Source organism: Pseudophryne corroboree (genome assembly GCF_028390025.1).
Source record: "Pseudophryne corroboree isolate aPseCor3 chromosome 3 unlocalized genomic scaffold, aPseCor3.hap2 SUPER_3_unloc_15, whole genome shotgun sequence".
Taxonomy (NCBI): Eukaryota; Metazoa; Chordata; class Amphibia; order Anura; family Myobatrachidae; genus Pseudophryne; species Pseudophryne corroboree.
The window spans coordinates 615,506-759,684 of record NW_026967503.1 but is presented as its reverse complement, the minus strand read 5'-3'; the positions used below and the strand labels follow the sequence as shown (position 1 = coordinate 759,684).

General features: G+C 46.4%; 3 protein-coding genes and 1 long non-coding RNA gene across 5 annotated transcripts in view; 2 read left to right on the top strand and 2 right to left on the bottom strand.

The window, feature by feature from the left end:
• LOC134983450 (gastrula zinc finger protein XlCGF26.1-like) overlaps nt 1-7,983 on the top strand; it is a 452,758-nt gene extending 444,775 nt beyond the window's left edge. The window contains exon 2 of the mRNA XM_063949129.1: nt 6,653-7,983. Within this exon, the coding sequence (XP_063805199.1) occupies nt 6,653-7,974 (1,322 nt within the window). The 3' untranslated portion in view covers nt 7,975-7,983. The remainder of the gene's footprint in view (nt 1-6,652) is intronic.
• A 49,572-nt stretch (nt 7,984-57,555) lies between these two features.
• LOC134983456 (gastrula zinc finger protein XlCGF71.1-like) lies at nt 57,556-71,188 on the bottom strand. The gene is made up of 2 exons (XM_063949132.1): nt 71,033-71,188; nt 57,556-59,219 (listed from the first exon to the last, which is right to left on the bottom strand). The coding sequence occupies exon 2, from the start codon at nt 59,179-59,181 to the stop codon at nt 58,399-58,401; it is 783 nt and encodes a 260-aa protein (XP_063805202.1). The 5' UTR covers nt 59,182-59,219; nt 71,033-71,188; the 3' UTR covers nt 57,556-58,398.
• Nucleotides 71,189-71,360: 172 nt separating this feature from the next.
• LOC134983438 (uncharacterized) lies at nt 71,361-72,637 on the bottom strand. The gene is made up of 3 exons (XR_010191642.1): nt 72,447-72,637; nt 71,576-71,663; nt 71,361-71,456 (listed from the first exon to the last, which is right to left on the bottom strand). It is a non-coding gene; the product is annotated as an uncharacterized LOC134983438 (long non-coding RNA).
• A 12,739-nt stretch (nt 72,638-85,376) lies between these two features.
• LOC134983445 (zinc finger protein 23-like) lies at nt 85,377-143,926 on the top strand. 2 transcript variants are annotated; one of them, XM_063949121.1, is made up of 7 exons: nt 85,377-85,439; nt 94,963-95,043; nt 95,949-96,140; nt 97,585-97,663; nt 97,782-97,879; nt 97,978-98,857; nt 142,078-143,926. In XM_063949121.1, exons 2-7 carry the CDS (start codon nt 94,966-94,968, stop codon nt 143,901-143,903), a joined length of 3,153 nt encoding a protein of 1,050 aa, XP_063805191.1. In that variant the 5' UTR covers nt 85,377-85,439; nt 94,963-94,965; the 3' UTR covers nt 143,904-143,926. The 2 variants fall into 2 exon arrangements, with proteins under 2 accessions (XP_063805191.1, XP_063805190.1); XM_063949120.1 differs by having other exon boundaries at nt 142,075-143,926.
• Nucleotides 143,927-144,179: the final 253 nt, after the last annotated feature.

Sequence of the window (144,179 nt, the reverse complement as noted above, 5' to 3'; positions counted from 1 at the left end):
ATTAAGCTTACCAGTTTAGGAGGATACATGAGTTACGATGCAACAGGCCATCCTAAAGTTGGTCCAGTCCCAAGTCATTGCTCCAGTGCCGCTACAACAACAGGGAAAGGGTTGCTACTCCATCCTGTTTGTGGTACCAAAACCGGACGGTTCGGTAAGGCCCATTTTGAATCGAAATCCTTGAACCCTTGCTGAAAGGTTTTCAAGGTCAAGATGGAATCCTTGCGAGCAGTGATTGCAGGTGTAGAAGAACAGGAGTTCATGGTTTCGTTGGATATAAAGGACGCTTATCTCAATATCCTTATTTGGCCACCTCACCAGGCTCGCCTATGGTTTGCCCTGCTGAACGATCACTACGAGTGCCAGGCGCTACCCTTCGGCCTGTCCACAGCTCCGAGGGTCTTCACAAAGGTGATGGCAGATATGATCCAGCTCCAAGTCCAGGGGATCAGTATTGTCCCTTACCTAGACTATCTCTTGATAAAGGCTAGATCCAGGAAGCTTCTATTGCTCAATACAGGCCACACTATTCAGCTTCTGTCACATCATGGGTGGATACTCAATTTACAGAAGTCCCACCTGGAGCCTACTCAGCGGCTCCTATTCCTGGGAATGTTTCTCAATGCAGTGGGTCAGAAAGTATTCCTCAAGGCAAGGACGGTCCAGGATGTGGTCCGAGCGGTTCTACGACCGAATCGGATCTATATCCATCGTTGCATAAGATTGTTGGGAAAGATGGTAGCCGCATACGAGGCGATCCAGTATGGAAGGTTCCACGCCAGAACATTGTAATTGGATCTCCTGAGCTAGTAGTCCGGTACACATCTTCAGATGCACCGGATCATACACTACCGTTCAAAAGTTTGGGGTCACTAACAAATTTCCTTTTTTCTCTAACGTCCTAGTGGATGGGGGGGCTCCGTAAGGACCATGGGGAATAGACGGGCTCCGCAGGAGACTGGGCACTCTAAAGAAAGATTAGGTACTATCTGGTGTGCACTGGCTCCTCTCTCTATGCCCCTCCTCCAGACCTCAGTTAGAATCTGTGCCCGGCCAGAGCTGGGTGCTCCTAGTGGGCTCTCCTGAGCCTGCTAGAAAAAGAAAGTATTTGTTAGGTTTTTTTATTTTCAGTGAGCTTCTGCTGGCAACAGACTCACTACTACGTGGGACTGAGGGGAGAGAAGCAAACCTACCTATCTGCAGCTAGGTTGCGCTTCTTAGGCTACTGGACACCATTAGCTCCAGAGGGATCGAACACAAGTACCTAACCTTGATCGTCCGTTCCCGAAGCCGCGCCAGAAGTACAGAAGACCGGCAGAAGCAAGAAGACATCGAAATCGGCGGCAGAAGACTCCTGTCTTCACATGAGGTAGCGCACAGCACTGCAGCTGTGCGCCATTGCTCCCACATTACACCCACACACTCCGGTCACTGTAGGGCGCAGGGGGGGCGCCCTGGGCAGCAATTAGGATACCTCTTGGCAAAAGTAGCATATATACAGTTGGACACTGTTATATGCATGAGCTCCCGCCATAAATTTTACACAAAATTGCAGGACAGAAGCCCGCCGCTGAGGGGGCGGGGCCTTCTTCCTCAGCACTCACCAGCGCCATTTTTTTCTCCACAGATCCGCTGAGGCTCTCCCCTGCACGATAAAGAGGGTGAAAAAGAGAGGGGGGGGCACATAAAATTGGCATAAAAACAATATATACAGCAGCTACTGGGTTAACATTAAGTTACTGTGTTATTCCTGGGTTAATAGCGCTGGGGTGTGTGCTGGCATACTCTCTCTCTGTCTCTCCAAAGGGCCTTATGGGGGAACTGTCTTCAAATAGAGCATCCCCTGTGTGTGTGGTGTGTCGGTACGTGTGTGTCGACATGTCTGAGGTAAAAGGCTCCCCTAAGGAGGAGATAGAAGATATGTGTGTGAGAGGGTGTCTCCGTCTACAACGCCGACACCTGTTTGGATATGTGTAAGTGCTGAGGTGAATTTATGGCACAAAAGATTAGAGAACAGACAGGAAATCTACCCATGTCTGTCCCTCTGTCACAGAGACCTTCAGAGTCTCTCAATGCTCACTATCCAAAAATAATAAACACTAATGTCGACACGGAGTTTGACTCCAGTGTCGACTACGATAATGCAAAGTTACAGCCAAGATGGCTGAAAGGTATTCAATATATGATAATTGTAATAAAAGACTATTTGCATATCGCTGATGACTCATTGTCCCTGTCACAAGGGTACACAGGTGTAAGGGGAAGAAAGCTGAGGTAAATTTCCCTCCTCTCATGAGGAAAAAGAGCGGGAATCTCCAGACGTGAGACTGCAGCTTCACACAAAGAATTGTCAGGCAGTATCCTTTCCCCACTAGGGCCAGGATATGATGGCAATCTTCCCCTAGGGTGTCACAAAAGGCAGCCCTGATGTTACAGCTATTCTCAGGGATCCTGCAGATAGCGTGCACATTCTGGTACACTACTCAGACCGGCGATTGTGTCGGCATGGGTTTATAGCGCTGTGGCAGCGTAGACGGGTTCCTTGTCAGCAGAGATTGAGACCCTAGTATGTATGTATATATATAGAGAGATATGTATATATATATATATATATATATATATATATAAAACATGCCCATAGAGACATGAGTATACTGGGTCCTAGAGTCACAGCTATGTCGATTTCTGCTTGACGTGTCCTGTACAATATGCAATAAGAGGCATATGGAAGGCTGAGGATTGTGTGGAGAAGGGTTCTCGGACCTGGTCTCCACAGCTATAGTTGGTAATTCTGATATTTTGCCTTATATCCCTGCATAGCCTAGGAAAGCACGACATTATCAAATGCAGCTTTTCGAATAAAGAAACAAGAAAGTCCGAGATGCGTCCTTTCTTGCCAGAGGCGGGGGCAGAGAAAACAGAAGTCCTCCCCGACCTCTACAAAAATCCACCGCATGTCGCTGGGGCTCCACAGGCGCAGCTAGGCCCGGTGGGGGCACGCCTTCGTAAGTTCAGCCACAAGTGGGTTCGCTCCCTGTTAGATCCCTGGGCAATAGATATTGTGTCTCAGGGATACAAGCTGGACTTTGAGAAGATGCCCCCTCACCGACGACCCTGCCGGCTTCCCCCCACGAGAGGAAAACAGTGTTAACTGCAATTCACAAATTGTATCTTCAACAGGTGGTGGTCAAGGTTCACCTCCTTCAACAAGGAGGGGATTGTTTTTCGACCAGGTTGTAGTCCCAAAACCAGATGGTTCGGTCGGACCCATATTGAATTTAAAATCCCAGAACATATACCTGGAAAGGTTTCAAGTTCAAGATGGAATCTCTAAGAGCGGTTATTGCAAGCCTAAAAGGGGGAGATTTTATGGTGACTCGGGACATAAAGGATGCACACCTTCTTGTCCCCATTTATGCACCTCATCAGGGCGTACCTCAGAATTGCGGTACGGGATGGTCATTACCGATTTCAGACGTTGCCGTTTTGTCTCTCCACGGCCTTGAGACTATTCACCAAGGTAATGGCGGAAATGATGTTGCTCCTGCGGAAGCAAGGTGTCACTATTATCACGTACTTGGACGATCTCCTCATAAAAGCGAGATCAAGAGAGCAGTTGCTGAACAGCGTATCACTTTCTCTGGAAGTGAAACGGCAACACGGCTGGATTCTATATATTCCATAGTCGCAGTGGGTTTTTACAGCTCATCTGCTTCTCCTAGGCATGATCTTAGCTACAGACCAGAAAAGGGTTATCTTCCGATAGAGAGAGCTCAGGAGCTCGTGACACTGGTCAGGAATCTATTAAAATCAACACAGGTGTCAGTGCATCACTGCACTCGAGTCCTGGGAAGGAGGGTGGCATAATTTGAGGCCATTCCCTTCGGCAGGTTCCATACGAGGACCTTACATTGGGACTTACTGGACAAGTGGTCCGGATCACATCATCGGATGCATCGGTTAATCACCCTATCCCCCAGGGCCAGGGTGTCACTCCTGTGGTGGCTGCAGAGTGCTCGCCTTCTGGAGGGCTGCAGATTCGGCATTCAAGACTAGGTCCTGGTGACCATGGACGCAAGCCTCCGAGGGTGGGGAGCAGTCACACAGGGAAGAAATTTCCAAGGGCTGTGGTCAAGTCAAGAGACTTGCCTTCACATCAACATGCTGGAACTAAGGGCCATATACAACGCCCTGCGTCAAGCGGAGAACTTGCTTCGCAACCAACCGGTTCTGATTCAGTCGGACATCGCTGCAGTAGCGCATGTAAACCGATAAGGCGGCACAAGGAGCAGAGTGGCGATGGCGGAAGCCTTAAGAATTCTTAGCTGGGCGAAGAATCACGTAAGCGCGCTGTCAGCGGTGTTCATCCCGGGAGTGGACAACTGGGAAGCAGACTTGCTCAGCAGACACGACCTCCACCCGAGAGAGTAGGGACTTCATCAGGAGGTCTTCGCACAGATTGCCAGTCAGTGGGGACTGCCCCAGATAGACATGATGGCGTCCCGCCTCAACAAAAAGCTACAGAGGTATTGCGCCAGATCAAAAGACCCTCAGGTGGTAGCTGTAGATGCCCTGGTTACACCGTGGGTGTTCCAGTCGGTCTATGTGTTTCCTCCTCTTCCTCTCATACCCAAGGTGTTGAGAATAATAAGAAAAAGAGGAGTGAGAACAATTCTCATTGTTCCAGATTGGCTACGAAGGACCTGGTATCCCGATCTCCTGGAAATGCTCACAGAGGACCCGTGGCCTCTTCCTCTAAGACAGGATCTGTTGCAACAGGGGCCCTGTCTGTTCCAAGACTTACCGCGGCTGCGTTTGACGGCATGGCGGTTGAACGCCGGATCCTAGCTGAAAAGGGCATTCCGGATGAGGTCATTCCTACACTGATAAAGGCTAGGAAGGATGTGACATCTAAACATTATCACCGAATATGGCGAAAATATCTTTCTTGGTGTGAGGCCAGGAATGCTCCTACGGAGGAATTCCAGCTGGGCCATTTCCTTCACTTCCTACAGTCCGGAGTGAATTTGGGCCTAAAATTGGTCTCCATTAAAGTCCAGATTTCAGCCCTATCCATTTTCTTTCAAAAGGAATTGGCTTCTCTACCGGAAGTCCAGACGTTTGTAAAGGAAGTGCTGCATATTCAGCCTCCTTTTGTGCCTCCAGTGTCACCTTGGGATCTTAACGTGGTGCTAGGCTTCTTGAAATCCCACTGGTTTGAACCACTTAAATTAGTGGAGTTGAAATATCTCACGTGGAAGGTGGTCATGCTATTAGCCTTGGCTTCGGCCAGGCACGTGTCAGAGTTGGCGGCTTTGTCACATAAAAGCCCCTATCTGGTTTTCCATATGGATAGAGCAGAATTGCGGACCCGTCCACAATTTCTGCCAAAAGTGGTTTCATCTTTTCATATAAATCAACCTATTGTCGTGCCTGTGGCTACTAGTGACTTGGAGGATTCCGAGTTGCTTGTTGTGGTCAGGGCTTTGAAGGTTTATGCAGCCAGAACGGCTAGGGTCAGGAAAACAGAGTCGTTGTTTATCCTGTATGCATCCAACAAGCTGGGTGCTCCTGCATCAAAGCAAACTATTGCTCGCTGGATTTGTAACACGATTCAGCAGGCTCATTTGGCGGCTGGATTACTGCTGCCAAAATCAGTTAAGGCCCATTCCACTAGGAAGGTGGGCTCTTCTTGGGCGGCTGCACGAGGAGTCTCTGCATTACAACTTTGCCGAGCGGCTACTTGGTCAGGTTCAAATACTTTTGCAAAGTTCTACAAGTTTGATACCCTGGCTGAGCAGGACCTTTTGTTTGCTCAATCAATGCTGCAGAGTCATCTGCACTCTCCCGCCCGTTTGGGAGCTTTGGTATAATCCCCATGGTCCATACGGAGTCCCCAGCATCCACTAGGACGTTAGAGAAAATAAGATTTTACCTACCGGTAAATCTATTTCTCGTAGTCTGTAGTGGATGCTGGGCGCCCGTCCCAAGTGCGGACTTTTCTGCAAGACTTGTATATAGTTATTGTTTCAATAAGGGTTGAGTTATGGTTGCATCTGGGTTTGACCTGATGCTGTTTTTTGTCATACTGTTAACTGGTTGTTATCACGTGTTATACGGTGTGATTGGTGTGGCTGGTATGAATCTTGCCCTGAATTATCAAAATCCTTTCCTTGTACTGTCAGCTCTTCTGGGCACAGTTTCTCTAACTGAGGTCTGGAGGAGGGGCATAGAGGGAGGAGCCAGTGCACACCAGAACCTAAATTCTTTCTTAAAGTGCCCATGTCTCCTGCGGAGCCCGTCTATCCCCATGGTCCTTATGGAATCCCCAGCATCCACTACGGACTACGAGAAATAGGTTTTCCGGTAAGTAAAATCTTATTTTATACTTCATGGTTAGTTGCCAGTACAAGAGAGAGATATATCTAAGTCTTATTATAATATTTCATTTGTTATTGTGAGTGTTCTCAGAAGGGTGGACACAATGATAGTCTGAGACATAATATTATAAAGCCTTCATTAAAAGTTATGTTTTATTATACACACACATTTACAATTAAGTGTCCCAGAGAGTCATCTTCTCCTATTGTTTACAAGATTAATATTGTTACAGAAATTGACACATTTCCATAATGTATTTTATTTCCAACAGATGGACACACAAGCAGGAATATCTCAGAAGGACATCTAATGTTATCCCCGGATTGTGACATAAAAGATAATGACAGTATACAGGAATCTCCAGGAGCTAACCCCATTACCCCAATTATTCATCAAGTTCTATCAGCTGATCTCCCTGATCCTGGGAAATGTTCTCCTGATCACTCTGATATTGGTGCATCTGTTACAGCTCTGAGAGTAGATACAGAGTTTCCCTGCTCTATAGATGCCAAATGTTTTACACAGAACACAAAGCTTATTACCCATCAGCCAGCTAAGGCAGGTGAGAGGCCATTTCCATGTTCTGAGTGTGGGAAATGTTTTACATGCAAATCAGCTCTTGTTACACATCAGAGAAGACACACAGGTGAGAAGCCATTTCCATGTTCTGAGTGTGGGAAATGTTTTGCACAGAAATCAGTCCTTGTTAAACATCACAGAAGTCACACAGGTGCGAAGCCATTTCCATGTTCTGAGTGTGGGAAATGTTTTGCATTCAAATCAGATCTTGTTAATCATCAGAGAAGACACACAGGTGAGAAGCCATTTCCATGTTCTGAGTGTGGGAAATGTTTTGCACGGAAATCACATCTGGTTACACACCAGCAAATTCACACAGGTGAGAAGCCATTTCCATGTTCTGAGTGTGAGAAATGTTTTGCACGGAAATCACATCTTGTTAGACATCAGCAAAGTCACACAGGTGAGAAGCCATTTCCATGTTCTGAGTGTGGGAAATGTTTTGCACAGAAATCAGAACTTGTTATACATCAGAAAAGTCACACAGGTGAGAAGCCATTTCCATGTACTGAGTGTGGGAAATGTTTTGCACAGAAATCAGACCTTGTTAAACATCACAGAAGTCACACAGGTGCGAAGCCATTTCCATGTTCTGAGTGTGGGAAATGTTTTGCATTCAAATCAGATCTTGTTAATCATCAGAGAAGTCACACAGGTGAGAAACCGTTTTCTTGCTCTGAGTGTGGGAAATGTTTTTCCTGGAAATCACTACTTGTTATACATCTGCGAAGTCACACAGGTGAGAATCCATTTCCATGCTCTGAGTGTGGAAAATGTTTTCCACACAAATCACATCTTGTTACACATCAAAGAAGTCACACAGGTGAGAAGCCATTTCAATGTTCTGAGTGTGGGAAATGTTTTATCCAGAAAACACAACTTGTTCTACATCAGAGAAGTCACACAGGAGAAAGGCCATTTCCATGTTCTGAGTGTAGGAAATGTTTTACAAACAAATCGCATCTTGTTAGACATCAGAGAAGTCACACAGGTGAGGCCATTTTCATGTTCTGAGTGTGGGAAATGTTTTGCACACAAATCAGAACTTGTTATACATCAGAGAAGTCACACAGGTGAGAAGCCATATTCCTGTTCTGAGTGTGGGAAATATTTTGCACAGAAATCATCTTATTACACATCAGAGAAGTCACACAGGTGAGAAGCCATTTTCTTGCTCTGAGTGTGGGAAATGTTTTATACGGAAATCACAACTTGTTACACATCAGCAAAGTCACAGGTGAGAAGCCATTTCCATGTTTTCAGTGTGGGAAATGTTCTGCACACAAATCAGATATTATTAAACATGAGAGCAGTCACACAGGTGAGAAGCCGTTTTCTTGCTCTGAGTGTGAAATGTTTTACACAGAAATCACAACTTGTTACACATCAGCGAAATCACACAGGTGAGAAGCCATTTCCATGTTTTCAGTGTGGGAAATGTTCTGCACACAAATCAGATCTTATTAAACATGAGAGCAGTCACACAGGTGAGAAGCCGTTTTCTTGCTCTGAGTGTGTGAAATGTTTTACACAGAAATCACAACTTGTTACACATCAGCGAAATCACACAGGTGATAGGCCATTTCCATCCTCTGTGAAATAAATCAGCACAATAGACATCACTTGGAAACCATTGTACTCTTCTGGAGTATACTTAACATTGCCATGCATTGTTCTTCAAGGTTCTTATCTCCTATGCTTTTTGCAATATACATGCTACAACTGGGTGATACTTGTCTTTAGATGACTTGTCTTTTGCTCCGGATACTGAGAACCCAGTACCAATCCTAAGTGGCTGTCTAGCTGAGCTCCATGTGTGGGTGATGCCAGTTGGCTGTGACTCAGTCCTGGTGAAACAGGTCCTTATGGTAGAAGCTCACCAACAAAGGGCAGGGCTACAGCTCAGCTTTGCAAACCAACCAGACTTATGCTTGTGGGTTCAGAGTTACAAAATGCTGATCATGTGGAATCTTGGTGTCCTGGATGGTGGAGTGACACTTAGATATCAGGTATCATCCACAATCAGATCCTCATCTGAGGAACATAGCCAGACTCCAGCACTTTATTCCCTCAGAAGATCTACCTACAGTCATACATGCACTTGTATCATCATGCATAGACTACTGCAATGTCCTCTACCTGGGTCTCCCAGCAAAAGAATTGCACCACTTGTGGTTTGTACAGAATGCAGCAGCCAGTCATATCTAACCGGCCCGTTCCTGCCACATAACACCCATTCTCTTCTCCCTTCACCGGCTGCCTTTAAGATGATGACTTACATAATCTTACTGACTCTCCCATCCCTACATGACCAGGGTCCATGGAACCAGAAGCAGCTTCTGCCTCCTTACTGCCTGGTTTCTTCCGTCTGCAGATGAAGGACTGTTACCACCAGTACCAAGAATCCCCAAGAAGTTCTGAGATATCAGGGGGGGGGGGGACAGGGTAGTGGCACTATTGCTGTAGCGGGGGCTGCCGGAAGTACTGTCTGTGGGTAATATTGTCACCAAGCAGTGCTGAGGTGGAAGAGGAGGGGCACAGGGTGGTGAACAGTAGGGGAGACTAGGTAGTTGACAGTAGTGGGGGAAAGACAGGTTGGGGGAGATAGGGCAGGTGGCAGTAGTGTGAAGAGACCGGGCGGGTGGCAGTAGTGGGGGAGACAGGGAGGGTGGCAGTAGTGGGGGTAGACAGAGTGGGTGGGAGGAGACAGGGCGGTGGCATTAGTGGGGGGAGACAGGGCGGGTGGCAGTAGTGGGGGGAGACATGGCGAGTGGCAGTAGTGGGGGTAGACAGGGCAGATGGTCACAGTGCAGTACCAGGGGCTGCTGGAGACAGTAACGAGGTGTATGTGTCCCGCACAGAATCAGTTGATAATTAGACCTAATGATGATTATGCTTCCTTATTTCTAATTAATCCCTTGTATGTGTTACTGTTATTTGCTGTGTCAGCCTTTATGTGTGTTCTGTGTAATAATACTGAAAGTAGTGCTGCTACCGATCTCATATCATTTGTAGTAACTTGCAAAAAATGAGGAAAAGATAATGTGCACTCTGGAAGTTTATCGGGGGTTAAAGATGAATGCAGATGTGACATCACGCAGCCCCTGGAAAATGGTCCCGGCCCTCCCCATATAGCTAGACAAAAAAATGTGTATTAAAGATATGAAATAAAGTTGTTTAAAAACAAAAGATTTCCGTGAAGTCTTTTTATTTCTCTTACGTCCTAGAGGATGCTGGGGTTCCATTTAGTACCATGGGGTATAGATGGGTCTCTTAGGGGCCATGGGCACTAAGAGTTTAATAGTGTGGGCTGACTTCTCCCTCTATGCCCCTACCAGACTCAGTTTAGAAAATGTGCCCAGTGAAGCCGGTCACAGCTAGGGGAGCTCCTAGGACTTTCTCATACGTCCTAGAGGATACTGGGGTCCACTTCAGTACCATGGGGTATAGATGGTTCCGTAGGAGCCATGGGCACTTTAAGACTTTTCAAGGGTGTGAACTGGCTCCTCCCTCTATGCCCCTCCTCCAGACCTCAGTTTAGAAAATGTGCCCAGGCAGACTGGATGCACTCCAGGGGAGCTCTACTGAGTTTCTCTGAAAGACATGTTAGGCTTTTTATTTTCAGGGAGGACTGCTGGCAACAGTCTCCCTGCTTCGTGGCACTTAGGGGGCAGAAGTAGGAACCAACTTCCTGAATAGTTTCATGGCTCTGCTCTTGGCTGACAGGACACCACTAGCTCCTGAAGGGTAATGAAAGCTAGCTGCGGTTCTCTGCTAACTCCCCCAGCTCGCCGCCACCCCCTTACAGAGCCAGAAGACAGGTGAGTGTAAGAAGAAAAGGATCTTCAGTCATCATGATGGCTAAAAGGTACCACGCAGCGGGCAGGAATGCTGCGCGCCATGCTACCCATCACACTCAGGCACTGCAGGGTGTGGGGGAGTGCACTGGGCAGCATGAAACCTAGTAAAACTAGCAGATAAGGGGCATAAGTTGCTGAGGCACAGTCCTACCCCCGCCAGTATAAATAGCAAATAGTCTGAGGAAAAACGTGCCATAACGGGGGCGGGGCTTCCTCAGTCAGCCAGCACACTGCTCCGCGTCATTTTCTCTCCTTCCAGGATGCAGAAAAGAATGCTGGTCCTCCACTGCTGAACCAAGTATCAGGGTGCAAAATGGAGGGTACAGTGAAATTTGGTGCTATACATTGTGTTATCATTATAAAAGCGCTGCAGGTCTGTGGGCATTTTGTGTTTCACAGACATTTTATTGCTGGTTCTGGGTTGTGAACTGGAAATTCCTATCTGTGTCCTGACAGATTTTACTGTGGGTCTGTCCCCTATAAGCCCCGGAGTGTCTGTGGTGTGTTTGTGCACGCGTGTGACATGTCTGAGGCAGGGAGCTCTTCCCCTGAGGGAACCATTTTAAGGACACAGAGTTGTAATGTGGTGGCACTGCCGGCACACCATGAGCCTGGGTGAAAGAATTACGTGATACTGTGAATCATATCAGTAGGAGATTAGATAAGTCTGAGTCTCATGCAGAAAACAAAAAAATCAGTGGAAGATGTGATTTTTAGTGGTTCTGTTTTTTCATCCGCAGGCGACCCCTCTGGGTCACATAAAAGACCATTTGCAGAAATAGTACATACTGATACCAACACGGGTTCTGATTCCTGTGTCGACACTAGTGATCCCAGGGAAATAGATCCTAAATTGTCAAAAAGCATTCAATATATTATTGTTGCTATAACGGAGGTTTTGGAAGTTACTGAAGCCCCTCCTGTACCTCAGGAGGCTTATTTTTATAAAGAAAAGAAAATGAATCTAGCCTTCCCTCCTCACGAGCTAAATACTCTCTTTGAGGGAATTTGGGCAAACCCTGAAAAGAAATTTCAGATTCCCAAAAGGATTCAGGTAGCTTTTCCTTTCCCGGCAGAGGACAGGAAAAGGTGGGAGTCATCCCCTGTTTTAGACAGTGCCCTGTCACGGTTAACAAAAAAGGTGATTCTCCCTGCACCTGGGACGGCTTCACTAATGGAGCCGGCAGACTGCAAGTTGGAGACTACGTTAAAATCTGTGGCCAATGGTACACTGCTCAGGCCCACCATTGCTTGCGTGTGGGTGAGTAGGGCTATCAAAAAAAAAAATGGTCAGATAACTTGTCATCTGAAATTGATACGATAAATAGAGACGAGATTCTCCTAAAGTTAGGTTGAAGGATATTGGTCTTTTTGGTTCAAGAGCTGCTACCATGGCAGTCTCGGCTCGGCGGGTGTTGTGGATTCGCCGTGGAATGCAAGCGCAGATTCAAAAGAAATATGGAGGCTCTCCAGTATAAAGGTGAAGCCTTGTTTGGAGATGGGCTGGATGCGTTGGTCTCTGCGGCTACCGAAGGTAAGTCGACATTCTTGCCTTATGCTCCTGCACCGGCGAAAAAGACATAACTCAGATGCAGTCCTTTTGGCCCAACAAATACAAAAAGGCCAAAGGTTCCCCCTTCTTTACAGGTAGAGTGAGAGGACGAGGAAAAAAGTCAACAGCGTCTCCTGGATCGCAGGAGTCCACCCCTGCTTCTGCCAAATCTGCAGCATGATGTTGGGTCTCCCTTGCGGGAGTCGGCTTTTCAGTCAGATCTGGGCTCAATCTGGCCTGGGCCCATGGATACAAGCTGGAGTTTCAAGACGTCCCCCTATGCCGATTTTTCAAATCGACCTTACCAGCTTCTCTTCCAGAGAAGTAGTAAAGGCTGCAATACAGAAATTAGGTTTTTAGTCAAGCCTCTTCGTAGTTCCGAAGCCGGACGGCTCAGTCAGACCAATTCCAATCCTGAAATCTCTGAATCTCTACCTGAAAAGGTTCAAGTTCAAGATGGAATCTCTGAGGGCAGTGATTTCCAGTCTGGAGGAAGGAGATGTCATGGTGTCGGTAGACATAAAAGATGCCTACTTACATGTTCCCATTTATCCTCCACATCAGGTTTATCTGAGGTTCGCAGTACAGGATTGCCATTACCAGTTTCAGACATTGCTGTTCGGACTCTCCACGGCACCGAGGGTGTTCACGAAGGTGATGGCAGAGATAATAGTCCTCCTTCGACAACAAGGAGTCAATATAATTCCTTACCTGGACGAACTCCTGATAAAAGCGAGATCCAAGGAATGGTTGGTGCAGAATATTGCACTCTCCCTGTCAGTGCTCCAACAACATGGTTGGATTTTGAATTTTCCAAAGTCGCAGTTGGAACCAACGACAAGATTGTCTTTTCTAGGGAAGATACTTGACACAGAAGTTCAGCGGGTATTTCTTCCAGTTGAAAAAGATCCAGAAAATGGTCAAACAAGTTTTGAAACTGACGAGAGTGTCGATACATCAATGCATTTGGTTGTTGGGAAAGATGGTAGCGGCCTACGAGGCCATACAGTTTTCCAGATTCCATGCCAGAGTATTCCAATGGGATCTGTTAGACAAGTGATCCGGATCCCACCTACACATGCACCAGAGGATAATCCTGTCCTCCGAAGCCAGGATTTCGCTCCTGTGGTGGCTGCACTGTTCTCACCTACTAGAGGGTCGCAGGTTCGAGATTCAGGACTGTGTCCTAGTAACCACAGATGCAAGTCTCTAAGGCTGGGGTGCAGTCACACTAGGAAAGAGTTTCCAAGGAAAATGGTCAAGTCAGGAATCCTGTCTTCACATAAACGTTCTGGAATTGAGAGCCATTTACAACGGCCTTCTAAAAGATCAGCCAGTGCAGATCCAGTCAGACAATGTAACAGCAGTCGCATACATAAACCATCAAGGCGGAACGAAAAGCAGAGCGGCAATGGCAGAGGTGACAAAGATCCTCCTCTGGGCAGAAAGACATGCAAGAGCTTTGTCGGCAATTTTCATTCCGGGAGTGGACAACTGGGAAGCAGACTCCCTCAGCAGACACTATCTCCAACCAGGGGAGTGGGGCCTTCACCAAGAAGTCTTCGCAGAGGTGACAAGTCTTTGGGGAGTCCCTCAAGTAGACATGATGGCATCTCGTCTCAACAAGAAGCTTCAGAGATATTGTTCCAGGTCGAGAGACCCTCAAGCAGTAGCAGTGGATGCACTGATGACCCAGTTGGTGTTTCGGTTGGTATATGTCTTCCCTCCTCTTCCACTAATACCAAAAGTTCTCAAAATAATAAGAATAACAAGGGTTCGACTAATCCTCATTGCCCCAGACTGGCCAAGGAGGGCTTGGTATCCAGATCTTCAGCAGTTGCTCATGGATGATCCTCGACCTCTTCCTCCTCACTAGGACCTGCTGCAGCAGGGGCTGTGCATGTATCAAGACTTACCGTGGCTACGTTTGACGGCATGGCTGTTGAGCGCCGGGTTCCTAGCCCGAAAGGGGATTCCTACGGAAGTCATTCCCACTCTTGTTCAGGCCAGGAAAGGAGTAACGTTTAAACATTACCACCATATTTGGAGAAAATATGTGTCATGGTGTGAATCCAAGAAGGCTCCTACGGAAGAGTTTCAGTTGGGACGTTTTCTCCATTTTCTGCAGGCAGGTGTGGATATGGGCCTAAGATTGGGTTCAATCAAGGTTCAGATTTTGGCCTTGTTAGTTTTCTTACAAAAACAATTGGCCTCCCTTCCAGAAGTTCAGACGGTCGTGAAAGGGATGCTGCACATCCAACCTCCATTTGTGTCTCCGGTGGCACCTTGGGACCTTAATGTGGGGTTGCAGTTCCTTCAATCAGATTGGTTTGAACCTCTGCAGGAGATAAAATTTAAGTTTCTCACTTGGAAAGTGGTAATGCTCTTGGCCTTGGCATCCGCAAGGCGGGTGTCTGAGTTGGCGGCCTTGACTCACAAGAGTCCTTACCTGATCTTCCATGAAGATTGGGCAGAGTGGAGAACTCGCCAACAATTTTTTCCGAAGGTGGTTTCGTCTTTCCATATAAACCAGCCTATTGTGGTGCCAGTGGCTACTGACACTTTTTACTGTGTCAAAGTCTCTGGATGTGGTTAGAGCTTTGAAAATTTATGTCGCAAGAACAGCTAGGATACGAAAAACTGAGGCTCTGTTTGTCCTGTATGCTCCCAACATGATTGGGTGTCCTGCTTCTAAGCAGACCATTGCGCACTGGATCAGAGGGACGATTCAGCACGCTCATCCCACGGCAGGATTGCCAATACCGAAGTCGGTAAATGCCCATTCTACTAGAAAGGTGGGCTCATCCTGGGTGGCTGCCCGGGTGATCTCGGCGTTACAGCTTTGCCGAGCAGCTACTTGGTCAGGGGCAAACACGTTTGCAAAGTTTTATAAGTTTGACACCTTGGCCGATGAGGACCTCAAGTTTGGTCAATCGGTGCTGCAGGGTCATCATAGAATCATAGAGTTTGACGGCAGATAAGAACCACTTGGCCCATCTAGTCTGCCCCTTTTTTTTATCCTTTAGGTAATCTCAACCCTTTTTGATCATCTGCACTCTCCCACCCGTACTGGAGATTTGGTATAACCCCATGGTACTGAAGTGGACCCCAGTATCCTCTAGGACGTATGAAGAAACAGGATTTTAATACCTACCGGTAAATCCTTTTCTCCTAGTCCGTTGAGGATGCTGGGCACCCAACCCAGTGCGTACTTTACCTGCAGTTGTTAGTTTTGTAGTTACACAAGTGTTGTGTTGCTGCAAAAGTGTTAATGCCCGTTGGCATGTGTTGTGTTGAAAGCCATGTTGTGCGGCATGGTTGAGGTGTGAGCTGGTATGAATCTCACCATTAATTTAAAAGTAAATCCTTTCCTCGAAATGTCCGTCTCCCTGGGCACAGTTCCTATACTGAGGTCTGGAGGAGGGGCATAGAGGGAGGAGCGAGTTCACACCCTTGAAAAGTCTTAAAGTGCCCATGGCTCCTGCGGAACCGTCTATACCCCATGGCACTGAAGTGGACCCCACCATCCTCTGTAGACTAGGACAGGCATTCCCAACCGCGGTCCTCAAGGCACACCAACAGTGCAGGTTTTAGTGATATTCAGGCTTCAGCACGGATGGTTAGATCAAAATAACTGAGCTACTAATTAAGTCGGTATCCGGTCAGTTTATCTACCTACACTAGATCGACAATCCAAAGGTCGACACCACTTAATCGAACAACGAATGATCGACAACTACACATGATCGACAATCAAATGATCGACTGAATACCAAGATCGACATCGCACTCATCGACAGCATCACCACATCGGCAAATCCGAAAAAAGAAAAACAATAGTGCGACAAACATATGATCGACATAATTAAACATCTACGTGGCACATAATCTACAATACAAACATCGACTGACTATAAATAGATAATATGTTAGATCGACACAAACATGATCGACAAAAACTAGCATCGACGGGACAATTAATCGAAAAATAAATCATCGACACATTACCCGACAGACTACACATTAGATCAATCAATGCATATGATCGACATTCATTTTTATCGACCAAACATATGTCAGACAGTCAGACACAGACATACATCAGATAGACAAAAATATACATTGACAAATTACCTGATCGACAAACGTAACAATTGACTGAATAAATGATCTACAACTGTAACAGCGGAATACTTTAGATCGAACCACAATACATCGACACCAACATTTGTCAGATTATACTCTGCTTCGATAGTACAAATGATCGACATTCGACTACAGCTGACACTATCGTCCACCTAGCCAACCACGCCCCTATATTCATTTCATCAACCCTCCCTCCAACGGTCCACCGCAACCCCGCTATCCACAGCCGTCTACTAGACGCTGCCGCCCACACCAGTCCGTCACCCGCTAATCTAGCAGAGGCGACCAGCATCCTTGCCCGTGGCACTACAGGTGCCAAAATGCCCCCCACACCTTTACCCATAATTCTGTTATCCATGTTTCATAATAAACCTTATATTTTTTCTACATCATATGAAATTTAAAGAAAGCACTTAGGCCTCTTTATCATACAGGTTCATATAAAGTTTGTTACTGGCGTCAAAGTGTCTGCTATAAATCATTGTCAATGAACCCCGTGACTCATTCCAAACTTAAAGTTCACAAGGTTATTTTATTTAAAGTTAACTATCACAAGGTTATTTTATTTAAATATTGAAGAAGCACAGTGATTGGCCAGAATTTTTTTTTTCTAAACACTCCCATCTTAAAGTGTATAAAACCTTTAGCTAACAAACCATCAGCCACATCTATTGTATTTAAGATTTGGGAAGATTTAAACATTTCAAGTGATCTACAATGGCTAATCAAACGGAATGTATCCTGGTTCCTTCTCATCGAGGAATGCTCTTAAACTTGACGGATACCTTCTCGCAAAGAATAAGCAGTGTCTTGATGTAGTGTACTGGCACTGCACAGAGCGCAAGACAAGCTATTGTCCTTGTTTTGCGAAGACCACCATTGTTAATGGACAGCACATATTGAATACCCATGGAGACAATAACCATCCTCCACGACCCGAAAAAACGGTGATCAACATCGCGAAAGCATGTATTAAAGAACGGGCAAAGCAAAGTAATGATCCCCCTGCACAAATCATCCAACAGGTCTCGGATGCCATCGACAAGTGCAGCATATCTGCCAAACAGGGATGCCCTCCGTCAAATGGTCAAAAGGGCAAGGCGAGATGATTTCCCTATTGAGCCCAGTACCTTAGAGGAGATAGATGTCCCTCAAAATCTAGCCTTTCTAAATGAGGTTGAATTTCTAGTGAAGGACAGTGTTTTTCATAATGAAAGAACATTGGCCCTCATTCTGAGTTGTTCGCTCTGTATTTTTTATCGCATCGCAGCAATTTTCCGCTTAGTGCGCATGCGCAATGTTCGCACTGCGACTGCGCCAAGTAATTTTGCTATGAAGATAGTATTTTTACTCACGGCTTTTTCTTCGCTCTGGCGATCGTAATGTGATTGACAGGAAATGGGTGTTTCTGGGCGGAAACAGGACGTTTTATGGGCGTGTGGGAAAAAATGCTACCGTTTCCGGAAAAAAGGCAGGAGTGGCCGTAGAAACGGGGGAGTGTCTGGGCGAACGTTGGGTGTGTTTGTGACGTCAAACCAGGAACGACAAGCACTGAACTGTTCGCAGATGCCGAGTAAGTCTGAAGCTACTCAGAAACTGCTAAGAAGTGTGCTAATCGCAATATTGCGAATACATCGTTCGCAATTTTAAGAAGCTAAGATTCAGTTCTGGGTTACAAACTTGTAATTTCTATATCTATTTCTTTCACCCCAAACTTAGAACTGCGACCACAATGTTGTCATTTAGAGAAAGTAGAAGGGAATTATTTGACACTCTATTTTCCAAATCTTCCAATGAAATCAATATGGGAGATGAAGACCTTTCCTCAGTGCTGCATAAATTGGATAATGCAGTCCTGAGGGAAAATAGAATGTGGTGGGAGATCAATACCCTGGAAAGATACCAGGCTGATAATTTAATACCTAGAGGTCTGAGAATAGAAAAAACCCCCTCCTTTCAGTCATCAGAAGAGTTTAAGAAAGAATGGGACATGATCTTAGATCAGTGCTCTCATCGCCTGATTGATTTGATCTTAAAAGAAAGAAAAAAAGTCCAACAATCACTAAATGAAGAAATTACCAATTTACAGACTCTAGTAGAGCCCATTAAAAATCTTGATGACTACAGAGAGGCGGAAATAGAAATTGTAAGGAAATTAAACAAAGAAACTAGAGACCTAAGAGAGAAGAAAAGAAAAAAATATCAGAGAGATACAGACGACCTTGTCAATAAATCTTTAATAGGTAAAAATGCCAAAAGCAAATTGACCGATCCTATCCAAGATCAGGCCATTAGAAAAAACAATATAGATCATAGGGCACATAGACCTGATAAAGACGAATTCAGGTATCATGAAAGACCCCGTATAAATCATAGATGGCATAATAGTGAGAGACAAGGACAACGAAGTCACATATCCTATACCAGACAGCGTCAAAATTGGAGAAATGATAACCAAAATGAGAGAAGAGATCTCTCAAGACGAAGAATGAATCAAGGGGATGAATTTCCCCCAGAGTCAAACAGATATACCAATGATAGGGTGTTTGATCGAGAAAGATTTGATAGATCTCCTTTTTTAGGGTGGAGACAATCAGGAAGACTGAGATACCATTAAACACAAAACCCAAAAGAAAAAATAGGAGAGGTAAAAGAGGAGGGAGAGCTAAACCAAAAACCAAAAATACTGTTGTAGCGCAACCAGTGGAGGAAAATATAAAGACTGTTAGTACCAATGTAAAAATATTCAATCTAAGTAAGAGGATATTAACTATTGATGAAGAAAAGGTACTCAGGAGAGGATTAAAATTTGCCCCCACGAGTCAAGTTGACTCGTTTGATTTTTATATTGATATGCAAAAATATATCAAAAACTCACTGTAAAAAAATTCTTCGTTAATAAAGATAATACTGCTGTCGAAGATGCCCCAGCTCAATCAGGGTCACAGTTTAAGCTTAAATCATCCTTTTACCCAGCCCACATGAAAGGAAGTTTCCTTGAATGTTTTAACAAATTAGTAATGGATGACGTTGAAAAAGTATTGAGAAGTAAAAACAAAAAATGTAATCTAACAATAAAAGAATGGCAGGCATTAAAAAGCCTGAAGGAGGATGATCAAATAATCATCAAACCGGCTGATAAGGGTGGAGCAGTGGTTCTTGTGGACAAGGAGGACTATATTGCCGAAATTTATCGGCAACTAAATGACGGTGGTACATATGGAAAGCTGAAAAGCGATCCAAGTGCTCGGATTGCAAAATCATTGGTAGCACTAACAGATGATGCTTTAGCAAAAAATGCGATTACAAAATCTCAGTATGAATATATTAACATAAAGCATCCATCAGTACCGACCATATACACCCTCCCAAAAGTCCACAAGGACCCTGCCCACCCCCCAGGCAGACCTATTATATCAGGCAGTAATAGTATTACATCAAATCTTTCATCCATAGTAGACCATTATCTACAGCCTCTGGTCAAACAGACCAAATCCTATCTTAAAGATACGGGTGATGTACTGCAGCTGTTAGACAATATAAATTGGAATGAGAAATTTATATTAGTAAGTGCAGATGTTACAAGTCTGTATACTATAATCCAAGAAGAGAAGGGAATAGAAGCAGTCAAATATTTTTTGGAACAGTCAGATTACTCCAATGACTTAAAAAGTTTTTTAATTGAAAGCATTCGATTTATTTTGACCAATAATTATTTTGTGTTTAACGGCACCTATTATCTGCAGCGCATTGGGACTGCGATGGGCACCAGGTTCGCTCCCAGTTACGCCAATCTATTTATGGCCTACTGGGAAGATCAAAAAGTATGGCAGGATGGCGTTCTGGGGGCGGGCCTGGTGCTCTGGCGCAGATTTATCGATGACGTACTATTCATATGGGACAAAAGTATGGAAGATCTCCAGCTTTTTTTAAATTCCCTAAACATTAATGAATTCAACATTCATCTTACAGCCAATAAAAGTCCAGTAGAAATTTCATATTTAGATTTATGTATATATATATAAAGGACAATAAGGTACACACCAAACTATACCGTAAAACTACAGACTCAAATAATTTTATCGAAAAGGGAAGCCAACATCATGAAAATTGGCTAAATAGCATTCCCTATAGTCAATATATGAGGGTAAAACGAAATTGTACGGAAACAGAAGTTTATGAAACTCAAATAGCAGAAATGACTGATCGCTTCCTTGAAAAGGGATATAAAACAGAACAATTAAAAGAAGCCTATTTGAAAGTCCAAACATTCGATAGAAAAGAGATGATTTTTAATACCAATAAAAAAGATGAAAATAATGAATATCAGTGGTCCTTCATATCAGACTTTAATTCCCAACATAAACAAATTGAAGGAATATTCAGGAGACATTGGAAAGTTCTTAAGAAAGATAATATCTCTTTTACCTGATAGACCTCGATTTATATATAGGAAGTCAAAATCCCTAAAGGATAAACTGGTACATAGCTCTATAGAAGCACCAATAAGGAGTAGTATTAGATCTCAGGGTTTCCATAGGTGTGCCATGTGTAACATGTGCAGAGCTACTAAGGGAACTAATAAGATGAAGGAATTCACAGTAAAAGGAACTAGATATACAATTAGAGAATTCATAATGTGCAATTCGAAAAATGTGATTTACGCCATAGAATGTAGTTGCGGTTTAATATATATAGGAAAAACAACCAGATGTCTAAAAATCAGGATGTCTGAACACCTATATAACATTAAGAGGGGACTTGAAACGCATTGTTTATCTGCACATTTCAAACTCGCCCATAATTGCAGTACCAATGGGATAAAGTCCTTTTGGGGAATACAGCTTGTGGGGCCTACTTGGCGCAGTAAAGATATTGAGATCAGATTGGCCAAGTCCGAAATGCGCTGGATCTACAAGTTAGGAACCTTGTCACCTTTAGGACTAAACGGAGATTTTGAATTAAAGTGGTTCCTACAGTCCTAATAAATACTAACCTCCTTTGTAATTATATATTAAGGTGCCTTACATACTTTTTTATCTCTGTTTTATATGAATCTTTGGACTCACTTATGACCCTATGGGAACTATAAATGTTAAATGACTGCATCCCTGATCTGGTGAAAATGGATGGAGAACCCTCTTTTTACAAGTGAAACGCAAACAGGAAAACATGGAAAACACGGATGACGTGCGGAAATAGATTTATGTGACATCTATATATGAATGGAATTTTCACATTGTATATATTTTATTATGAAATCTGTTCATTGTTTTGGTTGGTATTAATAATGGAGGTTATACTATCTATAATACATGATATGGGGAATGTAATGGAGGAGGAATATGCACCGGTGGGACGCAGAGGCGCGACTTCCGGTTATGTCCTTTCTGTTTGGAGAGAAGTTGAGGAAAAATATATGACCGGTGGAACGCATAGACGTTATTTCCGGCTTTACTATCTTTAATGGGGAACCCAATCGAGAAGGAATATGAACCGGTGAAACGCAAAGGCGTCATTTCCGGTTACGTCCTTCATGTTTTGGAAAAGAGCAGTGGTGTGACGTGTGACCGGTGGAACGCATACGCGTCACTTCCGGTCACACGTCTTTTGGTCTGGAAGACTAAAAAACATCCAAACTAAGTGCAGGAAAGACCCCCTGTTAAGAGGGTTGGACCCTCTGCACTATAGTTCCGTGGATATTGTATTGTAGTTAAATAAATAAGTTATAATGATAGACCGGTGGAACGCAAAAACGTCACTTCCTGGTGACGAATATCATGGAGGGAAGTGAAATGATTTCCAATTACACAGATGTTTAGAATTAAAAGTAAGGTGTTTGTAATCACCCCAATTAAGAGGGTATAAAAGGGTGTTTATTCACTCCAGAGTTTTATGCTTCTGAGGAAGGTCCTATGACCGAAAACGCGTTTAAGCAAAACAACATCTGATATTCCCTGGCTGTCACTGTCTGACCATCGACCCCTTCCTGGATGTAGAGGGATTTTTGATCAGCGCTGTGGGAGGATATCGTTTGAATGTACCATATGATTGGTGATATATGCCTTTTTGAATTTTATAAATTGTGAGTGTAATACTTGTTATTAAATCTTTTTATTTTATCAAACAATATTGCACCATATTGGCTTTTTTAAAGTTTTTTGTATCATATTGGGAATTCCTTTATGGATGACATATACAGACTAACGTCACCCAGAATCCTGCTGATGACTTCTGGACATACCCCTTAAAGTGGATGATATGCCTTTCTAAAAGTTTCTACATGTGAGCGGGACCAGTAAGAATATACATTTGGAATCTTGCTGCTACATATTACACTATTGTATATTTTTTGTTTTTTGTTTTAGAATCCAATGCTTATGTAAGTGAACTTCACCTGGAGCTTGTGGTAAAATATAGACTACCTCTATTTTTGTGTTTACAGTTAGGGTAGCGCCACGAGTTCTCAATTATTGGATGGGTGGACTACAGGTTCCACAATGCTTCTATATGATTAAAGACTGACTGAATCCTTTTTGTGTGCCTAATGGTCATATATGCTTCCTTGACACAATACCTATATTTTTCCCCTTCACCCCGCTAACCTTATCCCCTCTCTTCACCCTGCTTGCGCCTTCACCTAGTCGCTGCCGCCTATCCCTCACACCCCATTCACACGGCGGACGAGACTGACTGCTTAGCTAGGTGGGTGGACTACAGGTTCCACAATGCTTTTATATGTTAAAAGACTGACAGAATTATATTTAGAGAATATTATGCATTGAAACTGACACAACTTTTCCACATCTCCATAGCAATAAATGCACCTAGCTACTTGTTCAATCCCAAAGTGAATGTTATGTTCTTAGCAGTATTAACATTAGATTTTAATTAGTATTGTAATGATTATAATTTGGCAGCAGACAATATTTATTTGTCTACATTTTATAGTACCATAACCTCACCATCAGAAATTAACCGTGATTTTTGAAATATTTATATGTCTACATTGCTACAGTTATTCCAAGATGCTATAATAAGTCTCCATCAAGGATTGTCCATACTGAAGATTTATAATACTCCTGGCAATTATTTATAATCATGTAAGTCAAAAAAATTAAGATTTATATAAAACTGAAAATACCTAACATCATGAATAAAAGTGTTATTTTTCTGATCAATCTAAAAGTTCTGATATTTTATCCTTCCGCTAATTATGTAATGGCAAATAGTCATCTTTTGATGACATTATTATATTGTGGAAATTCTAATATGAATTCATACAATGATTGCTTGCCATGTCCAACTTCTCCATTATCTCACTTCTCCACCATTTCCATTTTGTTCATACTATATACTTTAGTATTATAATACAATTATCAATTGGAATTAGATATGTTAGGTATGTTTCCTACATCTACATATGTTGTGATATGCTTAATTTAAAAATAAAATATATATATATATCTAATATAATGTTCAGCATTAATTTAAATGACGGAATTCTATAATCTCTATTTAACCATGCAGACAGTATACCTCATTGTTGTCCAAGCCGCAATTGGACCCCACAGTTACCATGTGAATATTTTTATTTTCTTCTTACATAAACTTAAGTCCTCATTGTGCAACATTATATTTATTACTTGCTGGTGTCTGAGTATGCCATTGGAAAAATAATTGGTCCACAACTGTAGTATTAAAAAACGATTAATTTACCAACAGATTCAAATTTACCTGCAACGCTCTATGTTTCACGGTTGTATTTATCACTCAATTATAGATTTAAATCAATAGTTAACAGCGTAAATTTTGTTGATGTAACCTTATTTGTGCTCTTGAAGACAGGATTTATTTTGCCAATTTATACATCAAAATTTTATAAGATTCATTTTAATGTATATAGCTTTAGTAATATTCTTTGTCCCTTGTATATTACTTATAATACTAATATTTATGGATAATAGAAATATAATGATGCAGTCATCACAGTGATATGAAAACATATATTTCAATAATTATTACTTTTTGTAATTTAGTCCAAAAATATAATCTTTACATTCCATGAAAAAATTTTTTGCGTAATTAATGATCTAAAATTTTTATATATCCACAGTTTGAAAAAAAAAAGAAAAAATCAAGGAAGTTCAACAAGGAAACTTCAAAGATGTCTTTCTCCAGAGGAATGATTCCTTAAAAATATAATCAAGCTTACATATTATTTTTATGTATACATTTTTATAAAATATCAAAGCACCAACAACTGTTAAGATATCATGTTACATGTGATCTTTATTGCGTGGACTTCAATAAAAATTTACCAAAATTTAAAACGTATTATCCGCACAGTACTTTATAAATAATAAACGAAAGATAATAGCAATGTTTATCATTAATGATTTATAATGCAACATATTCCGCTTGAGCCCGTTCACTTTGTTCTGTGCAGAGGTCCATCCGAAAGTGTCAATCATGTTATTCTGTATGGAAATTAAAAATAAAAACAAAAAAATTTAATGAATTAAAATGATTTCATTAAATATTTTTAATATTTTGAAAATATGTTTAAAACTAATGCAATATATATCACATTAAATACTGAAAAGATAGAGTGTTTCCCAACTGCGCTTCTAATTAATGCTGCTGATAACCTGATCGGGTTACACCTTTACCCGCAATTAAAGCAACCTAAACAAATGAACAATTCAGGTTATCTGCGCTAGAATATACCATATATAGTGTATTATTACCACTTCTATGTGGCAGATATATATGCTGCCTCTATTGGTGATAATTGAAAGTTATAGGTGAAAAACATAAACCCTTTCTTTATATTTTAATCCTCAATTTATAGAGACACTATTCAGTGCAATATCACACTCCCGTTGTGACACAGTAACAATTATATAACCACACAGGTGTTACAATGTTTCCCCTTTCTGTCTAAGTCTGGCTGTTGATGCAGAAAATTTTTTTCCCTTTCAACTTGGCTGATGGGCCGACACTTACTTTAGTCATCAAAAGGTATCTTTATCGTGCATCGCGTGCTCCAAAAGGTATCTCTATGGTCCCCCACTCCTTATCAGAGAAAGACGTATAGCGTAGGTCCAAAAAAGAATAGGTTTATTCAACCAAACATCAGTTAAAATACAGGTATGCTGAGACCGTCACTTGTCGGGGAATGTAATGCAGAGCATCCTTCCCGGTCTCTGTTCGTGCTGCAGCTCACGATCGGTGCAGGGCGGAAAGATGTCAAGCAGCGGCTTTGCCTCCCACGGGTGATAATCTCAGCGTCTTTCTCTGATAAGGAGTGGGGGACCATAAAGATACCTTTTGGAGCACGTGAGACTGAACATTAATGTAAGTCCTATTTATCATTTAGCACAGATTGCAGACATATTTGGATGCACGATAAAGATACCTTTTGATGACTGCGGGTGAGAACACTAAAGTAAGTGTCGGCCCATCAGCCAAGTTGAAAGGGAAAAAAATTTCTGCATCAACAGCCAGACTTAGACAGAAAGGGGAAACATTGTAACACCTGTGTGGTTATATAATTGTTACTGTGTCACAACGGGAGTGTGATATTGCACTGAATAGTGTCTCTATAAATTGAGGATTAAAATATAAAGAAAGGGTTTATGTTTTTCACCTATAACTTTCAATTATCACCAATAGAGGCAGCATATATATCTGCCACATAGAAGTGGTAATAATACACTATATATGGTATATTCTAGCGCAGATAACCTGAATTGTTCATTTGTTCAGGTTGCTTTCATTGCGGGTAAAGGTGTAACCCGATCAGGTTATCAGCAGCATTAATTAGAAGCGCAGTTGGGAAACACTCTATCTTTTCAGACTTGTAAACCAAAATACACCCAGTTTTCAAACAGCTGCTTCTTATTCAGTAGGAGGGGTAGTAACAGCCTCATTCATGGTAAACACCCAGTGGTCTCCAGTATGTTTAAACACAGAACTGAGAGACAAGGGTGGCTTGACAATATTTTTAGTGCAGACTATGATCAGACCACTCTGAGAGATAATATAGAAAGCGCAATGCGCAAAATGGAAAAATTACTCATCAGAGAAGGAAATATGTGGTGGTAAATATCTGCACTTGAAAGATATGTTAAAGAACAAATAATTCCAAGAGGTTTAAGGTTGGACAAATTGCCATCTTTTGGTAATGAATCTGAATCTTTCACTAATACTTGGTGTGATATTTTAAATGCATGTTCTTTTAAACTGATGAATCACATCATTGAGGAGAAAGGGAGACTTTTGAAAGAGGTAGAACAGGAAATTAAGATTATGGAATCTCTCTTAAAACCGTTTGAAAAATTGGAGGACTACAAAACTTATGTAGAAAGAACTGCCATAAGAGTAGGAAGAAATGAAAGGGAACTTAGAAACAAAAAAATTAAAGAAATATATGAGAGATAAGAAAGATTATGAGGAAGGTTATCCATATAAGGTGAATGGAACACATGTAAAAGAAGTTAGGAACATGTCCATTTCCCTCAATAAAGAAAAAACACATGATGTGAATTGGAATCACCAAAATAATGGTAAGAGGATCAATGTTGATAATATGAAATTCAAACATTCCCATTACCAAGACACAGGTGCCAATTATAACTTAAGAAATCACACCGAAAAGGAGGATAGATCAAGACACTACTCCCCTCGTTGGAGGGATACTTGCCGATTGAAAGATCAAGCGAATAGATCCCCATACTACAAAAAAGAAATACTGGGAAGTAGGTCTCATACTAACTAGAAAACAGGAAGGAATCAAAGGTTCATAACATCTTATAGACACAATTTTAGAGAAACACAAAATCAAGAGAGGAACCATGAAAGCAATATGGGTCCAAATGAATATGATGAAGGGAGTTATGGGTTTGAAAAAGGAGGATATAGAGATAGAAGAAGTTCACCCCATTATACAAGATCTTTTTTAGACAAGGACCGAAGGAAAAAACAATATCCGTAAAACCCCATAAAAATTTTAGGAGGAGGAGAGGTTGTCGAGCAGGGAAATTAAATAAACATCACAACAAAATTAATACCATAATTTCCCCAGTAGAAGAATTAAAAGATCAGACCAACATAGAGGACAATAAAAATCAACAAGATCTGTTGGGCCACACTAATATCTTCAATCTGAGTAGCTATACGCTCTCTAAGGATGAACAATCCTTGTTAGGAAAAGGATTAAAATTTGCCCCATCAAATAAAACAGATGATTTTGAGACGTTTGTGGATCTGGAAAGATTCATTAGGAAGCTAGCCCTTAAACGGTTCTTTGAGGAAAAAGATAACTCAGAAACCCCACAAGATTTAGGTATAAAAGTCTTTAAGAAAAAATCAAAATTCTATCCAAGGCATAAAAAAGGATGCTTTGTGGAAGCATTTGAGGCCTTGGTCAGAGAAGATCTTTCTCATACAAATTCACCTCTAAAAACCCCCCCAACCTAACTCAGGGAGAGCGACAAGCGATTAAATCGCTAAAAATTAATAATGAGATCGTCATTAAGCCGGCGGATAAGGGGGGCGGGGTAGTCATTCTCAACCGAGAAGACTACCACTAGGAAATCCTTAGACAACTGACTGGCAAAGAGACTTATAAAAAGCTGCGGGGAGACCCCACTAACATTATTCAAAAGAAATTAGAAACTTTTTTGGCATTGTATACCACTTTGGAGGTATTAACTGAGGAAGAAGCAGGATTTGTCCAATTGGATAAACCAGCCATCCCGGTGATATACATCCTGCCGAAAATGCACAAAAATAGTGAAAAACCACCTGGACGTCCAATAGTAGCAGGGGTGGACTCCATTACGTCCAACCTATCCTCCTTTTTAGATTATAAAATTCAACCCATGGTATATGGAACAAAATCATACATTAAGGACACCATTGCGGTGATTAATAGGTTGGAAGCGATTGAATGGTTACCGCACTATATATTGGTGACGGCTGACGTCACCTCGCTCTATACCATTATTCAACATTCTTTAGGCCTAGAAGCAATCAAGTATCACTTGGATAAATATAAGGTCAATGATAAGGAACAAGAGTTTATATTGGAAGGTATTGCTTTGATTCTTAACAATAATTTTTTTTTGGTATGAAGGATACTTCTACATGCAGACGTCCGGGACAGCGATGGGCACTAGGCTGGCACCTAGTTAAGCTAATTTATTCATGGCCCATTGGGAGGACCAACAGGTCTGGGCGGGACATCCATGGAGTGACAGCCTAGTGTCCTGGTTCCGCTATGTGGACGATATCATGTTCATATGGGGAGGAACGGAGGTGGCCTTACAGGAGTTCTGCTCTTTTTTGAACTCAAATGACAAACATATACAATTAACCTTCGAAATAAGCAAATTGGAGAGTAACTTTTTGGATCTAACAATATGTCCTGAGGGTAAATTAATTACTAAAAATTACACTAAACCAACAGACTGTAACTCATATGTTGATTTCAATAGCAACCACCATGAAAATTGGATTAGAAGTATACCTAACAGTCAGTTCCAAAGACTTAGGAGGAACTGTTCTATGTTAGAAACATATGAGGAACAAGCAGATGTTATGGAAAAACAATTTTTAGATAAAGGGTTTAAGCCAGAGATAATTCAAGGTACAAGACAGAAGTGTAGAAAGATGGATAGACATACAATGCTACAAGGCATAAACAAGAAAAGGAATACTCAGGGCCTCAATAAGGAGGTTCTATTCATCACTTCCTACACTTCACAGTATCGACAGGTAGAAAAAATCATCAAAAAACACTGGTCTATTCTCAAAAGAGACCCTCTTCTTAAAAATGTCATCACAGATCATCCTAAATTTGTATATAAAAAAGCAGAAAACCTAGGTTCTAAATTGGTTAGAAGTGCTCTGCCCGTACAGAAAATGACTACTAGGATCACCTCAAAAGGCTTCTATAGATGTGGCCAGTGCAGTATGTGCAAAAACTGTAAAACTCCAAATAAGGTAGAAAAATATGAATCCAACATAACCAAGGTGGAATACCCAGTCAGGGACTTTATTATTTGTAACAGTAAAAATGTAATATATCTTTTGGAATGTACGTGCGGGACCCAATATATCGGTCGCACAAGCAGAATGCTAAAAGAACGTCTATCAGAACATGTACGAAATATTAAAAAAGGTTTTAAAAATCACAGTGTATCTATGCACTTTAAAGATAGCCATAAATGTGCAATTAAAGAACTAAAATCATTTTGTGGGATCAAATTGGGTAAAAGTAATTTGCGTACTAAAGATATGGAATCTGCACTAGCTAGAATGGAAATGCGCACTATGGCCCTCATTCCGAGTTGTTCGCTCGCAAGGCGATTTCAGCAGAGTTACACACGCTAAGCCGCCGCCTACTGGGAGTGAATCTAAACTTCTTAAATGTGCGACCGATGTATGCGCAATATTGCGATCACTAACGAGTTAGCAGTTTTAGAGTAACTCCAGACTTACTCTGCCTGTGCGATCAATTCAGTGCTTTTCGGTCCCGGCTGACGTCATAAACACACCCAGCGTTCGCCCAAGCACTCCCACCGTTTCTCCGGACACGCCTGCGTTTTTTCCGGAAACGGTAGCGTTTCCAGCCACACGCCCCTAAAACGCCGTACATCCGCCCAGTAACACCCATTTCCTGTCAATCACAATGCGATCGCCGGAGCGATGAAAAAGCCGTGAGTAAAAATACTTTCTTCGTAGTAAAGTTACTTGGCGCATGCGCTGTGCGAACATTACGCATGCGCACTAAGAGAATTCTCACTGCGATGCGATGAAAAATACCGAGCGAACAACTCGGAATGAGGGCCTATATATGAGATGAAAACCCTGACACCAAATGGATTAAACATTGAATTTGAATCCAAATGGTTCCTATAGTATATGAAAAATGCTAGAAAGAATGGTGCCATTGAACTGTATAACATCTAATATATGTCCCTTTTTTTGTCTTTTTCTGTTGAATATGGACACTCACCCACATACCCGGCTTCTAATAATGTGAGAAGACCCAATCAGCATGTCACGACCGTAGAAATTACTGTGTAGGGATGCTAGACAGGGTCACCGTTTTGTTTTAAATCTTTTGTTTTAAATCTTTTGTGTATAATGTTTAATAGATGAATTGGATTGTTTTAATATATGTAAAATAAAGTTTTCATATATAGAATGTATACATGTACGATTCTAATCAGTGAAGTCATGATAGGCCGTTTTTAACATTGAATGAGAGAAGCCGGGTATAGGTGATGCTGATTGGATCCTTTGGATCACGTGACCGGGATCTTCAGGGGATAAATACCCGGAGAGATAGACATGGCGGCATCTCTTGAGGAAGGATAGAGGACTATCCTAAACGCGTTGAGGCCGTCTACATACCGGGAGCTGAGATTATCACCCGTGGGAGGCAAAGCCGCTGCTTGACATCTTTCCGCCCGGCACCGATCGTGAGCTGCAGCACGAACAGAGACCGGGAAGGACGCTCTGCATTATATTCCCGACAAGTGACGGTCTCAGCATACCTGTATTTTAACTGATGTTTGGTTGAATAAACCTATTCTTTTTTGGACCTTCGCACATTAAATACTGTATAATATTTAAATTTTTTGCTGATATTATGGTACACTAAACGTGAAAATTAGTTATTAGATCCAAAAACAACTATGTTGAAAATGTACATGCATACATAATAATTGCAAGTTTATTTTAAAGATTATGACTAAAATCCTTTTTTTTAAATAAATCACAGTATAATGTCAATATTTGTTAAAAAATTTATTGATATTAAATAAATACATTATATATATTTTATATAAAATATTTGGGTAATGTAAATATATAACTAGGACATTCCAAATATATATTTAAATAGTGGGCATGTTTAAATAAAATTGTAGATTGTGATGCTCTAACATGACCCACTAATGTAGACATGCAAATGCACATTCTTTTGTAACTACGTACAATGCACACTATTTCAATGCTTAATATATTTTTTATTAATTTAACAAACATGATTCAGCTCTGCAGACACAGTAGTGTTATGTCTATAATTTTACAAATTACCTAATCTCATTTCACTACATATCACGTCCTAAAATATGTCTTATTATATGCTTGTAATGATTCATGTTGTGCACTTGTTTTGAGTAAAGCACACACACACACATGTACATATTTATTAATTTTACAGATTGCAGCGAAAATTTTGCAGAAAAAAATTCAGAGTATATAAAAAATTTAATATCAAAAGCCAGATTCAGGACATACATAAATATTTATATATTGTGGATGTTTTTACATCAGGGCTGGCCAAAACGGGCCTTGAGATCTACCAACAGTTCACATTTTCCAGGCCACCTAGCTGGTGCACCGGTGTAGTCATTACTAATTAGGATGTGCTGCATTCATTCCTAACTGACAATTCTACAGATCTCCAGGAGGCATGGAAAACGTGACCTGTTGGTAGATCTCGAGGATCGGTTTGGCCAGCCCTGTTTTACATGAACGCATTAACATTCAAGTATGACTTTTTTTGTATAAAATGTTACTAAGCTATATATATAAAATGCAAAAATGAGATGGACTCGATAATTATAGGGGAAAATATATCAGGATGAAGGACAACTCTGAAATGCATAGTCCAATTGACAACATACCTGCTACAAATATGATTTATAATCTGTGAACAAAGACTCTATGGGTAACACACCCATCATTACCCTAAGGGTGGCCCAGCAGCACAGACTATATCAGGACATGCATGATATGTCTGGGAAAACAGGTATGCATATGACAGTGACATTATGTTAAGAATGTGATTTAGGTTGCAGTAAGCAGCACACTGACAGACAGAGTTGTATAGTGGAGAATAGCATGGTTACTTGGTGCACCATAAAGGTGTCCGAAAACTAAAAAAGTAGCATTTATTTATAATATTATTTTATTCTAGTTATTTTTTTTCTTAAAAAGGTAATTATATTTGTAAGGTGAGAGTGTTTTTTATTTATAGAATTATATTCCTTACAAATTTAAAATATACAGTAGGGGTACCTTCATTTCCATTAGGTTTTCATTCATGTATCTTGATCATGGTCAGGATCAGGGGTACGTTGACCGTTTCTCCATCTGTCATATGCTTCTTGAATCCTATACAACAGATCATAGTCAAATGGAGGTGTTCTGAAAGGTTCAAAAGCATCAGTCTGAGTTGATGTTGCTTGCACATGTTCTGGTGTGGTCGTAGTGTTGTCTCAAGCTGATCCTCTGCCAGATTCAGCCATTTGATGATGGTTAGTGGCAATCAGTGCTGTGTTCACATTTGCTTGTTGTTGCCAGCTAAGGAGGTGCAGTAATCCCAAATGAAACTGACCCAACAGGGTATTCCACTGAGCCTGTCTTTCGGATAAATAGTCAATACTTCTCCAAATTGTGATCATCAACTGGGAATGTACAGTGTGTCTCTTGAATCTGGTCCATTCTCTGCGACAGTCTTAAATAATGTTCATCCATCCTCAATGACACTGTTTGAATTTCATGGCTAATTATTAAAAATGAATGTTGCTTATATTCCCTATCTGTTAACGTTTGTTCAGATGCAGTAGTTTGTGGAATACCAGGTTCAATGTATTGAATATTTCCTCCATGTGTTTCATGATGGGCACGGTCTACATGTGCTTGTGTGACAATATCTCTATCTTCTATGCTCAGTGTTATGAAATGGTCGGCAATATGCAGATCTCCAGCAGGCCTGGCAGGCTCGGACTCTCCATCACGGGTTGCAATGTTGGACTCTCCAGCAGGCCTGGCTGGGACTCTCCAGCAGGCCTGGCAAGCTCGGACTCTCCATCACGGGTTGCAATGTTGGACTCTCCAGTAGGCCTGGCAATGTGGGACTCTCCAGCAGGCATGGCAATGTCGGACTCTACTTTACGCGTTGCAATGTCTGATTCTCCAACAGGCGTTGCAATGTTGGACTCTCCTGTAGGCTTAGCAATGTCAGACTCTCCAGCAGGCCTGGCAATGTCGGACTCTCCAGCAGGCATGGCAATGTCGGACTCTACTTCACGCATTGCAATGTCTGATTCTCCAACAGGCGTTGCAATGTTCGACTCTCCAGTAGGTCTGGCAATGTGGGACTCTCCAGCAGGCATGGCAATGTCGGACTCTACATCACGCGTTGCAATGTCTGATTCTCCAGCAGGCGTTGCAATGTTGGACTCTCCAGTAGGCCTGGCAATCTCGGGCTCCCCAGCACGCATTGCAATGTCGGACTCTCCAGCAGGACTGCCAGTATCGGACTCTCCATCACGCGTTGCAATGTGGGACTCTCCAGCAGGCATGGCAATGTCGGACTCTTCATCACGCATTGCAATGTCTGATTCTCCAGCAGGCATTGCAATGTTGGACTCTCCAGCAGGCATGGCAATCTCGGACTCTGCAGCACGTGCTGCAATGTGGGACTCTCCAGCAGGCCTGGCAAGCTCGGACTCTCCATCACGGGTTGCAATGTCAGACTCTCCAACAGGTCTGGCAATGTGGGACTCTCCAGCATCCCTGGCAAGCTCGGACTCTACATCATGCGTTGCAATGTCTGATTCTCCAACAGGCGTTGCAATGTTGGACTCTCCAGTAGGCCTGGCAATGTGGGACTCTCCAGCAGGCATGGCAATGTCGGACTCTACATCACGCGTTGCAATGTCTGATTCTCCAACAGGCGTTGCAATGTTCGACTCTCCAGTAGGCCTGGCAATGTGGGACTCTCCAGCAGGCATGGCAATGTCGGACTCTACATCACACGTTGCAATGTATGATTCTCCAGCAAGCATTGCAATGTTGGACTCTCCAGCAGGCATCGCAATCTCGGACTCTACAGCACGTGCTGCAATGTCGGACTCTCCAGCAGGCCTGGCAAGCTCGGACTCTCCATCACACGTTGCAATGTAGGACTCTCCAGCAGGCATTGCAATCTCGGACTCTACTGTTTTCATGTAAATATCAGACTCTTCAACAGGCCTGTGAATAGCGGACTCTCCTATATTCTTAGGAATATTGGAGTATCCCGCAGGCATGGCAATACTGATGTCTCCCGCAGGCCCTTCAGCTGGTGAACTTTGTGTTTCATCGCCCTTGACAGGAGAGAAAAGTATTTTTCTCTTTTTTGGGGGTAAAACTTCACTCAAGGTGGATTGTCCTTTCTTATGGGTTGTTTTTCTCTTGTGTGGAGTATCAACTTTCTGCGTTGCAATGTCTGATTCTCCAACAGGCGTTGCAATGTTGGACTCTCCAGTAGGCCTGCCAATGTGGGACTCTCCAGCAGGCATGGCAATGTCGGACTCTACATCACGCGTTGCAATGTCTGATTCTCCAGCAGGCGTTGCAATGTTGGACTCTCCAGCAGGCATGGCAATGTCGGACTCTACATCATGCGTTGCAATGTATGATTCTCCAGCAGGCATTGCAATGTTGGACTCTCCAGCAGGCATCGCAATCTCGGACTCTACAGCACGTGCTGCAATGTCGGACTCTCCAGCAGGCCTGGCAAGCTCGGACTCTCCATCACACGTTGCAATGTAGGACTCTCCAGCAGGCATTGCAATCTCGGACTCTACTGTTTTCATGTAAATATCAGACTCTTCAACAGGCCTGTGAATAGCGGACTCTCCTACATTCTTAGGAATATCGGAGTATCCCGCAGGCATGGCAATACTGATGTCTCCCGCAGGCCCTTTAGCTGGTGAACTTTGTGTTTCATCGCCCTTGACAGGAGAGAAAAGTATTTTTCTCTTTTTTGGGGGTAAAACTTCACTCAAGGTGGATTGTCCTTTCTTATGGGGTGTTTTTCTCTTGTGTGGAGTATCAACTTTCGGCACCTTCTCCCTCATGGATGGACTTTCTTCCTCAACCAACAGCAAGTAGTCCTTTGTTTTCTTTTCCCACTCCTTCAATTTTTCATTTTTGGAATTAATCTTCAGTTGAGTCATCCGTCTGCAATCTCTAAGTCTTTTCTTGCAGCTGTCGATGCTCCTATCATTACCTCCAGCATCCTTCACAGCTTTGACAATCTGTTCCCAAGTTGAATTCTTGAGCTGCACATTTGTTGCCTGTGTCCCAAACAGAAGAGAACTGTGCATAATTACTGAATTGATGAGTGCAAGGCTTTCTTCATCGCTGAAGTTAGGAGCTCGTACGCTGGGTCCCTCATCTGGGTCTTCTTCTTCCTGTGTATTTTGACCCTGGGTTTCAGAACCTCCAAATGGTTGTGAGGAAGACATCGCCTGCTGCTCTTTACTGGCAGTGGAACGTCGGCGCTCTTTGGACATTCCTGAAAAAAACTGTGAACAGTTACAGTATTAATTATATTAGGTACATTTCTATTAATTTTAAATGCAAACAATGTATGCACACGAAACATTAATAAAATAAAAACAATGTGAATATTTAAAAATAATCAAATCTGATTTTAAATATAAATATATATAGGGGTGTGTGTGTACATATATATATATATATATATATATATATATATATCTCATTAGCTATATTATATTATACAATATTAGCTTTACTTAATTGTTTATTATAAACATATAAATGACATGTTAAAAACCTTTGAATGTCTAGTGCTATAAAAACTAATTTAAAATGAACTATTTTTACATTTTCAGGACACTGAGATAAAGCCTATATGCACATAACATGCCAAAGACTGGTGATGAACTCAGTAAATTTTGTTTACACTTGTTTCAGCATGAGTAATAATTATAAAAAATACATTACTGGCTACTTTGGAGTGTTCGCCTTCAACTAAGCAACGCGTGTCAGAGTGCCATGCCACTCACCCCATTACCCTGTGTCACATACCATTTACACATGCCACTCACCCCATTACACTGTGTCACATACCATTTATTGCCACTCACCCCATTACACTGTGTCACATACCATTTATTGCCACTCACCCCATTACACTGTGTCACATACCATTTATTTAGCAATTACATTTGTAAATTGTGCTTCTCGCTGTCTGTCCTCTGTCACAGCCAGTGGTAGTGTGTTGACGGTAGTGTAGGTGGATAAACTGAACGGATACCTGTGTGACTCAGAGCTGGACTGTGTTACACAGCCAAGTGGAGCATTTGATATTTTGTCACATTCAGTGTTGAAATTCACATTTGTTATGAAGTGGTTTTATTTGGGTGGGCCTTTTCTTGTTAATTCACAAATAATTGTCTTTACACATGCCAAATGGTGCATGGGCAATGTACATGTGGGTCAGATACACATAATGGTTGGACGAGATACACCTAATCTTTGTGGTTGGCTTATACATATCTGAAGTTTGCTATATACACATGTGACCACATATGCTAGTTAACATTTGCACGCACACTGCCAGTTGAGAAATGCCCACACAGTGCCAGGCAGCATATGCACCCACAATGCCAGTTATCATTTTCACCCACAGTGCCAGTTAAGAAATGCTCACACAGTGCCAGGCAGCATATGCACCCACAATACCAGTTATCATTTTACACCAGAGTGCCAGTTAAGAAATGCCCACACAGTGCCAGGCAGCATATGCACCCACAATGTCAGTTATCATTTTCACCCATAGTGCCAGTTGAGAAATGTCCACACAGTGCCAGGCAGCATATGCACCCACATTGCCAGTTATCATTTTACACCAGAGTGCCAGTTGAGAAATGCCCACACAGTGCCAGGCAGCATATGCACCCACATTGCCAGTTATCATTTTACACCAGAGTGCCAGTTGAGAAATGCCCACACAGTGCCAGGCAGCATATGCACCCACAATACCAGTTATCATTTTACACCAGAGTGCCAGTTAAGAAATGCCCACACAGTGCCAGGCAGCATATGCACCCACATTGCCAGTTATCATTTTACACCAGAGTGCCAGTTAAGAAATGCCCACACAGTGCCAGGCAGCATATGCACCCACATTGCCAGTTATCATTTTACACCAGAGTGCCAGTTGAGAAATGCCCACACAGTGCCAGGCAGCATATGCACCCACAATGCCAGTTATCATTTTCACCCACAGTGCCAGTTGAGAAATGCTCACACAGTGCCAGGCAGCATATGCACCCACAATGCCAGTTATCATTTTCACCCACAGTGCCAGTTGAGAAATGCCCACACAGTGCCAGGCTGCATATGCACCCACAATGCCAGTTATCATTTTACACCAGAGTGCCAGTTGAGAAATGCTCACACAGTGCCAGGCAGCATATGCACCCACATTGCCAGTTATCATTTTACACCAGAGTGCCAGTTGAGAAATGCCCACACAGTGCCAGGCAGCACATGCACCCACAATGTCAGTTATCATTTTCACCCATAGTGCCAGTTGAGAAATGCCCACACAGTGCCAGGCAGCATATGCACCCACAATGCCAGTTATAATTTTCACCCACAGTGCCAGTTGAGAAATGCCCACACAGTGCCAGGCTGCATATGCACCCACAATGCCAGTTATAATTTTCACCCACAGTGCCAGTTGAGAAATGCCCACACAGTGCCAGGCAGCATATGCACCCACAATGCCAGTTATCATTTTCACCCACAGTGCCAGTTGAGAAATGCCCACACAGTGCCAGGCAGCATATGCACCCACAATGCCAGTTATCATTTTACACCAGAGTGCCAGTTGAGAAATGCCCACACAGTGCCAGGCAGCATATGCACCCACAATGTCAGTTATCATTTTCACCCATAGTGCCAGTTGAGAAATGCCCACACAGTGCCAGGCAGCATATGCACCCACAATGCCAGTTATCATTTTACACCAGAGTGCCAGTTGAGAAATGTCCACACAGTGCCAGGCAGCATATGCACCCACATTGCCAGTTATCATTTTACACCAGAGTGCCAGTTGAGAAATGTCCACACAGTGCCAGGCAGCATATGCACCCACATTGCCAGTTATCATTTTACACCAGAGTGCCAGTTGAGAAATGTCCACACAGTGCCAGGCAGCATATGCACCCACAATGCCAGTTATCATTTTACACCAGAGTGCCAGTTATCATTTTCACCCACAGTGCCAGTTGAGAAATGCCCACACAGTGCCAGGCAGCATATGCACCCACAATGTCAGTTATCATTTTCACCCATAGTGCCAGTTGAGAAATGCCCACACAGTGCCAGGCAGCATATGCACCCACAATGTCAGTTATCATTTTCACCCATAGTGCCAGTTGAGAAATGTCCACACAGTGCCAGGCAGCATATGCACCCACATTGCCAGTTATCATTTTACACCAGAGTGCCAGTTGAGAAATGTCCACACAGTGCCAGGCAGCATATGCACCCACAATGTCAGTTATCATTTTCACCCATAGTGCCAGTTGAGAAATGCCCACACGGTGCCAGGCAGCATATACACCCACAATGTCAGTTATCATTTTCACCCATAGTGCCAGTTGAGAAATGACCACACAGTGCCAGGCAGCTTATGCTCCCACAATGCCAGTTATCATTTTACACCAGAGTGCCAGTTGAGAAATGCCCACACAGTGCCAGGCTGCATATGCACCCACAATGCCAGTTATCATTTTCACCCATAGTGCCAGTTGAGAAATGCCCACACAGTGCCAGGCAGCATATGCACCCACATTGCCAGTTATCATTTTCACCCACAGTGCCAGTTGAGAAATGTCCACACAGTGCCAGGCAGCATATGCACCCACATTGCCAGTTATCATTTTACACCAGAGTGCCAGTTGAGAAATGTCCACACAGTGCCAGGCAGCATATGCACCCACAATGTCAGTTATCATTTTCACCCATAGTGCCAGTTGAGAAATGCCCACACAGTGCCAGGCAGCATATACACCCACAATGTCAGTTATCATTTTCACCCATAGTGCCAGTTGAGAAATGACCACACAGTGCCAGGCAGCTTATGCACCCACAATGCCAGTTATCATTTTACACCAGAGTGCCAGTTGAGAAATGCCCACACAGTGCCAGGCTGCATATGCACCCACAATGCCAGTTATCATTTTCACCCATAGTGCCAGTTGAGAAATGCCCACACAGTGCCAGGCAGCATATGCACCCACATTGCCAGTTATCATTTTCACCCACAGTGCCAGTTGAGAAATGCTCACACAGTGCCAGGCAGCATATGCACCCACATTGCCAGTTATCATTTTACACCAGAGTGCCAGTTGAGAAATGCCCACACAGTGCCAGGCAGCATATGCACCCACAATGCCAGTTATCATTTTCACCCACAGTGCCAGTTGAGAAATGCCCACACAGTGCCAGGCTGCATATGCACCCACAATGCCAGTTATAATTTTCACCCACAGTGCCAGTTGAGAAATGCCCACACAGTGCCAGGCAGCATATGCACCCACAATGCCAGTTATCATTTTCACCCACAGTGCCAGTTGAGAAATGCCCACACAGTGCCAGGCAGCATATGCACCCACAATGCCAGTTATCATTTTCACCCACAGTGCCAGTTGAGAAATGCCCACACAGTGCCAGGCTGCATATGCACCCACAATGCCAGTTATCATTTTCACCCATAGTGCCAGTTGAGAAATGCCCACACAGTGCCAGGCAGCATATGCACCCACAATGTCAGTTATCATTTTCACCCATAGTGCCAGTTGAGAAATGCCCACACAGTGCCAGGCAGCATATGCACCCACAATGTCAGTTATCATTTTCACCCATAGTGCCAGTTGAGAAATGCCCACACAGTGCCAGGCTGCATATGCACCCACAATGCCAGTTATCATTTTACACCAGAGTGCCAGTTGAGAAATGCCCACACAGTGCCAGGCTGCATATGCACCCACAATGCCAGTTATCATTTTACACCAGAGTGCCAGTTGAGAAATGCCCACACAGTGCCAGGCAGCATATGCACCCACAATGTCAGTTATCATTTTACACCAGAGTGCCAGTTGAGAAATGCCCACACAGTGCCAGGCAGCATATGCACCCACAATGCCAGTTATCATTTTACACCAGAGTGCCAGTTGAGAAATGCCCACACAGTGCCAGGCAGCATATGCACCCACAATGCCAGTTATCATTTTCACCCACAGTGCCAGTTGAGAAATGCCCACACAGTGCCAGGCAGCATATGCACCCACAATGCCAGTTATCATTTTACACCAGAGTGCCAGTTGAGAAATGCCCACACAGTGCCAGGCAGCATATGCACCCACAATGTCAGTTATCATTTTCACCCATAGTGCCAGTTGAGAAATGCCCACACAGTGCCAGGCAGCATATGCACCCACAATGCCAGTTATCATTTTACACCAGAGTGCCAGTTGAGAAATGCCCACACAGTGCCAGGCAGCATATGCACCCACAATGTCAGTTATCATTTTCACCCATAGTGCCAGTTGAGAAATGCCCACACAGTGCCAGGCTGCATATACACCCACAATGCCAGTTATCATTTTACACCAGAGTGCCAGTTGAGAAATGCCCACACAGTGCCAGGCAGCATATGCACCCACAATGTCAGTTATCATTTTCACCCATAGTGCCAGTTGAGAAATGCCCACACAGTGCCAGGCAGCATATGCACCCACAATGCCAGTTATCATTTTCACACACACTGCCAGTTGAGAAATGCCCACACAGTGCCAGGCAGCACATGCACCCACAATGCCAGTTATCATTTTACACCAGAGTGCCAGTTGAGAAATGCTCACACAGTGCCAGGCAGCATATACACCCACAATGCCAGTTATCATTTTACACCAGAGTGCCAGTTGAGAAATGCCCACACAGTGCCAGGCAGCACATGCACCCACAATGCCAGTTATCATTTTCACCCATAGTGCCAGTTGAGAAATGACCACACAGTGCCAGGCTGCATATGCTCCCACAATGCCAGTTATCATTTTACACCAGAGTGCCAGTTGAGAAATGCCCACACAGTGCCAGGCAGCATATGCACCCACAATGCCAGTTATCATTTTACACCAGAGTGCCAGTTGAGAAATGCCCACACAGTGCCAGGCAGCATATGCACCCACAATGCCAGTTATCATTTTACACCAGAGTGCCAGTTGAGAAATGCCCACACAGTGCCAGGCAGCATATACACCCACATTGCCAGTTATCATTTTACACCAGAGTGCCAGTTGAGAAATGCCCACACAGTGCCAGGCAGCATATGCACCCACAATGCCAGTTATCATTTTCACCCACAGTGCCAGTTGAGAAATGCCCACACAGTGCCAGGCAGCATATGCACCCACAATGCCAGTTATCATTTTACACCAGAGTGCCAGTTGAGAAATGCCCACACAGTGCCAGGCAGCATATGCACCCACAATGTCAGTTATCATTTTCACCCATAGTGCCAGTTGAGAAATGCCCACACAGTGCCAGGCAGCATATGCACCCACAATGCCAGTTATCATTTTACACCACAGTGCCAGTTGAGAAATGCCCACACAGTGCCAGGCAGCATATGCACCCACAATGTCAGTTATCATTTTCACCCATAGTGCCAGTTGAGAAATGCCCACACAGTGCCAGGCAGCATATGCACCCACAATGCCAGTTATCATTTTACACCAGAGTGCCAGTTGAGAAATGCCCACACAGTGCCAGGCTGCATATGCACCCACAATGCCAGTTATCATTTTACACCAGAGTGCCAGTTGAGAAATGCCCACACAGTGCCAGGCAGCATATACACCCACAATGCCAGTTATCATTTTACACCAGAGTGCCAGTTGAGAAATGCCCACACAGTGCCAGGCTGCATATGCACACACAATGCCAGTTATCATTTGACACCACAGTGCCAGTTGAGAAATGCCCACACAGTGCCAGGCAGCACATGCACCCACAATGCCAGTTATCATTTTACACCAGAGTGCCAGTTGAGAAATGCCCACACAGTGCCAGGCTGCATATGCACCCACAATGCCAGTTATCATTTTACACCAGAGTGCCAGTTGAGAAATGCCCACACAGTGCCAGGCTGCATATGCACCCACAATGCCAGTTATCATTTTCACCCACAGTGCCAGTTGAGAAATGCCCACACAGTGCCAGGCAGCATATGCACCCACAATGTCAGTTATCATTTTACACCAGAGTGCCAGTTGAGAAATGCCCACACAGTGCCAGGCTACATATGCACCCACAATGCCAGTTATAATTTTCACCCACAGTGCCAGTTCAGAAATGCCCACACAGTGCCAGGCAGCATATGCACCCACATTGCCAGTTATCATTTTACACCAGAGTGCCAGTTGAGAAATGCCCACACAGTGCCAGGCAGCATATGCACCCACAATGCCAGTTATCATTTTACACCACAGTGCCAGTTCAGAAATGCCCACACAGTGCCAGGCAGCATATGCACCCACAATGCCAGTTATCATTTTACACCACAGTGCCAGTTGAGAAATGCCCACACAGTGCCAGGCAGCATATGCACCCACATTGCCAGTTATCATTTTCACCCACAGTGCCAGTTCAGAAATGCCCACACAGTGCCAGGCAGCATGTGCACCCACAATGCCAGTTTAAAAAAAAAAATGAGCGAGTATGAATAGAATACGCTAAAACTATGTATCATAGACAGTTTAGTAATCACCTCCACTGTTTGCTCAACTGGCTGGGCGGGAAATAGAATATGATACGCCTACTGTCGGGTAAACAGTGCAGCGCTGGGGTGATGCGCTGTCAGTATACCTGGATGGCCAATGTTTGTCGAGTTAGTAAGGTAAAATATTATATGTGGTGCCAACATGACTTCCTCCCCTCTCGACCCTCCCCTAATTTGCTATAGTCCTAAAATATCAATAATGAAATAATAAATGTTTTTATATATATATATATATATATATATATATATATATGTTTAATGTATATAAATTTTAAAAAAAATGGTCAAAAATAGGAACTAAAATTTTAAATGTAGCTTACCTGAAATATGCCTTGAAAATGTGTGATGGAAATATCTTCCTCTGCTTGTTCGAATTTTGTGGAAAGCCAAGTAGAAGACAGTCAGGCCAAGTTCAGGACGATGAAGCCAAGTTCAAGACGCTTGTCAAAGTTCAAGTGGCTGTCTCGACATCTACCTAGTCAGATGGAAATAGCGCCTAATCTATGGCGGGACTTTGCTTTTATAAGCTATGATGAGGGACGTCAACTGACATAAAACGCAGATAATTTTAGTGGAGGAAACATAAATATTTGTTTTAAATAATCGCTTTTTTATTGGATATTTCTGTGGAGCACTTGATGTCAGAGTATATGGGCTAATGATTTTAGATGATGTGGGGTCGAGCCAATAATATTTCAAGATGGGTGTATTAAAATTTATGACTGGTTGGATTCAAATTTCATTATTTATATAAAGAGATTATGCTTATTTAAAATGTATAAGGCACATTTTTTCATTTTAAGCATAAATTAAGCTGGCGAATGCAATGTATTAAACGAGTACCGTTTTAGGCGGATGAGTCTAGGGGTAGTAGACGGCTGTGGATAGCGGGGTCGCGGTGGAACGTTGGAGAGAGGGGTGATGAACTGAATATAGGGGCGCGGTTGGCTAGGTGGACGGATGTGTCAGCTGTAGTTTTGGTGAAGGTGTGGGGGGGCATTTTGGCACCTGTAGTGCCACGGGCAATGATGCTGGTTGCCTCCGCTAGATTAGCGGGTGACGGACTGGTGTGGGCGGCAGCGTCTAGGGGTAGTAGACGGCTGTGGATAGCGGGGTCGCGGTGGACCGTTGGAGGGAGGGGTGATGAACTGAATATAGGGGCACGGTTGGCTAGGTGGACGGTAGTGTCAGCTGTAGTTTTGGTGAAGGTGTGGGGGGCATCTTGGCACCTGTAATGCCACGGGCAATGATCCTGGTCGCCTCCACTAGATTAGCGGGTGACGGACTGGTCTGGGCGGCAGTGTCTAGTAGACGGCTGTGGATAGCGAGGTCGCGGTGGACCGGAGGGGGGCATTTGTCGATAATAACATGGTCGACCAATTGTTCCTGTCTAATTATGAGCTGTCGATCACCTTCATAATCGAACATGAACACAGTCGTGGGTTTGAATTTCGATCATTTAGTTTGTCGATCATAAATACGTTGATCCGTATACAAGGTCGAACTAAATAATTTGATCACTATGCGGTCGATTATTTGTCATTGTCGTTATATATCAAGGTGGATCTTCTGAAGGGTCTAATTATACATTGTCGACCGCTTTTAAATTCGATCAGCTGAAGATCGGATATTCGATTGTCGACCATTGCACCTGTCTACTATCTTACTTTAGATCATTTAATTGTCGATTACATAGTCTGCCGATTATATAAAATGTCTATTGTTTAATACTGTCTATGTAATTATGATCGATCTCCTGTAGTCGATGTGAATGAAGTCGATGTGTCACAACTGAGGGCCTGAGCTGACGGAAGGCAGCCTCAGTTGTAGGGGCTGAGATGTACCGGAACCTGGGAGGTTGTATTAGACCCATGGACATGTAAGGAACATGAAGAGCAACCGCCCGAAGGCGTGACCACGACAACTTGAGTAAAAGTCAATGATATTTATTTATGACAAACTCCATGCATCACAGTAGCAGTAAAAAGAAACATAAAAATCAGCAGAGAAATAATAATACAGTTCCTGGGTACTACAGGGTGGCAGGGGCCACAGAGCTCTGGTGGTATGAGACAGTTCTTCTTATCTGCAAGTTGGAAAGTCCTTACCAGGCTCAACTGTAGCAATGAGGAAAGCCCAGGGTCGTACCAGCTGGTGTTCCAGGGAAAGCAGGACTGCTGTAAATAAAATGCTGCTGTGGGTACTGGTTAGAACCAGACAGATGGTGGCACGGTGGAGTGGATACTGGCTGGAACCAGTTAAATAATAAATAAAGCTTGAGAGCGATGCAATATAGATGAAATGTAGAATTTGAGAGCGGAGAAATAATAATACCGGTGGAGAGTGGTAAACTGCAGAAAGGACACCGGCCCTTTAAGAGAAGCTGTACACTGCTGGAAGCTGGGCTGGAAGCAGGTGATGTTGTAGCTGGAAACAGGTGAGTCCAGAATGGATCGGAGAGTCAGGCTACACCGCAGATGGAATGCTGGTGCGGGTCTCTATAGCAGAAGTCTGGAGACAGGAGCTGGAACCTGGAAGACAATCACAGGAGAGAGACAAACTGGAACTAGGTTTGACAACCAAAGCACTGACGCCTTCCTTGCTCAGGCACAACCTATTTATACCTGCAGCAAGGAAGGCATTGGCTAGGCAATTATGCAAATTAATAATACTGACAACAGATTGGTAGAAATGATTAGCTGACAGAATCCAAGATGGCTGCGCCCATGCAGACACTTGGAGGGAAGTTTGGTTTGTAATCCATGTGGTCTGGAAAACAGTAATGGCGGCGCCGGCCATCGGAGACAGGAGACGCCAGGCTGACAGGTGCACATCCAACCACGCGGACACAGCGGAGGCCGCGGCTGACGTAGTCGCCACTCTGAATGCAGAAGCTCAGGGACGGCGGCGGAGGCCGCGGGAGACGCCATGCCAGATGTATAAGGCATTACTGTGACAGCGTCCAGAGAGACAGGAGAGGATGCGGGAATGTGCACATCAGGATAACAGATGGGATCCGGTCCTGGAGCGCTGAGCCAGCCTTAGGAGGCATCTGATGGGTTAGAAATGGCGTCCAGATACCCGGATCGTGACAGCACCCCCCCCTTTAGGAGTGGCCCCAGGACACTTCTTTGGCTTTTGAGGAAACTTGGAATGGAATCTCCGGACCAAGGCAGGAGCATGGACATCAGAAGCATTGGTCCATGAACGTTCCTCAGGGCCATAACCCTTCCAGTCAATAAGATACTGAAGTTGACCGTAACGGTGACGTGAGTCCAGGATCTTGGCCACTTCATACTCAACGCCTCGTTGAGTTTGGACTTTCGGAGTTGGAGGAAGTGAGGAATGAAACCGATTCAAGATTAGCGGTTTCAACAGGGAAACATGGAATGTCCTGGGTATTTTTAAGAAGGGAGGCAACTGGAGTCTGTAAGCAACAGGATTGATGACTTGATCAATTCTAAAAGGACCGATGTAGCGAGGTGAAAACTTCATACTGGGAACTCTTAACCTCAAATTCTTCGTGGATAACCATACCCGATCACCCACCTTGAGAGCAGGAACTGCTCGACGCTTCTTATCCGCAAACTTCTTGTACCTGAATGATGCCTTGAGCAGAGCTGATCGTACGCTCTTCCAGATATTGGCAAACTGATGCAAGGTGATATCCACTGCGGGAACAGAAGTTGCTGGAAGCGGTTGGAACTCAGGGACTTTAGGGTGGAATCCAAAGTTGGTGAAGAATGGTGTTGAAGAAGATGAAGAATGATACTGGTTGTTATGACAGAACTCGGCCCAGGGAAGTAATTGAACCCAGTCATCTTGAGAGGAGGACACATAGATGCGGAGGAAGGACTCCAAGTCCTGATTCACCCTCTCCGTTTGACCATTGGTCTGAGGATGGTAAGCCGTGGAAAACTTTAGCTTGACTTGGAGGACTTGACATAAACTTCGCCAGAATTTGGCTGTGAATTGAACTCCTCGATCTGAGATAATTTCTTCTGGAAGACCGTGGAGTCGGAAGATCTCTTGTATGAATACTTGAGCCAACTTGGAAGCTGACGGAAGACCGGTGAGAGGAATGAAGTGTGCCATCTTGGTGAACCGGTCAACTACCACCCAGATGGTATTGAACTTGTTGCACATGGGCAAATCTGTAATAAAATCCATCGACAAATGGGTCCATGGTCGACGGGGAACAGATAGTGGAACCAGTTGCCCCGCAGGCAACTGGCGGGATACTTTATGTTGAGCACACTTTGGGCAAGATGCAATAAACTCCAAAACGTCCTTTTTCAGAGTTGGCCACCAATAGGACCTAGAGATAAACTCCAGGGTTTTTTGGATACCTGTATGTCCGGCAAAACGGGAAGCATGGGCCCAATGCATGAGCTTCTTCCTTAGTGTCGGCTTCACAAAACTTTTCCCTGATGGGGGCGTAGAGTCCATCCCTACCATGGAGAATGCCAACGGATTTATAATAGGATGCTTGTCTGAAGACTCTGACTCATTTTCTTGCTCCCATGAGCGGGAAAGGGCATCGGCCTTGCGATTCTGAGAGCCCGGACAGAACTGGAGTTTAAAGTCGAACCTGGAAAAGAAAAGTGCCCATCTGGCCTGACGAGGGTTGAGACATTGTGCGCCTTTTAGATATAGAAGGTTCTTGTGGTCTGTAAGGATGGTGATTGAATGAGAAGCTCCCTCCAACAGATATCTCCACTCCTCTAGAGCGAGCTTGATGGCTAGCAACTCCTGGTCGCCAATGGCATAGTTGCGCTCCGCTGGGGAGAACTACCGGGAGAAGAAACTGCAAGGATGTAAATGGCCATCTTTAGCCCTCTGAGATAACACCGCTCCTACTCCAACGGAGGAGGCATCCACCTCTAAGATGAAAGGAGAGTCGATGTCAGGCTGTTTCAGGACAGGCGCAGAGATGAACCTCTGTTTTAAAAGATGAAAAGCTTGCATGGCTTCTTCAGACCACTTGGACGGGTTAGCACCCTTCTTGGTGAAAGCAGTAATAGGCGCCACAATGGTGGAAAAGTCTCGTATAAACTTTCGGTAATAATTGGCGAACCCTAAGAACCTCTGGACCCCTTTGAGGGTTAAGGGTACCGGCCAATTCTGGATTGCTTGTAGTTTCTCAGGATCCATCTCTAGTCCGGAACCGGACACAATGTACCCTAGAAACGGAATGGACTTGACTTCAAAGACGCATTTCTCTAATTTGCAGTAGAGATGATTGACACGGAGACGGGACAGAACCTCCTTTACCCAAAAACGATGTTCCTCTAAATCGTTGGCAAAAATGAGGATATCATCTAGATAGACCACGACATGACGGTATAGAATGTCTCTGAAGATCTCATTGACGAAATGCTGGAAGACAGCTGGAGCATTGCTCAATCCGAAGGGCATGACGAGGTACTCATAATGTCCGTCACGGGTGTTAAATGCGGTCTTCCACTCGTCACCCTCACGGATCCGGATGAGATTGTATGCACCTCTCAAGTCCAGCTTTGTAAAGATGGTAGCTCCGCTAACTCTGTCAAAGAGCTCAGTAATCAGGGGTAAAGGATAGCGGTTCTTGATGGTAATGTCGTTCAAACCTCTGTAGTCGATGCACAGCCGCAGACCACCATCTTTCTTCTTTACAAAAAAGAAGCCTGCGCCGGCTGGAGAAGAAGAAGGTCGAATGAACCCCTTTGCTAGGTTCTCTTTAATGTATTCCTCCATAGAATGCGTCTCGGGCAGAGACAACGGATAAGTTCGGCCTCGAGGTGGAACCTTCCCTGGAACGAGATCAATCGGGCAGTCCCATTCTCTATGAGGAGGAAGGATATCAGCAGAAGCTTTACTGAACACATCCGTGAAATCTTGATATGGAGGAGGTGGAACATCAGACGACCTGGGGGAGGAAGAACAGACAGGCAACACCTTAAACAAACATGTCTCAGCACAGGAGGAACCCCATGCCAGAATTTGCGTAGTCGTCCAATCAATTGTAGGATTGTGAAGACGGAGCCATGGAAGGCCCAGGACCACAGGATGTGTGGCTCTTGGAATCACTAAAAGTGAAATAAGTTCGGAATGAAGAACTCCCACTCTCAGACGAACTGGTAGAGTCCTTAGAGAAATAACTGTATCAAAAATTTTACTGCCATCCACGGCAGTTAAGGAAATGGAGGAAGGAAATCTCTCGGTGGGTAGGGACCACCGTTTAACATAGGCTTCGGTAATAAAGTTCCCAGCTGCTCCGGAATCCAGGAGGGCAATGACGTTCTGATAACGTTGAGCAACTTGAAGCGAGACTGGGAGATTACAATCTTGAGGAGATGGAGAGGAGATCATTACTCCTAGCCGGCCCTCTCCTTGGCGAGCTAGGATTTGGAGTTTCCCGGACGTTTGGGACAGGCATTAATGGTGTGAGACGGAGCTGCACAATACAGACAGGGAGACTCGGAGAGACGCCTTCGGCGCTCAGCAGGAGTTAAACGGGAACGACCAATTTGCATGGGCTCATCTTTAGTTGGTGACAGCTGGCGAGGAGGAGGAGCAGAAGATTTTGGAGCAGATGATCTTCCACGCTCAGTTGCTCTCTCTCTGAACCGTAAGTCAACTTTCGTACAAAGTGAGATTAGCTCATCTAACTTGGAGGGTAAGTCTCTGGTAGCTAACTCATCTTTAATACGCTCAGATAAACCATGCCAGAATGCAGCATACAGGGCCTCGTTGTTCCATGCCAGTTCGGATGCCAGGATCTGGAACTGTATAAGATATTGTCCTACAGTACGTGATCCCTGGCGTAAACGGAGAATCTCAGACGATGCTGAAGTCACCCGGCCTGGCTCGTCGAAGATGCGCCTGAATGTTGACACGAATGCAGTGTAAGAAGATAGCAGGGTGTCGGACCTCTCCCATAACGGTGATGCCCAGTCAAGGGCTGAGCCACTGAGAAGAGAAATGATGTAGGCAATTTTTGTACGGTCACTGGGAAAATTGCCAGGTTGTAGCTCAAACTGAATCTCACACTGGTTGAGAAATCCCCTGCAGAATCTTGGAGATCCGTCAAATTTTGCTGGCGTTGGAAGATGAAGACGTGGAGCAGAAACGGGTAAGGTGGGTGGGGTTATAGTTGGAGTCACTGTGGTTGACGCCCCAGATGCGCCTGATCCACGGAGAGTTGTCTGAATCCCATCCAGCCAAGTAGAGAGATCCTGGAGACAGCGGATGATGTGGCCCTGTGCAGCCTCCCGATGTTCAAGTCGGGCTGCCAGTTCTTGCATCGGCCTGGGCGCTTGATCCTGGTCTCCGGCTGGATTCATTAGGTCAGTGCTTACTGTCACAACTGAGGGCCTGAGCTGACGGAAGGCAGCCTCAGTTGTAGGGGCTGAGATGTACCGGAACCTGGGAGGTTGTATCAGACCCCTGGACATGTAAGGAACATGAAGAGTAACCGCCCGAAGGCGTGACCACGACAACTTGAGTAAAAGTCAATGATATTTATTTATGACAAACTCCATGCATCACAGTAGCAGTAAAAAGAAACATAAAAATCAGCAGAGAAATAATAATACAGTTCCTGGGTACTACAGGGTGGCAGGGGCCACAGAGCTCTGGTGGTATGAGACAGTTCTTCTTATCTGCAAGTTGGAAAGTCCTTACCAGGCTCAACTGTAGCAATGAGGAAAGCCCAGGGTCGTACCAGCTGGTGTTCCAGGGGAAGCTGGACTGCTGTAAATAAAATGCTGCTGTGGGTACTGGTTAGAACCAGACAGATGGTGGCACGGTGGAGTGGATACTGGCTGGAACCAGTTAAATAATAAATAAAGCTTGAGAGCGATGCAATATAGATGAAATGTAGAATTTGAGAGCGGAGAAATAATAATACCGGTGGAGAGTGGTAAACTGCAGAAAGGACACCGGCCCTTTAAGAGAAGCTGTACACTGCTGGAATCTGGGCTGGAAGCAGGTGATGTTGTAGCTGGAAACAGGTGAGTCCAGAATGGATCGGAGAGTCAGGCTACACCGCAGATGGAATGCTGGTGCGGGTCTCTATAGCAGAAGTCTGGAGACAGGAGCTGGAACCTGGAAGACAATCACAGGAGAGAGACAAACTGGAACTAGGTTTGACAACCAAAGCACTGACGCCTTCCTTGCTCAGGCACAACCTATTTATACCTGCAGCAAGGAAGGCATTGGCTATGCAATTATGCAAATTAATAATACTGACAACAGATTGGTAGAAATGATCAGCTGACAGAATCCAAGATGGCTGCGCCCATGCAGACACTTGGAGGGAAGTTTGGTTTGTAATCCATGTGGTCTGGAAAACAGTAATGGCGGCGCCGGCCATCGGAGACAGGAGACGCCAGGCTGACAGGTACACATCCAACCACGCGGACACAGCGGAGGCCGCGGCTGACGTAATCGCCACTCTGAATGCAGAAGCTCAGGGACGGCGGCGGAGGCCGCGGGAGACGCCATGCCAGATGTATAAGGCGTTACTGTGACAGCGTCCAGAGAGACAGGAGAGGATGCGGGAATGTGCACATCAGGATAACAGATGGGATCCGGTCCTGGAGCGCTGAGCCAGCCTTAGGAGGCATCTGATGGGTAAGAAATGGCGTCCAGATACCCGGATCGTGACACGATGATTGGTACATGTCGATATCTTTATTGTCTAATTAGAGTCACAGTCTATTTAAACAGTGTCGATCATGACACCGAGTCGGACAAGTGGCGTCGATCAATATACTATAGATTATTCATACCGGAACCGTCTACCCTAGGAAAGTATTCCCAGCGTAACCTGTCCATTGGCGGGAAAGGATACGCCATCAGTAAACTCTTGGAAATGATTACTTTCCTATCAGGGGAATCCCACGCCTTTTCACATAATTCATTTAATTCATGTGACGGGGGAAAAGTCACTTCTTGCTTTTTCTCCCCAAACATATAAACCCTCTTATCAGGGACAGGGTTTCCCTCCGATATGTGCAATACATCCTTCATTGCTATAATCATGTAGCGGATGGCTTTAGTCATTTTAGGCTGCAACTTTGCATCATCATCATCGACACTGGAGTCAGAATCCGTGTCGGCATCTGTGTCAACCATCTGGGATAGTGGGCGCTTTTGAGACCCTGACGGCCTCTGAGCTGTAGGATCAGACATGGGTTGAGACCCTGACTGTCCCAAGGCTTCAGCTTTATCCAACCTTTTATGCAAGGAGCTTACATTATCATTTAACACCTTCCACATATCCATCCAATCAGGTGTCGGCACCGTCGGCAGCGACACCACATTCACCTGCACTTGTTCTGCCTCCACGTATCCTTCCTCATCAAACATTTCGACACTAACATACCGACACACCGCACACACACAGGAAATGCTCTGACTTAGGACAGGACCCCACAAAGGCTTTTGGGGAGACAGAGAGAGAGTATGCCAGCACACACCCCAGCCCTATATAACCCAGGGATTACACAGTAACTTAGTGTTTACCCAGTAGCTGCTGTTTGTGATAATTTGCGCCTAAATGTATGTGTCCCCCCTCTCTTTTACCCTTTGTCTACCTTGATACTGCAGGGGAGAGCCTGGGGAGCTTCCTCTCAGCGCAGCTGTGGAGAGAAAATGGTGCTGGTGTGCTGAGAAAGAAGGCCCCGCCCCCTCAGCAGTGGGCTTTTTTCCCGCGTTTGTGTGTAAAAAATGGTGGGGGCTCATGCATATATACAGTGCCCAGCTGTATATATGCTGCTTTTGCCAAGAGGTATCCTAATTGCTGCCCAGGGCGACCCCCCCCCCTGCGCCCTGCACCCTACAGTGACCGGAGTGTGTGGATGTAATGTGGGAGCAATGGCGCACAGTTGCAGTGCTGTGCGCTACCTCATGTGAAGACAGGAGTCTTCTGCCGCCAATTTCGATGTCTTCATTGCTTCTGCCTGCTTCTGTACTTCTGGCTCTGCGAGGGGGACAGCTGCGCGGCTCCGGGAACGGACGATCAAGGTCAGGTACCTGTGTTCGATCCCTCTGGAGCTAATGGTGTCCAGTAGCCTAAAAAGCACAACCTAGCCGCAGTTAGGTTTGCTTCTCTCTCCTCAGTCCCACGTAGCAGAGTCTGTTGCCAGCAGAAGCTCTCTGAACATAAAAAACGTAACTAAAATACTTTCTTCTTAGCAAGCTCAGGAGAGCCCACTAAAAGCACCCAGCTGTGGCCGGGCACAGATTCTAACTGAGGTCTGGAGGAGGGGCATAGAGGGAGGAGCCAGTGCACACCAGATAGTACTGAATCTTTTTTTAGAGTGCCCAGTCTCCTACGGAGCCCGTCTATTCCCCATGGTCCTTACGGAGTCTCCAGCATCCACTAGGACGTTAGAGAAATGGGAACATGTAAGTAGGCATCTTTTATGTCTCAGACATAAAACTGGAGACTGGAGATCTCTGCCCTGAGAGATTCCATCTTGAATTTGAATTTCTTTCGGTAGAAATTGAGGGATTTCAGGTTTAGGATTGGCCTGACCGAGCCGTCCGGCTTCGGGACCACGAAAAGGCTTGAATAAAAGCCTTCTCCCTGTTGTGACGGGGGAACCAGGATAATGACTTGATTCTGACACAACTTTTGTATAGCCTCGCTTACTACCTCCCTGTACGGAGGAGAAACTGGTAAGGACGATTTGAAAAATCGGCGAGTGGGAACGTCTTGAAACTCCATGTACCCTTGGGACACTATTTGTAAAACCCACGGGTCTAGGCCCGAACGAATCCATAACTGACTGAAGAGTTTTCGATGCACCCCCACCGGTGCGGACTCTCGCAAGAGTGCCCCAGCTTCATGCGGTGGATTTGGCAGAAGCAGGGGAAGACTTCTGCTCCTGCGAACCCGACAAGGCTGGTGATCCTTTACCTCTTCCCCTCCCTCTAGTAGCAAGGAAGGAAGAACCTCGCCCTCTTCTGTATTTATTGGGCCGAAATAACTGCATTTGATAGTGGTGCGCTTTCTTTTGTTGCTGAGGAACATAAAGCAAAAAGGATTACTTACCCGCGGTAGCCATAGATACCAAATCATCGAGGCCATCCCCAAACAAGACACCACCTTTATATGGGATAGACTCCATATTTTTCTTGGAGTATGCATCAGCATTCCATTGGTGAATCCACAATGCTCGCCTAGCTGAGACCGCCATGGCATTGGCTCGTGATCCCAAGAGGCCAATATCTCTCGCAGCTTCCCTTAGGTATGCTGCAGCATCCTTGATATAACCCAGTGTCAGGAGGATGCTATCCCTATCCAGTGTATCTATATCAGATGACAAGTTGTCTGCCCACTTTTCTATAGCACTACTCACCCCCGCAGATGCAATGGCAGGTCTGAGCAGCGTACCCGTGGTCGCATGAATGGATTTTAACGTAGTTTCTTGCTTACGATCTGCTGGGTCCTTAAGGGCCGTCGTGCCCGATGCTGGGAGAGCCACCTTTTTAGACAAACGTGACAGGGCCTTGCCCACAATGGGGGGTGACTCCCACTTTTTCCTGTCCTCAGTGGGGAAAGGATAAGCAACCGGAATCCTTTTGGAGAATTGAAACTTTCTGTCAGGGCTTTCCCAGACTTTTTCAAATAGAGCGTTCAGTTCATGAGAGGGAGGAAACGTCACCTCCGGTTTCTTTTCTTTATACATACAGACCCTTTTATCAGGAACAGTAGGGTCCCCAGTGATATGTAACACGTCTTTAATGGCCACAATCTTGTACTGAATGCTCTTTGCCAATTTTGGATCTAATCTGGAATCACTATAGTCGACATTGGAATCAGAGTCCGTGTCGGTATCAGTGTGCATCAACTGGGCAAAAGAACGTTTTTGCGACCCCGAGGGATCCTGGACCTGCAATAACACATTCTCCATAGATTTTTTTTTACGCCTGGGTCTGAGACTCAGACTTATCTAATCTCTTACTGAGAAGAGCGATATTTGCATTCAAGACATTCACCCAGTCATGAGTCGGCGGTGCCGACAGGGTCACCCCCACAGTCGTCTGTGTCCCTAATACAGCCTCCTCCTGGGAAGATCACTTAGCCTCAGACATGTCGACACACGTGTACCAAACACCCACAGACACACCAGGCTTATAGGGGACAGACCAACAGTAAAGTCTGTCAGAGGGACACAGAGAGGATTTGCAAGCTCACACCCCAGCACCAAACTAACAACTCTGAAAACACAAAAAAATGCCTCAGACCTGTAGCACTTTTAAATGTCAAAATACCGCACCAATATGTACTGTGCCCCTCCCGCCCCGTTTTGCTCCCTGATACTTGTCAGCAGTGTAAGGAAGGACCAGCATCTCTGCAGTCTTGTAGAGAGGAAATGGCGCCGAGCAGTGAGCTGTGAGGAAGAAGCTCCACTCCTGTAATGGCGCGCTTCTGTCCCACTCAAATTAAACAAATAATTATACTGGTGGGAGTTAGGACAGTGCCCAGGCACTAATGTCCCCTCTTGCCGCCTGTGTGGGAGCATGGCGCGCAGCGTTCCACACGCTGCACAGTACCTCAGAATGCCGTCACTGGTGAAGTCTTCCTATCTTCTGCTACTCACCTGTCTTCTGACTTCTGGCTCTGTAAGGGGGTGACGGCAGGCTGCGGGAGTGAGCATCCGGGAGCGCCCAGCGATAATCACCCTCAGGAGCTAATGGTGTCCTGTCAGCCAGAAGCAGAGCCATTGAACTCACCAGAAGTTGGTCATACTTCTCTCCCCTAAGTCCCACGAAGCAGGGAGACTGTTGCTAGCAGTCCTCCCTGAAAATAAAAAACCTAACATAAGTCTTGTCAGAGAAACTCAGTAGAGCTCCCCTAAAGTGCATCCAGTCTGCCTGGGCACAATTCTAAAACTGGAGTCTGGAGGAGGGGCATAGAGGGAGGAGCCAGTTCACACCCTTTCAAAGTCTTAAAGTGCCCATGTCTCCTGCGGATCCCGTTTATACCCCATGGTTCTAATGTGACCTCAGCATCCTCTAGGAAGTATGAGAAATATAGTATTAATGGCACTATACCGGAAACTACTGAGGAGGAAAGGGATCTAGGAGTCACTTTTTCAGGTGACATAAAGGCAGGTAAGCAATGTAACAAAGCAATGAGGAAGGCTAGTCAGATGCTTGGCTGCATTGGGAGAGGAATCAGCAGCAGAAAGATGTAATAATGAACTGTACAGGTGAAACTCAGAAAATTAGAATATTGTGCAAAAGTTCATTTATTTCAGTCATTCAACTTAAAAAGTGACACTAATATATTATATAGACTCATTACATGCAGTGAGATATTTCACGCCTTTATTTGTTATAATATTGATGATTGTGGCTTACAGCTTAAGAAAACCCCAGATCCCAAATCTCAGAAAATTAGATTACATAAAATCAATAAAAAAAGGATTTTAAATACAGAAATGTCGGCCCTCTGAAAAGTATAATCCTACATATGTACTCAGTACTTGGTTTGGGCCCCGTTTGCATGAATTACTACCTCAATGCAGCGTGGCATGGATTCTATCAGCCTGTGGCACTGCTGAGGTGTTATGGCCTTCAGCTCTTCTGCATTGTTCAATCTCATGTCTCGTCTTTCTCTTGGCAATGCCCCATAGATTCTCTATAGGGTTCAGGTCAGGTGAGTTTGCTGGCCAATCCAGCACAGTTAACCCAGTCATTGAACCAGGTTTTGGTACTTTTGGCAGTGTGGGCAGGTGCCAAGTCCTGCTGGAAAATTAAGTCAACATCTCCATAAATCTTGTCTGCTGAAGGATGTATGAAATTGCTCTAAAATGGCCTAGTAGGAAGCGTCTTACCTGGGCTAAAGTAAAAAAGAACTGGTCTGCTGCTCAGTGGTCCAAAGTCCTTTTCTGATTAGAGCAAATTTTGCATCTCATTTGAATATCAAGGTCCCAGAGTATGGAGGAAGAATGGAGAGGCACTAAATCCAAGATGCTTGAAGTCCAGTGTGAAGTTTTCGCAGTCTGTGTTGATTTAGGGAACCATGTCATCTGCTGGTGTTGGTCCACTGTGCTTTATTAAGTCCAGAGTCAACGCAGCCGTCTACCAGGCTTTGGGAGTGCTGAACCCATGAATATGTGTGTGTATATATATATATATATATATATATACTTAGAAAAATTGCAGCGTCACTCCAGGACTTTGAAAAATCTTAGTAAATTTATTAAATCACAGGTCCAACGTTTCGGGGTCCGTAACCCCTTTGTCAAGGTGTGTGACACACCTTGACAAAGGGGTTACGGACCCCGAAACGTTGGACCTGTGATTTAATAAATTTACTAAGATTTTTCAAAGTCCTGGAGTGACGCTGCAATTTTTCTAAGTGTTACCCGATCCAGAGCGGAGGGCACCCAGGCAATTGACGACAAGGACCAGGAGTGCCGGGCATTAGAAACTTTTTATATATATATATATATATATATAAAATTGTGCCCAAGGCTGATTACTGCTTCTACAACAGATATAGGGGCTTATGTGACAGCCTGTGAGATACAGACATGGGGTGACACTGGCACAGCTGCCCATATGTAAATTGGCAATCATTATTAGGCAGAGCGGAGGTGTGTACCAGGAACGTGACAGTCAGACCGTATCCCTATCACGAGACTCTATTATAAGGACGTTTCACCACAACTGAGTCCCAGCCAACTGGTATCACCCACACCTGGAGCTCAGCTAAACAGCCACTTAGGATTGGTATTGGGTCACGAGTACACAGAGCAAAAGAGAGGCCATCGGCACAGCAGTGGTAGACCAGGGCATGACATCTGATTGTTTTACACAGTAGCTGCATGTATATTGCAAAAGGCATAGGAGATAGGACAGGACCTTGAGGAACATTGCATGGCAATGGTGATGATGAGACTACAAAGGTTCCTCACCTGTGTGAAGTCTATTGTGTGAAACAGCTGATTTACTTCTCAAACTCAGAACATGTGTAAGTTCTCTTATGTCTAACAAGATGTGATTTCCGTAGAAAACATTTCCCGCACTCAGAACATGGAAATGGCTTTTCACCTGTGTGACTTCTCTCATGTATAACAAGATCTGATTTCTGTGGAAAACATTTCCCACACTCAGAACATGGAAATGGTTTTTCACCTGTGTGTCTTCTCTGATGTATAACAAGATCTGATTTCTGTACAAAAACATTTCCCACACTAAGAACATGGAAATGGTTTCTCACCTGTGTGACTTCTCTCATGTATAACAAGATGTGATTTCTGTAGAAAACATTTCCCACACTCAGTACATGGAAATGGTTTCTCACCTGTGTGACTTCTCTTATGTGTAACAAGATCTGATTTCTGTACAAAACATTTTCCACACTCAGGACATGGAAATGGTTTCTCACCTGTGTGACTTCTCTCGTGTATAACAAGACGTGATTTCTCTAGAAAACATTTCCCACATTCAGGACATGGAAATGGTTTCTCACCTGTTTGACTTCTCTCATGTCTCACAAGATGTGACTTATGTAGAAAATATTTCCCACACTCAGAACATGGAAATGGCTTTTCACCTGTGTGACTTCTCTCATGTATAACAAGAGCTGATTTTTGTATAAAACATTTTCCACACTCAGAATACGGAAATGGCCTAACACCTGTATGCATTTTCACATGTAGAACAAGATCTGATTTCAGTGTAAAACATTTCCCACACTCAGAGCATGGAAATGGCCTTCCACCTGCCTTAGCTGGTTGATGGGTAATAAGCTTTGTGTTCTGTGTAAAACATTTGGCATCTATAGAACACGGAAACACTGTATCTACTGTCAGAGCTGTACCATATGCACCAATATCAGAGTGATCAGGAGAACATTTCCCAGGATCAGAGGGATCAACTGATAGAGCTGGATGTATAATTGGGGTAATGGGATTATCTCCTGGAGAATCCTCTCTACTGTCACTATCTCTTATGTCACAATCCGGGGATAACATTAGATGTCCTTCTGAGATATTCCTGCTTGTGTGTCCATCTGCTGGAATAAAATACATTATGGAAATAACGAGTTTTATGGTAAGAACTTACATTTGTTAAAACTTTTTCTGCGAGGTACACTGGGCTCCACAAGGAATGGACAATGGGGTGTAGAGTAGGATCTTGATCCGAGGCACCAACAGGCTCAAAGCTTTGACTGTTCCCACAATGCATAGCGCCACCTCCTATATCACCCCGCCTCCCTGCACAGGATCTCAGTTTTTAGTTAACCGGTCCAATGCAGTAGCAGGAAAAGAGATGACAACAGTTAGTAGCCACAACACCGCATACTCACGACAGGAGACGTGTCAGCGGCTAATTCCATACCAACCCAAAGAAGCTAAGTGCGTCAGGGTGGGCGCCTTGTGGAGCCCAGTGTACCTCGCAGAAAGAGTTTTAACAAAGGTAAGTTCTTACCATAAAACTCATTTTCTGCTGCGGGGTACACTGGGCTCCACAAGGATGGACAATGGGGATGTCCTAAAGCAGTTCCTTATGGGAGGGGACGCACTGTAGTGGGCACAAGAACCCGGCGTCCAAAGGAAGAATCCTGGGAAGCGGTAGTATCGAAGGCATAGAACCTTATGAACGTGTTCATAGAGGACCACGTAGCCGCCTTGCACAATTGTTCAACGATCGCACCATGGAGGTCATTCCGAGTTGATCGCTCGCAAGGCGATTTTAGCAGAGTTGCACACGCTAAGCAACCGCCTACTGGGAGTGAATCTTAGCATCTTAAATTTGCGAACGAAGTATTCGCAATATTGCGATTACAAACTTCTTAGCAGTTTCAGAGTAGCTTCAGACTTACTCGGCATCTGCGATCAGTTCAGTGCTTGTCGTTCCTGGTTTGACGTCACAAACACACCCAGCGTTCGCCCAGACACTCCCCCGTTTCTCCGGCCACTCCTGCGTTTTTTCCAAAAACGGTAGCGTTTTTTCCCACACGCCCCTAAAACGCCGTGTTTCCGCCCAGTAACACCCATTTCCTGTCAATCACACTACGATCGCCGGAGCGAAGAAAAAGCCGTGAGTAAAAATCCTATCTTCATAGCAAAATTACTTGGCGCAGTCGCAGTGCGAACATTGCGCATGCGTACTAAGTAGAAAAACGCTGCGATGCGAAGAAATTTACAGAGCGAACGACTCGGAATGAGGGCCCATGTTGGGCCGCCCAAGAAGGTCCAACAGACCGAGTAGAATGAGCCTTAATGTGATCAGGAGCAGAGAGACCAGCCTTCACATAAGCATGTGCAATCACCATTCTAATCCATCTGGCCAGATTTTGCTTGTGAGCAGGCCAGCCCCGTTTGTGAAACCCAAACACAACAAAAAGAGAATCAGATTTCCTAATAGGAGCAGTTCTCTCCACATAGATACGGAGAGCCCCTACCACATCCAAAGACCGCTCTTTGGGAGACAGATCAGGAGAAACGAGTGCCGGAACTACAATCTCCTTATTAAGGTGGAACGAAGAAACCACCTTAGGTAGATAGCCGGGACGGTCATGGTAAAATATCAGATATGGGGAACTACAGGACAAGGCACCCAAATCCGACTCTCTTCTAGCTGAAGCAATAGCCAGCAAAAACACCACCTTAAGGGAAAGCCACTTAAGGTCAGCTGAACCAAGAGGTTCAAACGGAAACTCTTGTATTGCCTCCAAAACCACCTACAAGTCCTAAGGAGCCACAGGCGGGACATAGGGAGGTTGGATACGCAACACACCCTGAGTAAAGGTATGCACATCATGTAATGTCGCAATTTTTCTCTGAAACCACACCGACAAGGCAGATATTTGAACCTTGAGGGAGGCCAGACGCAGGCCTAAGTCCAGGCCCTGCTGAAGAAAAGCCAACAACTTGGCTATACTAAACTTGGAAGCGCCATAATCGTTAGATGCGCACCAAACAAAGTAAGAATGCCAGATAGTAAATACGAGCAGAAGCCGGTTTCCGGGCCCGCAACAAAGTTTGATTGACAGCCTCAGAAAACCTTTTAGCCCTTAAGACGGAAGCTTCAAGAGCCACGCCATCAAAGACAGCCGGGCTAGGTCCTGGTAGACACAGGGGCTCTGAACGAGGAGGTCTGGGCGTTGTGGAAGTAAAATTGGACGCTCTGACGACAGGCCTTGCAGGTCTGAGAACCAGTGCCATCTGGGCTACGCTGGAGCTATGAGAAGCAGAATTCCTTTTTCTAGCTTGAATTACCCTGGGCAGTAGTGACACCGGAGGGAACACGTACGGCAGCCGAAACCTCCACGGTACCGCCAGTACATCCACGAATGCTGCTTGAGGATCCCTTGTCCTTGCTCCAAAGACCAAAACCTTGTGATTGCGTCGAGACGCCATCAGATCCACGTCTGGAAGGCCCCACCTTTCCACTAGGAGTTGAAACACTTCTGGATGGAGGCCCCACTCGCCGGCATGCACGTCCTGACGACTGAGAAAGTCCGCTTCCCAATTCAGGACTCCCGGAATGAATATTGCCGATATGGCCGGTAGATGGCGCCCTGCCCACTGTAGAATCCGAGAGACTTCCTTCATTGCTAGGCAGCTTCGAGTGCCGCCTTGATGATTTATGTAAGCCACGGTGGTGGCGTTGTCCGACTGCACTTGAACAGGACGGTTCTGTATTAAATGCTGGGCTAGGTTCAAGGCATTGAAGACCGCCCGCAACCCCAGAATATTGATCAAGAGGAGGGACTCCTCCTTGGTCCACCGCACCTGAGGGGAGTGTTGCTCCAGCACCGCGCCCCAACCTCTTAAACTGGCATCTGTCAACAGGACCCAGTCGGATATCCAGAACGGACGGACCCTGCACAGTTGTTGGTCCCGAAGCCACCAGAGCAGCGACAGACGGACCTCCGAAGTCAATGAGATCATTTGAGACCTGATCCGGTGAAGCAGGCCATCTAGAATCAGCCTCTGGAGAGGGCGAGAGTGAAATTGAGCGTACTCCACCATGTCGAATGCTGACACCATGAGTCCCAGCACCTGCATCGCCAAATGTATCGACACTTGCGAACGAGATAGGAAGCAACGAATCCTGTCCTGAAGTTTCAGGACTTTCTGCTGAGACAGGAACAACCGCTGGTTGTGAGTGTCCAATAGTGCTCCCAGATGCACCATGCTCTGAGCAGGGATCAGGGATGACTTCTTCCAGTTGATGAGCCACCCGTGGGCTTGCAGAAACCGGACTGTCACCTCTAGATGACACAGGAGAAGTTCTAGGGAATTTGTCAGGATTAACAAGTCGTCCAAATACGGCAGTATCCTGACCCCTAAACGGCGGAGTACCACCGTCATCACCGCCATGAGTTTTGTAAAGACTCGCGGAGCCGTTGTTAAGCCAAAAGGTAACGCCCGAAACTGGTAATGGCAGTTGCCAATCGCAAATCTCAGGTATTGCTGATGAGACACTGCTATAGGAATATGCAGGTAAGCATCCTGAATATCCAGGGAGACCATGAAGTCCCCAGGTTCCAAGGCCAGAACTATAGAGCGAAGGGTTTCCATCCGGAACTTGGAAACCTTCACAAACCTGTTCAATGCCTTGAGGTTGAGAATGGGCCGGGAGGACACATTCAGTTTCGGAACTAGAAACAGCAGAGAATAGTACCCCCGGCCCCTCTGTGCAAGAGGCACCTGTACTACGACTCCTGTATCCAGGAGAGTCTGTACCACCGAATGTAGAGTGTTTGCCTTTGTCTTGTCCAACGGGACATCTGTCTGGCAAAATCGATGAGGGGGTCAGTTTTTGAAGGTTATGGCATAGCCTCGAGTGACGACTTCCCGTACCCAGGCATCTGAAGTGGTCTTCAACCATTCCTGGGTATACCCTAGAAGCCGGCCCCCCACCCTGGGATCCCCCAGAGGGAGACCCGCCCCATCATGCAGCAGGCTCATCTGTCTTGGAAGCTAGCTGATGGGCCGCCCAGGCTCTTTTGGGCTTAGGCTTACCAGGTTTAGAAGTGCGGGCCTGCTTGTTGTACGCCTGACCTTTTGCTTTACCTGAAGGACAAAAGGGGCGAAAGGAAGTACCTTTAGCCTTCGAAACAGAAGGAGCAGTACCTGGCAGACAGGCAGCTTTGGCAGTAGCCAAGTCAACCACTATCTTATTTAAATCCTCCCCAAACAGAATATCTCCCTTAAAAGGGAGTACCTCCAGGGTTTTTCTAGAGTCCAGATCCACAGACCAGGATCTCAGCCACAATATCTGGCGAGCCAGGACTGACGTAGTAGAGGCCTTGGCTGCCAGGATACCGGCATCAGAAGCCGCCTCTTTAATATAACGAGAAGCTGTGACAATATAAGACAAGCATTGTCTAGCATGGTCAGAGGAGATTTCAGCATCTAACTCCAAGGCCCATGCTTCAATGGCCTCTGCAGCCCGAGTAGCTGCAATAGTGGGCTTTTGTGCAGCACCCGTGAGGGTGTAAATCGCTTTCAGACAACCCTCCACACATTTATCCGTAGGCTCTTTTAGAGACATAACGGTGGTGACCGGTAGAGCTGAGGAAACCACCCATCCTAGCCACATGTGAGTCCACTGGAGGAGGCGTTTCCCAATTCTTAGACACCTCCGGTGTGAGGGGATAGCGAGCCAGCATCTTCTTTTGAGGCACAAACTTCGTACCCGGGTTTTCCCAGGGTTCCTGACGTATATCAATTAGGTAGTCAGAGTGAGGTAAAACTTGTTTAATCATCATCTGATGCTTGAACCTATCTGGTTTCTTGGGAGGAACGGATGGCTCGGGATCATCCAGCTTGAAGCTTGCTGCCCTTGAAGTCTTCACTTTTTTCCTCAGAAAAAAGCTCTTCTTAGGGCTGCCTGGAGCAGCCCCTCTGTTATGTCCCAGCTTATGCACCAACTGACGAACTGAGCTCCTGTGCTGGGAGGCGGAGCTGTGCATTCTGGGAACAGTCAAAGCTTTGAGCCTGTTGGTGCCTCGGATCAAGATCCTACTCTACACCCCATTGTCCATTCCTTGTGGAGCCAAGTGTACCCCGCAGCAGAAATGAATTTTCCTGTCACAATTTTAATCTTGTAAAGATTATTATTAAAAATAGCAAATGACTATAAAATGAGTAGACGAGACCAAGGGTGTCACATGGTACAATATATAATTCTATAAATGACATTATTACCTGTAAGCATTGCTGTTGTGTTTATTTATTTTATTAAAACCAGGATGATTGGACTGGAGTATAACTAACACTGAGAGATCATGTGGCATTACTACAGGTGACATGAGCTGCTGCCATAATGTCTACTTCAAGAAGCCCAAATCTTTCTATCAGTAGCTGGAAGACTTCCTGATGTAGGGGACCAGTCCCTTGGAACATCCTGCCTCTGTCTCAGCTATTCGGCCACTGTATTCTCCTAGCACGAAACAACATGTTTGTTGCAAAAGGGGCAACAAAAAGAATAGATTGCTTTTTGGAGCACTCTTTTATAACAATTTGATGTATAAATCAATATGATATGATTATAATAGATTAAAACGTAACATTTAATTATTTCTTTTAAAATGAAAACGGGGTATTCTGAGTGGCGTAGACCTATATGTATCTGCCACCCTGTGCATGAATTCTGCTACATCCCCTATGTAAAATTTGTCTCCAAATCGACCAATGTATTTCCTGTGGTGAGAATATCATAGTCAAAAAATGCTACAATTTATCTCAACAATATTTTTCCTGTGGTGAAAATATTAACCATCATCGTCAAGATGCTACCGTCTACATATTATCTTGTCTATATGTCGAATGCACACCTCAAATGCATAGCATCTTCCAAGAAAAATTATTATAGCTATCTAATTGAATTTATCGCTCATACATTTGAACGCATCTGTGCTGTTAAGCAATCATGATTAGATTCCAGCTATTTTTTCTATTCAATACATCTGTAGCAATTCTAGCTTGTATCATATCAAGCAAATTTCTGGACCAATGTAACCGAGTAATTTCTCTCTATTCCCTATACCCATGTCCTATTCATAATGGCAGAGGGTATGGGTTCCGTGATCCTAATGCAGTCTTATTAGGTCCTCATGTGAAAAATTTCCCTGAATTGGCCCTTATCTTGCTCATTAGCATAATTTGAGAAAACATAGAGAAGCTAATTACCATAGAGGTTGGCATAAATGATACTCAATACCACAGCAAAGGCATTCCAAAATAGTTTTGCACAGGCATAAAATAAACAGTGCATGTACCGAGTATATCCCTCAGTAGATATTATTATTTCTAAATATTTTCTAAAAATAGCAGTGCATGAACCGAGTGTAACCCTCAATACATGGATAACATTTTTTCTCTCAACAATTTCCTGAGGATATGTCTCGTACCTGTTTGTAATAGTACCTGTAACAATTCTGGCTTATATTCTATCAGATAAATTTCTGAACCAGTGTAACAGAGTAAATTCTTTCTATCCCCTATATCCATGATACCACAGCAAAAGCATTAAGAATAATTTTGCATGGACATGAAATAAGTGCATGTACCAAGAATAACCCTCAATGTATGAAAAAAACTGTGCTGGGAAGATTTATACAGATAAGGATTCCGTACTGAATTGTTTAGCTACAGTCTTAGCTGGTTCAAAAAAACATTTGACATATTGTTTCCATAACTAGAATACTGCAGCATATCGTTCACCAATAGAATCCATGTTTTTTTTAAAAAAGAACCCTGTAATAAGAGCATGGGCGAATTGCCGACTGTGAAATTAAATCAATTTTTTCACAGTATAATATAATATTACTGTAATTTATACATTTAGTAGCCTAAACCATTAATAAATTGTGGATTCTAATAGCGTCATACATCTATATAGCACAATAGTGTTCAGAGAGAATAGTACAGTCCGATATGCCGTCTCCCTCATCTGCTGTATTCTCCTAGCCTGATACATGGAACGCGTGAGGTGACTCTCTCTACACAATATATCAGCTTTCCCACCTCTGCCACCTTCCCATTGCTTTCCTGGCACACCCGCTGTCTAAGAATACTCGGAGACGCTTCTCCAGTAACTACTGATGTAAACATTGATCTACTGTAAATACTGCTCTGACATACAGGACATTTATGTGACGCTTCTTTTCCCGTAACTATATACCTTATAATATCGTCTGGTAACACAGTGACATGATGTGAGGAGGAGAGCAGGAGTATAAATAAGAATTTACTCACCGGTAATTCTATTTCTCGTAGTCCGTAGTGGATGCTGGGAACTCCGTAAGGACCATGGGGAATAGCGGGCTCCGAAGGAGGCTGGGCACTCTAGAAAGATCTTAGACTACCTGGTGTGCACTGGCTCCTCCCACTATGACCCTCCTCCAAGCCTCAGTTAGGTACTGTGCCCGGACGAGCGTACACAATAAGGAAGGATTTTGAATCCCGGGTAAGACTCATACCAGCCACACCAATCACACCGTACAACTCGTGATAGTATACCAAGTTAACAGTATGAAACAACTGAGCCTCTCAACAGATGGCTCAACAATAACCCGATTTAGTTAACAATAACTATGTACAAGTATTGCAGATAAACCGCACTTGGGATGGGCGCCCAGCATCCACTACGGACTACGAGAAATAGAATTACCGGTGAGTAAATTCTTATTTTCTCTGACGTCCTAGTGGATGCTGGGAACTCCGTAAGGACCATGGGGATTATACCAAAGCTCCCAAACGGGCGGGAGAGTGCGGATGACTCTGCAGCACCGAATGAGAGAACTCCAGGTCCTCCTCAGCCAGGGTATCAAATTTATAGAATTTTGCAAACGTGTTTGCCCCTGACCAAGTAGCAGCTTGGCAAAGTTGTAAAGCCGAGACTCTCGGGCAGCCGCCCAAGATGAGCCCACCTTCCTTGTGGAATGGGCATTGACAGATTTTGGCTGTGGCAGGCCTGCCACAGAATGCGCAAGTTGACTTGTACTGGAAATCCAACGAGCAATAGTCTGCTTAGAAGCAGGAGCACCCAACTTGTTGGGTGCATATAGGATAAACAGCGAGTCAGATTTTCTGACTCTAGCCGTCCTGGAAACATATATTTTCAGGGCCCTGACCACGTCTAACAACTTGGGGTCCTCCAAGTCTCTAGTAGCCGCAGGCACCACAATAGGTTGGTTCAGGTGAAACGCTGACACCACCTTAGGAAGAAACTGGGGACGAGTCCTCAATTCTGCCCTATCCATATGGAAAATCAGATAAGGGCTTTTACAAGATAAAGCCGCCAATTCTGATACACGCCTGGCAGAAGCCAAGGCCAATAACATGACCACCTTCCACGTGAGATATTTAAGATCCACGGTTTTTAGTGGTTCAAACCAATGTGATTTTAAGAAACTCAACACCACATTGAGATCCCAAGGTGCCACCGGGGGCACAAACGGGGGCTGAATATGCAGCACTCCTTTTACAAATGTCTGAACTTCAGGTACTGAAGCTAGTTCTTTTTGAAAGAAAACCGACAGAGCCGAGATCTGTACCTTAATGGAGCCTAGTTTTAGGCCCATATTCACTCCTGCTTGCAGGAAATGCAGAAATCGACCTAGTTGAAATTCCTCTGTTGGGGCCTTTTCGGCCTCACACCATGCAACATACTTCCGCCATATGCGGTGATAATGATTTGCTGTAACTTCTTTCCTGGCTTTAATAAGCGTAGGAATGACTGCCTCCGGAATGCCCTTTTCCTTCAGGATCCGGCGTTCAACCGCCATGCCGTCAAACGCAGCCGTGGTAAGTCTTGGAACAGACAGGGCCCCTGCTGGAGCAGGTCTTGTCTTAGTGGTAGAGGCCACGGGTCCTCTGAGATCATCTCTTGAAGTTCCGGGTACCAAAATCTTCTTGGCCAATCCGGAACCACGAGAATTGTGTTTACCCTTCGCCTTCTTATTATTCTCAATACCTTTGGTATGAGAGGCAGCGGAGGAAACACATACACTGACTGGTACACCCACAGCGTTACCAGAGCGTCTACAGCTATTGCTTGAGGGTCCCTTGACCTGGCGTAATACCTGTCTAGCTTTTTGTTTAGACGGGACGCCATCATGTCAACCTGTGGACGACCCCACTGATGAACAATCATTTGGAAGACTTCTGGATGAAGTCCCCACTCTCCCGGGTGGAGGTCGTGCCTGCTGAGAAAGTCTGCTTCCCAGTTGTCCACTCCCGGAATGAACACTGCTGACAGTGCTGGTACATGATTTTCCGCCCATCGGAGAATCCTTGTGGCTTCCGCCATTGCCATCCTGCTTCTTGTGCCGCCCTGACGATTCACATGGGCGACTGCCGTGATGTTGTCTGACTGGATCAGCACCGGCTGGTGTAGAAGCAGGGATTTTGCTTGACTGAGGGCATTGTAGATGGCCCTTAGTTCCAGAATATTTATGTGAAGGGAAGTCTCCTGACTTGACTATAGTCCTTGGAAATTTCTTCCCCTGGTGACTGCTCCCCAGCCTCGAAGGCTGGCATCCGTGGTCACCAGGACCCAGTCCTGTATGCCAAACCTGCGGCCCTCCAGGAGATGAGCACTCTGCAGCCACCACAGAAGAGACACCCTGGTTCTGGGAGACCCCCCCCAGCGCCCTGCACCCTCAGTGACCGCAGTGTGAAGTGTGTATGAGGAGCAATGGCGCACAGCTGCAGTGCTGTGCGCTACCTTGGAGAAGACTGAGTCTTCATGCCGCCGATTTTCCGGACCATCTTCTCGCTTCTGGCTCTGTAAGGGGGACGGCGGCGCGGCTCCGGGACCGAACACCAAGGACTGGGCCTGCGGTCGGTCCCTCTGGAGCTAATGGTGTCCAGTATCCTAAGAAGCCCAATCCGGCTGCAAGCAGGAGAGTTCGCTTCTTCTCCCCTTAGTCCCTCGCTGCAGTGAGCCTGTTGCCAGCAGGTCTCACTGAAAAAATCTAAGACTATAACTTTCTAAGAGCTCAGGAGAGCCCCTAGTGTGCATCCAACCTCGACCGGGCACGAAATCTAACTGAGGCTTAGAGGAGGGTCATAGTGGGAGGAGCCAGTGCACACCAGGTAGTCTAAGATCTTTCTAGAGTGCCCAGCTTCCTTCGGAGCCCGCTATTCCCCATGGTCCTTACGGAGTTCCCAGCATCCACTAGGACGTCAGAGAAATAAGGGCTGATGTCTCCTGATGTATGAGATACACCAGAGAGTGTGGGGAGGAGACTGGTCAGATATCTGGGCTGGTAACACACAGTGACATGATGTGAGGGGGAGAGCAGGAGTATAATAGGGGCTGATGGCTCCTGATGTATGAGATACACCAGAGAGTGTGGGGAGGAGACTGGTCAGATCTCTGGGCTGGTAACACACAGTGACATGATGTGAGGGGGAGAGCAGGAATATAATAGGGGCTGATGGCTCCTGATGTATGAGATACACCAGAGAGTGTGGGGAGGAGACTGGTCAGATCTCTGGTCTGGTAACACACAGTGACATAGTGTGAGGGGGAGAGCAGGAGTATAATAGGGGCTGATGTCTCCTGATGTATGAGATACACCAGAGAGTGTGGGGAGGAGACTGGTCAGAACAGTGAGCTGGTAACACACAGTGACATGATGTGAGGGGGAGAGCAGGAGTATAATAGGGGCTGATGGCTCCTGATGTATGAGATATACTAGAGAGTGTGGGGAGGAGACTGGGCAGATCTGTGGGCTGGTGACACACACTGAGATGATGTGAGGGGGAGAGCAGGAGTATAATAGGGGCTGATGGCTCCTGATGTATGAGATACACCAGTGAGTATGAGGAGGAGACTGGTCAGATCTCTGGGCTGGTAACACACAGTGACATGATGTGAGGGGGGAGCAGGAGTATAATAGGGGACTGATGGCTCCTGATGTATGAGATACACCAGAGAGTGTGGGGAGGAGACTGGTCATATCTCTGGGCAGGTAACACACAGTGACATGATGTGAGGGGAGAACAAGAGTATAATAGGGGCTGATGGCTCCTGATGTATGAGATACACCAGAGAGTGTGTGGAGGAGACTGGTCAGATCTCTGGGCTGGTAACACACAGTGACATGATGTGAGGGGGAGAGCAGGAGTATAATAGGGGCTGATGGCTCCTGATGTATGAAATACACCAGAGAGTGTGGGGAGGAGACTGGTCAGATCTCTGGGCTGGTAACACACAGTGACATGATGTGAGGGGGAGAGCAGGAGTATAATAGGGGCTGATGGCTCCTGATGTATGAGATACACCAGAGAGTGTGGGGAGGAGACTGGTCAGATCTCTGGGCTGGTAACACACAGTGACATGATGTGAGTGGGGGAGCAGGAATATAATAGGGGCTGATGGCTCCTGATGTATGAGATACACCAGAGAGTGTGGGGAGGAGACTAGTCAGATCTCTGGGCTGGTAACACACAGTGACATGATGTGAGGGGGGAGTGCAGGAGTATAATAGGGGCTGATGGTTCCTGATGTTTGAGAAACACCAGAGAGTGTGGGGAGGAGACTGGTCAGATCTCTGGGTGGGTAAAACACAGTGACATGATGTGAGGGGGAGAGCAGGAGTATAATAGGGGCTGATGGCTCCTGATGTATGAGATACACCAGACAGTGTGGGGAGGAGACTGGTCAGATCTCTGGGCTGGTAACACACAGTGACATGATGTGAGGAGTATAATAGGGGCTGATGGATCCTGACTCCCCCACTGGGAAAATACATTAGTCTGTACTGACAGAGGAGGGTGTAGGAGAAGAGATTGCTGTAGTGACTGATAAAGGAGTATATGTGACTCTTTTCTGTAATAAGTGTTTATTACTCACCTGTGCTGATATCTGTAGGGATCTCCTCCTCCTTATACTGCTGATCACCCCTCACATACGTCTCTTCTTCTCCCTCTATATCTTCTGCCTTTATATCAGTCACATGCGTCTCTTCTTCTCCCTCTGTATCTTCTGTTTTAATATCAGACAGACGTTCTACCTAAAATATAAACCCAAAAAAACGTACACTATAATGACATTTGCATAGTGCTAGATTAAACTGAGGTGAAACAGTATAATATCAGTGTATAAGACACACAGCTGCTCTACAGATCATATAGTGACAGTCACTTTGGTATATTGGGGAGACCCTAAATCCCACCTACCTGATCCTCCTGTGGGATCCTGTGATTCTCCTCTGTACAATCCTGGGAATACAGAGGACGGGGACATCTCTCTGGGGTATCTCTGTTACTGGGCCCATCTGTAGGAGACACACAGTGACTGAGTACAGTGTATATATGTGATTATCAGATGATGTGTGTATATAGGGGGCCCCCATACCTGCTCTCCCCTGTACAATACATGACAGTCTCCTCTTACCCAGTGATGTGAGGGGCCGGTGATTCTCCATCATCACGTACTTGTACAGACCCCTGTGTTCCTCTATATACTCTATATACTCCTCCTCCTGCATGGAGACATAGGCAGTGACATCCTGACACCTTATAGGTACCTGACACACACAGTGATACAGTCATCACCCAGACACGTCCCCTGGTGTTACTGTATAATGCCCCATTCCCAGCAGTCACCTCTCCAGCCATCACCCAGACACATCCCCTGGTGTTACTGTATAATGTCCCATTCCCAGCAGTCACCTCTCCAGTCATCACCCAGACACATCCCCCGGTGTTACTGTATAATGTCCCATTCCCAGCAGTCACCTCTCCAGTCATCACCCAGACACATCCCCTGGTGTTACTGTATAATGTCCCATTCCCAGCAATCACCTCTCCAGTCATCACCCAGACACATCCCCCGGTGTTACTGTATAATGCCCCATTCCCAGCAGTCACCTCTCCAGTCATCACCCAGACACGTCCCCTGGTGTTACTGTATAATGTCCCATTCCCAGCAGTCACCTCTCCAGACATCACCCAGACACATCTCCGGTGTTACTGTAGAATGCCCCTTTCCCAGCAGTCACCTCTCCAGTCATCATTCAGATACATCCCCCAATGTTACTGTATAATGTCCCATTCCCAGCAGTAACCTCTCCAGTCATCACCCAGACACATCCCCCGTTGTTACTATATAATGTCCCATTCCCAGCAGTCACCTCTCCAGTCATCACCCAGACACATCCCCTGGTGTTACTGTATAATGCCCCATTCCCAGCAGTCACCTCTCCAGTCATCACCCAGACACATTCCCTGGTGTTACTGTATAATGCCCCATTCCCAGCAGTCACCTCTCCAGTCAGCAGCTGAATGATCTTGTTGGTGAGTTACAGGATCTTCTGGTCATTGTGTCGCTTATGTATCAGTGAGTGAGGTGGAGGCACTGTGATGGGGCTCTAGGTCCTGCTTAGTCCACCTGCAACACAGGGATGATTGCTGGGGGTCTCACGTTTACCGGATGTCTTCTTCACTATGCTGTAATCCTGCTAAATGGGGGAGACATAAATAACACTGTAAATACTCCCAGATCCCCTCACCTCCCCAGTCATGTCCCTGTATTATTACTATAGATACAAGTGATGTCACTGTGACATTCCCAGATTACCTCACCTCCCCAGTCATGTCCCTGTATTATTATTATAGATATAAGTGGTGTCACAGTGAAGCTCCCAGATCTCCTCGTCTCCCCAGTCATGTGCCTGTATTATTACTATAGATATAAGTGATGTCAATCTGACGCTCCCAGATCCACCTCTACCCCCAGTCATGTCCCTGTATTATTCCTATAGATATAAGTGATGTCACTTTGATGCTACCAGATCCCCTCACCTCCCCAGTCATGTCCCTGTATTATTACTATAGCTACAAGTGATGTCACTGTGACACTCCCAGAACACCTTACCTCCCCAGTCATGTCCCTGTATTATTACTATAGATATTTAGTGATGTCACAGTGATGCTCCAAGATTCCCTCACCTCCCCAGTCACTTCCCTGAATTATTATAGATATAAGTGATGTCACTGTGACACTACCATATCCCGTCACTTACCCAGTCATGTCCCTGTATTATTTCTATAGATATAAGTGAAGTCACTGTGACACCCAATCCTCTCACTTCCCAAGTCCTCTGTCCCTGTATTATTACTATAGATATTAGTGATGTCACTGTAACACTACCAGATCCCCTCACTTCCCCAGTCATGTCCCTGTATTATTACTATAGATATGTGATGTAACTCTAACACTCCCAGACCCCCTCACCCCCCCCCCCTGTCATGTCCCTGTATTATTAAAGATATTAGTGATGTCACTGTGATGCTCCCAGATCCCTTCACCTCTCCAGTCATGTCCCTGTATTATTACTAGACATATGTAATGTCACTGTGACGCTTCTAGATCCACTCACCTCCCTAGTCATATCCATGTATTAATACTATAGATATAAGTGACGTCACTGTGACGTTCCCAGTTCCTCTCCCCTCCCAAGTCATGTCCATATATAATTACTATAGATATAAGTGACGTCACTGTGATGTTCTCATATTCCCTCACCTCCCCAATCATGTCCTTGTATTATTACTATAGATATAAGTGGTCACTGTGAAGCTCCCAGATTCCCCCACCTCCCCAGTCATGTCCTTGTATTATCACTATAGTTATAAGTGATGTAAATGTGATGCTCCCATATCCCCTCACCTCCCCAGTTATGTCCCTGTATTATTACTATAGATGTAAGTGATGTCACTGTGATGCTCCCACATCCCCTCACCTCCCCAATCATGTCCCTGTATTATTACTACAGATATAAGTGATGCTTCTGGATCACCCCATCTCCCTATTTATGTCCCTGTGTTATCACTATAGATATAAGTGATGTCACTGTGACATTCCCAGATGCCCTTATCTTCCCAGTCATGTCCCAGTTTTATTACTATAGCTATAACTGAAGTCACTGTCACATTCCCAGATCCCCTCACCATCCCCAGTCATCTCCGTGTATTATTACTATAGCTATAAGTGATGTCACTGTGATGTTCCCAGACCCCCTCACCCCCCAGTCATGTACCTGAATTATTATTAAAATTATAGATATAATTGATGTCACTATGCTGCTTCCAAACTCCCTCACCCCCCCAGTCATGTCCCTGAATTATTATAATTATAGATATAAGTGATATCACTATGATGCTCTCAGATCCCCTAAACTCCCCAGTCAAATCCATGTATTATTACTAGAGATATAAATGATGTTACTGTGACATTTCCAGATCCCCTCAGCACCCGTCATGTCCCTGTATCACTACTATAGATATGTAATGTCACTGTAACACTCCGATATCCCCTCACCTCCCCAGTTATGCCCCTTAGTGTTCAAGCTAGGCTGTTTTAGTAGGGCACCGCACCTTGCCCTATTTTTTAAGGGCAAAATCCACCCTGCCCTTTCTGCGGCACCCTGCTAAAACTGCTGTCCGCTTCCTGCCCTCTCAGCGTGTAAAGATGTCTTGCTTGTGCGGATGACAACCATTTATGCTAGGAGAGCTTGGGGAAAGCCCAGCACATCATTGGTGCTGGGCACATCTCCAACAGTGAAGCCACCGGCCACCCACGCCCCCTGCAGTAACGTCTGTGGGCCGCACCGCCCACTTAAATGATGTTTTATGGCCACGAACCCTATTTTACATGGCCACGAACCCTTTTCAGATGCATGCGTGGCTTTGCTGTGTGCGCACACTTATGCCACCGCAGTCCAGGGCCCTGCCTAACAATATTTCTAGAGTGAACACTATCCCTGTATTATTACTACAGATAAGTTATGTATCTGTGACGCACCCAGATCCCCTCAACTCCCCAGTCATGTCCCTGTATTATTACTAGAGATATAAGTGATCTCACTGTGACGCTCCTAGATCCTCTTACCTCCCCAGTCATGTCCTTGTATTATTACTATATCTATTAGTGATGTTACAGTGAAACTCCCATATCCCCTCACCTCCCCAGTTATGTCCCTGTATATTATTATTATAGATATAAATTATGTTACTGTGACACTCCCAGATCCCCTCACCTTCACAGTCATGTCCCTGTATTACTACTATAGATATAAGTGATGTCACTGTGACACTCCCAGATCCCCTCACTTCCCCAGTCATGTCCCTGTATTATTACTATTGATATAAGTTATGTCACTGTGATACTCCCAGATCCCCTCACCTCCCCAGTCATGCCCATGTATTATTACTATAGATATAAGTGATGTCACTGTGATGCTCCCAGATCCCCTCACCTCCCCAGTCATGTTCATGTATTATTACTATAGATATAAGTGATGTCACTGTGATGCTCCCAGATCCCCCTCACCTCCCCAGACATGTCCCTGAATTATTATTATAATTATAGATCTAAGTGATGTCATTATAATGCTCCCAGATACCCCTCACTTCCCCCAGTCATGTCCCTGTATTACTGCTATCGATGACATCACCACCACTCCCAATGTATTATAATAATAATAATAATAATAATACCAGGACATCACAAGCTGCTGTCCCTGTATAATAATAGAAAGGGGAATAACAGAAGCGCTCTTAACACTTTAAACCAGGAGTTCTCAAACTCTGTCCTCGTGGGCCCACACAGTGCATGTTTTGCAGGTGACCCAGCAAGTGCACAGGTGTATTAATTACTCACTGACACATTTTAAAAAGTCCACAGGTGGAGCTAATTATTTCACTTGTGATTCTGTGAGGAGACCTGCAAAACATGCACTGTGTGGGGTCCTGAGGACTGAGTTTCAGAACGCCTGCTATAAACATTGAAATCCCTGAAAAGATTTTACAACCAAAGGAGTCAAAAGGCAATTCAAAATGTATTTTCTCTGACGTCCTAAGTGGATGCTGGGGACTCCGTCAGGACCATGGGGATTAGCGGCTCCGCAGGAGACAGGGCACAAAATTAAAAGTTTGACCACTAGGTGGTGTGCACTGGCTCCTCCCCCTATGACCCTCCTCCAAGCCTCAGTTAGGTTTTTGTGCCCGTCCGAGCAGGGTGCAATCTAGGTGGCTCTCCTAAAGAGCTGCTTAGAAAAAGTTTGTTAGGTTTTTTATTTTCAGTGAGTCCTGCTGGCAACAGGCTCACTGCTACGAGGGACTTAGGGGAGAAGAAGTGAACTCACCTGCGTGCAGGATGGATTGACTTCTTAGGCTACTGGACACTAGCTCCAGAGGGACGATCACAGGTACAGCCTGGATGGGTCACCGGAGCCGCGCCGCCGACCCCCTTGCAGATGCCGAAGAGAGAAGAGGTCCAGAAACCGGCGGCTGAAGACTTCTCAGTCTTCATGAGGTAGCGCACAGCACTGCAGCTGTGCGCCACTGCTCTCAGCACACTTCACACCAACGGTCACTGAGGGTGCAGGGCGCTGGGGGGGGCGCCCTGGGCAGCAATGATAGTACCTATTTCGGGCTAAAAATACATCACATATAGCCCCTGGGGCTATATGGATGTATTTAACCCCTGCCAGGTCTCAGAAAAACCGGGAGAAGAGCCCGCCGAAATAGGGGGCGGGGCCTATCTCCTCAGCACACAGCGCCATTTTCCTACACAGCTCCGCTGCTAGGAAGGCTCCCAGGCTCTCCCCTGCACTGCACTACAGAAACAGGGTAAAAACAGAGAGGGGGGGCACTTATTGGCGATATTACTAATATTTAAGCTGCTATAAGGGGAACACACTTCTTTAAGGTTGTCCCTATATATATTTATAGCGCTTGGGTGTGTGCTGGCAAACTCTCCCTCTGTCTCCCCAAAGGGCTAGTGGGGTCCTGTCTTCTATCAGAGCATTCCCTGTGTGTCTGCTGTGTGTCGGTACGTGTGTGTCGACATGTATGAGGACGATGTTGGCGTGGAGGCGGAGCAATTGCCGGTAATGGTGATGTCACCCCCTAGGGAGTCGACACCGGAATGGATGGCTTTGTTTATGGAATTACGTGATAATGTCAGCACGCTGCAAAAGTCGGTTGACGACATGAGACGGCCGGCAAACCAGTTAGTACCTGTCCAGGCGTCTCAGACACCGTCATGGGCTGTAAAACGCCCTTTACCTCAGTCGGTCGACACAGACACCGACACGGACACCGAATCTAGTGTCAACGGTGAAGAAGCAAACGTATTTTCCAGTAGGGCCACACGTTATATGATCACGGCAATGAAGGAGGCTTTGCATATCTCTGATACTGCAAGTACCACAAAAAGGGGTATTATGTGGGGTGTGAAAAAACTACCTGTAGTATTTCCTGAATCAGAGGAATTGAATGATGTGTGTGATGAAGCGTGGGTTACCCCCGATAAAAAACTGCTAATTTCAAAGAAGTTATTGGCATTATATCCCTTCCCGCCAGAGGTTAGGGCGCGCTGGGAAACACCCCCCAGGGTAGATAAGGCGCTCACACGCTTATCAAAACAAGTGGCGTTACCGTCTCCAGAAACGGCCACCCTCAAGGACCCAGCTGATAGGAGGCTGGAAAATACCCTAAAAAGTATATACACACATACTGGTGTTATACTGCGACCAGCAATCGCCTCAGCCTGGATGTGCAGTGCTGGGGTGGCTTGGTCGGAATCACTGACTGAGAATATTGATACCCTGGATAGGGACAATATTTTATTGACTATAGAGCATTTAAAGGATGCATTTCTTTATATGCGAGATGCACAGAGGGATATTTGCACTCTGGCATCAAGAGTAAGTGCGATGTCCATATCTGCCAGAAGAAGTTTATGGACGCGACAGTGGTCAGGTGATGCGGATTCCAAACGGCATATGGAAGTATTGCCGTATAAAGGGGAGGAATTATTTGGGGTCGGTTTATCGGATTTGGTGGCCACGGCAACAGCCGGGAAATCCACCTTTTTACCCCAGGTCACCTCCCAGCAGAAAAAGACGCAGTCTTTTCAGCCGCAGTCCTTTCGTTCCTATAAGAACAAGCGGGCGAAAGGACATTCATATCTTCCCCGAGGCAAAGGAAAGGGTAAGAGACTGCAGCAAGCAGCTCCCTCCCAGGAGCAGAAGCCCTCCCCGGCTTCTGCAAAGGCCTCAGCATGACGCTGGGACCTTACAAGCGGACTCAGGGGCGGTGGGGGGTCGCCTCAAGAATTTCAGCGCACAGTGGGCTCACTCGCAGGTGGACCCCTGGATCCTGCAGGTAGTATCTCAGGGTTACAGTTTGGAATTCGAGACGTCTCCCCCTCGCCGGTTCCTAAAGTCTGCTTTGCCAACGTCTCCCTCAGACAGGGCGACGGTATTGGAAGCCATTCACAAGCTGTATTCTCAGCAGGTGATAGTCAAGGTACCCCTTTTACAACAGGGAAAGGGGTATTACTCCACGCTATTTGTGGTACCGAAGCCGGACGGCTCGGTAAGACCTATTCTAAATCTGAAATCTCTGAACCTGTACATACAAAAATTCAAGTTCAAGATGGAGTCACTCAGAGCAGTGATAGCGAATCTGGAAGAAGGGGACTTTATGGTGTCCTTGGACATCAAGGATGCTTACCTCCATGTCCCAATTTGCCCTTCCCACCAAGGGTACCTCAGGTTCGTGGTACAAAACTGTCATTATCAGTTTCAGACGCTGCCGTTTGGATTGTCCACGGCACCCCGGGTCTTTACCAAGGTAATGGCCGAAATGATGATCCTTCTTCGAAGAAAAGGCGTATTAATTATCCCTTACTTGGACGATCTCCTGATAAGGGCAAAGTCCAGAGAACAGCTGGAGGTCGGAGTAGCACTAACCCAAATAGTGCTCCAACAGCACGGGTGGATTCTGAATTTTCCAAAATCCCAACTGATCCCGACGACACGTCTGCTGTTCCTGGGGATGATTCTGGACACTGTTCAGAAAAAGGTGTTTCTTCCGGAGGAGAAAGCCAGGGAGTTATCCGAACTTGTCAGGAACCTCCTAAAACCAGGAAAAGTGTCTGTGCATCAATGCACAAGAGTCCTGGGAAAAATGGTGGCTTCTTACGAAGCGATTCCATTCGGCAGATTCCATGCACAAATTTTTCAGTGGGATCTGCTGGACAAATGGTCCGGATCGCATCTGCAGATGCATCAGAGGATAAACTTGTCGCCAAGGACAAGGGTGTCTCTGCTAGGGTGGTTGCAGAGTGCTCATCTATTAGAGGGCCGCAGATTCGGCATACAGAATTGGGTCCTAGTGACCACGGATGCCAGCCTGAGAGGCTGGGGAGCGGTCACACAGGGAAGAAACTTCCAGGGCGTGTGGTCAAGCCTGGAGACGTCTCTTCACATAAATATACTGGAACTAAGAGCAATCTACAATGCTCTAAGCCTGGCAAAACCTCTGCTTCAGGGTCAGCCGGTGTTGATCCAGTCGGACAACATCACGGCAGTCGCCCACGTAAACAGACAGGGCGGCACAAGAAGCAGGAGGGCAATGGCAGAAGCTGCGTGGATTCTTCGCTGGGCGGAAAATCATGTGATAGCACTGTCAGCAGTGTTCATCCCGGGAGTGGACAACTGGGAAGCAGACTTCCTCAGCAGGCACGATCTTCACCCGGGAGAGTGGGGACTTCATCCAGAAGTCTTCCGCATGATTGTGGTCCGTTGGGAAAGACCAATGGTGGACATGATGGCGTCCCACCTCAACAAAAAACTGGACAGGTATTGCGCCAGGTCAAGAGACGCTCTGGTAACACCGTGGGTGTACCAGTCAGTGTATGTGTTCCCTCCTCTGCCTCTCATACCCAGGGTACTGAGAATTATACGGCAAAGGGGAGTAAGAACGATACTCGTGGCTCCGGATTGGCGAAGAAGGACTTGGTACCCGGAACTTCAGGAGATGCTCACGGAAGATCCGTGGCCTCTACCTCTAAGAAGGGATCTGCTTCAGCAGGGTCCTTGTCTATTCCAAGACTTACCGCGGCTGCGTTTGACGGCATGGCGGTTGAACGCCGGATTCTAAAGGAAAAAGGCATTCCAGAGGAAGTCATCCCTACCCTGATTAAAGCCAGGAAGGAAGTGACCGCACAACATTATCACCGCATTTGGAGAAAATATGTTGCGTGGTGTGAGGCCAGGAGGGCCCCGACGGAGGAATTTCAACTGGGTCGATTCCTACATTTCCTGCAAACAGGATTGTCTATGGGACTCAAATTGGGGTCCATTAAGGTTCAAATTTCGGCCCTATCGATTTTCTTCCAGAAAGAATTGGCTTCAGTTCCTGAAGTCCAAACTTTTGTCAAAGGAGTACTACATATACAGCCCCCGGTTGTGCCTCCAGTGGCACCGTGGGATCTCAATGTAGTTTTGGATTTTCTCAAATCCCATTGGTTTGAGCCGCTCAAATCGGTAGATTTGAAATATCTTACGTGGAAAGTAACCATGCTGCTGGCCCTGGCCTCGGCCAGGCGAGTGTCAGAATTGGCGGCTTTATCGTACAAAAGCCCATATCTGATTTTCCATTCGGACAGGGCAGAACTGCGGACGCGTCCTCAGTTTCTCCCTAAGGTGGTATTAGCGTTTCACTTGAACCAGCCTATTGTGGTGCCTGCGGCTACTAGCGATTTGGAGGACTCCAAGTTGCTGGACGTTGTCAGAGCATTAAAAATATATATTTCAAGGACGGCTGGAGTCAGAAAGTCTGACTCGCTGTTTATACTGTATGCACCCAACAAGCTGGGTGTTCCTGCATCTAAGCAGACGATTGCTCATTGGCTTTGTAGTACAATTCAACTTGCACATTCTGTGGCAGGCCTGCCACAGCCTAAATCTGTCACTGCCCACTCCACAAGGAAGGTGGGCTCATCTTGGGCGGCTGCCCGAGGGGTCTCGGCATTACAACTCTGCCGAGCAGCTACGTGGTCAGGGGAGAACACGTTTGTAAAATTCTACAAATTTGATACCCTGGCTAAAGAGGACCTGGAGTTCTCTCATTCGGTGCTGCAGAGTCATCCGCACTCTCCCGCCCGTTTGGGAGCTTTGGTATAATCCCCATGGTCCTGACGGAGTCCCCAGCATCCACTTAGGACGTCAGAGAAAATAAGAATTTACTCACCGGTAATTCTATTTCTCGTAGTCCGTAGTGGATGCTGGGCGCCCATCCCAAGTGCGGATTGTCTGCAATACTTGTACATAGTTATTGTTACAAAAATCGGGTTATTGTTGTTGGAAGCCATCTTTTTAGAGGCTCCTCTGTTATCATACTGTTAACTGGGTTCAGATCACAGGTTATATGGTGTGATTGGTGTGGCTGGTATGAGTCTTACCCGGGATTCAAAATCCTTCCTTATTGTGTACGCTCGTCCGGGCACAGTATCCTAACTGAGGCTTGGAGGAGGGTCATAGGGGGAGGAGCCAGTGCACACCACCTAGTGGTCAAACTTTTAATTTTGTGCCCTGTCTCCTGCGGAGCCGCTAATCCCCATGGTCCTGACGGAGTCCCCAGCATCCACTACGGACTACGAGAAATAGAATTACCGGTGAGTAAATTCTTATTTTTTATTTAAAAAAAATAGATAGTAACACTATCTTTAAAAAAAAGCTTTTTATATATATATATATATATATATATATATATATATATATATATATATAAAAACACTATATGAACTTGAATATGAAAAGAATAACTTCTATTATTCCCCTTTCTTGAGTTTTTTTATTCTTAGGAGTATCACACAACTCCTTATAGAAGCGTACATGCACCTAACATTACCTGTATAATAATAACCATACACAGAAACCTGCTCCCCCAGTATTATACTAATAACAACAGGACACCCCATTCTGCTCTTCCTTTATAGTAATAATAAAATGACACCACAGGCTGCTCCCCCTGCAAAAAAATAATAATAATGGGACAAAACAGGCTGCTCCCCCTGTATTATAATAATAATAACAACAGGACACCACAGCCTGCTTCCCCTGTATAATATTAATGACAGAACACCACAGGCTGCTGCCCCTGTATAATAATAATAAGTGGACACCACAGGCTGCTCCCCCTGGATAATAATAATAACAGGACACTATAGGCTGCTCCCCCTGTATAATAATAATAACAGTACACCACAGGCTGCTCCCCCTGTATAATAATAATAATAATAACAACAACAACATGACACCACAGGCTGCTTCCCCTGTATTATTATAATAATAATAATAATAACAACAACAACTGAACACTACAGGCTGCTCCCTGTGTATAATAATGACAACAGTACACCACAGGCTGCTCCCCCTGTATAATAATAATAACAGGACACTACAGGCTGCTCCTTCTTTATAATATTAATAATAGGACAACAAAAGCTGTCCCTCCTGTATAATAATAATAATAATAATAATAATAATAATAATAATAATAACAACAGGACACCACAGGCTGCTCCCATGTATAATAATAATAATAATAATAATAATAATAACAACAACAACAACTGCACACCACAGGCTGATCCTCCTGTATAATAACAGGACACCACAGGCTGCTCCTATTGTATAATAATAATAATAATAACAACAACAACAACAACAGGACACCACAGGCTGTTCCCCCCTGTATAATAATAATAATAATAATAATAATAATAATAATAATAACAACTGTACACCACAGGCTACTCCCACTGTATAATAATAGGACACCACAGGCTGCTCCTCCTGTATAATAGTAACAGGACACCACAGGCTGATCATCCAGAATAATAATAATAACAACAGGACACCACAGGCTGCTCCCCCTGAAGAGTAGGATGCCACAGGCTGTTCCTCCTGTCTATTATGACAACACAGGATGCTACCCTTGTATATTATTGCAACACAGGCTGCTCCTCCTGTATACTATGACAAAACAAGGTGTTACCCCTGTATATTATGACAACACACCCCCTGTATACTATGACAGCACAGGATGCTACCCCTGTATACTATGAAAACACAGGCTGCTACCCCTGTATATTATGACAATACGGGCTGCTGCCTCTGTATACTCCTCCTGTATACTATGACAACACAGGCCGCTCCCCCTGTACAGTACAATGCCACAGGACACAACACCTGTAATGTCCCATGTATGGAATTACGGTAACAGTGGGATCTGCGCCACATGTATTACGGTAATGGCGAGGTCTGCGCCACCTATATCACAATAATGGAGAGGCCTGCACCACCTCTACTACAGTATCGGCGGGGGCTACGCCACCTGTATTACAGTAACGGCGGGGTCTGCGCCACCTGTATTACAGTAATGGCGGGGTCTGCTCCACCTGTATTACGGTAATGGCAAGGTCTGCGCCCCCTGTATTAAGGTAACGATGGGGCCTGCGTCACCTGTATTACGGTAATGGCGGGGTCTGCATCCCCTGTATTATGGTAGCGGCAGGGTTTGCGCCACCTGTATTACGGTAACGTTGGGGTCTGCGCCACCTGTATTACGGTAACGGCGGGGTCTGCGCCACCTTGTATTACGGTAACGGCAGGGTCTGTGCCCCCTGTATTACAGTAACGGCGGGGTATGCGCCACCTGTATCACGATAAGGGCGGGGTCTGCGCCACCTGTATCACGGTAACGGCGGGGTCTGCGCTCCCTGTATTACGGTAACGGCGGGGTCTGCGCCACCTGTATTACGGTAATGGCGGGCTCTGCGTCACCTGTATTACGGTAACGATGGAGTTTGCGCCACCTGTATTACGGTAACGGCGTGGTCTGCACCACCTGTATTACGGTAAGGACAGGGTCTGCGCCACCTGTATTACGGTAATAGCACGGTCTGCGACACCAGTATTATGGTAAAGGCGGAGTATCTACCACCAGTATTACGGTAATGGTGGGGTCTGCGCCACCTGTATTACGGTAAGGGCGGGGTCTGCACCACCTGTATTATGGTAACGGCACGGTCTGCGCCCCCTGTATTACGGTAACGGCGGGATCTGCGCCCCCTGTATTACGGTAACGATGGGGTCTGCGTCCCCTGTATTACGGTAACGGCGGGGTCTGCGCCACCTATATTACGGTAAAAGTGTGCTCTGCGCCACCTGTATTACTGTAACAGGGGGTCTGTACTACCTGTATTACAGTAACGACGGGGTGTGCGCCACCTGTATTACTGTAACGGCACGGTCTGCGCCACCTGTATCACCGTAACAGCGCAGTCTGCGCCACCTGTATCACCGTAACAGCGCAGTCTGCGCCACCTGTATTACGGTAAGGGCTGGGTTTGCGCCACCTGTATTACGGTAATGGCATGGTCTGCGCCAGCTGTATTATGGTAACAGCGGGGTCTGCGCCACCTGTATAACGGTAATGGCAGGGTCTGCGCCTCTTATATTACGGTAATGGCAGAGTCTTGCGCCACCTGTATTACGGTAACGGCGGGGTCTGCGCCACCTGTATTACGGTAACGGCGGGGTCTGCACCACCTGTATTACGGTAACGGCGGGGTCTGCTACACCTGTATTACGGTAACGGCGGGGTCTGCTACACCTGTATTACGGTAACGGCGGGGTCTGCGCCACATGTATTACTGTAATGACGGGGTCTGCGCCACCTGTATTACGGTAACAGCGGGGTCTGCGTCACCTGTATTACGGTAACGGCGGGGTCTGCGCCACATGTATTACTGTAATGACGGGGTCTGCGCCCTCTGTATTACGGTAACAGCGGGGTCTGCACCACCTGTATTACGATAACGGCGGGGTCTGTGCCACCTGTATTACGGTAACGGCGGGGTCTGCGCCACCTGTATTACGGTAATAGGACACTAGAGTGTCAGCCACCTGTACAGGGATAATGCAGCACCAGAGGCTGCTCCAGCTGCACTATAACAAGGCACCAGAGGCTGCTCCCCCTGTAGTACAGAACCTGACACCAGAGCTGCTCAGCCTATAGAATAATAATAATAATATCATTACCTGCTGCCAGACACAGCAATGGCTGCTCTCTGCTCCTGCTGCCTTGTGGGAATGATAGAAGGAAGGTGGAGCTCAGACCAGGGGAAAATGGCCGCCGCTCCTGACGTCACTACACGGCCAGGGAACCTATTGCTGCTGCAGGACTGGTCTACAAGAAAATGGCTGCCAGCCTCCTGCACTGAGGACATGCATGGTAATAGTCATTACAGTGGAATGGTGTAGGAGGGGAGGGGCCAGTGACCGGGAAGCAGCCTGTGCCAATCATAACTTGCTTCCGGTCTGTGTGTTCCACCTTACTTCCGGTCACTGCATTCCATTTCACACAAAGGAAGCCTCAGTATCCGTAGAGATCAGGTAATGGCGTCTTACTATACAGGGGGAGCAGCCTGTGGTGTCCTGTTATTATTACTATACAGGGGGGGCAGCCTGTGGTGTCCTGTTATTATTACTATACAGGGGGGGCAGCCTGTGGTGTCCTGTTATTATTACTATACAGGGGGAGCAGCCTGTGGTGTCATGTTGTTGTTGTTATTATTATTATTATTATTATACAGGAGAAGCAGCCTGTGGTGACCTGTTATTATTATTATTATACAGGAGAAGCAGCCTGTGGTGTCCTGTTGTTGTTATTATTATTATACAGGAGAAGCAGCCTGTGGTGTCCTGTTATTATTACTATACAGGGGGAGCAGCCTGTGGTGTCATGTTGTTGTTGTTGTTGTTATTATTATACAGGAGAAGCAGCCTGTGGTGACCTGTTATTATTATTATTATACAGGAGAAGCAGCCTGTGGTGACCTGTTGTTGTTGTTATTATTATTATACAGGAGAAGCAGCCTGTGGTGTCCTGTTATTATTACTATACAGGGGGAGCAGCCTGTGGTGTCATGTTGTTGTTGTTGTTGTTATTATTATTATTATACAGGAGAAGCAGCCTGTGGTGACCTGTTGTTATTATTATTATTATACAGGAGAAGCAGCCTGTGGTGACCTGTTGTTATTATTATTATACAGGAGGAACAGCCTGTGGAATCCAGTCATTATTATTATACAAGAGGAGCAGCCTGTGGGGTCCTGTTATTATTATTATACAGGAGGAGCAGCCTGTGGGGTCCTGTTATTATTATTATACAGGAGAAGCAGCATATGGGGTCCTGTTATTATTACTATACAGGGAGAGCAGCCTGTGGTGTCCTGTTGTCGTTGTTATAATAATAATACAGGGGGAGCAGCCTGTGGTGTCCTGTTGTTATTATTATTATTATTTTACAGGAGGAGCAGCCTGTGGTGTCCTGATATTATTATTATTATACAGGGGGAGCAGCCTGTGGTTTCATGTTATTATTATACAGGAGGAGCAGCCTGTGGTGTCCTGTTGTTATTATTATTATTATTTTTATTATTATTATTATGTCAGCTGCAGAGCATTACTACACCACTGGCAGTGTGACAGCTGCAGAACATTACTACACCACTGGCAGTGTGACAGCTGCAGAGCATTACTACACCACTGGCAGTGTGACATTACTCACTGGGTGACGTGTCAGCTTCAGAGCATTACTACACCACTGGCAGTGTGACATTACTCAGTGTGTGACACGTCAGCTGCAGAGCATTACTACACCACTGGCAGTGTGACAGCTGCAGAACATTACTACACCACTGGCAGTGTGACAGCTGCAGAGCATTACTACACCACTGGCAGTGTGACTGCTGCAGAGCATTACTACACCACAGGCAGTGTGACAGCTGCCGAGCATTACTACACTGGCAGTGTGACAGCTGCAGAGCATTACTACACCACTGGCAGTGTGACACGTCAGCTGCAGAGCATTACTACACCACTGGCAGTGTGACAGCTGCAGAACATTACTACACCACTGGCAGTGTGACAGCTGCAGAGCATTACTACACCACTGGCAGTGTGACAGCTGCAGAGCATTACTACACCACTGGCAGTGTGACAGCTGCAGAGCATTACTACACCACAGGCAGTGTGACAGCTGCCGAGCATTACTACACTGGCAGTGTGACAGCTGCAGAGCATTACTACACCACTGGCAGTGTGACAGCTGCAGAGCATTACTACACCACTGGCAGTGTGACAGCTGCCGAGCATTACTGCACCACTGGCAGTGTGACAGCTGCAGAGCATTACTACACCACTGGCAGTGTGACAGCTGCAGAGCATTACTACACCACCGGTATTGTGACAGCTGCAGAGCATTACTACACCACTGGCAGTGTGACAGCTGCAGAGCATTACTACACCACCGGCATTGTGACAGCTGCAGAGTATTACTACACCACTGGCAGTGTGACAGCTGCAGAGCATTACTACACCACTGGCAGTGTGACAGCTGCAGAGCATTACTACACCACTGGCAGTGTGACAGCTGCAGAGCATTACTACACCACTGGCAGTGTGACTGCTGCAGAGCATTACTACACCACAGGCAGTGTGAAAGCTGCAGAGCATTACTACACCACTGGCAGTGTGACAGCTGCAGAGCATTACTACACCACTGGCAGTGTGACAGCTGCAGAGCATTACTACACCACTGGCAGTGTGACAGCTGCAGAGCATTACTACACCACCGGCAGTGTGACAGCTGCAGAGCATTACTACACCACTGGCAGTGTGACAGCTGCAGAGCATTACTACACCACCGGCAGTGTGACAGCTGCAGAGCATTACTACACCACTGGCAGTGTGACATTACTCACTGGGTGACGTGTCAGCTGCAGAGCATTACTACACCACTGGCAGTGTGACATTACTCAGTGTGTGACACGTCAGCTGCAGAGCATTACTACACCACTGGCAGTGTGACAGCTGCAGAGCATTACTACACCACTGGCAGTGTGACAGCTGCAGAGCATTACTACACCACTGGCAGTGTGACATTACTCAGTGTGTGACACGTCAGCTGCAGAGCATTACTACACCACTGGCAGTGTGACAGCTGCAGAGCATTACTACACCACCGGCAGTGTGACAGCTGCAGAGCATTACTACACCACTGGCAGTGTGACAGCTGCAGAGCATTACTACACCACCGGCATTGTGACAGCTGCAGAGCATTACTACACCACTGGCAGTGTGACAGCTGCAGAGCATTACTACACCACTGGCAGTGTGACATTACTCACTGGGTGACGTGTCAGCTGCAGAGCATTACTACACCACTGGCAGTGTGACAGCTGCAGAGCATTACTACACCACTGGCAGTGTGACATTACTCAGTGTGTGACACGTCAGCTGCAGAGCATTACTACACCACTGGCAGTGTGACAGCTGCAGAGCATTACTACACCACTGGCAGTGTGACAGCTGCAGAGCATTACTACACCACTGGCAGTGTGACATTACTCAGTGTGTGACACGTCAGCTGCAGAGCATTACTACACCACTGGCAGTGTGACAGCTGCAGAGCATTAATCCACCACTGGCAGTGTGACAGCTGCAGAGCATTACTACACCACTGACAGTGTGACAGCTGCAGAGCATTACTACACCACTGGCAGTGTGACAGCTGCAGAGCATTACTACACCACTGGCAGTGTGACTGCTGCAGAGCATTACTACACCACAGGCAGTGTGACAGCTGCCGAGCATCACTACACCACTGGCAGTGTGACAGCTGCAGAGCATTACTACACCACTGGCAGTGTGACAGCTGCAGAGCATTACTACACCACTGGCAGTGTGACATTACTCACTGGGTGACGTGTCAGCTGCAGAGCATTACTACACCACTGGCAGTGTGACAGCTGCAGAGCATTACTACACCACTGGCAGTGTGACATTACTCAGTGTGTGACACGTCAGCTGCAGAGCATTACTACACCACTGACAGTGTGACAGCTGCAGAGCATTACTACACAACTGGCAGTGTGACAGCTGCAGAGCATTACTACACCACTGGCAGTGTGACTGCTGCAGAGCATTACTACACCACAGGCAGTGTGACTGCTGCCGAGCATCACTACACCACTGGCAGTGTGACAGCTGCAGAGCATTACTACACCACTGGCAGTGTGACAGCTGCAGAGCATTACTACACCACCGGCAGTGTGACAGCTGCAGAGCATTACTACACCACTGGCAGTGTGAAAGCTGCAGAGCATTACTACACCACCGGCATTGTGACAGCTGCAGAGTATTACTACACCACTAGCAGTGTGACAGCTGCAGAGCATTACTACACCACTGGCAGTGTGACAGCTGCAGAGCATTACTACACCACTGGCAGTGTGACAGCTGCAGAGCATTACTACACCACTGGCAGTGTGACTGCTGCAGAGCATTACTACACCACAGGCAGTGTGACAGCTGCTGAGCATTACTACACCACTGGCAGTCTGACAGCTGCAGAGCATTACTACACCACTGGCAGTGTGATAGCTGCAGAGCATTACTACACCACCGGCAGTGTGATAGCTGCAGAGCATTACTACACCACTGGCAGTGTGACAGCTGCAGAGCATTACTACACCACCGGAATTGTGACAGCTGCAGAGCATTACTACACCACTGGCAGTGTGACAGCTGCAGAGCATTACTACACCACTGGCAGTGTGACAGCTGCAGAGCATTACTACACCACTGGCAGTGTGACAGCTGCAGAGCATTACTACACCATCGGCAGTGTGACAGCTGCAGATCATTACTACACTACTGGCAGTGTGACAGCTGCAGAGCATTACTACACCACCGGAATTGTGACAGCTGCAGAGCATTACTACACCACTGGCAGTGTGACAGCTGCAGAGCATTACTACACCACCGGAATTGTGACAGCTGCAGAGCATTACTACACCACCAGCAGTGTGACAGCTGCTGAGCATTACTACACCACTGGCATTCTGACAGCTGCAGAGCATTACTACACCACTGGCAGTGTGACAGCTGCAGAGCATTACTACACCACCGGCAGTGTGATAGCTGCAGAGCATTACTACACCACTGGCAGTGTGACAGCTGCAGAGCATTACTACACCACCGGAATTGTGACAGCTGCAGAGCATTACTACACCACCGGCAGTGTGACAGCTGCAGAGCATTACTACACCACTGGCAGTGTGACAGCTGCAGAGCATTACTACACCACTGGCAGTGTGACAGCTGCAGAGCATTACTACACCATCGGCAGTGTGACAGCTGCAGATCATTACTACACCACTGGCAGTGTGACTGCTGCAGAGCATTACTACACCACAGGCAGTGTGACAGCTGCCGAGCATCACTACACCACTGGCAGTGTGACAGCTGCAGAGCATTACTACACCACTGGCAGTGTGACAGCTGCAGAGCATTACTACACCACTGGCAGTGTGACATTACTCACTGGGTGACGTGTCAGCTGCAGAGCATTACTACACCACTGGCAGTGTGACAGCTGCAGAGCATTACTACACCACTGGCAGTGTGACATTACTCAGTGTGTGACACGTCAGCTGCAGAGCATTACTACACCACTGACAGTGTGACAGCTGCAGAGCATTACTACACAACTGGCAGTGTGACAGCTGCAGAGCATTACTACACCACTGGCAGTGTGACTGCTGCAGAGCATTACTACACCACAGGCAGTGTGACTGCTGCCGAGCATCACTACACCACTGGCAGTGTGACAGCTGCAGAGCATTACTACACCACTGGCAGTGTGACAGCTGCAGAGCATTACTACACCACCGGCAGTGTGACAGCTGCAGAGCATTACTACACCACTGGCAGTGTGACAGCTGCAGAGCATTACTACACCACTGGCAGTGTGACAGCTGCAGAGCATTACTACACCATCGGCAGTGTGACAGCTGCAGATCATTACTACACTACTGGCAGTGTGACAGCTGCAGAGCATTACTACACCACCGGAATTGTGACAGCTGCAGAGCATTACTACACCACTGGCAGTGTGACAGCTGCAGAGCATTACTACACCACCGGAATTGTGACAGCTGCAGAGCATTACTACACCACCAGCAGTGTGACAGCTGCTGAGCATTACTACACCACTGGCATTCTGACAGCTGCAGAGCATTACTACACCACTGGCAGTGTGACAGCTGCAGAGCATTACTACACCACCGGCAGTGTGATAGCTGCAGAGCATTACTACACCACTGGCAGTGTGACAGCTGCAGAGCATTACTACACCACCGGAATTGTGACAGCTGCAGAGCATTACTACACCACCGGCAGTGTGACAGCTGCAGAGCATTACTACACCACTGGCAGTGTGACAGCTGCAGAGCATTACTACACCACTGGCAGTGTGACAGCTGCAGAGCATTACTACACCATCGGCAGTGTGACAGCTGCAGATCATTACTACACCACTGGCAGTGTGACTGCTGCAGAGCATTACTACACCACAGGCAGTGTGACAGCTGCCGAGCATCACTACACCACTGGCAGTGTGACAGCTGCAGAGCATTACTACACCACTGGCAGTGTGACAGCTGCAGAGCATTACTACACCACTGGCAGTGTGACATTACTCACTGGGTGACGTGTCAGCTGCAGAGCATTACTACACCACTGGCAGTGTGACAGCTGCAGAGCATTACTACACCACTGGCAGTGTGACATTACTCAGTGTGTGACACGTCAGCTGCAGAGCATTACTACACCACTGACAGTGTGACAGCTGCAGAGCATTACTACACAACTGGCAGTGTGACAGCTGCAGAGCATTACTACACCACTGGCAGTGTGACTGCTGCAGAGCATTACTACACCACAGGCAGTGTGACTGCTGCCGAGCATCACTACACCACTGGCAGTGTGACAGCTGCAGAGCATTACTACACCACTGGCAGTGTGACAGCTGCAGAGCATTACTACACCACCGGCAGTGTGACAGCTGCAGAGCATTACTACACCACTGGCAGTGTGACAGCTGCAGAGCATTACTACACCACCGGCATTGTGACAGCTGCAGAGTATTACTACACCACTAGCAGTGTGACAGCTGCAGAGCATTACTACACCACTGGCAGTGTGACAGCTGCAGAGCATTACTACACCACTGGCAGTGTGACAGCTGCAGAGCATTACTACACCACTGGCAGTGTGACTGCTGCAGAGCATTACTACACCACAGGCAGTGTGACAGCTGCTGAGCATTACTACACCACTGGCAGTCTGACAGCTGCAGAGCATTACTACACCACTGGCAGTGTGACAGCTGCAGAGCATTACTACACCACCGGCAGTGTGATAGCTGCAGAGCATTACTACACCACTGGCAGTGTGACAGCTGCAGAGCATTACTACACCACCGGAATTGTGACAGCTGCAGAGCATTACTACACCACTGGCAGTGTGACCGCTGCAGAGCATTACTACACCACTGGCAGTGTGACAGCTGCAGAGCATTACTACACCACTGGCAGTGTGACAGCTGCAGAGCATTACTACACCATCGGCAGTGTGACAGCTGCAGATCATTACTACACCACTGGCAGTGTGACAGCTGCAGAGCATTACTACACCACCGGAATTGTGACAGCTGCAGAGCATTACTACACCACTGGCAGTGTGACAGCTGCAGAGCATTACTACACCACCGGAATTGTGACAGCTGCAGAGCATTACTACACCACCAGCAGTGTGACAGCTGCTGAGCATTACTACACCACTGGCATTCTGACAGCTGCAGAGCATTACTACACCACTGGCAGTGTGACAGCTGCAGAGCATTACTACACCACCGGCAGTGTGATAGCTGCAGAGCATTACTACACCACTGGCAGTGTGACAGCTGCAGAGCATTACTACACCACCGGAATTGTGACAGCTGCAGAGCATTACTACACCACCGGCAGTGTGACAGCTGCAGAGCATTACTACACCACTGGCAGTGTGACAGCTGCAGAGCATTACTACACCACTGGCAGTGTGACAGCTGCAGAGCATTACTACACCATCGGCAGTGTGACAGCTGCAGATCATTACTACACCACTGGCAGTGTGACAGCTGCAGAGCATTACTACACCACCGGAATTGTGACAGCTGCAGAGCATTACTACACCACTGGCAGTGTGACAGCTGCAGAGCATTACTACACCACCGGAATTGTGACAGCTGCAGAGCATTACTACACCACCAGCAGTGTGACAGCTGCAGAGCATTACTACACCACTGGCAGTGTGACAGCTGCAGAGCATTACTACACCACCGGAATTGTGACAGCTGCAGAGCATTACTACACCACTGGCAGTGTGACTGCTGCAGGCTGAGCCCCTCATTGCCGTCCCCCCAGCAGTCACGTCACTATAATGGTGTAAAATGTGAAATTCCCGCTAGGAGGGCGCCACACGTATAACGGCGGCCATCTGCTGTAGAGACACCTGGTTGTATTATATAATGCCAGTATCAGAAGAGACTGTAACAAGAGTTTCTGCAGCAGCTGTGCCATGCGTTTACTATTCTATAGGCAATCTATTATTTTGTATGCGTGCCAGCAGCCGGGCTGTTACTGTGCCCCATGCTCTGTGCGATGCCAACATCTGCACCCATGCAGCAAGTAGGGGAGGGCAGCATCTAGAAGCAGGCACAGAGAGAGCGGCACTTACTCCTCCAGGGGGCTTCCTCGCTCATCCGCCTCAGGGGGCTCCCAGCAGCTCATCCTTCCTAGGCTGCAGAGGATGTGGGTAGGGGGCAGGGGGCTACAGGTGTAGCATGGCAGTAGCCTCTGGTATGGGAGGGCCGGGTTATAGCCTGCAGGCAGCTGGTACTGTACCCCGCTCGTGGCTGCTGCTGGTGACCCCGTCTGAGCACCATCTCATGTTACTCCATGCGGCTGCTCCCCTGTCTGTCTCCGGCTGCTTTTCCCCTGTCTGTCTCCGGCTGCCTTTCCCCTGCCTGTCTCCGGCTGCCTTTCCCCTGCCTGTCTCCTGCCGCCTTTCCCCTGCCTGTCTCCTGCCGCCTTTCCCCTTCCTGTCTCCTGCCGCCTTTCCCCTGCCTGTCTCCTGCCGCCTTTCCCCTGCCTGTCTCCTGCCGCCTTTCCCCTGCCTTTTTCTCCTGCCGCATTTCCCCTGCCTGTCTCCTGCCGCCTTTCCCCCGTCTGTCTCCTGCCGCCTTTCCCCCGTCTGTCTACTGCCGCCTTTCCCCAGCCTTTTTCTCCTGCCGCCTTTCCCCTGCCTGTCTCCTGCCGCATTTCCCCTGCCTGTCTCCTGCCGCCTTTCCCCCGTCTGTCTCCTGCCGCCTTTCCCCCCGTCTGTCTACTGCCTCCTTTCCCCTGCCTTTTTCTCCTGCCGCCTTTCCCCTGTCTGTCTCCTGCCGCCTTTCCCTTGCCTGTCTCCTGCCGCCTTTCCCTTGCCTGTCTCCTGCCGCCTTTCCCCTGCCTGTCTCCTGCCGCCTTTCCCCTGCCTGTCTCCTGCCGCCTTTCCCCTGCCTGTCTCCTGCCGCCTTTCCCCTGCCTGTCTCCTGCCGCCTTTCCCCTGCCTGTCTCCTGCCGCCTTTCCCCTGTCTGTCTCCTGCCGCCTTTCCCCTGCCTGTCTCCTGCCGCCTTTCCCCTGCCTGTCTCCTGCCGCCTTTCCCCTGCCTGTCTCCTGCCGCCTTTCCAAGAGACCCTGTCCCTTCACAGTGTAGCGAACATCAGTTCATTGTGACTCCACCCACAATCTAGCTCAGGCCCACTATGCAGTGCAGCCTTATAGGGCTGGGTCACAGGAACCTCGGAGACACTGACCAGGACCCTATGACTGTGGGGAAATAGGAGACTTAATGGCCACTCTGTTCCATATTTACTATGTTATATGTGCAATATGTTTTATGAATTATATTTATTCCAAGGAACTCCAGCTGTGAGGAACGGAGTCTTTATTACACATCACACGTTCTGTATTCTCTCTGATTCACAGAGGATGGAGAAGGACAGGAGTCACAGGACTGAGAGGATAATAAATATCACCCTGGAGATCATCTACCTGCTGACTGGGGAGGTGAGTGGATCTGGGAGCATCACAGTGACCTTATATCTATAGTAATAATACAGGGACATGACTGGGGAGGTGAGAGGATCTGGGAGCATCACTGTGACATTATATCTATAGTAATAATACAGGGACATGACTGGGGAGGTGAGTGTATCTGGGAGTGTTGCAGTTACATCACTTATATCTATAGTAATAATACAGGGACATGACTGGGTTGGGGAGGGGATCTGGTAGTGTCACAGTGACCTTATATCTATAGTAATAATACAGGGACATGACTGAGGAGGTGAGAGGATCTGGGAGCATCACTGTGACCTTATATTTCTAGTAATAATACAGGGACATAACTGGGGAGGTGAGGGGATCTTTGAGCATCATTGTGACCTTATATCTGTAGTGATAATACAGGGACATGACTGGGGAGGTGAGGGGATCTGGGGGTGTCACAGTGGCATCACTTATATCTATAGTAATAATACAGGGACATGACTGGGGAGTTGAGGAGATCTGGGAGTGTCACAGTGACATCACTTATATCTATAGTAATAATAAAGGGACATGACTGTGGAGGTGAGTGAATCTAGGAGCGTCACTGTGACCTAATATCTATATTAATAATACGTATATGACTAGAGGTGAGGGGATCTGGGAGTGTCACAGTGACATCACTTATATCTATAGTAATAATACAGGGACATGACTGGGGAGGTGAGGGGATTTAGAAGCGTCACTGTGAAGTCACTTATATATATATAGTAATAATACAGGGACATGATAGGGGAGGTAAGGGGATCTGGGAGCATCACATTGACTTCACTTATATCTATAATAATAATACAGGGACATGACAGAGGAGGTGAGGGGGTCTGGGAGTGTATATATTGATATTTGATGTCTCCTCCATTACACAGGATTACACAGTAGTGAAGAAGACATCCAATGAGTGTGAGATACTCAACAGTCATCCCCGTGAGTCAGGAGGACAAAGTAGAACCCAGAGCCCCATCCCAGTGCCTCCACCTCACTCACTAATACATAAGAGACACAATGACCAGAAGATCCTGGAACTCACCAACAGGATCATTCAGCTGATGACTGGAGAGGTGACTGCTGGGAATGGGGCATTATACAGTAACACCAGGGGAAGTGTCCGGGTGATGACTGGAGAGGTGACTGCTAAGAATGGGGCATTATATAGTAATACCAGGGGACATGTCTGGGTGAGGACTTGAGAGGTGACTTCTGGGAATGGGGTATTATACAGTAACACCAGGGGACGTGTCTGGGTGATGACTGGAGAGGTGACTGCTGGGAATGGGGCATTATACAGTAACACCAGGGGATGTGTCTCAGTGATGACTGGAGAGGTGATTGCTGGGAATGGGGCATTATACAGTAACACCGGGGGACGTGTCTGGGTGATGACTGGAGTGGTGACTGCTGGGAATGGGGCATTATACAGTAACACCAGGGGATGTGTCTGGGTGATGTTTGGAGTGGTGACTGCTGGGAATTGGAATTATACAGTAACACCAGGGGATGTGTCTGGGTGATGACTGGAGAGGTGACTGCTGGGAATGGGGCATTATACAGTAACACCAGGGGAAGTGTCTGGGTGATGACTCGAGAGATGACTGCTGGGGATGGGGCATTATACAGTAGCACCAGGGGATGTGTCTGGGTGATGACTGGAGAGGTGACTGCTGGGAATGGGGCAATATACAGTAACACCAGGGGAAGTGTCTGGGTGATGACTCGAGAGATGACTGCTGGGAATGGGGCATTATACAGTAGCACCAGGGGATGTGTCTGGGTGATGACTGGATAGGTGACTGCTGGGAATGGGACATTATACAGTAACACCAGGGGACGTGTCTGGGTGATGACTGGAGAGGTGACTGCTGGGAATGGGACATTATACAGTAACACCAGGGGATATGTCTGGGTGATGACTGGAGAGGTGACTTCTGGGAATGGGGCATTATACAGTAACACCAGGGGATGTGTCTGGGTGATGACTGGAGAGGTGACTGCTGGGAATGGGACATTATACAGTAACACCAGGGGATGTGTCTGGGTGATGACTGGATAGGTGACTGCTGGGAATGGGACATTATACAGTAACACCAGGGGACGTGTCTGGGTGATGACTGGAGAGGTGACTGCTGGGAATGGGACATTATACAGTAACACCAGGGGATATGTCTGGGTGATGACTGGAGAGGTGACTGCTGGGAATGGGACATTATACAGTAACACCAGGGTATGTGTCTCGGAGATGACTGGAGAGGTGACTGCTGGGAATGGGGCATTATACAGTAACACCAGGGGAATGTGTCTAGGTGATGACTGGAGAGGTGACTGCTGGGAATGGGACATTATACAGTAACACCAGGGGATGTGTCTGGGTGATGACTGGAGAGGTGACTGCTGGGAATGGGACATTATACAGTAACACCAGGGGATGTGTCTGGGTGATGACTGTATCACTGTGTGTGTCAGGTTCCTATAAGGTGTCAGGATGTCACTGTCTATGTCTCCATGCAGGAGGGGGAGTATATAGAGGAACACAGGGGTCTGTACAAGGACGTGATGATGGAGAATCACCGGCCCCTCACATCACTGGGTAAGAGGAGACTGTCATGTATTGTACAGGGGACAGCAGGTATATGGGCCCCTATATACACACATCATCTGATAATCACATATATACACTGTACTCAGTCACTGTGTGTCTCCTACAGTTGGGCCCAGTAACAGAGATACCCCAGAGAGATGTCCCCGTCCTCTGTATTCCCAGGACTGTACAGAGGAGAATCACAGGATCCCACAGGAGGATCAGGTAGGTGGGATTTAGGGTCTCCCCCTTAAACCAAAGTGACTGTCACTATATGTTGTGTAGAGGAGCTGTGTGTCATTATATTTGTCTTGTTTACATAGGGTGAAGCCCAATTAAATAATATTAAAATAAAAGATATAGAGGGAGAAGAAGAGACGTATGTGACTGATATAAAGGCAGAAGATATAGAAGGAGAAGAAGAGACGTATGTGACTGATATAAAGGCAGAAGATCTAGAGGGAGAAGAAGAGACGTATGTGACTGATATAAAGGCAGAAGATACAGAGGGAGAAGAAGAGACGTATGTGACTGATATAAAGGCAGAAGATACAGAGGGAGAAGAAGAGATATATGCGACTGATTTAAAGGCAGAAGATATAGAAGGAGAAAAAGAGACGTATGTGACTGATATAAAGGCAGAAGGCATAGATGGAGAAGAAGAGACGTATGTGACTGATATGAATTCAGAAGATATAGAGGGAGAAGAGACGTATGTGACTGATATAAAGGCAGAAGATATAGAGGGAGAAGAAGAGATGTATGTGACTGATATAATGACAGAAGATATAGAGGGAGAAGAAGAGATGTATGTGACTGATATAAAGGCAGAAGATATAGAGGGAGAAGAAGAGACGTATGTGACTGATATAAAGGCAGAAGAGACGGAGGGAGAAGAAGAGATGTATGTGACTGATATAAAGGCAGAAGATATAGAGGGAGAAGAAGAGACGTATGTGACTGATATAAAGGCAGAAGATATAGAGGGAGAAGAAGAGACGTATGTGACTGATATGAAGGCAGAAGATATAGAGGGAGAAGAAGAGACGTATGTGACTGATATAAAGGCAGAAGATATAGAGGGAGAAGAAGAGACTTATGTGACTGATATGAAGGCAGAAGATATAGAGGGAGAAGAAGAGACGTATGTGAGGGGTGATCAGCAGTGTAAGGAGTTGGAGATCCCTAAAGATATCAGCACAGGTGAGTAATAAACACTTATTACAGAAGTCACATATTCTCATTGCTCAGTCACTACAGCAATCTCTTATCCTACACCCTCCTCTGCCATCAGCCCTGTTCTCAGTTGGGTGTTTATAACAAAAGGTTATCCATGACAAATATCACATTGAGAGTAATAAACAGTTTTCTGCAGCGGGGTACACTGTGATTCCACAGGGAATTACATTGGGGTGTAGAGTTGGAACTTGATCCGAGGCACCAACAGGCTAAAAGCTTTGATTGTTCCCAGGATGCACAGCGCCGCCTCCTGTATAACCCCGCCTCCTGTCACTGGAGCTCAGTTTGTAAGTTGGTGCTGCAGTGCAGGCAGGTAACATGGGGGGCTGCGCTAGGCAGCTCTGAAAAGAGCTTTCTAAGAAGAAAGATGACTTCAAAGGCTGCTTCACAGACACTAGATGCTATGTATGTCATCCTGACATATCATGCTGCGGCTCCCTCACATCCCCCAGCGGCGCTGTATACTCCTCCGCCCTGGTTGCCGGGTAGTTACAGCGGAGGCGCTCCGGTCCCATCACAATCAGGTGCGGTCTACAGTACAAGTACCCTGTGATATACATCCAGTGTTTACTGTGCATTGTTATATCTGTATACATACATAGCTTTATGTAGTATTACTAGTCAAGTGCAATTTTATTGTTGTTTGTAATAATTTCTGCATTGTACATGTGACTGTGTGTGCTTATAGCTGCTGTGTGGTTTCCCTTCTGTGTATCTCACACATATTGCTACCCCTATATTCTGCACCCTGAGGGGGCTAAGTGTGTCAGATTCCTATATATATATGTATATATATATATATATGTGTGTGTGTGTGTGTGTGTGTATATGTGTGTTTCACAGGATATACTCTTTGGTATTTTTCTCTGTGTATTACAGTCACCATATACCTCTTAAATCCTCTGTGTGTGCTCTGCTTTGTCACACTGTACAGGGTTTTTTTGTCAGGTACTTTGTCTGCTATATTGTACTATTACACCCTAAGGCTATGCTTTCATATACTGTCGGCTAAACAGGTTGATCCTGCACCATGCAGTGCTGATGCAACGTATCGCTCTGAGGAAAACATAGCAGCTGAGGGTTCAGATATTGGGGGTTCTATACCCCCCAGTCAGCCTGCAGCACCGGGGGCACACGAAGACCCACCTTGGGCTGCTTTTTCTAAATTACTGATTACGCTAGTAACGAGACTTAAGCCCCCTATGGGACCTCTTGTGCCATTGCAGCCACATATTGTCCCTGCAGTTATTCCGCCATGGGCAGATACTCTGTCAACTCAGTTACAGCAATTAAATCAGTCTTTAGTTAAACAAACACCTAACCCTCGCTCTCCTAGGACCAAAGGGTCATCTAAGCGGGCCATTACTACCTCACAATCCACGCATGTTTCAGATACTTCATCCAGTGAAGATAGGGTATATAGTGACCCATCAGCCACTGATGCAGATGCTTCTTATGGGGAATCTATTACACAGGAGGATGTTCCTGACCTCTTGGAGGCTATCAGACTGATTCTTCAGATTGATGATGAATCTGAACCTCCTGATACGTCTAAGTAACCCGATAAGTTCAAACGTCAGATGGTCACTAAATTAATTTTGCCCCTTTCTGACCATTTAGTTGACATACGTCAGGAATCTTGGGAGTTTCCAGGGAAGAAAGTCTCTCTGTCTAGGAAGATGCTAGCTCGTTATCCCCTTGCTGGAGAGATAAGTAAAAATTGGGAGATACCGCCACCGGTGGACTCACAGGTCGCGCATCTGGTGGTGTCGTCTGCTCTGCCTGTCACCTCTCTGAAGGAACCGACGGACAAGCGTGTATAGGGTCATTTGAAGTGTACACTCTCGCAGGTGCTGTACATAGGCCCACTATAGCGGCTCCTTGGGAAGCAAAGGCTATTGAAGCCTGGGTTCAAGAAGTCGAAGCGGAGCTACCTTCTAACTTTTCGGAAAATGCCAGACAGTATCTTTCCTATATTATCACAGTCTCACATTATATTCAGGAGGCGGCCTTTGATACCGGTGTCCTGGCGGCCAAAGCGTCTACTACGTCCATTCTGGCTCGCAGGGTTCTGTGGTTGCGGTCCTGGTCTGTGGATCTGGACTCTAAAAGGACCTTGGAGGTCATCCCTTTTAAGGGAGGCATCCTTTTTGGGTAAGATTTGAATAAGATTGTTGCTGACTTAGCGTCTGCTAAAACTGCATGTCTGCCTAGTACTAATCCTTCTGCTCTGAAGGCTAAAAGTACAGCTTTTCGTTACTTTCGAACTACAGGAAAGGCCAAAGGTCAGGCATACCCAAACAAGACAAGCACTTCCAAAACCTCTGAGCCCAAACCTAAACGCTCTTGGGCAGCCCATCAGCCTGCTTCCAAATCCGAAAAGCCTGCTGCATGACGGGACGGGCCTCCCCTTGGGGGATCCCAGGGTGGGAGGCCAACTTCTACGGTTCGCCTAGGTATGGTTACGGACCACTTCGGATGCCTGGGTAAGGGAAGTAGTCACTCACGGATACGCTGTCTCTTTCAGGAACGCCCCCCCTCACCCGTTTTGCTTAACAAACATCCCTTCGGATCCGGTAAAAGCAAAAACTCTCCAATTGGTGGTACAATCTCTTCTGGACACAGGAGTGATTGTGCTGGTGCCTCTGGATCAGAGAGGCAGGGGGTACTATTCAACCCTGTTCCTAGTTCCGAAACCGAATGGTTCCTCCCGACCCAATCTCAACCTCAGGTCTTTGAACAAATTTGTTAAGGTTTCAAAGTTACGTATGGAAACTCTTCTATCGTTCTGGTTTTGGAGCCCATGGACTATATGGTATCCCTGGACATACAGAATGCTTACCTACATATCCCTATTGCCATCTCGCATCAGCAATACCTGAGGTTTGCTATTGGCAACCTACATTATCAAGTCCAGGCCTTACCTTCTGGACTGACCACGGCTCCGCGAATCTTCACCATGGTTATGGCGGTTATGACTGCTCTGCTCTACCGTCAGGGTATCAGGATCCTCCCATATTTGGATGACTTGTTGATCCTGGCAAACTCCCCGGAGGTTCTCCTCCGCCATCTGGACCTGACGGTTCAATTCCTGCAAGCCCATGGGTGGATCATCAACTGGAAGAAGTCCTCCCTGGTCCCTGCTCAGAGCATGGTGCACCTGGAGGCATTGTTTGACATTCACAACCAATGGTTGTTTTTGTCCCAGGTGAAGGTCCTAAAACTTCAGGACAGGATACGATGCTTCCTTTCTCGGCCATGAGTGTCTATACACTACGATGCAAGTACTAGGCCTCATGTTGTCGGCTTTTGACATGGTGGAGTATGCTCAGTTTCACACTCGCCCTCTGCAGAAGCTAATCCTTGCCAAGTGGGATGGCCTTCCTCACTGGATCAGGTCTCGCATGATCTCTTTGACTCCGGAGGTACGCCTGTCGCTGACATGGTGGCTACAGAACCAACAATTGAGCAGGGTTTGTCCCTTCTGGATCTCCAACTGGGTCCTTCTGATGAATGACGCCAGTCTGTAAGGCTGGGGCATGGTGTTGGAGCAACTCTGTTCAGGGTCAGTGGACCAAGGAGGAATCTCTTCTCCCGATAAATATTCTGGAGTTGCAGACAGTGTTCAATGCTTTGAAACTGGCCCTTCCTCTGGTACAGAACAGGCCACCTCAGGTGGCCTTCCTCAGGTTCAAGTACAGTCAGACAACGCCACCATAGTGGCATACATAAATCCTTAAGGTGGCACTCAAAGTCGCATGGCGATGTTGGAAGTGTCAAAAATTATTCTATGAGCGGAACGCCATCTGCCAGCCATATCGGCAATGTTCATTCCGGGGGGTCCTCAAATGGGAAGCAGACTTCCTCAGTCGTCAGGACGTACACCCCGGAGAGTAGAGCCTTAATCCTGAAGTTTTTCAGCTCCTAGTGGACAAGTGGGGCCTACCAAATGTAGACCTGATGTCGTCTCGACTCAATCACAAGGTTCCGGTCTTCGGACCAAGGACAAGAGATCCTCAAGCTGCGTTTGTGGATGCACTGGCAATTCCATGGAACTTTCGGCTGCCATATGTGTTCCCTCCGATGTCATTCCTGCCCAGGGTAATCAGGAAGTGCAAGAAAGATGGAGGACTACTACTTCTAATCGCTCCAGCGTGGTCCAAACGGCATTGGTTCTCAGACCTGCAGGGTGTCTCGATAGAGCGTCCTCTTCTGCAAATGCCCAGAACTCCTCATTCAGGGCTCTTGTGTCTATCAAGATTTGGCCCAACTGACTTTAACAGCGTGGCTCTTGAAGCTTCGGTCCTGAGGTGGTTATTCAAACAATGTTGAAAGCCCATAAACCAGCTTCAGCTCGGATTTATTATAGAGTCTGGAATTCTTACTTCACCTGGTGTGCAGCTAAGAATTATAATGCATACAAGTTCAGTACTGCCAAACTTTTGGCGTTTCTGCAACACAGCATGGACTTAGGCCTTCGTCTGGCCTCCCTCAAGGTTCATATTTCAGCCTTGTCGATAATGGTTTCAGAAAAAAATTGCGTCTCTGCCTGACGTTCATACTTTCACTTAGGGTGTCTTACGGATTCAACCTCCCTATGTCCCCCTGTGGCTCCTTGGGACTTGTTCTGGATGCCCTACAAGAGTCTCCGTTTGAACCTCTTGAATCTGTGGACCTTAAATGGCTTACACTTAAGGTCATGTTCTTGCTGGCTATTGCCTCTGCTAGAAGGGTTTCGGACTTAGGTGCCATTATCTTGTTGGTCACCCTTTCTGATTTTTCACCGTGACCGTGCGGTTCTTAGAACTCGCCCTGGTTATCTACCGAAGGTGGTGTCATCTTCCACCTTAACCAAGATATTGTGGTTCCGGCCTTTATCTCTCCTGGTCTGTCGTCCTTGGATGTGGTACGGGCTCTCTGTGTTTATGTGAAGAGAACCTCCTCTCTTCGGAGATCTGATTCTCTTTGTCCTTTTTGGTTTTCACAAACGTGGCTGGCCTGCGAATAAGCAGACCGTGGCCAGATGGATTAGAATGGTGATTGCATAAACTTTTGTGCAGGCTGGCCTTCCAGCTCCTGCTACTATCAAGGCCCATTCTACTCAGACTATTGGACCTTCTTATACGGCCCGCCGTGGCGCATACCTCGAACAATTGTGCAAGATGGCTACGTGGTCCTCAGTGAACACGTTCATCAGGTTCTATGCCTTCGATACTTCCGCCTCCCAGGATGCTTCCTTTGGACGCCGGGTTCTTGTGCCCACTACAGTGCGTCCCCTCCCATGAGGAACTGCTTTAGGACATCCCCAATGGAATTCCCTGTGGAATACCAGTGTACCCCACTGCAGAAAAGGAGATTTATAGAAATAACTCACCGTTGTTAAATCTGTTTCTGTAAGGTACACTGGATTCCACAGGGCTCCCACCCTGACACACTTAACTTCTTTTTGTTTGTATGGCGTTAGCCGCTGGTACCTTCTCCTTTCGTGAGAATGTGATGTCTGTGGCTACTAACTGTTGTTGTCTCTTTTACCTGCTACTGGTTTGGACTGATTAACAAAACTGAGCTCCAGTCCCTGGAGGCGGGGATATGGAGGAGACGGCCCTATGCATCCTGGGAATAGTCAAAGCTTTTAGCCTGTTGGTGCCTTGGATCAAGATCCAACTCTACACCCCGATGTAATACTCTGTGGAATCCAGTGTACCTCACAGAAAGAGATTTAACAACGGTAAGTTCTTACCATAAATCTCCTTATTACAGAAGTCACATATTCTTGCTCAGTCACTACAGCAATCTCTTATCCTACACCCTCCTCTGTCAGTACAGCCATCAGCCCCTATTATACTCCTGCTCTCCTCCTCACATCATGTCACTGTGTGTTACCAAATATGGAAAAAAAACACAGGTAAAAAGCGCTCAGTGCCATTTCACATCTAACAGAGAAAATGTTTTTCGATACTTAAAGTCCAAAAGGTCAAGACAGTCCAATAGGTGATGGAATTCCATCTAATGATCCTCTGGAAATATTCTCCCAAGAAGAGACCTCTGTCTTCAATAATAGCTCATGATGACATGCAAAGGAAACAATACAATATCATGGTGTAGCATATCCAAAACTTTCCATTCAAGTACCAACAAACAAATGGTAGGGATCCAATGCGTACCCCACTCACAATATATGAGATGTTAATTCACACATAAAGGTATCTTTCACGTGATGGTAATTCTATCAAGTATGTCGTACCATACTCACTTCTCCGCAAGTGGGGACCTTCGCATCAAGGTTTCTTTAGATACTTCAGGTCATATGTCTCCTCAATGACGAGCAGAAAATATGTATAATATAAAAATTCTTTTATTTTAAAAAGGGCAAAATCCATTCATAATTATCCCAGACCAAATAGGATGCTTTTCTGTACAAATAATGCTGGTGGCCACTAACAGCAAATTTCTGCCTGATGTTATTGCACCAAAAATTGGAATGGGAAGCAAATGAAGGATATGCCTGTAGATGTAACACTCTGCCAACGCGTTTCTCCCCTTTGAAGGGTCTTTGTCAAGGAACCCTTCAAAGACCCTTAAAGGGGAGAAACGCGTTGGCAGAGTGTTACATCTACAGGAGAGTGGGATACAAGGAGACTCTCCCCGAGTTTCCCGCCATGAACTAATTTCCTGCTTCCGTCTGAGTCGCTAGATATCTAACTGACCCAGTCGCAGCGTAGGCAGCTGTGTGACTCGTGCGTTGGTGTTCACTTGGGTGTCTGTGTTCACTGTAGGTTCACGGAGCGATAGTGTACACGATTTGCATTTGGATCCACTCAGCGTTCACTAACGTATTGATCGATCCTGGAAGCGGGGTGAGTCTCCCTGTATCCCACTCTCCTGAGCTGAGTGATACAGCACTAAGGGGGTCATTCCGAGTTGTTCGCTCGTTGCCGATTTTCACAATGGAGCGATTAGTTGCAAAATGCGCATGGTTCGTAGCGCGCCTGCGCTAAGTTATTTTACACAAAACTATGCTATTATACTCATGACTTAACGAAGCTTTTCAATCGCTCTGATGATCGTAGTGTGATTGACAGGAAGTGGGTGTTTCTGGGTGGAAACTGGACTTTTTAGGGAGTGTGCTAAAAAACGAAGGCGTGCCAGCAGAAAACGCAGGAGCATACTTGCCTACCTGCTCCTCTCCATGAGGGAGAAAATGCTCTGTTCCTGGACTTTCCTGGTAATGTATGATTGCCATCACCTGTGGTGAGCTAGTTAATTGATAAGAAAGGTGTTTCACCACAGGTGATGGCAATCATACATTACCAGGAAAGTCCAGGAACAGAACATTTTTTTTCCCTCATGGAGAGGGGCAGGTAGGCAAGTATGCGCAGGAGTGGCTGGAGAAACGAGGGAGTGGCTAGGCGAACGCAGGGCGTGTTTGTGATGTCAAACCAGGAACTAAACGGACTGAGGTGATCGCGATGTAGGAGTAGGTCTGGAGCTACTCAGAAACTGTGGGGAAATATTTAATAGCAGATTTGCTAATCTTTCGTTATCAAATCTGCTATGCTAAGATACACTCCCAGAGGGTGGCGGATTAGCGTGAGCAATGCTGCTAAAAGCAGCTAGCGACCGAACAACTCGGAATGACTCCCTAAGTCTCTATCTACCATTGTGTATGAGTAGTTGGATAAGTGCCTGATGCATACGAGTCTGTAAACTGTTACTGCTGTTTCTTTCGCTGTTCAACTGAATACGTTAAAAGTCCTATATAAGGTAATGCAGTAATATGTTTCTCTAACGTCCTAGGGGATACTGGGATGGTATTTGTGGCATGGGGTATAGATCGGTCCATTGGAGCCTGGCACTCTAAGAAATGTTCAGTGTGCTGGCTCCTCCCCTTTATGCCCCTCCTAGCAGAATCAGTTTAGAAAAATGTGCCCAAGGAGCCGTGTGCATTCTCTGGAGCTCCAGAGTTTTCTTCAGAGTTTTTTGTTTATTTTCAGCCTGCATTGGCTGGCGCCACTCTGCCTGCGTCGTGGGACTTAGGGGGGTGGAACCGCACCAACCTCTCATAGGGTTAATGGTTTGCATTCCCGCTGACAGGACAGTAGCTCCTGATGCGCTGTATCACATAGCCCCAGGGTGTGCGCACATGCCGCCACCCCTAACAGATGCTGAAGTTGCTATGAGTATTAACACCAGGGTCCCGGTTTGCGGGTCCCTGGTGATAATGGCGGCATAAGGGTGTGGCGGGCACCTGGCTGCGGTGCATATACCTACACTGGCGCTAGTGTACACAGGGGTTTAACTCCATTTTTATACACACAAATGTTATACAGCTAGTATAATCTTGTTAGAGGGGCCGCGCGCCATTACGCGGGCGGAGCTTCCCTTAGAGCGAGACCAGCGGCTCACAGGCGCCATTTCCAGCAGCTGCTGATCTCCAGGCTGCATACAGAGCGCTGCTCCTCCTGCTACACATCCCAAAACTGTCAGAACTGAATTTCTGGTGTCAGTACAGCTGACGGAAATCATGCAAGAGGCTTTGGTCACACCCAGTAAGAAGTTCAAAATTCCTAAAGAATGGAATTCTCATTATCCTCTCTTGGCTGAGGTTTGTTTGAAAAGGGAGGTTGCTCCCAAAGTAGATACACTTGTCATTTGGTTGGTACGTAAATCTACATTACCTTCAACAGCATTGAATGATGTAATGGATAGAAAAATAGATGGTTTTCTAAAAACTGTATTTCCTTGTCAGGGGCAGTTGTTAGGCCGACCATGGCTTCAGCCTGGATGGCAAAAGCAGTGGCAGCCTGGGCTGATGCATTAAAATACGATTTGTCATTGGCATCTAAAGAACAAAAGTCCCATTTCTGCTGCGGGGTACACTGGCTCCACAAGGAATCTTATTGGGGTGTAGAGTAGGATCTTGGTCCAAGGCACCAACAGGCTCAAAGCTTTTGACTGTTCCCAAGATGCACAGCGCCTCCTCCTCTATAACCCCGCCTCCATGCACAGGGAGCTCAGTTTGTAAGTTGGTGCCCTGCGGTATGCAGGCACTTTACAGGAGGTTGCCTTAAGCAGCCTATTCAGACCTTCATTCTTACACAAAAGAAGAAGAAATTCTTGTACAAGAAGACTACAGGGCTGCTGCAGGCAAAGTCTCATAGACTTCCCTGCGTGCAGCTCCATCACCCCTAGCGGTGCTTCTTCTTCTAACAGTGAGTCACACACATGCTGCCGTCTCCCGGATCGCGGGACTCCTGTGCCGCACTTTACCGCGTACAAACGCGGCCGTAGGAGGCGGACCGTGCGTGCGCTGGCGTTGGACACTGAATACTGGGCAGCCGCTCCACTAGCCACCAGGGTCAACTTATGGGCACAGGTCAGGGGGTCATTTTATTATACCCTCTGTTTTTACCCGGTGGGGATGCAAGCAGGGAGAGCAGGTCGGACCTGAGGCCCCTCCCCCCAGCCCCAGGGCACCATTTCAGCAATGTTCCCGCCCTGGAGCTGCTTCCTTCTCCCTCACTCCCGGTCAGCAGCCATTACAGACAGAGCTGAGCTGTTCCTGGGAATGCTGGGGCAAATCCTCCTCTGTAGAACCTCCTGACTGCCAGCGCTGCTTCCTACAGGACACTTAGTATTCTACCTGTCACTGCGACAGTGTTAGATAAGAAAGAGCGCATACAGTCAGGGCTGTGTGGTACAAACACCCTGTGATATACATCCAGTACCTACTGTGCATTGTTATATCTATTGTTATAGCCATACTGAGTATTACTTTGTATTGCTAGTCCAGTGCAGTTTATGGTGTATAATTTCTGCATGGTACGTGTGTGACTATATATGTGTGTGTGCATGTAGCTGCTGCGTGGCTGCCTTATTGCAGAGTATTTCACTCAGCGGGCTATTCCTATATTGTTATATCTACTGTTATCACATATAGCCATTCTGAGTATTACTTTGTATTGCTAGTCCAGTGCAGTTTATGGTGTATAATTTCTGCATGGTAGGTGTGTGACTATATATGTGTGTGTGCATGTAGCTGCTGCGTGGCTGCCTTAGTAAAGGGTATTTCACTCTGGGCTATTCCTATATTGCTATACCTGAGGGACTAAGTGTATCAGATTTCTTTCTGTATAATATAGGATTGTATCACAAGATATACTTGCTGTGTATTTTTACTTGTGATTTATAGTCACCATATAATCTATATCTCTTGAACTCACGGTCTTTGCTACCTTAGACACGCTTTACTGAAGAGTTCTTGCTGGGTATATTGCTGCTACACTTTGTACCTCGTTGCCCAATATTGTGCCGCTCTTATGTCTGCTACACGTGGCAACGACGCTGGAGCTTCTCCCACACTTAGTGGTAGTGAGACTTGATGGAGGATAATATGGCAGCTGAGAGTTCTGATACAGGGGGTTCCTTACCCCCCCTGGGGCATCACCGGGCCCACCTTGGGCTACGTTTTCCACGCTGTTAAACACGCTTGTAACTTAATTGGCAACCCCTGTGGAACCACCTGTGCCAATGCAGCAGTTTATGGTCCCTGCTATTAATCCGCCATAGGCAGATCAAATCTCCACTCAGTTACAGCATTTGAACCGGTCACTGACTAAATCTAAGTGTCACTCTCGCCCACCTAAGACTGTCGTCTTCTAAACGGGCCATTACCCCCTCCCAATCCACTGCTATCCCAGATACTTCCTCTGAGGAGGATGGTACATTTACTGATCCCACAGACGCTGACACAGTTGTTTCTGATGGGGAAGGGAAATCATTGGTGGATGTCCCGGATTTGGTTGAAGCATTTAGGCTCATTCCTCAGGTGTCTGATGTTTCTGAGCCTGAGGCTGTCTCTAAAGAGCCGGATAGGTTTACCTCGTTCTCAACTCCTGGCTGACATACGTCAAGACTCATGGGATAATCCGGGAACGGGATCCACACCGCATAAGAGACTGTTTGCTCGCTATCCTCTCTCTGCCGAGCTATGTAAGAAATTGGATAACTCCTCCCCCTGTAGATTCTCATGTGGCACGTATGGTTGTTTCCTCTGCTCTGCCAGTAACTACCGTCACCTCTCTGAAGGAATTGATGTATAGATGTGTGGAGGGTTGTTTGAAAGCGATTTACACCCTACCGGGGGCTGTGCATAGGCCAGCCATTGCAGCAACTTGGGCTGCTGAAACTGTTGAGGCGTGGGCTCAGAAGCTAGGGGCGGAGCAGCCTACCGACGCATCTGAGCATGCTTGACAATGTCTCTCGTATATTACCACGGCTTCTCTGTGTCACGGCGCCGCGGCAGCCGCGCTTACCTCTCCAGGTGCGCTGGGTCTCCCGGCGGTCGTCCCCGCTGGTGGGCTCCGGGTCCCGGCTTCCTGTTGGCGCTGGTCCCGCCGGTCCTCCGGAGTGTGGACGCCACCAATACACCCGGCGTCCACAGAGATGCAGTGGGCGGGTGACATCATCGGCTCCGCCTGCCAATCAAACCAGGGCGGGGAATTCAAAAGCAGAGCCCCGGCGCCTGAGTATCATCTCTTTCTTTGAAAGTGAACGCCAGTGCTCCAGCATTCAGTGTGCCCTACTGCTGCTTCAACTCCTGTGCTTCCAGCATTTAGCGTGCTCTTCTGCTGCACAGACCCCAGTGCTTCCAGCATCCAGTGTGTCTCTCTGTATCACAGACACCAGTGCAACCAGCGTTCAGCGAGACTTTCTGCCAAACGAACTCCAGTGCTTACAGCGTTCAGCATGTCTCCTAGCTGAAACAAACTTCAGTGCTTTCACCGTTCAGTGTGCTTCAGCAACGCTCTCAATCCTTTGTCACCGTGTGCTTCAGCAACGCTCTCAATCCTTTGTCACCGTGTGCTTCAGCAACGCTCTCAATCCTTTGTCACCGTGTGCTTCAGCAACGCTCTCAATCCTTTGTCACCGTGTGCTTCAGCAACGCTCAAAATCATTTGTCAGTGTGCTTCAGCAATGCTCTCAATCCTTTCTCACACATGTTCTTCAGCATCGTTCACAAGTCCTTCACCACCCAGTGTGCTTCAGCATCATCCTCAGTCCTTCGTCAACTCAGTGCTGTTCAGCAACACTCACAAGTCCTTTATCATTTAGTATCTCTTCAGCATTATTCACAAACTTTTGTTGCCGTTTAGTTCTGCATTAGGAAGACCAATATCCGGCCGTCTCTACTCCGGCCCAGCTGCGGTTCCTCTTCCCGACCAACGGAAGAACCCCCGAGTTCTCAACTCTCTCAACCAGGTCAGTGATACTCTGTACCTTAATGAGGTGTTGGCGGCCGGGCTACTATTACGTCCATCTTGGCCAGACGTATCCTTTGGTTGAGATCCTGGTCGGTGGATATGGATTCTAGGAAAACCCTGGAGGTGCTTTCTTTCAATGGAGACATTCTCTTTGGAGGAGACCTCAATAAGATTGTGGCTGATCTGGCTACTGCTAAAACAGCTTGCCTACCTAGTACGGCTCCTTCCGCACAGAAGGCTAAAAGTACTTTCCCTCTGCCCTTTCGTCCTACAGGTAAAGCAAAAGGTCAGGCGTACCCGAAGCAAGCTCGTGCTTCCTGACCCGCCAAGCCCAGACTGAATCGAGCCTGGGCTGCCTGTCAGCCTGCTTCCGAAACTGACAAGCCTGCTGCATGATGGGGCGGTCCTCCTTCTGGGGGATCCCAGGGTGGGGGGGCTGACTTCTATGTTTTGCCCAGGAATGGTTGAAGACCACTTCAGATGCCTGAGTAAGGGAAGTCGTCACTCGAGGTAACGCCATGCCCTTCAAGATTCGTCCTCCTCATCGATTTTGCCTGACAGATGTTACTTTTGACCCTACAAAGGCAAACACTCTGCATATGGTGATGGATTCCGTCCTGACCACAGGAGTGGTAGTGCAGGTGCCTCTGGCTCAGAGAGGCAAGGGGTACTATTCGGTGCTGTTTCTAGTCCCGAAACCGAACGGGTCCTCGCAGCCCATTCTCAATCTGAAGTCCTTGAACAAACATGTGCGGGTCTCCAAGTTTCGTATGGAAACTCTGCGCTCTATTCTGGCCATGGAGCCTGGGGACTATGGTCTCCCTGGACATACAGGATGCCTACCGGCATATTCCTATCGCAGTGTCTCATCAGCAGTACCTGAGGTTTGTGGTTGGCAACCTTCATTACCAATTTCGGGCGTTACCCTTTGGTTTGATAATGGCTCCCCGAGTTTTTACCAAAGTAATGGCGGTCATGACAGCTTCACTCTGCCGTCAAGGCGTCAGGATCCTACCTTACTTGGACGATTTGTTTATCCTGGCAAGTTCCCCAGATCTTCTCCTGTGTCATCTCGATCTGACGGTCCAGTGCATGAAAGCCCATGGGTGGAAGATCAACTGGAAGAAATCCTCCCTGGTGCCTGCTCGGAGCATGTTACACCTGGGAGCGTTACTGGACACTCACAACCAACGTTTGTTCTGGTCTCAGGAGAAAATCCTGAAGCTTCAGAACAGGATTCGATGCTTCCTATCTCGTCCGCAAGTGTCGATACATTCGGCAATGCAAGTGCTAGGTCTCATGGTGTCAGCTTTCGACATGGTGGAGTATGCTCAATTCCATTCTCGCCCTCTGCAGATGTTAATTCTGACCAAGTGGGACGGCCTGTCTCACAGACAGATCTCTCATGATCTCCTTGTCTCCGAAGGTCCACCTATCACTGAGCTGGTGGCTTCAGGACCAACGATTGAGCAGGGGCCGTCCCTTCTGGATATCCAGCTTGGGTCCTGCTGATGACGGATGCCAGTCTGAGAGGTTGGGGCGCGGTGTTGGAACAGCACTCTCTTCAGGGTCGGTGGACCAAGGAGGAGTCTCTACTCCCGATAAATATTCTTGAGCTGCGGGCAATGTTCAATGCGTTGACAATGGCCCAGCATCTAACACAGAACAGACCTGTTCAAGTACAGTCGGACATCGCCACCACGGTGGCGTACATAAATCATAAAGGCGGCACTCGAAGCTGCATGGCAATGAGGAAAGTATCACGGATTCTTCAGTGGGCGGAGCGCCATCTGCCGGCCATATCCGCAGTGTTCATTCCAGGTGCCCTGAACTGGGAAATGGACTATCTCAGTCGTCGGGACGTACACGCAGAAGAGTGGAGCCTCCATCCGGAGGTGTATCAACTTCTCATGGACACGTGGGGCCATCCAGATGTGGATCTGATGGCATCTCGACGCAATCACAAGGTTCCGGTTTTCGGAGCAAGGACAAGGGATCCTCAAGCTGTGTTCGTGGACGCTCTGGCAATTCCATGGAACTTTCAGCTGCCGTATGTGTTCCCTCCAGTGTTCCCTACGGAAGTTCATGCAAGAAGGGGGAAACCTGTTTCTGGTCGCTCCAGTGTGGCACAGATGGCACTGGTTCTCCGATCTATTGGGTCTCTAGTGGGATCGTCCCCTTCTACTTCCACAACGGCCAGACCTCATCGTTCAGGTCCCTTGTGTTTACCAGGATTTGGCCCGTCTGGCTTTGACGGCGTTGCCCTTGTGGCTTCCATCCTGAGGGCCAAGGTTTTTTTGAAGCGGTCGTTTTAACTATGTTGAAGGCCCATAAGCCGGCTTCTGCTCGAATGTTCCAAAGGGTCTGGAATGCCTACTTTAGTTGGTGTGTGTCTCACGATCATGACGTTTTCAAGTTTAGTACGGCCAAACTATTGACCTTTCTACAACAGGGCCTGGACTTAGGCCTGTGTCTGGCCATCCTCAAGGTTCACATTTCTGCCTTGTCGGTTTGGTTTCAGAGACCAATTGCCACCCTACCTGATGTGCATGCGTTCACTGAGGGTGTTTGAGGATTCAGCCTCCTTATGTGCCGCCTGTGGCCCCTTGGGACTTGTCGGTGGTTTTGGAGGCCTTGCAAGTGTCTCCGTTTGAGCCTCTGCTGACCTGAAGTGGCTTTCCCTTAAGGTCCTATTCTTGCTGGCTATTGCTTCAGCTAGAAGGGTCTTTGACTTGGGTGCCTTATCCTGCAAGTCTCCCTATTTGATTTTTCACGTGATCGGGCGGTTCTTCGAACGCGGCTGTCAGATTTGGTTTTGACTGTGTCCCCGGAGGGGGCGCTAGTGGGTCAGTGGAGGTGGATGGGAGAAAACGAGGAGGCTGGATTATGTTTCTGCGCATGAGCGCAATGATATTTATTAACAGATGATTCACAGAACGGCAGCAGAAAAACAATAATAAATGCAATGTCAATTGTACAGCGTAATAGCTGAAAGTCTATGGAAACAGAATGAGTAATGACTGAAGAAATAATAACCGGGAATGATGATAACAGATGAATGATAACTTGTGAGAATATTCTGGTATGGAAACCAGTGCAGGTTTAAAACATGGAACTTTGCAGAGATGATGTTGTTATGGCAAACCTGGTAGCAGGAGCAGGAGTCTGACAATGTCCACAGTGCAGGTGGTGAAGCACTGACAGCAAGCAAGCTGTATCACAGGTGGAGAGATGGAACACACCTGGAGTCAGTCTCTACTGCTAGGCTGAAGCACACAAGATGGTGATGAGTGTGAAGCCTGTAGATGAATGCAGGTATTGCTGGGACTTGAAGTTCCACGGAGCTGTGTGAAGTAACCAGGAGTACTGAGTCTCAGGTAGAAGCCGGGAACAAGGAACAGCAGGTAGGTTATCCAAGTACACGGAGGAAACAGGAACCAGATCCTTTCACATGAGTCGCAGGAGTGACACAAAGTCCAGGATGCCTGCAGACTGATCCTGCAGCTTCTTATATACCCATGGTTAAACAGGCATTGGTGGAGTGAGGAAAAGTGGGTGCGGCCAAGCACCGGATTGGCCGCCGTATGCTGACTGTGGGAAGCTGTCATGGCGGCGCCCATGCCGCGGCCTAGCGGGAACGCGGCGTGCTACACGCCCGCTGTCACAGGAGCGCTCCCAGGCCCATGATGGCGTCCGATGGCAGGGACGTGGACGACAGGTGACCGCAGGGACCCAGGACGGAGTCCGCAGCGGCGGACAGATGTCAGCTTGGTGAGTCGATTCCTGACAGTACCCCCCCCTTTAAGGGTGGGCACCGAACACCCACGTGGCTTGGAAGGATGAGTGTTATGGAAGACACGGACCAACCTTGGAGCATGGACATCCAACGAATTTACCCAACTTCTCTCCTCTGGGCCATAACCGGACCAATCGACAAGGTATTGAAGACGACCATACCGGCAACGGGAATCCAGAATCTTGCCAATCTCGAACTCCACGCCCCGCTGAGTTCGAATTTTGGGGCCAACTGGAAGAGCTCTTTGGAAACGGTTCAAGACTAAAGGTCTGAGGAGAGAAACATGAAAAGCATTAGGTATTCGCAGAGAAGGTGGTAACTTCAGTTTGTAGGCCACAGGGTTGATGACTCTTTCGACAGGAAAGGGACCAATGAAACGTGGTGCAAATTTCATGGACGGGACCCTAAGACGGAGGTTACGAGTTGACAGCCAAACCTTGTCCCCAGGTTTCAGGCTAGGAACTGCACGTCTTTTGCGGTCAGCAAAGTATTTATACCGGCTGGAGGCCTTCTTGAGAGAAATATGAATCTTCCTCCAAATCGAAGAAAACTGATTCAGAGCAGTAGTGGCAGCAGGAACATCCATATGAGGGAGTTCTTGGAAATCTGGAACACGAGGATGTTGCCCATATACTGCAAAGAATGGTGTTGTCCCAGTAGCAGTGTGGTAACGGAAGTTGTGGGCAAACTCGGCCCATGGGAGCAGGTCGAACCAGTCATCCTGAGAAGATGAAACATACAATCTTAAAAACGTCTCTAGTTCTTGATTTACCCTCTCTGTCTGCCCATTCGTCTGAGGGTGGTAAGATGACGAAAACTTCAGCTTGACCTGCATGGCAGAACAGAGAGCCCTCCAAAACCTCGCTACAAACTGTACACCTCGGTCAGATATAATTTCTGAGGGTAAACCGTGTAAGCGGAAAAACTCCCGTAGGAAGATTTGGGCAAGTTTCGGGGCAGAAGGGAGACCCTGGAGAGGAACAAAATGAGCCATCTTGGTAAATCTGTCCACTACGACCCAGATGGTATTGTATCCTTGAGAAGGAGGAAGGTCGGTGATAAAGTCCATGGACAGGTGTGACCAGGGACGACTAGGAACAGACAATGGTTGTAACTGACCTGCTGGAGACTGACGAGGAGTCTTGTGCTGCACGCACTTAGGACAGGATGCCACGAAATCCTTGATGTCAGCCTTCATCTTTGGCCACCAGTATGTTTCAGAGAGGAACTTGAAGGTCTTCAGGACACCGGGATGACCAGTGAACTTGGATTGATGGGCCCAAGACAGCAACTTGGGGCGGAGTTCTGGGGAAACAAAAGTCTTACCAGGAGGAGGAGCTGGGGAGACTTGAGATGCAGCAAATACCACTGGACTCAGGATGGAATGTGGAACTGAGTCAGGCGTTTCCTCTTCGGATTCCATAGATCGGGATAAAGCGTCTGCTTTAACATTCTGCGAACCTGGGCGGAAATGAAGCTTAAAATTAAAACGTGAGAAAAACATAGCCCACCTGGACTGGCGAGGATTAAGGCACTGGGCTGCCTTTAGATATAGCAGGTTCTTATGATCCGTGTAGATGTTAAACGGATGTTTGGCCCCTTCCAGGAGATACCTCCATTCCTCGAGGGCCAGCTTAATCGCCAGTAGTTCTTGATCTCCAACGGAGTAGTTAGCTTCTGCAGGGAGGAATTTACGAGAATAAAATCCACAGGGGTGGATTTTCCCATCGGTTCCCTTCTGGGAGAGAACAGCTCCAACCCCAACTGTAGAGGCATCTACCTCCAACTCGAACGGTCTGTTTACATCTGGCTGGGACAGAACTGGAGCAGACATAAAGGCCAGCTTGATCTTCTGGAAGGCTGCTAAGGCTTCTTCTGACCAGTTGGAATGGTTTGCCCCTTTCCGAGTCAGGTTGGTTATAGGAGCGATGAGAGTGGAGAATCCCCGAATAAATTTCCTATAGTAGTTGGCAAATCCCAGGAACCGCTGAATAGACTTGAGAGAATTTGGAATGGACCAATTGGCAATGGCTTCCAACTTTGCCGGGTCCATCTGGAGATCCGATCCGGAAATTATATAACCCGGGAAGGGTATAGAGGGAACTTCAAAAGTACATTTTGATAGTTTACCGTAGAGCCGGTTCTCACGAAGACGTCGGAGAACTTCACGGACTTGTAAACGATGAGATGAAAGGTCTTGAGAGAAGATGAGAATATCATCCAGATAAACAACGAGGTATTTATACAAAACGTCACGGAAGATTTAGTTCACAAAGTGTTGGAACACTGCTGGGGCATTACTCAACCCGAATGGCATTACCAGGTACTCGTAATGACCATCTCGAGTGTTAAAAGCTGTCTTCCATTCGTCACCACTCCTGATTCTGATGAGATTGTAGGCACCGCGGAGATCTAACTTGGTGAAGATGCGGGCTCCTTTAACTCTGTCAAATAATTCAGTAATGAGTGGTAATGGATAACTATTTTTAATGGTAATGTCATTGAGACCCCGGTAGTCAATGCATGGACGCAGTCCTCCATCCTTCTTTTTAACAAAGAAGAAACCTGCACCAGCGGGTGATGATGAAGGACGGATGAATCCCTTTTGTAAATTCTCCCTGATATAATCACTCATCGCCTCAGTTTCGGGAACAGATAACGGGTAGGTACGCCCCCTAGGTGGCTTCTTGCCTGGAAGGAGATCGATGGGACAATCCCATTCTCTATGGGGCGGCAGGACATCCGCGGCCTTCTCACTAAAGACATCAGAGAAATCTTGATAAGCCGCAGGAAGACTTGACTGTGACTTTACTTCAGTAGACTTTATTGGACAAACTTGGGCTAAACAGGACTGATGGCAATGTGAACCCCATGAGGTAAGTTGTAATGTTGACCAGTCAAACTGTGGATTATGTAGCTGGAGCCAGGGCATGCCCAAAACGATCTCCTGGGTGGCTTGAGGAATGACTAAGAATTTGATTAATTCAGAGTGTAGGAACCCAACTCCCAAAACCACTGGTGCAGTTTGGTGAGAAATTTTCCCCTTGGAGATTCGGCTTCCATCCACGGCGGTAATGTAGACTGGGTAAGAAAGTTCACATACAGGCAAGCAGAATTTATTTACCGCAGCTTGGGTGATGAAATTTCCTGCAGCTCCACAGTCCACTAGTGCTGATGCAGACTGGAGCCCAACTGAAGTCTCTAATGTCACAGGAAGGATAAGGTCTTGGTTAGAAGGAGCTTGTCTAGAAGATCCCAACTTGACTCCTCCTTTACAAGTCAGGATCTGGCGTTTCCCGAACGCACTGTGCAGGAGTTAATCTGGTGACCTGCAGCCGCACAATACAGACAAAGTCTCTCACGAAGTCTTCTTGACCGCTCTTCAGGAGTTAGGCGGGACCTATTTATTTGCATAGGCTCGTCAGAAGAAGGAGACTGGAACTGTACGGAAGGTATCATCCTTGATCTGCGTGGTTCACTCCGAGCACGTTCATTATTGCGTTCGCGGATGCGAGAGTCCAACTTGATGCACAAGGAGATTAATTCAGACAATTGTACAGGAAGATCGCGGGTCGCCAGTTCGTCTTTGATCCGGTCAGAGAGTCCATGCCAGAAAGCTGCTACCAGGGCCTGATTGTTCCACTGAATCTCTGCAGCCAACGTCTGGAACTGAATGACATATTGTCCCATACTACGGGTACCTTGACGAAGTTGGATTAGGTCAGCAGAAGCTGATGTTGCACGACCAGGCTCGTCAAAGATCCGTCTGAAAGTTGACACGAATTCTGTGTAGTTGTTAATCAGAGGATCAGCACGTTCCCACAGAGGAGACACCCAGCTCAGAGCAGATCCAGAAAGTAAAGAAATGATGTAGGCAACCTTGGATCTTGGCGTGGGGAAATTATATGACAACAACTCAAACTGGATTTCACATTGGTTGAGAAACCCGCGACATAACTTTGGACTGCCATCATACTTGCTTGGCACGGGCAGGTGCAGACGTGACACTGGAGCTGATGCAGCCGGCACAGAGGAACTCACAATACTGGCAGGTGCTGGAGTAACAGGAACTGTAGAAACATGTACACTAGGCAGAGATTGCTGTAGTGTATCTATCCGGGAGGACATCCCTTGCAGGAACTGGAACATCTGCTGCTGCGCAGCCTCTTGACCATCCAGACGGGAGACCAGATTTTGCAAGGCCTCTGACCCCACACTCCGTCCACCATCCGAGTCCATCGATCCTGGACTTACTGTCAGATTTGGTTTTGACTGTGTCCCCGGAGGGGGCGCTAGTGGGTCAGTGGAGGTGGATGGGAGAAAACGAGGAGGCTGGATTATGTTTCTGCGCATGAGCGCAATGATATTTATTAACAGATGATTCACAGAACGGCAGCAGAAAAACAATAATAAATGCAATGTCAATTGTACAGCGTAATAGCTGAAAGTCTATGGAAACAGAATGAGTAATGACTGAAGAAATAATAACCGGGAATGATGATAACAGATGAATGATAACTTGTGAGAATATTCTGGTATGGAAACCAGTGCAGGTTTAAAACATGGAACTTTGCAGAGATGATGTTGTTATGGCAAACCTGGTAGCAGGAGCAGGAGTCTGACAATGTCCACAGTGCAGGTGGTGAAGCACTGACAGCAAGCAAGCTGTATCACAGGTGGAGAGATGGAACACACCTGGAGTCAGTCTCTACTGCTAGGCTGAAGCACACAAGATGGTGATGAGTGTGAAGCCTGTAGATGAATGCAGGTATTGCTGGGACTTGAAGTTCCACGGAGCTGTGTGAAGTAACCAGGAGTACTGAGTCTCAGGTAGAAGCCGGGAACAAGGAACAGCAGGTAGGTTATCCAAGTACACGGAGGAAACAGGAACCAGATCCTTTCACATGAGTCGCAGGAGTGACACAAAGTCCAGGATGCCTGCAGACTGATCCTGCAGCTTCTTATATACCCATGGTTAAACAGGCATTGGTGGAGTGAGGAAAAGTGGGTGCGGCCAAGCACCGGATTGGCCGCCGTATGCTGACTGTGGGAAGCTGTCATGGCGGCGCCCATGCCGCGGCCTAGCGGGAACGCGGCGTGCTACACGCCCGCTGTCACAGGAGCGCTCCCAGGCCCATGATGGCGTCCGATGGCAGGGACGTGGACGACAGGTGACCGCAGGGACCCAGGACGGAGTCCGCAGCGGCGGACAGATGTCAGCTTGGTGAGTCGATTCCTGACAGCGGCCTGGTTATTTGCCTAACGTGGTGTCTTCTTTCCACCTTATCCTGGAGATTTTGGTTCCAGCCTATAATTCTCCTGAGTTGTCTCCCAAAGAAGGTTCTTTGGATGTGGTACGGGCTCTCCGTATCTATGTGAAGAGAACTTCCTCCGTAAGGAAATCTGATTCTCTTTTTGTATTGTTTGGTTTTCACAAACATGGCTGGCCTGCTTCCAAGCAGACTCTGGCTAGGTGGATTAGAATGGTGATTGCACATGCTTATGTACAGGTTGGTCATCCAGCTACTGTTACTATTAAGGCCTACTCTACTCGGTCGGTTGGACATTCTTGGGCGGCCCACCGTGGTGCGACCCTTGAACAATTGTGCATGGCGGCTACGTGATCCTCAGGGAACACGTTTATAAGGTTCTATGCCTTCGATACCGCCGCTTCCCAGGATGCTTCCTTTGGACGCCGGGTTCTTGTGCCCACTACAGTGCGTCCCCTCCCATGAGGAACGGCTTTGGGACATCCCCGATGTAATTCCTTGTGGAGCCCACTGTACCCCGCTGCAGAAAACAAGATTTATGGTAAGAACTTACCATTGTTAAATCTCTTTCTGCAAGGTACACTGGGCTCCACATGGCACCCACCCAGACGCACTTAGCTTTTTTGGGTTAGTATTGACATAGCCACTGACACCCTCCCCGGTGGTGGTGAGTGTGTGGTGTGCTTGGCTACGAGCGGTTGTCGTCTCTGGTACCTGCTACTGCATTGGGCTGGTTAACGAAACTGAGCTCCTGTGCACGGAGGCGTGGTGATATAGGAGGCGGCGCTATGCATCTTGGGAAGAAGATCAAAGCTTTGAGGCTGTTGGTGCCTCGGATCAAGATCCTACTCTACACCCCGATGTAATTCCTTGTGGAGCCCAGTGTACCTTGCAGAAAGAGATTTAACAACGGTAAGTTCTTACCATAAATCTTGTTTTTTCAGTATAGCAGGGCCATCCTTGGGTGAAGGTATCGCTACGAAGGCGCCGTTTCGCATTACAATAACCTTAGTAGGAAATCCCCATTTGTATTGCATATTTCCTTGGGTGGAATAGACACCTTTTGGCCTGTGTCACAGGAGAAAAATCGGTAAATATCTGCAGATTATCCATGCAATCAGTTGTTGACGAGGAATACAAAGCAGCCTGTAGAATGCGTTATTTAAAATGAAAAAAGTGGACCCTGAGCAGAGTGTCCCTCAGTGCTTGGATTGGGGCCTGTTTAAACTTTGGGAATCTATGGATCCTATCAATAAGAAGGTCCGTGACAGAAGCCTTCGGTGGAAGTTTCTGAAAAGACTGTGGCATAATCAGAAAGCTCAGCATTTGTAACAGAATCCGGAACGCCCATTATTCTTATATTATTTCTCCGAGACCTGTCTTCTAAATCAATGACTTTATCACGAATAGAGACCGGGTCTTCCTGAAGGGTGTCATGTGCTGAAATCAGATCATTGTGAGACACAACAATCTCTTTCATCTTAGTCTGTACGAGTGCCAATCTCACTAATATCAGACCTCAAAGCTTGAATGTTAGAGTTAAGTTCTGAGGTTTTCAGTCCTTAAATGTAAATAACATAGAATGTATAGAGCGTAGAGTAACAGGACCATCTAGAGTGTCTCAAGACGTCTTCAGCCATTACAGCTGGGCTGTGTGACTGACAAGTAGAAGCAGATGATGTAGTGGTCTCAGAAGGACCACTCGACCAAAGAGGTATACAGGTGGGGCCGATTTGGTACCTTTTTTAACCTTTTTTGGAGGCATGGTATGCCGGCTACAAAGAGACTGACCTCTCAGAAATAGGAAAATACAAACGATCTATATATAAAAGGAGCAGTAGTACGCTGTCAGGAGGTTACAGCAAGATGACTCGGTTCAAAATTACATTCTTAGGGTGACGGGGGTAACTGAGCCAAAATTTCAAGTAAACCTGATGTAATGCAACTCAAATAACACAGTAATGACCGAGAAATTCCACTAGAGGTCAGTGTGATCACAGACGTGAAATACTCAGCACAGAGAGACACAAATGGCAAAATATATTAATTCAGTAAATCCACAAAATAATATACTGTGAGGATGTAATCAGAGTGTAATGAGCTGTACTCAGACGATACTTGATACTGGGCTCTGCATGTAGACTGAGAGGAAGTAGATTATAGTGGTACCATATAAATAGAAGGTAGTTTCACCTCCAGGCAAATGCTGCAATTTAGTGTAGTGACCCCGGTCCAGCCGTCAGGACACTTATTTAGCAGCTTATATTAATGTTAAACCTTATTGAACGCAAAGCATGCGATGGCCGGGTACCAGGATCCAAGATGGCAGCCAGCTCACTTCCTAATATCACCGCTGGGCTCCGGTGACTATTGGCAGCCCTTTCTGTCCCCAGCAGTGGTGGAAGAGCAAGTGCTCCCACCTGAGGCAAAAGCGTCTCCAAGTCATGTGGCTGGAGCGTGCAGGAAAGACTGGGCGCACTTAGCCCCAGAATACAGGCCATGGCTTCAGCAGCGTCACAAGGCTGCGGCAGTGAACGGTGCCCAGAGTGAGCGGAGCGAGTGGCTTTAGGGCAGGAGGAGTGGGGGACTTAATAGATTGGGTCTTGGTCCCAGCAGCGGCTGAGAGCTATCAGGTAGGGTAGATAAGAAGCCACTTAGTGAGGAGAGCTCCATAATGCATGTCTGGATGGATCACGCCCCTCTTATTTATTATTTTATATACAAACAGGGGTGACAGGTGTGGTACAGCCCTACAAAGGCAGATCCAATCTCTTTCTCATCAGACTCTGCTGCCTTTCCTGCTCTCTCACTCAGATGTTCACTGCTGTCAGTAGCACACGTATGTAAAGCAGAAATATGGTGGCAGCTGTACAGATTCTGTTATGTAATTCTCTGCATCATACTTACCGTACACACATCATCCTTATTACTATTGAGAATATAGAGGTAAGACACTGATGATGGGGGTGTAAAAGTGGTTTAGAACCTAGCAGATGATGATGATGATGATGATTGCAGGGTATTATATGGTGTACTGCATGTAAAATACCTTGTTCCACACACGTACTCTGCTGTAGCAATATACCTTATATAAGGGTGAGTAACACATGTACAGGCTTACCAGCGTATGAGCACACACATAAAGGAATGCTACTGTCAAGTTCGATTAACTTTCAGGAAAAGCCACTACCCTTATTGCAAATGAATCGGGCCGCTGCGGCCGCTACGTGTATGCACTAAACCCCTATCGTGAATGTACGCGAGTTGCGTAAGGATGCCGACACGTAGTGAGCACAAAGTAGCTACTCGTGTGGCTGAATATACCTTAAACCTTAAACAGAAACAGAATGCGACACCAGTATTTGTATGTTATGTTGTGGTCAAGCAGCAACAAATATTTACTCAAAAGGGGATAACAAAGAAATACAACACTAATACAGAGAAGAAGCTACAACCAATGTATACATACGTTCGTTCGCCTGCGCCACCCGGATCCGGTCCTCAGTCGATCTAGATAGATGACCTTAAGAGCATGAGACTGAGACCGGCCCAGAGGCTTGGCTTTTATACAATATTCCAAAGTACATAACAATAGAAACTGTAAGCTCTTCATCCATAGGTCAAGGGGCAGGTCATTTACAGTACGAGAGGGCTCATAGGTTGGTTCGAACAGGTGGGCGCTGCTTGGTCCAGGTGTACTTGCTGGAATCCGCCACTGGGTTCCCGCCGAAAGTCAGGAGTACAGTAAATACAGTAAGATATGATTATTTAATTCCTGCGCATAACTATGCGCAGGAACATGCGATTACATGCAGACTGCTATCGGAATGTTGCCCATAATTTACTGTACATGTGGATACCAAACACTATGTTTTGACCTATTTCTGTCCCCTCACATCCTGTAAAGGTGAATACCTCCTTTGCTGTGCCTTCCAAGTAAGTGTAAGTTGCTGGTGTGATGCGTGTAGACTATGTGTAAATAATGCACTAAGTGAATGAAATATGAAAAATGTCTTTGTGGCTTTTCTATGCGCATGCTACCGTATTTACTCATACCACGCGCTAATACGCACGGCCTGCGAGCACATGTACGCTGCGTGCGAGTATGCGCACGCACGGCCGAACACGTGCAAGCACAGAGACCACTCTGAATGAGGTTTGTATGTGTAGTGTGGGTGTGTAATATTTTCGACTTCGACAGTCCACCCTTTGGTAGTCAACAATAACTGCCACGAATATTTAAAAATGCAGAAAATATTTACATAATACAATATACAATGGTTGAGTATGTACCTTGGAGAGAGGAAGAAAAAGTCATAATTTGGAAATGAGTGGCCTAGTGTGATAGTAAAAAGCGTGTGTGTATGAGTAATTGCTTGAAGTAAAAAGCGTGTGTGTATGAGTAATTGCTTGAAGCAAAAAGCGTGTGTGTATGAATAATTGCTTGAGGAGGATATATCATCGTGCAGTGTTAGCTTCTAGGCTTCGCAAAGTATTCATTATATTCCTTCTCATCCCGTATTAAGGGTCTGTACATGTTCCAACAAACTCCACCGAGCTATATAATAAATGGGGAGCACATTTATCTGATGATACATTGTGGGGATTCGTATGTGTATACTGTTATGGATAACATTTATTGGCTATGTGTATTAATAACTGAGAGTTTGTAGAGATGAGAGTAAGACATGTAAAGGTACATACAAAATGACATTACTATGATGAAACGTTGGTTCCGGTTGGTAGGTCTCTGGGTAGAGGGGAAAACAGAAAGATGGTGAACAGAAACAGGTCATGAAATTCATTTGCAATCCTTATCATAACACTGTTTCTATGGATGGGTCATAAATCAAATCTGCTGCTGTAACAACGCCCCTCGCTCCTTAGACTCATCAAATTTGTGCTGTGTTTGCACCGCGTCAAAATTCGAACACACCTGAATATCAAACCAATAATTATGACACCTAAGATCAGGAGAAGGATCTTTCCCACACTGGCAATTACATTCTGTGCCCACTCTCCCAATCCTGAGAACCATTTGAGTGGGTTCAACCATGAGGCCCAGCCGGTCAGTTCATTACCCACAGCAGTTAAGGTAAGGTTGTGCTTCCTTCGGAACTCCCCACTTCAACTGCAAGATCTCGTCCATCTTTTGATCTATGATCTCCGTTGGGTCTTCGGTACTGTTCGTAATATACGTACAGCACTTCACACCATATTGAGTTGCCAGAGTAACACAGTACCCACCTGTCACAGCCGTGACGTAATTCAGGACCATTCTGTGCTGGACCAGCTCCTTCTTGTAGGCTTGCAGTTCCCTGCCCGTATACCTGAAGGTGTCATCATACATCTCTGTGATATTCTCTATCAAGTTCGCCAGCGCGTGGATGTACCTATAATCTATAATTCCCCTGGCAGTATGGGTGATATCTAATGCGAGAAGAATTTGAATCCCGGTGGATTCATGGATCAAATCTGAGGCTGCTGCCTCGGTCCTTTCTATGAGGTGTCGCTTGACAATGTGTTCATAATGGGTATGAGTATAAGGAGTCTGAGCGTTGCTGTGAATATCTTTCATTTTGTCATGTGCTATGGTCATAACCTCTGGTAGTACTCTGCCAATATAACACATTCCCTCCGAGCTCGGAGTAAGCCACTTGTACGCTTTTCTTTACACAAATAAAATAAGCATTGTCTGGGAGAATATAGGGGACAGTATGCATTAATATCATGTCATATATTATTCTTCTGTAGAAACCTGTCCCCAGTCCTTTCATCTGCTCGACACAAGTACTTGGCTGAATGATGTGTGCACAATAGCCCTGCGCCACTTTTCCAGCCCACATGGTTTTAGCCCCACGTGTGTACCTGTATCTGAAGAACCTTCCACTTGTGGCTATCTCATGTACAAGCCTGGTATCAATGACTCCTCCATCTGCTCTGAATGAAAAGGTCATTGTTTGATTGTTCCATATCACTTCCCAATTTCCAGATTTTCTAAAATTGGTCAGGTTGAAACATAAGTGACCTATCTACCTGGTACTGGTGGAGCTTTAGACTAGGGGGCTTAGATATATTATACTTTACGTCCACCGGTCTCCCTCCGTGTAACCCAAGTACCTCATCTATCGTTAAATGGTATGGCACTAATCCCGATTTACTCTGTCCTTGAGGTACTTGTGAGCACACCCAGCATTCTGTTTGGTCTAAAATCGTACCCACTAATGAGTGATAGTCACTCAAAGGATGTTTGTCAATATCGATATTATTGATTGACTGATATCTCTGGATTCACTTATCTTCGACTATGTTATCGCAGTACTTACATATGCAGTTTTCATCAGACAACAACCCTTCACATTTTCTCTGAGCTCTGTGACTACCAGATCTCTTACTTTTACCAGCTCTGACCAAAGTGATACGCTGATCCTGGGGTCCTACCAATCCGTACTCTACATCAGACCCCATTCCAGATACTTGCTCGACGTCTCGGGGGGCCCTCACAAAAACAAATTGTCCTGAACAGAGTCACCAGAAAAATACGAAACAGTCTCTTGGGATGGATCCATTTCGTTAGGAACAAAAATAGGACGAGAGAAAAAAAGAAAAATGTAGTGGGGAGGTGAAAAAAAAAGAAAAATGGTACGACAACCATCCTTGATTTTGCTAACCATCCTTGGCTTTGCCAAACATACTTGATCTTTGCCAACTGTCCTTGATTTTTCTGCTCTCCACGCTCAGGTGCCGTCCAACAGTCCTGCCTCTTTAGCTTTCCCGGAACAGATTCTCTAGTGATTCGAGGTTCTCTTCACCTTTCTCCTTGTCACGAGTTTTCTCCGGGTCAACAACCTTCTTGCAGTGGGACGAGTGGACCCAAGTCTCTCTTTCGCCGACCTTCAGTGCTGTTGTGCTGGTCAATAAAACTTGGTACAGTCCTTCCCACCTGTCAATGAGGCAACCTGAGCGCAGAAAATTTCAAATCGTAACAAAATCCCCAGGTTCAATGACATGACAATTACTGTTCGGTAGGTCAGGAATCGCCAGTTTTAGATTCCTTTGCTGGTTTCTCAGTTGCTGGCTCATCCTAACCAAATATTGCACAGTTATTTCGTTATTACATTTCAAATCATCCTGGGGGTCTATCATTACATGAGGTTGTCGACCAAAAAGAACTTCGAAGGGTGATAAGTTAAGCAGTGACGTCTGATGCTGTACAATACTAGTGGCAAAGCTTCTGGCCACAACAGTCCAGTTTCAGCCATCACTTTGCTCAGCTTGTTCTTAATAGTGCTGTTCATTCTCTTCACCTTTGCACTTGCCTGTGGCCGGTATGGAGTATGCAGCTTACTATTAATACCCATCAGTTTTCACATGATCTGAAAGACTTCACCTTTAAAATGGGTTCCCCTGTCACTTTCAATCATTCTAGGGATACCATACCTGCACACACATTCCTGCACGATTTTCTTTGCAGTGAACACGGCAGTATTTGTGGCAGTGGGGAATGCTTCTACCCAGTTGGAAAAGACATCTGTACATACTAACACACATTTCAAATTTCTGCAGGGTGGTAGCTGTATGAAGTCAATTTGTATTACCTGGAAAGGTCCGTCTGTAGGAACGATATGGGATGGCTCCATCGGTATTGTCTTCCCAATATTCTTCCTCAAGCAAGTAAGACATGTCATTGCCTTCTTAACTGCATGTGAAGAGAACCCTGGTGCACTCCAGTAGGCTCTCACCAACTTGGACATACCTTCTTTGCCCAGATGAGTCAGACCGTGTGCCGCCTCAGCTAGGCTTGGGAGATATGCCCTGGGGGCCACTGGCTTACCGTGTCCATCTGTCCAAAGTCCTGAGGACACCTGACCATATCCCTTCACCTTCCAAACGACCTTCTCCTGTAGGGAACACAAATCTTGCATTTCAAGTAGTTGTTGCATGCTTACAGTGTTAAATGTCATCAGTGGTGTGATGTTGGTTTGTATGGTTGTGCTTGCTGCTGATTTTGCAGCTTCAACCGCCCGGCTGTTACCAAGTGAGATTGGGTCTTGGTTGTAAGTGTGCACTTTACACTTGATAACGGCCACTTTGTCAGGTTCCTGTATTGCCGTCAGCAGTCTTTTGATGTGTGACGCATGCGCCACGGGTGTGCCAGCTGCTGTCATGAAATTTCTGAGGCGCCATAGGGCCCCGAAATCATGTACCACTCCAAACGCATATCTAGAATCCGTGTATATATTAGCTGACTTACCCTTTGCCAACTCACATGGTCTGGTCAGTGCTACCAGTTCAGCGACTAGTGCTGAGTGAGGTGGACCAAGGGGTTCAGCTTCTATGATACCTTCGTCATCTACAACTGCGTATCCGGTGCACAGGTCTCCTGATTCCGTCTGTCTGTGACAAGTACCGTCAGTGTAAAAGGTAAAATCTACGTCCTCTAGTGGGTTGTCACTGATGTCAGGTCTTGCAGTGAAGGTCTGGTTTAGGTATTCCATACAGTCATGCATGTCAGTGTCTGCACTAAATCCTCCTTCACCATCATTCTCATCTCCCACCCTTTGTGCATGACAAGGCACACTTGGCAAATAAGTTGCAGGATTTAGTGTGCTGCACATTTTGATGGTGATGTTTACAGGGGCCATCAATGACAGTTCCCACTTTGTACACCTGGTAGATGAGACATGTCTGGTTTGGGCAGAGTTTAGCAAGGCTGACACTGCATGGGGTGTGTGGATGGTCAAGTCATGTCCTAACACTACATCTTCACTTTTACTTACCAACAAAGCGATGGCTGCAACACTTCGTAGGCAAGTAGGGAGAGACCGTGCTACAGTGTTCAGTTGTGTGCTGTAGTAGGTTGCCAGTCTGCTGGCATCACCATGTTTCTGGGTTAAGACTCCTGCCGCGCAGCCAGCACTTTCTGTTCCGTACAATTCAAAGGGTTTCTCATAGTCTGGCATTTCCCAATGCTGGTGCTTGTGACAAACACTCTTTTAGTCTCTCAAACGGATTCCTCAGTATGAGAGACCCGGTCTGGTTTGCTTGATGAGACCATTTCTTGCACTGGTAATGCCAAAATAGAGAACCCTGGAATCCAATTCCGACAGTACCCACACATTCCTAAAAAGGTACGGATTTGTTGCTGGGTTTGCGGCAGAGTCATGTCGCGGATGGCCTGTATCCTGTCAGTGGTAAGGGGTCTCAGTCCTTGCGTCAGGCAGTGTCCCAAATACTTAACCCTTGTCCTGCACAACTGCAATTTATCCTTTGAAACCTTGTGTCCTGTCTCAGAGAGGTGAAACAGAAGCTGTTTAGTATCTGCCAGGGACGACTCAAATGAGTCAGAGCACAACAACAAGTCATCAACATATTGTATTAGCACTGACCCATTTTCAGGTTGAAAGGATTGCAAACAGTCATGCAGGGTTTGGGAGAAAATACTTGGGCTGTCAATGAAGCCTTGGGGTAGATGGGTCCATGTGTACTGTACTCCCCTGTAAGTAAAGGCGAAAAGGTACTGACTGTCGGGGTGGAGAGGGACAGAAAAGAAAGCAGCAGAGGTCAATCACAGTGAAGTAAGAAGAGGTTGCGGGGATCTGCATGAGAATGACCGCTGGATTGGGCACTACAGGGAATTGACTTGACTATTTTATTTATCCCTCTTAAATCCTGCACTAGCCGGTATCCCCTCCCCCCACTCTTTTTCACGGGGAAGATGGGACTATTAGCTGGGCTGGACATCCTGACTAGGATGCCCTGCTGTAGCAGCCGTTCTATGACAGGGTAAACTCCTAATTCCACCTCTGGCTTCAGAGGGTACTGGGGGATTTTTGGAGCTATCCTGCCATCTTTTATTTGTACTACTGGGGCTACATTCGCCATCGATCCAGTGTTCTGTCCATCTTTGGTTCATAGGGAACCTGGTATTTGCGAGATAATTTCCTCTACCTGCGATGGACAAGTGTCTAGAACGGTAGAGTGCATCATTAGCCTTTGTGGTGTGTCTAACATATCGTACTTCCGGTGCGTGATTTTCAGGGATATCTAAAAACACACCCTCAGGTGTACAATATATGACACACCGCATTTTACACAAGTCTCTGCCTAGTAGGTTAGTCGGGGCCGACACAGCCAACAAAAATGAATGTTTGGTATGCAAAGGCCCTATCGTAACCTCTGCAGGTCTAGTCAAAGGATACTGCTGCACTTTTCCCGTTACTCCCATAGCCGAAATGGTTTTGCCCGTGGTCAATATACCGGTTGGAGATTTGAGTACAGATCTGGCCGCCCCTGTATCTACAAGAAATGGTTGTAGTGTTCCAGCTACATTGACCATGACCTTAGGTTCACTTCCAAGGCCAGCAATCAATTTCACTGGCTGCAGACTACAGGTGTGACCTAACCTCTATTGTGGTCTTGGACCCTCCCGTGGGGCATTGGCAGCTACAATATGTGAGGGGGATAACGGTAAGTTTTCGGGGGTTTGCCAGTCCCTCCGTGGTGGGTACCTCCTTGTTTCCCCTCTATGCGGCTCGTACTCTCTCCTGTGTGATCCCTGATCCCGCCTATGTGTGTAGTTATGTGGCTCGTATCTTGGTCTAGGGAGTCTATATTTATGTGTGCTATTACTTGTACACTCCCTGGCATAATGCCCTTCCCTTTTACAAAGAAAACATGTTGCGGGCCTCCTCCAGTCTTCAGGGGTCTGGGGGTTTGGTTGGGTTGACGTTCCTTCCAGCGCCTGAATGCTTACCATCATCAACCGATCCCCGTGTGTCTCCCTGGTTTTGAGGATATTACGGTCGTGGTCAATTGCTGATTCCCTTAATGCAGTTACCATAATACCCTTCCAATTCAGTAGGGAGGTTTGCACTCTGATCCTCAGTGCCTCCTTCAGCCCCTCCATTAGTACAGAGACAGCTACCTCCCTGTGGTTGGCATTTTCCTTAATATCCTCTACCCCAGTGTATCTAGCCATTTCCTGTATAGCACTGTGGAAATGCTCGGATGCCGTTTCACTTTCTTTCTGCCGTATGGAGAAGATTTTATTCCATTTAACAACAGTTGGGAAATACAATCCTAGTTGTATGTTGATCTGCCTGACATTCTCCAGATTGTAATCATCAGTGAGTGGCACTTCTGCATTTAGCCTGCAGTCTGTGATAAATTTGGGGATGTCAATATTAGGGGGAAGACTCGCTCTCAACACTGTCCGCCAATCTTTATTTGTGGGCTCTTGGGAATGTCCCAATTCCTTTATATATTGTTGCCATTTGACTAGATTCTTTCTGGGGTCGGGGAATTCTGCCATAATTGACCTCAGTTCTGTTCGGGACCATGGACAATGCATAGCAATGTTCCTGATGGGGGTCACCCGCTGACTATCAGTTTTCCCATTGGGAACTGCAATCACCCTGACCTGGTGTCTCTATAATACAGGGGGTTACTGTCTCTGCATAATGGACGGTTCCATACTTACCAGTGGTCACGATCTCATCCGCCCCTTCGCAGGCTGTTGCTGCCACTGCCCTTTCTGGTTGGGCAGTGCCCACCCGAGTTTCCTGTATGGTGGCTGCCAGGGCGAGGGCTGACATCATGCTGGGTTCGTCTTCCTTGTTGCTACAATCTTGGGGAGAAGGTAAAACAGTGTACAACTTACATGGGTTAGGTAATATATTATTTGGAAAACCTTTATCGGATATCCTAGAATCAGAGGCTGAATCGAAAAAGGTCAGATTTCCGGCTACCTATAACCCTAAGTCCAAGGGTTTAAAATTTTGCTCTTTTCGTTGGCAAAGCGAAAGCTAAAGAGGAGTCTAAGCAACCCCAGTTCAAAACCAGGGGTAGGAAGCAGTGGGCTAGTAAAAAGCCAGCTTCCAAACCTGAACAGAAGCCATCAGCCTGAAGAGACGGGCCTCCGCCTGGAGGTTTCCAGGGTTGGGGGCCGACTCCTTCATTTTGCACACATATGGCAAAAGTCAACAACAGTTGCTTGGGTGCAGAAGGTGGCATCTCAAGGGTATGGGTTCCCATTCAGGAGGCAGCCTCCTCAAAGATTTTTTTGCACCAGCCCGTCTCGTATAGAGTCGAAGGGAAATGGCCTGCAAGAAGCAGTCCAAAAATTACTGCAGTCAGGTGTGATTGTCCCAGTACCTCCATCACAAAGGGGACAGGGGTTTTACTCCAATCTATTTCTAATCCAGAAGCCAAATGGGTCATATCGACCAATCCTCCATCTGAAAATGTTAAACAAATACATTTGGATCCCAAAGTTCCACATGGAGACGTTACGCTCCATAATGTTGGCTATGGAACCGGGAGATTACATGGTACCTCTGGATGTACGGGATGCTTACCTACATGTGCCTATAGCACCGTCACATCAGTGTTACCTCAGGTTTGCTATCCTCCAGGAACATTTTCAGTTCCAAGCTCTGCCCTTCGGGCTAGCAACAGCACCCAGGGTGTTTACCAAGATCATGGTGGTTATGGCAGCTTGTCTGCGCAAACAGGGGGTAAGAATATTCCCATACCTCGACGACCTGTTAATCCTAGCACATTCGCAGGAGTTACTTTTGAGCCATCTTCAACAATAGACGATAGTTTGTTTACAGAGACACGGGTGGCTCATAAATTGGGAAAAGTCGTCCCTGAATCCGTCACAGCGGATGGTTCATTTGGGGGCCATATTGGATTCAGACCTACAGAAAGTTCTCTTACCAGAGAAAAAGATAGTCAAGGTGCAGGTCATGGCTCAGGAAGCGTTGCATGCCCAGACAATGTCAGTCCATGCAGAAATGCGACTGTTGGGTCTGATGGTATCAACCTTCGACATGGTGGAATATGCGCAATTCCACTCCAGACCGTTGCAGCACCTTATTTTGACCAAATGGAACGGAAATTATCAGACGATAAAGAAGCAGATGATAAAGATTCCAGTGAAAGTAAAAAGGTCTCTAGCGTGGTGGCTACAGACAGACCATTTAAACAAGGGAAGACCTTTTTGGATAAAAGAGTGGCAAGTCCTGACAACAGATGCCAGCCTGCAAGGCTGGGGGGCAGTACTCGGATGCCTATGGTTCCAGGGAAAATGGACCGCAGGGGAAAGTCGCCTGCCGATAAATCTGTTGGAGATAAGGGCCGTTTACTTGGCTCTAGTTCAAGCAAAGGACAATCTACAAGGAAGACCAGTCCAGTTCCGCTCAGACAATGCGACGGCAGTAGCATACCTCAATCATCAAGGAGGAACTCACAGCAAGAGTCTGATGGAGGAAGCAACTCCCATTCTAAAATGGGCAGAACTCCATCTCCCAGGATTGTCAGCAGTATTTGTCACTTGTGTACTAAACTGGGAAGCGGATTTTCTCAGTCGGCACACCATTCAGGAAACCGAATGGGCACTACACCCAGAAGCGTTTCAGACACTGGTGAACAGATGGTGTCTACCGGAGACAGACCTTATGGCATCTCATCTAAACAACAAAGTTCCGAGGTACGGATCAAGAACAAGGGACCCAGGAGCGGTCCTTGTAGACGCACTGTCAGTAGAATGGAGGTTTCAGCTGGCATATCTGTTCCCTCCAATATCTCTGTTACCCAGAGTAGTGAGAAAGATAAAACAGGCAAAAGGAGCAATCATTCTAATAGCTCCAGCTTGGCCAAGAAGGCATTGGTACACAGATCTGTGGAGAATGTCCGTGGAAGCACCGATACTGCTCCCTCAACGTCCAGATCTACTAATGCAGGGTCCTTGTCACAGTAATCTGGATCGCCTATCTTTGACGGCGTGGCTTTTGAAACCTCTATCTTAGAGGCTAAAGGATTTTCGAAACAAGTAATCCAAAGCATGCTTAGAGCAAGAAAGCCTTCTTCGGCCCGTGTGTATCATAGAATATGGCAAACCTATATTCACTGGTGTACTGGAAAAAAATTAAATCCGAGATCTTTTAAAGTAGCTAGGATTTTGGATTTCCTTCAGGCAGGATTGGATAAGGGGTTGAAAGTTGCTTCCTTGAGGGTTCAAGTTTCAGCGTTAACTGTATGGTTTCAGCAAAAGATTGCTGATTTACAGGATGTACGTACATTTTTTCAAGGAGTGGTACATATTCAACCTCCATTTGTTCCTCCTGCAGCCCCCTGGGATTTGAATTTAGTTCTTACATTTCTCCAGGGTCCTCTGTTTGAACCACTTGAGAGAGCAGATCTTAAATGCTTAACGGTTAAAGTTCTTTTTATACTGGCAATGGCGTCAGCCAGAAGAGTGTCAGATTTAGGAGCATTATCATATAAGTCTCCTTTCCTAAGTTTTTTTTCTAGACAGAGCAGTTCTCAGAACGAGATCTAGTTATCTTACAAAGGTGGTATCAAAGTTTCACCTGAATGAAGAGATTGTAGTCCCAGCTTTTCAGGTATCGGGACTATCTGCGGGAGAAGCGTCGCTGGACGTGGTCCGAGCTTTGAGAATCTACATAGATCGTACTAGTGCCATCAGGAAAACAGATTCTCTCTTCATCCTATATGGATTCCATAGAAGAGGATGGCCTGCTAGTAAACAGACGCTGGCGAGATGGCTCCGAATGGTAATATCAGAAGCTTATTCTCATGCAGATCTCCCTATTCCGGCTAATGTCTCTGCACACTCTACACGTAAGGTAGATCCTTCCTGGGCAGCACAGCAGGGTGCTTCAGCAGAACAGATATGTAGGGCAGCCACATGGTGTTCCATAAACACATTCATCAGACATTATGCCTTGGATACTTTTGCCTCTCATGACGCAGACTTCGGGCGAAAGGTCCTCCTGTGCAATCAGGAGCGTCCGCACCACTAAAATGGCTTTGGGAATCCCAATGTTATCCTGTGGATAATCCTGTGGACCCAGCCAGAGAAATATACGTTATGGTAAGAACTTACAATTGATAACGGGATTTCTCTTATGTCCACAGGTATCCACAGGGATCCCACCCTGACGCATCTCATTTGAGGATCTAGACAATCACTAAAACCTCTTCCTTCTTGTATGGAAGGGTGTGCATGTGTGTTCTTATCGCCTAAACAGGTCTCTGCCTGATGTTCCTGCCTAAAATCGCTGTGGAAAGAACTGATCTGACTGAGTCAGGGGGCGGGACTATATGGCGAGGGCCCCAATGCATCCTGGGTGGCTAGAAAGCTCGTGACCGTGTTGGTGCCATTTTCGCTGTCGCTTGACAATATCCCAATGCTATCCTGTGGATACCTGTGGACATAAGAGAAATCACGTTATCAACGGTAAGTTCTTACCATAACGTATATTTTTTCCTGTTTGTCCTGTGGTTCACACCAGCACCTCTGAGACATACAGCACTAACGCGGTCAGCAACACAAGTTAGTTTTAGACACAATGCAAAAGGACGTGTCCCCACGCTTTGTTGCTAGGCCAAAGTCTGTGTGGTCCTGTAAAGTCCGAGTATGTGGTGAAGCGGACGAGCTCCCAACTGTTAAGTTCGATTAACTTTCAGGAAAAGCCAGTACCCTTATTGCACAATGAATCGGGCCACTGCGGCCACTACGTGTATGCACTAAACCCCTATGTACGCGAGTTGTGTAAGCACGCCAACACGTAGTGAGCACAAAGTAGCTACTCGTGTGACTGAATATACCTTAAACAGAAACAGAATGCGACACCAGTATTTGTATGTTATGTTGTGGTCCAAAGCAGCAACAAATATTTACTCAAAAGGTGATAACAAAGAAACACTACACTAATACAGAGAAGAAGCTACAACCAATGAATACATACGTTAGTTCACCTGTGCCACCCATATCCGGTACTCAGTCGATCTGGATAGATGACCTTAAGAGCATGAGACTGAGACCGGTCCAGAGGCTTGGCTTTTATACAATATTCCAAAGTACATAACAATAGAAACTAAGCTCTTCATCCATAGGTCAAGGGGCAGGTCATTTACAGTACGAGAGGGGTCATAGGTTGGTTCGAACAGGTGGGCGCTGCTTGGTCCAGGTGTACTTGCTGGAATCCGCCACTGGGTTCCCGTCAAAAGTCAGGAAAATACAGCAAGATATGATTATTGAATTCCTGCGCATAACTATGCGCAGGAACATGCGATTACATGCAGACTGCTATCGGAATGTTGGCCATAATTTCTCTTACGTCCTTGAGGATGCTGGGGACTCCGTAAGGACTATGGGGTATAGACGGCTCCGCAGAAGACATGGGCACTGTAAAGCTTTAGAATGGGTGTGCACTGGCTCCTCCCTCTATGCCCCTCCTTCAGACCTCAGTTAGTTCCTGTGCCCAGTGGAGACTGGATGCACTGCAGGGGAGCTCTCCTGAGTTTCTCTGAAAAAGCTTTTGTTAGGTTTATTACTTTCAGGGAGCACTGCTGGCAACAGGCTCCCCGCTTCGTGGGACTGAGGGGAGAGAAGCAGACCTACTTAACTGATGGGCTCTGCTTCTTAGGCTACTGGACACCATTAGCTCCAGGGGGTCGGAACGCAGGTGTCGTCCTCGCCGTTCGTCCCGGAGCCGCGCCGCCATCCTCACAGAGCCGGAAGATAGAAGCCGGGTGAGTATAAGAAGAAAGAAGACTTCAAAGGCGGCAGAAGACTTCAGATCTTCATGAGGTACCGCGCAGTGGTAACGCTGTCCGCCATTGCTCCCAGTTCACACTCACAGGCGCCACAGAAAGGGTGCAGGGCGCAGGGGGGCGCCCTGGGCAGCATAAATATACCTCAAATAGGCACTGGCAGAGTACTTATACTGCGGAGGCAGTAAAATTTCAAATCCCCGCCAGTATAAAGATTTAGAGCGGGATCAAAGCCCGCCATCGAGGGGGCGGAGCTTGATCCTTAAGCACTAACCAGCGCCATTTTCTCCTCAGCGTGCTGCAGAGAAGCTGCGCCCGGACTCTCCCCTGCTGATATCAAGTACAGAGGGCCAAAACGAGGGGGGGGGGGGGGCACATTATTCCAACTCCAGTGTCGACTATGATGATGCTAGGTTGCACCCAAGGGTGACCAAGAGTATTCAATATATGATTGTTGCAATAAAAGATGTTTTGCATATCACTGAGGACCCCTCTGTCCCTGACACGAGGGTCTGCATGTTTAAGGAAAAGAAACCTCAGGTAACTTTTCCCCCATCTCATAAGCTGAACACCTCATTTGAAAAAGCTTGGGAAACTCCAGACAAGAAACTGCAGATTCCCAAGAGAATTATTATGGCGTATCCTTTCCCCTCCCAGGACAGGTTACGGTGGGAATCCTCGCCCACAGTGGGCAAGGCTTTAACGCGCTTGTCAAAAAAGGTGGCGCTACCATCCCCTGATACGGCAGCCCTCAAGGATCCTGCTGATCGCAGACAGGAAACTACCTTAAAATCAATTTATACACATACGGGTGCCCTATTAAGACCGGCAGTAGTGTCGGCGTGGGTGGGTAGCGCAGTTGCAGCGTGGGCAGATACCTTGTCGTCTGACATTGACACACTAGATAAAGATACCATTTTGTTGACCTTGGGTCACATTAAGGACGCAGCATTATATATGAGAGAAGCTGCAAGAGCTATTGGGCTGTTGGGTTCAAGAGCCAATGCCATGGCGATTTCTGCTAGACGGTCCCTGTGGACCCGCCAATGGACAGGTGATGCTGATTCAAAAAGACATATGGAGACTTTGTGAAGTTTTATTTGGGGAGGGCCTCGCGGACCTGGTTACCACAGTTACCGCGGGTAAATCTTCTTTTTTGCCTTATGTTCCCCCACAGCAAAAGAAAACACCGCAATATCAGATGCAGTCCTTCGGTCGCATAAGTTCAGAAAGGGTCGCGGCTCTTCCTTCTTCGCCAGAGGTAGAGGGAAAGAGCGCCTGCTACGACTAGTTCCCAGGAACAAAAATCCTCCCCAGCCTCTACAAAATCCACCACATGACGCTGGGGCTCCGCTGAGGGAGTCCGCACCGGTGGGGGCACGTCTTTGACTCTTCAGCCAAGTCTGGGTTCAGTCGGACTTGGATCCTTGGGTGGTAGAGATTGTGTCCCGGGGCTACAAACTGGAATTCGAAGATGTGCCTCCTCGCCGATTTTTCAAATCGGCCTTGCCAACTTCCTCCCCAGAGAGGGAAATAGTGGCAGCTGCCATACAAAAGCTGTGTCATCAGCAAGTGATTATCAAGCTTCCCCTACTACAACAGGGGAAGGGTTTTAATTCAAGCCTTTTTGTGGTCCCGAAGCCGGATGGCTCGGTCAGGCCCATTCTGAATCTAAAATCCCTGAACCTATATCTGAAAAGGTTCAAATTCAAGATGGAATCTCTCCGGGCAGTGATCTCCAGCCTGGAAGTGTGTGTGTGTGTGGGGGGGGGGTTATGGTGTCACTAGATATAAAGGATGCGTACCTTCATGTCCCCATATATCCTCATCAGGCGTACCTGAGATTCGTTGTACAGGATTGTCATTACCAGTTTCAGACGTTGCCGTTTGGGCTTTCCACGGCCCCGAGGATTTTCCCCAAGGTAATGGCGGAAATGATGGTGCTCCTGCGCAAGCAAGGCATCACAATTATCCCATACTTGGACGATCTCCTGATAAAGGCGAGTTCAAGGGAGAAATTGTTACAAAGCGTGTCTCTCTCCCTGAGACTACTACAACAACACGGCTGGATCCTAAATCTACCGAAGTCGCAGTTGGTCCTGACAACTCGACTGTCGTTTTTGGGCATGATTCTGGACACAGAAAAACAAAAGGTCTTTCTCCCAGAGGAAAAAGCCCAAGTACTCCAGAACATGGTCAGAGACCTGTTAAAACCAGGAAGAGTGTCAGTTCATCAATGCACTTGTGTATTAGGAAAGATAGTGGCGGCCTACGAGGCCATTCCATTCGGCAGGTTCCATGCAAGGACTTTTCAGTGGGACCTTCTGGACAAGTGGTTAGGGTCCCACCTGCACATGCATCGGAAGATTGCCCTGTCCCCCCGGGCCAGGGTCTCTCTCCTGTGGTGGCTCCAGAGTTCTCACATTCTAGAGGGTCGCAGGTTCGGCATTCAAGATTGGGTTCTTGTGACCACGGACGCAAGCCTCCAAGGATGGGGAGCAGTCACACAGGGAAACAATTTTCAGGGAATATGGTCCCGCCAGGAGGCTTGTCTGCACATCAATGTGCAGGAATTGAGGGCCATTTACAACGGCCTCAAACAAGCGGAGACTCTTCTTCGCAACCTACCTGTTCTAATCCAGTCAGACAACGTCACGGCCGTGGCGCATGTGAACCGCCAGGGCGGGACAAAAAACAGAGCAGCAATGGCAGAAGCCACCAGGATTCTTCGCTGGGCGGAAAATCATGTTAGCGCTCTGTCAGCGGTCTTCATTCCGGGAGTAGACAACTGGGAAGTAGACTTCTTCAGCAGACACGATTTCCATCCAGGAGAGTGGGGACTTCATCAAGAAGTCTTTGCAGAGGTGACAAGTCGTTGGGAACTTCCTCATATAGACATGATGGCGTCACGCCTCAACAGGAAGATTCGGACATATTGTTCCAGGTCGAGGGACCCTCAGGCACCAAATCCTAGCTAAAATGGGTATTCCAGAGGAGGTCATCTCTACTCTTATTAAAGCTAGGAAGGATGTTACGGCAAAACACTAACACCGTATCTGGAGAAAATATGTGTCTTGGTGTGAAGCCAAGGATGCTCCTACTGAGGATTTTCAACTAGGACGTTTTCACCATTTTCTGCAGTCAGGTGTGGATATGGGCCTGAAGTTAGGCTCCATTAAGGTGCAGATTTTTGCCATATCCATATTTTATTAGAAGGAATTGGCTTCTCTCCCAGAAGTCCAGACTTTTGTAAAAGGTGTGTTGCACATCCAACCTCCTTTTGTGCCCCCGGTGGCACCATGGGACCTTAACGTGGTGTTACAGTTCCTTAAGTCACACTGGTTTGAACCGCTTCAAACCGTTGAATTGAAGTTTCTCACTTGGAAAGTGGTCATGCTATTGGCCTTGGCATCTGCGAGGTGGGTGTCCGAATTGGCGGCCTTGTCTTACAAGAGCCCCTATCTGATTTTCCATGCGGATCGAGCAGAGTTGAGAACTCGTCCTCAATTTCTGCCTAAAGTGGTTTCGTCATTTCATATGAACCAACCTATTGTGGTGCCCGTGGCTACGGGGGCCTTGGAGAATTCCAAGTCCCTTGATGTAGTCAGGGCCTTAAAGATTTATTTAGCCAGAACGGCTACGGTTCGGAAAACAGATGAACTGTTTGTCCTGTATGCAGCCAACAAGGTTGGCACTCCTGCATCTAAGCTCGCTGGATCTGTAACATGATTCAGCAGGCTCATTCTATGGCTGGATTGCTGGTACCAAATACAGTAAAGGCCCATTCCACTAGGAAGGTGGGCTCTTCTTGGGTGGCTGCCCGAGGCGTCTCTGCATTACTACTTGGTCGGGGTCAAACAGTTTTGCTAAGTTCTACAAGTTTGATACCCTGGCTGATGAGGACCTCGTGTTTGCTCAGTCGGTGCTGCAGAGTCATCCGCACTCTCCCGCCCATTCTGGAGCTTCGGTATAAACCCCATGGTCCTTACGGAGTCCCCAGCATCCTCTAGGACGTAAGAGAAAATAAGATTTTAAACCTAACGGTAAATCTTTTTCTCCTAATCCGTAGAGGATGCTGGGCGGCCGTCCCAGTGCGGAAACATTCTGCAAGACTTGTATATAGTTATTGCATACTTAAGGGTTAAACTTGAGATCAGTCTTTGGCTGATGCTGTTTTGTTCATACTGTTAACTGGTTATTATTTACCATGTTGTACGGTATGTATGGTGTGGGCTGGTTGTATCTCGCCCTTAGATAACAAAATCCTTTTCCTCGTGCTGTCAGTCTCCTCTGAGCACAGTCCTAACTGAGGTCTGGAGGAGGGGCATAGAGGGAGGAGCCAGTGCACACCCATTCTAAAGCTTTACGGTGCCCATGTCTCCTGCGGAGGCGTCTATACCCCATGGTCCTTATGGAGTCCCCAGCATCCTCTACGGACTAGGAGAAAAAGATTTACTGGTAGGTTTAAAATCTTATTTTACTGTACATGTGGATACCAAATACTATGTTCTGATCTATTTCTGTCCCCTCACATCCTGTAAAGGTGAATACCTCCTTTGCTGTGCCTTCCAAGTAAGTGTAAGTTGCTGGTGTGATGGGTGTAGACTATGTGTAAATAATGCACTAAGTGAATGAAATATGTCTCTGTGGCTTTTCTATGCGTATGCTACCGTATTTACTCATACCACGCGCTAATACGCACGACCTGCGAGCACATGTACGCTGCGTGTGAGTATGCGCACGCACGGCCGAACACGTGCACGCACATAGACCACTCTGAATGAGGTTTGTATGTGTAGTGTGAGTGTGTAATATTTTTGACTTTGACACTACCTTACCAATACTTCCAGGAGTAACGTTAGGAGACATTTCTCTGATCCATCAGCTCATATGACTGATGTTATTGTTCATCTAGAATCTCCAATTCATACGCTATGTTCCCCATCCATTGTTTTATATTGGTGCTGACATAGGACTTGGCGAGTGACTACATCTCCATTTATACTTCATGGTTAGTTACCAGTACAAGAGAGAGATATATCTAAGTCTTATTATAATATTACATTTGTTATTGTGAGTGTTCTCAGGAGGGTGGACACAATGATAGTCTGAGACACAATATTATAAAGCCTTCATTAAAAGTTATGTTTTATTATACACACACATTTACAATTAAGTGTCCCAGAGAGTCGTCTTCTCCTATTGTTTACAAGATTAATATTGTTCCAGAAAATGTCACATTTCCATAATGTATTTTATTTCCAGCAGATGGACACACAAGCAGGAATATCTCAGAAGGACATCTAATGTTATCGCTGGATTGTGAAAGAAGAGATAATGACAGTAGACAGGATTCTTCAGGAGCTAATCCCATTACCCCAATTATTCATCCAACTCTATCAACTGATCCCTCTGATCCTGGGAAATGTTCTCCTGATCACTCTGATATTGGTGCATCTGTTACAGCTCTGACAGTAGATACAGTGTTTCCCTATTCTATAGATGTCAAATATTTTACACAGAACACTAAGCCTATTAACCCACAGGCAGGTGAGAGGCCATTTCCGTGTTCTGATTGTGGGAAATGTTTTACATACAAATCGAATCTTCTTAGACATCACAGAAGTCACACAGGTGAGAAGCCATTTCCATGTTCTGAGTGTGGGAAATGTTTTGCACACAAATCAGATCTTGTTCAACATCACAGAAGTCACACAGGTGAGAGGCCATTTCCATGTACTGAGTGTGGGAAATGTTTTGCACGGAAATCACATCTTGTTGAACATCAGAGAAGTCACACAGGTGAGAAGCCATTTCCATGTTCTGAGTGTGGGAAATGTTTTGCACACAAATCAGATCTTGTTTCACATCAGCGAAGTCACACAGGTGAGAATCCATTTCCATGTTCTGAGTGTGGGAAATGTTTTGCACACAAATCAGATCTTCTTAGACATCAGAGAAGTCACACAGGGGTGCAGCCATTTTCTTGCTCTGAGTGTGGGAAATGTTTTTCCTGGAAATCGCAACTTGTTACACATCAGCGAAGTCACACAAGTGAGAAGCCATTTCCATGTTCTGAGTGTGGGAAATGTTTTGCACAGAAATCACTTCTTGTTATACATCAGAAAAGTCACACAGGTGACAATCCATTTTCTTGCTCTGAGTGCAGGAAATGTTTTACCCAGAAATCACTACTTGCTACACATCAGCGAAGTCACACAGGTGAGAAGCCATTTCCATGTTCTGAGTGTGGGAAATGTTTTGCACACAAATCAGATCTTGTTAAACATCACAGAATTCACACAGGTGAGAAGCCATTTCCATGTTCTGAGTGTGGGAAATGTTTTGCACACAAATCAGATCTTGTTAAACATCACAGAATTCACACAGGTGAGAAGCCATTTCCATGTTCTGAGTGTGGGAAATGTTTTGCACACAAATCAGATCTTGTTTCACATCAGCGAAGTCACACAGGTGAGAAGCCATTTCCATGTTCTGAGTGTGGGAAATGTTTTGCACACAAATCAGATCTTGTTACACATCAAAGAAGTCACACAGGTGAGAAGCCATTTCCATGTTCTGAGTGTGGGAAATGTTTTGCACACAAATCAGATCTTCTTAGACATCAGAGAAGTCACACAGGTAAGAAGCCATTTTCTTGCTCTGAGTGTGGGAAATTTTTTGCACTCAAATCATTTCTTGTTAGACATCACAGAATTCACACAGGTGAGAAGCCATTTCCATGTTCTGAGTGTGGGAAATGTTATGCACACAAATCAGATCTTGTTTCACATCAAAGAAGTCACACAGGTGAGAAGCCATTTCCATGTTCTGAGTGTGGGAAATATTTTGCACACAAATCAAATCATCTTAGACATCAGAGAAGTCACACAGGTGAAAAGCCATTTTCTTGCTCTCAGTGTGGGAAATGTTTTTCCCGGAAATCAAAACTTGTTATACATCAGCGAAGTCACACAGTTGAGAATCCATTTCCATGTTCTGAGTGTGGGAAATGTTTTACACAGAAATCACATCTTGTTAATCATCAGCAAAGTCACACAGGTGAGAGGCTATTTCCATACTCTGAGAAATAAATCAGCTCTTGTTGCACAAAATAGACATCACTCAGGTGAGGAACCATTTTAATCTTCTGGAGTATACTTCTTGCCATGCATTGTTCTTCAAGGTTCTTATCCTATCTCCTCTGCTTTTTGCAATATACATGTTACCACTGGGTGAAATAATCAGATGTCATACCCTCATCTACCACTGCTATACAGATGACCTGTCTTTGCTCCAGGTACTGAGAACCCAGTACCAATCCTAAATGGTTGTCTAGCTGAGCTCCAGGTGTGGGTGATGCCAGTTGG

What these genes read in the sequence shown, in the direction of transcription:
- LOC134983456 (XM_063949132.1), bottom strand. Translation starts at nt 59,181, where the DNA reads ATGTTATCCCCGGATTGTGACATAAGAGATAGTGACAGTAGAGAGGAT.
- LOC134983445 (XM_063949120.1), top strand. Translation starts at nt 94,966, where the DNA reads ATGGAGAAGGACAGGAGTCACAGGACTGAGAGGATAATAAATATCACC. An exon ending in TCTACCTGCTGACTGGGGAG is followed by an intron (nt 95,044 to 95,948) that starts GTGAGTGGATCT and finishes TCCATTACACAG; the next exon opens with GATTACACAGTAGTGAAGAA. An exon ending in GGATCCCACAGGAGGATCAG is followed by an intron (nt 97,880 to 97,977) that starts GTAGGTGGGATT and finishes TTGTTTACATAG; the next exon opens with GGTGAAGCCCAATTAAATAA.